The sequence below is a fragment of the Echiichthys vipera genome (assembly GCF_963691815.1).
Source record: "Echiichthys vipera genome assembly, chromosome: X".
NCBI classification, from domain to species: domain Eukaryota; kingdom Metazoa; phylum Chordata; class Actinopteri; order Perciformes; family Trachinidae; genus Echiichthys; species Echiichthys vipera.
Window position 1 is genome coordinate 16,225,881 of NC_139825.1, and position 144,179 is coordinate 16,370,059.

Below are 144,179 nucleotides of genomic sequence, written 5' to 3' on the forward strand. Positions count from 1 at the left end.
ATTTTTGTTTTACAGCCTGAAATGATAATACATAAAATATATTGTTTTTCAGCATGATTTACACATTTAATATTTACAATATTCAAGTTAATTTTTTTTTCAAAATTTCTGAAAATTAATAAAAAATGTTAAACTAATATAGCAGGGTTGGAAAAGGGATGCGTCCCCAGACTGAATACTTTGTGGAGGAACCTTTTGCTTTGCATACAGCCATCAGTCTATTTGGATCTATCTCTTTCAGCTTTGTGCTCCTAGACTGGGAAAAATATCCCTGTTCTTCCTGCAGAACTGTTGGAGTTCAGTCAAATTTTGAGGTGAGCAGCGATGTACTGCACTCTTCAAGTCAATCCACAGATGTTCTGTAGGATTTGGCTCAGGGCTCTGACTGGGCCACTGTAGGACATTCACCTTCCTGTCCTTTAGCCACTGTGTAGTTTTATGGTGGTGTGTTTTAGGTAGTTGTCATGCTGGAAGGTGAACCACCTGCCCATTTACAGATGTATAACAGAGGGCCCCAGGTTTGCCCGATCTAGGCAAGGTCTAGGTGGTGCCATATGCCTTCAACTTCTGGACAATACTCTGAACGGTTCTCCGAGGGATGATTACACTCTTTTTATATCCTTCTCCTAACTTGTGCCTATCTATAACTTAATCCTGGAGCTCTTTTGAAAGCATCTTTCCAACCATGGTGAATCCATGGAGGAATCCTCAAGGAACAGCTGATTTTATTCTGAAGTAATCAAAAACACCAAAGTTGATGTCAGGTGGAGGTCAATTAACTTGTGTGCAATCTGGAAGGCGATTGGTTTTACCTGAGAATGTTTATAATGGTTATTATAAAGGGACTCATGACTTTTCCAAAACTGGAATTCTAGGTTGTTGTTTTTTTGTTTTTTTTAATTCAGAAATTTTGAAAAGAAAACTTTAATTTGAATGTTGTAAGGCAAAATGTGTAAATCATAGTGGAAATATATATATTAACATTCCAGGCTGTAAAACAAAAAAAGTGATTATTTCAAAAGGGTATCATGACTTTCTATAGGCACTGTAGTTGTGTGAGATCTGGCCAGGTGATTATGGACGAATTGATCTGATTCAATGCAGTAGACCCTAGGATTAAGAAAAAGGCTTAATACCAATATCAGTGACGGGGAACAAAAGAAGGATTGGACCCAAATGCAGACATGAACTCAGGAGTCAGTTTTAACAGATTTAATGAAACTTATATAACACAAAGGGTGCACAGAGAACAAAGGGAAAACACGGAGAGGACTGCTAAAAACTGGTCACGGGGAATGATCACAGGAGGGAGGTACGCTGCGAGACAGGCCGGCAGGTAGGCTGGCAGGCAGGTCGACAGGGAGATGGGTAACTGGAGCAACAAAATCCAAGGAACAGTCACAAATAGGTCTACTGAGCCCTACTACACCCTACTGCTCCTGCTACTGAGAAATCTGGAGTATCTGCAATAACGATCCGGCCATGAGTGAGACTCAGGACCGGGTTAATATACAGGGGTGCAGGTCATTAGTGCCAACAAGAAACACCGACAGATGGAGACAAAAACACAGAGACTAAAAAGGAGAAAGGGGCTGCCCTACCCCACCCCCACCCCCCCACCCCCACCGAGCTGCCTAGACAAATAACCAAGTCCAGTTGCTTTTGGCTTAAATTTCTTTGGAGATAACGATGACCTGGTCTCTGAGAATTTCTTGCATATCCAAGCAGAATTGGTGCTATAATGGAAATAACCCCACTTAAATCGAATCAGAAATTGAAATCAAACCGTAATTCCAAATTAAATTGTTCAGGAAATCTATACTCAGCCCTATTCGCTACTCTAAAGGCCCACTGCGTCTTGCATTGGCACTGTACTTTGGCATTGGAATCAAGTCACAAGGTGCAGATTCATCCAGTATTATTCCTAGGATACTAGCCTGTGTGAAGAGAGAAGTGGAGCGATAGAAACTATGTGCCATAAGAAATCGTCCACAGACGGACAACCTGAACCTTATCGCTGACAGTACATTTTTCCTTTGTGTAGAGGGGTCGTTAAACAAAGAGAACTAAAAACAGTGACACTTTCTTGTCATTAAACTTACAGCGTTTACTGTGTTTATCCCATCAAAGTATCTGTAACCACAACATGAGTGGAGAGAAAAATTCCCTGTAAAGAGGCACAGTCCTGGGTTTCACTCAATGTGTCCTAAGCAGAGGCGGAGGGTTTGATCACATACACAGTTTCAAAAGGTTGGAGGGTCATCTGATCCTCTGTGTGTGTGTGTGTGTGTGTGTGTGTGTGTGTGTGTGTGTGTGTGTGTGCGCGTGTGCTTGTGCGTGTGCGTGTGCGTGTGCGTGTGCGTGTGCGTGTGTGTCTGTGTGAGTAGTGGGGGGTCCTCAATGCCTTGGGGCAAAGGTATAATAGGCACCAACCTACCCCCAGGGCCAAACCTCTCCAGCCCTTGGACAAAGTGTCCCACCTCAGCCATATTTGATTTCAAGGGCCAATCTTTCAATTGATGGGTTCTGGACAAGTAACGAAAGAGACAGAGGGAGAGAATTGTGCTCTTTTGATTTTTCCTTCTGCACACTTTTCACTGTCACAATATAAAGTTCTCACCAGTTAATGTGATGGCTTGGCTCTGAGACACCTATGTCAAGAAAAAGCATTTAACAACTCACATTTATGAAATACTGGTGTTTTTATCTTTGCAGAGATCCATTTTGGCTAAATGCACTTATGCAACACGTGAAAAGATTTGTCAGCGCTTATAAAGCATTGTGCAGTTCATAGAGTAGGAATACATTTCTAATCTGGTTAAATAGATGAATTGTTGTCCCAGGTATCGCCAAAAGACATTTTACAACTTAGTTTAAATGGTTGCTCTCTGGAGACCGGGTGCTTGAGTTCTCACAAACAGAGATGTCTGTTTCCATAACAGGAAATGGCACTGAATAAAATAGGCAATTTACAACAAGTATGTTTGATAAAAGGGAAACATTCCAGCTGGATGACAGACAAACATTCATGGATATGACAGCAGACTCCTCTGTCAAACTATGTTTTTCACTGAATGTGTACATCACCCCTCAGCACAAAACTGCCTGGCAGTGGCACTAAATCATGGCCGCAGGGCATCAGTGGTGGGCAGTGAGCCAACCCGGAGATATAGCGCCTTGTAGAGAATGGCAGACTATATCACAAACCCTTATTGTGGTAGAATGCCACTTTGACTGACGTACATCCTCTGGCACTAAGATCAAACTCATCATCATGAGTCAATCAATCTTAAAATGATTGTACTGTGGACAACACATGCACACACTGACTGTAACTGTGACAGTATGCACAGTAAAATGCAGCTGGCAGTGGTTTAAAGTAGGGGTGGGCGATATGACAAAAATATATCACAATTTTTTACAGTAAAATCATGATAACGGTTTTTTACATTGATTTTCAACTATTTTGCAAGTTACTAAACAGTGCAACCAAAGTATTTCTCTATGTAAAAACATAGCCCTAAAAGAGAAAATATATAACAAAGAATTTAAGGCCAAAGAACAGAACAGAACAGTTTGTGCAATTCTGCCAACTTGTGCCAAATACAATGGACATTAAACAAAACGCTGCCTAAAGCTAACTGCTACCTCTGCTGGCTGCAGTGTGACTGCTCTCTTTGCTGTCTCACTGTCAGCACAATATCTGGTTCTTATTTTATTCCTGAATAGCTCCTTGTTGAACACATTAGCAGTCCGCGGTTGTACGGAAAATATACCTGTTTTTTAGGTGCATATTTTAAAGCTTGTTACACAAATTTTATGAATAAGTGTGGCCAGAAAGCATCAATGACACGTGATAGTGTGATGCTTGTGTGCTGCTAGGACACGATAGTTTCATTTTCATTTTTCTTCCGGCTAATCTCTGAATCCAACTTGATGGGAATGAGAAATCCTTGCCACTACCTGTAGTTCACTATGATTGGTTATCGGCGTATGTTTAGGGTGGTGCATGAGGTAGACTAGCCAAAAGTGTGATCTGGCTGAGGGGAAAAAAACCCTGAGTCTGTGCAGAGTATAGAACAGTAGTGGATAGAATGTGCCCTAGATACTCCGATCCCTCTGCTTTGGCAGATTGTTACCATGTTCTAATCCTTTGACGATCTAATATCGTAATATCACCCACCCCTAAAAGAGCATGATTGTGGTATTTTTGTTGAACACTATTAGCTACAAATTAGGGTTGGGTGATTGGAGGAATATATCAGCTGCATACATCAGCAGTTGTTTTTATGGGACATATTTTGAGCGACCCTTATTTTATTTTGATTTTGCAAATTTAATGGTTTGCCTTGAAAATTTTAACATATCGCCAAACACTACTACAAATTACACTACACTGTATGATTGTTGACTATTTTCCAAAGCAGTTTTTAGACAGATTTTCTTTCTCCAGGTTGGCCATTTCTCTGTAGTTTTAGTTTGAAGTTTTTTGAGAAAGCTTATCCATCACAGTAAATATTTTTGGACTTTATTTGTTTTGTTTTTTTTACATAATTATCTAAGCATCATTATGGTTAACTACTTAGTCCCATTAAAAACTTGAGTCGGCTGCTGAAAAGCACTGCATTCATGCAATATGAAACATTAACCAGATATTAATGTTGTGCAAAGGATGACATGAATATGGTTGTGTCTTGCATGAAAACATTTGCTGTTTTAGAGCAGATCTGAAGACTCAAAAGTCATATTTGAAAGTCTAGTTTAACTTTGAAGATTTTCATGTAATAACAAAATGTTTTAAAGCAGTGCTGGGAAGGTACCAAAATCAATCAGAGTTGACACTTATCCTTTATGCATGTAACTTTCACAATGAAATGAAGTGCCAACATGTTGTCCGTTATAGCTTTAGTCAAGGAACAAAAGAGAAGGAAGTGAAATTCTGTCCTGGTGTGATTGTCAGTATTCTTCAGTATCAGTCCTCAAAGAGCGACACAACCCCCCACCAAATGCACATACACTGACGCCTTTGTAAACAAACACTAGCTAGAGAGAGTAGATCCCTCGATCATCGTTACGCAGCTGTAAATACAGATGTGCTGAGAATCCCGTCACTTAACCAACACAGACGAGGCTGAACAGGTAGTACAATAGGTTCTGAACACACTCAAGAGCTGGTGTGGCCAATTAAACAATACAAAGCCTGTGTAAGGTGCAGATGGATTCAGATGAACATCATAAATAAGCTCAGGATAGTAAAATCTCAAACAGCCTTACATGAAATTACAGAATGGGGGGGAAATTTTTCGAATTCTTCTGTTCAGAAAGGGCCATTTCGGTCAAAGACAACACAGCCATTGTCCTCCAGAGTTGGGGAGCCTTTTCCTGAAAGGCTATCTCCCTGGTGGCCCCGGGCTAATCTGTGCTGTGTGGAGCGGAGGTCACAGGCCACATGCTTCGCCTGGTTTTGGCTGGTGGGCTGAGCCAAGAGCCTTCAGATCACTACTTAGGTCAGGTGCTCAATTTGCTTGAGATAAGCTCACAAAAGACCTTACATACCTATGGTAGGTTTCCTTTTTTAAAGTTTTGATTCAGAAGAAGTAGACCGCTGTTGGCTCTGAGACTGATGGTTCAACTAAAACCAGATTGACCAAACTGAGGTCAAGAGTCTAATACAGAGTATGCTCATATGAAGTGATATTGAGAAAAAAATCAAGTTGAACACAAATCACCTAACCTCATTTGTTTAAACCAATTTGAATGCAACCCATGCTATATATTCTGAAATACAATGTCTACAGTAAAATTTCACTCCCCATTTATTTATATGAAGAGCAGTTAGAAGGGGCCATGTTTTCTTCACGCAGAGTTCACTGGCTGCAGTGGGTGGAAGAAGAGTAAGACAAAGTGATAGATGAAATGATGTTTTACTTCTGGAAGACTATTGTTTGCTTGCAATACAAATATTTTCCTGCTTTTTGCTTTAGCAAGTGAGTAAATTTCACCAGCTACAAGTGAAGTTCCTAACTGTTCTGTCTCAGGAGTGCTGTGATAATTTGTGAATAACTTTTACACACTCCATTACTGCATACAGGTGCAACAAATTGTTACTACAACATGTTTTTTGTTTTTTTTGTGCTAGAAAAAAAATCATCCAAGCCATTATTTTGTCTGTTATTGACTACGGTGATATTTTGTACATGCATGCACATACGTCATCTTTAAAAATGCTGGATTTTGTGTACCATGCTGCTTTACGATTCATCTCAGTGCGAATATCCTGGTTAAATAAAGGTTAATACATAAACTTTTTTTTTAAATTGCTAAAAGTGAAAGTAACACTGATTTTGCAATTTATGGAAGTGGGTTAGATTTAAAAAGTTATATCTAGAGCAAATCACAGTAACATATAAGCACTATAATAAGAATATAATGGCAAGAGATTGAATATTTATCCCTATTTTTGTTGAAATTTTCAATAAAAAAATGGGCAGCCCTATATAGTAATAGGATTCTTGATTCTGAAACATCAGGAGTAAATTAATGGGGAAAATCAGAACCTGAATCCTTGAAGAGTGGGCAGTGACTTTTGAGCGCTATGCTAATTCATAAACAAGAGAATAAAGTTCAACACAACTATTGTGAACGAGGAAAGCTAAAGCTGGCTGCGCTACATGTTGCTCTGTGGTAATCAAATCTGAATGTTTCATAGAAAGACGGTTAAGCCCTTACTTCCTGCTCAGTTCCACGAAGTCAGCTGTCTTTTAAACACTGGGTCTGGGTTGATGTGGCTGATGAAGGCCAGATGTGGATCATCACAGCATGCACATTTTCTTTCTTCAGAATAATTGTGGGCTACATTGTTGCTGACTGATGGTCCTCTGTGAAATATAATCCATGTCACTGGTAGTTCCCACTGTGTTTAGCAGCACCTTGGTTGAGTTTTGGAAGGGATGTGTTAGTTTAATACCATGTGTATATTATTTTTCTTTCATTTATCTCTTTACCAATAACTTGTCTATCACAACGGGTCACTTTCAAGGCATGATGATATATTTTGGGGGCTTTTTGGCTCCCCTTTTGGTAGCAACAGAGATTTAAACTTTTTCAAGCTGTTCCACTTAAATCATTAGATATTTTTGTACTAGAAAAATCAATGAAAGACAGCTCAAATTGTGTTGTTGAATCCTCATTTTAACACTTTGTGCATGTTATATTCCCGGCAATTTCAATTTAACTATTAGAACAGAGGTTGAAACAAGAGAAAGATCACTTTCTTTTGGCCAGACATCCCCAATCATCTTCCAACAGGCGTTACCATGAACATGAGCCATGACGCTCTTCCTGTCATCAACCATGCACAAACTGAATAGCTTATTCCTCCAATAGGCCTGCATCCCATTATATATGAACAGATCTGGATGTTCAAATTACATTGATTATAAGATAAAGCAATAACGTTCAGTACATCCCATTCATAACAGCACAGTTACTGGAATAAGAAAGGCTCATAAAACCCATTAAATGCAACCACATATTTTCCCATTTTTCAAGGACTGACTGCGTGCTGCTGCCAAATTTAAGTTTCAAAAACATTTTGTTTAAATAAGTTGCTACAACACCAAAAACAAACAGTAAAACAACCCTTCTTGTATTTTCTTTCCTTCATGCAGCCTGTCGGGTTAAGGGAAGACACTACAAGTAAATAGGGTACAAAAAATAATAGATATTAGGCATTATCTTATGCTTAGTTTTACTGAATTAAAGAGAAATCTACAGACACAAACACAGTGTAATAAAATAAACAACTAAATGTGTATTTTGGATGTCACAATCTCAAAAATGACAGGTGAATGAAAAAATGACGTCTTTGCCTGGGATGTCTCCTCTTAAAAACAATAATTTAAAAGGGCCTGTGAGCTAAAAGTTCACATCTGAACTTCCTCCTCAGGATACTATAGCAGCCGTGTTTCTTCTTCTGTAACGTTTATTCCCGTATGTCTTAAGATTTCCAAAACCTGTGATAAACAGCAGAGGAGGTCTGGTTTTGCCTGAGTGACTTAATAGGTTTCTGCAAATGAGTTTTACAGGAGATCAGTGGGAGACCCAGGTTTCAAATCCCCAAAGCCCTGTAGTGCCAAAGCAGGAAGAAGCCGCTGATGTAACCTGTCTCTTATGGGTGTCTGGTCATTCAGATCGTCTAAAGAGGAGTCGAACTGTAATGTTCATCAATGACAGATTGAGTCTAATACATTATAAAGCATAGAGCTGCTCCTATAGATTATTTGATCAGAGTACCAGAGGGCAGCTTTTCAAAACATGGCCATGACCACTCTTAAAAATACCACCCATGCCATGAAGAGTTCAGAGCAATAATCAAAGCCAGAGTGTAATCCTCATGTAATATGGCTAACAGATTTTGCTTCCATATGTTCTTATTAGGATCCAGATGTGCAAGGCTGGTATTGACATAAATACAAACACATTGAAGCCCTTATTTATTAAAAAAAAAAGAAAAAAAACTCACCCATTATGTAATTTATGAGGAGACTGAGACTCAACACTTGTTCTGCGGTGTGATGAAAGAAAAAAGGACACATTGATCCACACGCTTAAACGCTCTGACGACCACATGTACTTTTTCCACACCTGGATTAGTTTATGCCGTCTCACCTCGAAGATCAAATCTCCTCTTGAAACATTGGCACCATTCACTCACACATACTGAGTGTTTCATACACCAATACACTCTGTAACTCTATCCTGTGTAAGAGTTGGTGTCGACAATTACGTCAGTAAAAAAATAAAATTAAAAAAATATAATATCTTGGGGAATACAAACACCTGCAATAACTTGGAGGAAAAATGTAAATGAATGAATGAATTTTCAGTTTTGAATCTTTTTAGGATGATAGAAAAAAAAAACACATTCTCTATTCCAACATCAGAGTTCAGAAGTTTACCAGTTGGGACTAGGATATTGGCAAATTAGTACATTTGTAATGAAAATCCCTTGGAAAGCTTCTGATCTGTGTAATTAATGGGTTAAAGAAGGTGATCAAATAAACATCTGTCTTTGTAAAACATCTGCTGTTGCTTTTGGCAAGAAGAAATCTACGCTTGAGATAACAATACTTTTGGGCATTATTTGAAAACATGTGTTACATAATCAGAATATGACTTGTCTGTGAGTAAATATCCTTCAAAAATGTCACTTGTGGAGCTTCCAAAACTGGATAATAAAGTAAAGACAAGAAATGCTTAATTATATTTAGTTCAGTTCTAGTTAGAGTTGCACGATATGAGGAAAATATGTGATAACACTGTTGAATATCACAATACATTACTGGCAATAAACAAGACAGATATTAAAGTGTATTCAGCTCTGCTGCTTCCAATATAAAGCTTAAACACAAGCAATGCTTGTTGAATTGAAAAAAAAACTCATAGGAAATTATTTACAATATTATTTAATTGAATGATAGTTACATTTTAAAGTTTAGTTTTGTTTTACTTATACTCTCTTTCAACTAACTAAAACTTCCCTGATATGGCAATAAAAAAAGGATTTATTTTAGATCCCTAGTTCTAAGTATGTTTGAATTTGACAGAAAAAAACACTGAGATGCAATAACCAATATGATTGATAGTTTAAATAATTGCACAGATTAGACAGAACTTTTCATTGTGCCATAGCTGTATAGCAGTTACTATGCTTCAAGACATGAAAAATAACGGTGGAGAGAAACTTATCTGTATGATAGTGAGTCATAATCATGCAATTCTTGCACAAGGTGAAATGCTGCCCCCTATTTTAATTTTTCATATATATTATTTTGGAACAGGAACTTCACATCACACCTTTAAGGAATTACCAACTTGATTACAATTCATCTAAAAAGGCGAGCATGAATATCCGGACAAAATGAACTGCACCCAATAGTTGTCAGGGTATATCCCTCACTAAATCACTAAAATCAGTGGGTTTCATCTTCTAGTAACAATGAATCTGAGTACAAAAAATGTGTGCCAATCAATATTGTACAGTCGCGACAGTAGGACTGATTTTTGTAATGGAAGCTTCTCTGAAATTGAACTATCACACTTAAACATAATCAAGTGAGTTATCAACCCTTGCTGGCGACTCACAGAGGGGCAGGCACTAGGACCTGCTGCATTCTGCAGACGCACAGCCTGTAGCCTTCTCACTTACTTTCAAACAAGTGCAAGACTCAAAAAGAACTGTTTGGGATAATTGTCAAATAATCTTTTCTTCCCCTCCTTGGCATCTTGTGGAATTGGACACAAACTGGAATATATTTCAGTGATCTTCAGGAGTCTTACGTCAGTGGAGAGGTAAGAGCTTTTTCAGAGGTAGGTCGATTTTACTTTCAGCTACACTGCATGAATCTATAGTAACCTAGTGCTACTTAGTATAAAATGCAACTTTCACATGTTTTGTATTACATTTAATTTATTTACAGTCAAATTGTTTTTATTTTCAGAGTATTGAATAGTTTAAGATGTGCAGCTTTCAAGTTAGAGTAAAACCTGTGTTTTGGTGAAAAGGTGTTGCAAGATACATTTTTACATGCAGCAATTCAGACATTTTTATACTTTCTGTATCTTTATTTTATGATGGATACCTGCTGGGAGTTTTAGTTGAATTGTTATGTTTTAGATAGCTAATGAGGGCTTAGGGTTGAAGATCAGACCCAAGAGGGAACGGATCTTCTCCTCCATCTCCTCAGAAACTGTTGAAGCTTTTAGCCTCGGGCTCATCGGGTTACAATAGCAGCAATCAGACCTGCACTCGTCTCCTTGGGTTAGGGGATATTCTCAAAGCATTCCTGCACAGCTTCTGTATTTGTGTGGTATGTTGAGTTGGAAACAAGGAGTTAGCTTCAGGGCAGTTTTACTCAAATTATGCGTGCCACACAGAGTTATAACAAATTACTGCATTCTTGACATAATAGCAGGTGATTATACTCGAGAAGACTTGCTGTGCTATTTTGATAGGACCTTTTTCCCATACTGTATATTTGACATAATGAAATAGGAATTCAATTACACATTTAAATCTTAGTATTTTGGACACATTTGACCATATTATCATGACCTCATTTGAACTGTCCTGCGTTGATAAAAATGACTTCTAGATGTTTGCTGTTTAATTGTGTTTAAAAGTTTGTTTTCAGACAGAGAGAGGGGCTGCATTTGAGCTACATAGTTAATATGTGAACAGAGCAACTCATTTATAAACTAAACCATATGGCTTTTATCAACTGGCAGGAAAAACAAACTGTTCGATCAATAGGGAGGCTTCTCTGCACTCAAACAAAAGAGGCAGTGGTCAGTTTACAACGACAAAGCGTGATTAAGTCCGAGTGATGATGTCAGAGGGGTGAGCTGAAGGTAGCATGCTGGTCTTGATGCTTAATGAAGGAAAGGAAATAAAAACATATTTGTTTAATTGTTTCCCTTACATGTCTCTGATGGTATCTGTGGTTGGTCTAAAGTTTGTTGCATCTATCAAACCTTCATCTTCATCAATTTCAGCTTCATTTCAAGGCCAATTTTACGCTCTGCCACAAGAGTAGAGTTTTGTTTTTTGAGGAATCTTTGAACTTGCGGTTGCTTGTTCCATGCGGTCGATGCTCAATGCTGCCTTCAAAGGGAACTCATGGTCGTGTTTTGTGACATGGGAAGTTGAACACACAGTATGCTTGGCAATTGTGGTTAAACTTGCAATTGCTTGAATTATTTGTTTTCCAAAAGATAACTGATTTAGTGTTTTCTGTATTCATACAAAAGGTAGAAGAAAAAAGCCCACTGCCGTCTCTAAGGTAGTGGTTCTCAACCTGAGGTTTTCCAAGGGGGGTTGTCAGGTTCGCTAGATGATTGTAGAGAAAGATAAAATACAATCCTTATTGGAATGCATTAAAATACCAACACCAACCTGATTATTCTGGGGGAGTTGCAAATCATAAAGATTTAGAACTACTGCCGAAAAACTGCTTTGTGAAAACTCCAAAACTTTTACTAAGCTTCTGCTTTGTAAACTGCACAATAGTGGGTCATTCATTGTGAACACAGTAAACACAACCACATTTGATTAAATGAAAGCCAATTTTTAGGAAGCCCTATTTTGTGCGAAACATGAGATCCACGACGTGGACTGTAAATTTTAAGCAATTTCATTAATTGATTGTCGACCACCAAAAAAATCTATTAAAATCAATAATTTATAAAATATATTTTTCTATTAGAAAAACATTTTAACCACTAAAAAGACCTATGTTTAACGCAAAATCAGAGAAAACTTCTTTAGGTGTTAAGAGAACAAGTAACGAGTAAACACCAGGTTAGTTGAATGTTACTTGAATGATAAACTAAATTCACTTTGAACGCTGTATCCAGTTTTTTTGGACTACACCAAACGTACCTGTAACTCATTAAGAAGGAAGAGGCTCCACCTACTGGCCCAACGGCATGCTGCAGCAAATCTACACATTTTCTGATACACCCCCATTTTCTGCATTATTGATTTATTGTTATTCTGTTAAATTAATAACATTTAACTGATAATCAATCAATGCCACATATGTGATTTTTTTTCATCGAAAATATGCTATGTATATATATATATATATTTCACTACATGTTTGATTGACGCACCATGACTCCACCAAAGCCACATGTGCCTACATGCATGATTCTGTGTGTTGTGACTCGTGACTATGATGTGTTTCTCATTGCTTGAATATAGAGTAATGAATTATGTCTGAACCGCCCAAACTAAGGTGCTCATTAAGGCGGTGGGATTTTTGAAGGTGTTTTCCACTTATCATCAGCTGACATGTTTTTCTGCATCTTCAATTGTAAGAATATTAAGGCAATAAACCCTGTTGAGAAGTTTCATGAAGTGTCCGAATTAGGCCTTCACTTTTCATTACATGTCAATTGTTTAGTCTATAAAATGTCCAAAAAAGGGGAAAATGTAAGGTGACATATCTTATCTTAGCCTTTCATCACATTTATCAAGTTGACACTAGAGAATATTTGAGACAAAAAATGATCTAAACATATGTTAAATTCTGAAGGTCCATTTACAAGTAAATGCCAATTGCCTGTATTGATTAATAAACTAAATATTTCAGCACAACTGCAAATACTCCATACTCCATACAACTGATAATAATCCAGTATTAACAGAAGTGCTGCCCAGTATCAACAACAATGAATTGATATCCCGGAACTAAAACAAAAATAATCTGCTTTGCCAAATATTATCAGTCTTAAAATTGTGCATTATACATAATATATTTAAACAGGTATAACTTCTTAGTGAAGATTGTTCCATGTTCCAAAATTCTTCATTTTTGGATCTGAGATACGTGTTTAAATAGCAATACAGGAAAGTGTCCAGTGGAAATAGTTTATGACTGCCACATCCAACCTCAAACTGAACTATATTTGGCTCAAATCTAACTGAACATAAACATCTTGTAATTCTTCAACAGTCTTCAGATCTGTTCACAATTGAACAATCAGAACTGTTGGGTGACTAAAAACTGATATATTCACTGTTATACTCAAGCTAAAAAGGTTCTGAAAGATGAAAAAATAACTGAATTTTTACCATCTCATCTGTTATGCAGATCACCAATGAATGTACATCATTGCTGAACAATCTGTTCCACAGGTGGATGAACAGGCCAAGCTTGGGCTCTTAAAGACAAGTTACAGATGCTGTATGGTCCAAATGAGTAGAACCAGGGTGTAAAGGCTTCTGCATGTCTAAAAACCTGTTCATGCGAAGGAACATCCATCTGCATCCGTCACTGACGCCTTTTTCCTCTTTTTCTTGATAAACTCCTGCTTTTCTTTCCGTTCGCTTGATTGTTTCTCTTTGGTTCTGTTTTGCTGTGATATGTTGATATAATGAGGTCCAGTCTTTTCTGTGAGCCATGGACGAACTAATCCAAGATTGTCAATGCCAGACCTCAGTAAAAAAGGGGTCTTGACATTTAGCAGTTAACAGTGCTCCATCTTTTTTTTTAGAATGTACTTTCATCTACATCTTGCACCTGTTATCCAATATGAAAACCCACAAAGCACCAAATATGGGTAGATTTTCCATATGGTGATCAAATCTCAGTAAATGTATGTACCCAAATAGTCAGTTACAATATATATATATATATATATATATATATATATATATATATATATATATATATATATATATATATATAAATTCTGCTGTGAAGAGCTGTGAAGGATATCAGAGAAGCACACACTCTACTTTTTTCTCATCCCACCAGATCCCATTGGACATGTGGACGCTGGCATGTTTGGGGGTCAAAGTTCAATTCAGTTTCAATTTAGTTTAATAAAGTTTGGCAATATGGACAAGAGCAATATCTGAATGGCAGGGGGGCAAAATATTTGTGAAAGGCAAAAAAGTGTAAAATAATTAAGTATAAGAAAGTGTTGAGGTGCTGCAGACTTAAATGTTAAATTAGAATAAAATTAATTTTTTTAAATATATTAAATTCTACAGACTTAAGAAAAAATACATTTTTTTACAAATCCTCACGAATAAAAAGTAGGTAAAAAAAATCACACCTTGATCATTTTAATACATTTTTCAATAATGATGCAAAAATGACCAATCACATTTGCGATATCAGTCAAACTGATCACAGTTTAGGGGAGACCTCTAGCTTAACTGGTAAGAGCGTGCGCCCGACAAAGGCTGCAGTCCTTGGCACATTTTCCACATACAAGTGGCATAAGTAGTTAAGTAAAAAAAATAGTGAAATTCTGCATTATTTTCAGAAATACCAGAAGTGTAAAAACTTCAGGTTTAAGCCTTTAATCTGTTTAACTCCAACTATTGAAAGATTAGTTACCATGTTTATGTGTTTTACTAAACAACTTGAATGTTTTGATAATTGTCCTCTCCCGTCCCACTAAAGAGCAGGACCGTAATTGCCAACAATTACTGAAGCTTTTATTATTCCTCCCTTCACTGGCATCATACTCGATTAGCTTCCCTTCATATATAATTGCATCAGCATCTATCCTTCCATCCAGACATGTCCCATCATCTCTTCAAGCCTCAGGCACACAGTTCAAGGAACATGGTACAAATCATGGAAAGAAAAATAAGCTACTGTTCAAAACCGGCTGCTGCAAAATGACAGCCTTTGCTCTCTGAGTAACTCAGGAGCACCTCTTTCTGATATCACAGTTGACACCAATATAGAAAATCGGACCATGTTCATAATGCATAACTGAAGATAGATTTAAAAGGCTTATAAAAGTGAATATATGTGGGGATAAGCAACAGACATACAACAAGCCTGTGCCTGTGATTGAGCTGTATTGCCTCTCTCCACTGAAGTGCCCCTGCAAGCAGGAGTAGCTCATCATCTGAGAGTGCGAGTCACAATAAGGCCACGCTATACAGTCTGGGTATGGGAAGTGTGGAACTGTAAATCACTCTCCTCATCCAGCACTCCAAATACAACGCAACCTTGTAAGCCAACTACCCGTGTTACTTCAGCTCTTTCACAATCCACTCCACGTTATTATGAAAAGGGAAACTTGCTTTTAGAATGCAACTGACTCATGTTTATTTAAAATATACGATTACTTTTTTGTAAGTGTTTCACATCAAAACTGATACTGATGATCATTTTCCACTAATATCCAAATGTGTACTCTAACTCCACTTTTTCAAGCATTTCATTACAGGGATAGTTTATATGCTAATAGTGTAAAGGAACAAATAAGCACAGATGACCACTAAAAATGACAGGAAACAAATGTCCATTAAAACAGAAATTGTCAAACACAGCATCACATATAGATTTCTACATACATACCATTGCCTCAGGGGCTTCACTTTGTTTACCTTCCACAACAGCAGGGGTGAATTAATTTGGAGAAGGTGTAACCATAATATAGGGCAGGGATACGGGAAATTGCAGTGAGTAAAACAAAGGCTCTAGTAAAAAAAAAAAAGAGCCACAAAGGTATCAGAGTGTGTGTGACAAGATGTTTGATTGGTCATAAAAGGTGCAGATGTATTACATGCTCAGTGAACCCAGACTTTAAATAATCAATTTGGAAAGAGTCTGCCGCAAAATGTCAAAGCAAAGATGAAAACAAAAGCCAGAAATGGTGACAGTTTAGATCAGCTTCAGACTGTCTCATACTTAAAGCTGCTGCAAAAAAGAATTGAGCTATTTTGGCTAAGGAGGATCGGCACTTGCACCTTCCCTAAAATGTAAAAGATGTGTCTGGCACACCATTTTTTTTTACGGATGAAGGACATCATCAACAAAGTATGGACACAGGAGGATGTAAAAGTCTTGCCAAATCATTTCCTTAAGTTTAGAGAGTAATCAAAGCAGCTATTCTGTCCAAGCGTTGAAAGCTAAATCGGATCTGGCATCTGCCGTTGTAATGTCCTCCAATAATTGAATTGGCCAAAAATCAGTGCAGTTGCACCAGTCACACCAAGTCTTAACTGGGCCAAAGTTATTTCACAAGAAGATTATAATCTCAGGAGGCTGAAATCTGCCAAAGTTTGATCAAAAAATGCACAATTTAAACTTCCGCCACATTGTTGAACACCATACACACTGACCCTCTTCAGTCACAAGAGTTTATTTAAGTAATTTAGAGTAGTTGAGTTGAGCCTGTTTCTCTGCTGAGCCTGTTGTGTTTACTGACTTTGTGTATAGTTACTGGGGTCAGCTGTGTTTCCTCAGTGCAGTGAAGCCAAACACAGCCACCAGTGAGTAATGAAACTGCCATTTATATTTTCATGCAGTCGTTTCTGTCATAGTCGGTTGTAGCGATTGTATTTTGTGTTGTTGGGATTGGGCAATGTGAAAAAAGATGTTCACTTTTTGATACGTTCCTAGCTGTTTTCACTTATCTTTGTCATTAAGTTTGATAGATGCTGTTTCATTTGATCTGCTGTATAATCTGAATGGTCAAAGGGAAGCATGTCCTCCTGTGGGAACTGCTAAATCAGAAAACATTATAATTCCTGCAGAATGTGTATCATATTGCAGGAAACAAACAGTAGGTTGTAATCCAGATGTTGAATCAAAGTCTCTGCTCAGTGGTATCTCTGAAGTTTCTATCTGCTGCGTCACTAAAAGCTTTGGACTACAGTCTATGAGCTTTTGTTGACTGACTGGCCCTCCCTGATCTGGCTCTTTGGCTTAAATCAGTTTGAACCTGATGTAGTCTTCAGGACTCAGCGCCAGGCAGACTTTTCACACATCTGCCTTAAATCACAACCGACTGCCAGCAGAGGCCCATTTCTCAACCCAAGGTCATATTTTGTTAGAAATAGTTTCCCACATAGTTGTCTGATAACAGTAAAGTTGCCTCAACTAGATGCAACAGGACATCAGTTTTTTTTGGGGGGGGGGGATTATGTGCTTCAATTGCAGGCCATTATCCATCTTAACGTGTTTCCCTTGACTAGTTGCCAAAAGACAAAACAAGAGATTTCAGTTCCCTACAACTCAAGGACAAGCTGAGGCAGGTACGCAAAGGATTAAAACCTTAAATGTTACCTTAAATGTGATGCAATGTTCATATTTGTGTTGAAGTAAACCATCCCATACCACATGCATGTCTGCTGCTATGACGCAACTAAATAAACATGTTGGAATATGTCATGATGGTTTTCGTTCGTATCCGTGGAAAACAGATGGGCCCATTTCCATTCTAGAGTCTGCTCAGCTCTTTATTCTTATTGACCAAAGAAAACAAAACGTTGGGTAAAATTTAAACTCACATAATGCCAAGTGAGTCCAGATCTCTGGTGTATTTCTTCAAATTGTTCAAAAATGGCAAAAAAAATCATTTTGATCTAAAGGAGGACATAATGTTTACTAAAGATTTCCAAAATGGATCTAAATGACATTTATTGATCTCGTCTTGAAACAAAAACTGCCATCTGTTATAGATTTTATTTCCTCAGTGATGCAGTTTTCTCTTCTTCCGCTCACGTTTTCACAGTATTTTCTGGATAAAATGGCATTTTTACAGAATTCAACTTAACATAGAAACAGCTGTGTTTCAATGATGGACAGACCTCTCTGCAGTTTATCTTCCAAACAAATTCATTGTATTACTGTCTTCAGTAGGGATGGGAGTTGAAAACCAGTTCCAAATTGTCGTTTGCCTCCGAGCTCATCAATTCCTGAGAGTTGGGCGTTGCAAAACAATGACATCAATTCATGCATCTACCTTGCTGGAAACTTGCAACCAGAAGGAGTCTTCATTTGAAATTAGATAAAAACAGGTAATGTCTGTAAAATGAGTATTTAAGTAAGGATGGAAACACCAGCAATATGCAATATGATCCTAAAACCAAGGATGCCATGTATTTGACACTATGAGTGCCACTGCTTCCCAACTGAGCAGCAGGCCCGTTACCAAATATTGCATGTTATAACATATGGTTAGGCAGGCTTAGCAGATTTTTCTTTGATTAAGAAAACCTCAATGAAAATGAATGCTGTACAAATATTCTCTACTTTCATCTACACTGTGCACTGTTGCATGATGTTGAAAACTTGTGGAGGCCCATTGATATCAATAAAAATGTATCAATTCCCACCCCGAGTCATTGGCCCACTGTCAGCCATCACCTGCTGCTGCTGCTGCTGCTGCTGCTGTGCTGTGTGTTGATGTGCTCTGGTCTTTTATCAGACTCCAATTTGAATACACAAAGGGCTGCCTGATGCAAGATCTGTATTCAAAGAGAACACCTTTCTCAACAGGGCAGAAGGTACTATTAGATAATGAGAGTACAATAACTGAGCTATCATTCACCTTTTTGTACTGGACCACACTCCAGAAGCATTTCAGTCATTGGAGAAAGTTCTCACCGACTCTATTAAACACCTCTAAAGCAGGCTATAGCTGCACATAAGCTGTCTATTGACGCTGCCCATTTTCTCTTCATGCCTCTTAAAAAAATCCCTCAGAAAGGAATATAACATATAGTTTCATAGAAAATGTGCGACAAAATGATGTCCTACTAATCTTTGAATGAAAACACTCTTAAGTTAAGAGATGTTTAAACATTATCATTCCTGCGTCTCACTGCCTGTCCTTGTGTTTATAAGAAATCACAGGAGCTGAGCCATGTGCATGGTTAATTGATGGATTCCTCCGTTAGTGAAGATGCGAATGGCTCAAGAAACAGAACGGACTGCAACAACAGCAGAGGCTGCAACCTAAAGCGGCAAATTATAGCGGCATGCAGCAATATGGTGACATTCTAGGCCAAACGTTTTTTTTAATTATTGCTATAATGCTATCATCAGTCGACATCATTTGAGAAAACAATAATAGCATTCTGCAATTACCATTGAATTCAAGATTGTGGAAAAGATCTTTAAAAAATGTCACATGGAGATGTAATATAATTGACAATATAGACAAAAACACTTCAGCTGTGTAAAAAATAATTGTCTAAATAATTTATTTTATGAAATTGGTATGAAATTGAAAATTTGAACATATATGATAGAAATCTTCACAGTCCTTTTATTAAATGTCATTTATTTTTACATAGATAAGATAAATACAGCCTCAAGAACAATGTTTGCAGTGGCATTTACAGTCGTGTTTGTTGCAGACCTCTCATTTTGATACATTTTTACTCCAAAAACCATTAATAATCAAATGATGTTGTGCACAGTTTTGGTTAAATTTTATCAAATTACATAATAGTTGAAAGTTGTTTTATTATATATAGAATCAAAGTCTTAAAGACTTAATCATTTCAACTGGTTGTAGTTTCTGAAATACTATCGTACATTTAGGTAAAATCCTCAAAGCTATAGCATAAATAGTTTGGGATGGAAGGAAAGAAAGAGTTTTTATAGTTCCTATCATCATCCATGTAGAGAAAAACAGTGTCTGTCATTCCAGGAACCTCTGAGTGAAAGCATAGCACAGAGCTGTGTAGTTTTGCATGAACGACCACAGCAACGTAATGAGCAGCATGCCAGTCAAAGCCCATTGGTGGCTTTCAGATAGTCACCTGCACCTCCCTTCCACCCTCAATAAGAGCCAGTCCTGGTGGATCAGGTTACTTGAAGGGCTGTGTGACTTTTACCATATGAATGAAGCCACTGATTTTTTTTCTGAGGTTGGTAGATTGTTCCTGGCCTGCAGATTGGATTGTGTGCCATGCCAGGCTGGTTGTCAGTCAGCCAAGACGGGGCTCATTAAACATCCATTCCATTGACTCCATTAGAGATAATGAGTTGTAGGTCAATGGTTGTGGGTGGCCTCTCCATTCAGGACTAACACAGAGCACATAACTGATTCAGTTAATTCACACCAGCAAGGGAACTGTTTGGTCTGCCTACCTGCAGCTAGGATAACCTAGACTCTACAGGTGGATGCTGGGGTCAAGCTCAAATGAGCATGACAGCAGAGATACTACTCCGCCAAGACGCTCCCCCTCCTGCTACTGTATTAATATGTTCATTTATAAGCTTAAATGGTTAAAAGAAATCTTGTCCCAATCCTTAAACATATGATCTGTAGAAAATCAATATTTATACGCCTAAGCACACTGGAAACAAACATTTGCTAAATTAATAAATCTGATATTTTAACTTAGTAAGTTGGACAATAACCTGAAAAGCTGACTCATGGGAATAAATCATAAATCACAGTGAATGAATTAAACCACTGTATTTGCAGACAATTTCAATATATCAATGAAGGGATTCATTAGTCTTACTTTTTACAACGCTCTCCGTCATTGGAAATGTTTGGATCACATCAGCTGTGTTGGTGAGCTAAGCTTAAGTTAACTCTACATGCATGTGGATGTAGTAGCTTAACCTGTACATGCAAAAAATAATCATCAGATATCTTGGTTATAGCAAGACTGAACTAGCAAAGCAGTTTTGTGTTTATATGTCTGTATATATTCATTTACAATCTCTACAAAGCTAGCCTTCAACACTTGCTAGTTTCTTACATTTCCATGGAAACTAAGATAATAGTAAAAAAGTGTTTATTTTGAAAGCAAATTGCCCCACAATATGAGTACATTTTGAGTAGATATTTTCGATCGAAGAAAACAAAAAAAGCAAAAAATATTTACATTTGAGATACTGGAACCAGCTCTACTGCAGAAGGCAGACTATGATGTGTGCATTGCTGTGAATACAGTTGTCATCAGCGCAACTCACATTGTATGCCTGATAAACCACACATGTTTTCCCCCATGTCAGTCAGCTACCTCACATAAAAAGTGGATTTCTTATGCAAGGTCAGAGTAAAAAGAAGAAACTCTACATCTAAGTTTTGATATCACTTTCTACAAGCAAACCAGGCTTAGTACAGCAGATATTGAGCAGCAATAACACTTATCAGAGACAGAAGAAGACAGCCACTATAAAGCTTTTAAGAGGACTCAAATGATGAGGGGATTAAACCTTTTAGTGAGCACATGTGGGTCAGGCATCACCCATTGCATATCCATCAAAACAGTAACAGACCCTTTTCAAGGCAGACAGTTTGTGTGTAATTGCAAAGAAAGCAGGTGTAACTAATAACAATCATGGCTGCAGGACTCTGGTAGGACACTGGTAGCTGAGTGCTGTGGCTTACTGGGGCAATGATGCAACAGAGCATCATTAATGTAACAGTTTGCACCTATGTTATTCCTGTTAATGGTTCAAATGTATCTACTGTGAAAAAAAGCTTAATCACCCGATACAACAGTAGAGCTAAAACACACAAGCTTTACAGCAAACAAGTTGTCACATACCCATTATTTTGAAATATATTTACAAATGCTTAGTTTTAGGCTATATTAAGTGTGTTGCAACCAAGCCCCCACCACAGCGACTTCCTGATTAATCCAATATGGAAGTGCAAAAAGGCCATTTTCACAGCATGATTTAACCTATTTAAGGCCTGATACAAAAAACATTCTAGTCTGTATGTTTGGGTCATATCTCCATGACAACACTGAGGGGGTTGAAATGTTTTGTACCAGGTTAGTTTTAATTTTTTGAATAATTAGGGGCCCGACCTCTTGAATGACAGCTAGCTCCTGGCCCTCACTTTTATACCTCAGAGGTATACGTCAGCCAAATGGACGTATGTCTCTCCCCCCAAGGTCACATCAATGCCTTTTTTTCGGTAAGAGGAAATGAGGCGGAGTCAAAGTCAGACAAGATGGCGACTCCTGTAGGCGAGTAAGATTGGATCAAGTTGAGAGAATGGACCCCGCCGCGTATGTTATGTCATTAACGGTTCTGAGAACAACACAGAGAGCTGGGACCCAAATGCAGACACAGAAACCGAGTCAGGTTTAAACAAGCCTTTAATGAAAGAAATATGTACAATAGTGTCCTGGAAGCCGGGAAAAAGGAGTGAGGTCCAGGTGAAGGTGCAGCTCTCCAGAGCGAGTCCAGTGACGGGGAAGAAACAATGTGGTGATCACGGGAAAAACAAGAACGGGTGGTAGTCAAGCAGGTGGGGATGCAGACAGGGAAACAGGATCACGGAAAACTAAACCAAAAGGAAACAAATAAACAATGAACAACGAAAACATGGAACAAACTAACTTTCTCTAACACAACGTGGAGCCAACGAATGAGACACGATACCAAGTAGATGATGAAACGATCTGGCGCTTGACATGTCCGACATCTGGCTTCTTATACTGTTGGGGAGGTGATTAGTGGGACTGAGCAAGCTGGTCCAGAACCACGCCTCCCGTCTGGAGATACAGGGAAACACAGACAGAGGGAGACAAACAGAAGCACAAAAAGGAAAGGGAGGGCTGCCAGAACTGGGATCCTGACAATATACATCCATTTTTTTACTCAGTATATGACTGCAACCAGAGAGGAAATAAATGTTGCAAAACCAATTCAGCACTACAGGGCTGAGAAACAGCGGGTTCAGAAACAACAACAACAAATTAGTTGTTGTAATTTTACTAACTTACAATTAGTACAGCAAATGGTGCATGCAGGAACATGACAAAGCAGATATTAGCAGCCAGCAAATGCCGAAAAAAAACGAAACAATAACAACTAGCAGCCTGAGGGGTGTACTACAAAGCGCGCTGAACATACCCAGGGTTGGATAACCTGGATTGACAAATACAAAACTCACAATCAGAGTTAAACGGTACCATGAAGCTCACTTAAGAGTTAATTTGTCAAGCCAGGGTTTACGCTTTAGTTTCAATGTGCATTCTTATAAAAAGGGTGTGTTTCGCGTCATTTGACTCACACTTTGGATAGATCAATGGCCGTATATTTCACTGAAGAGAAGCAGATCATTATAATGAACTCCCAAGAGCAGTTTAATGAGTATGATAACAGCAAGGGGCAACACAGCTGCACATAAGGCTAGAGAGGCGTGCTGGCAAAAAAAAAAAAAAAAAAAGTAGATCGTGTAAATCTGTAAGTGAAAAGATTCTGCATATTGTCTAAAAATAACTGTGCAAGATGCAGAATTGATCACCTTTAATCCCAATAGAGTGAGAGTACTTTAATAATCCCAGGGGGAAATTATTTTCGTTGCAAACTCCAGCTATACATATGTGGCGGCTGGGGGGGGCGAGACCCCAGTGGAACTACGAGTGGCAGATCTAGAGAATCAAGACATCGACAACGCCACCTTAGGACTTGCACCTAAAGAGTATACTTTAACTTTATTTCTCTGAGGGTTTCCCAAAAACCACCCATACACAGGTCCCTACACAAATGAATACAGGCACGGTGTAAAATAATTTAACAACCTTTATTAGAAACAATAAAACGATTTCATTTATCAGGTTCGGTCTAAAACATTTATATCATTATTTAATTTAATATTTAACACCAGTGATGTTCCGCCTACACCAATACAGTCAGTCAGGAAGTGGAAGGCAGTACACCCCAGCTAGCTCTGGCAGAGGTCCCTGCACTCAAATAATTCAAAAGAGAAACAAAACAATATATTAAACAAATCACTGCAACTCAAAAGCAAAAGGGGAAAAACCATACAAGAAAAGGTGAAAACGTGGCAGGTCCTCAATAGGCGCTGCGGTAACCCTCCCGCCCCAACTGACGTCTCGCTAAGGGATTGGGGTGGCGCACAGGTGAACTCACCTACACTTAGCGAGAGAGATTGAGTGTCAATACAAAGACTTAACTGTATACTAATAAGCAAGGCAAGGCAAAAGAAAGAAGAGAACTTTGAGCAAGTTAGAGGCACGTTAGAGGCAACGTTAGAGGCACGTTAGAGGCAAGGCAGGGCAAACAGCAGCCCAACGCCAAACAACTTCAAAAGAAAACAAAAAACCGTTAGTGAAAACATCCAACCAAACTAGCAGACAATAGCATTTAGCCCACAGCACTAGTTACCTGGATCCTGCACTCATCAGTGCTTATAGCTGCTAGCGGCTACGGCGGCAACAACAGCTAACCAGACGAGGACGCACACGGCACATACACGCCACCCCAGTCCGACGCGCCAACCTGCAGGACGCACACACACCACTCCGGCCCGACGCTTCAACCTTCAACAGAGGACTGTCAGCACAGCATCGTATTACCTCTTCACATCATGAGACTACACTACATACCTGTAGGATGCACACGGCACACACACCACCCTGGCCCGATGCGTCAACCCGCAGGACGCACAGCGCATACACCCTCGGACGCTACGGCGTGGCGGAGCTGCGAGCTGGCCGCGCTTGCTTCGGCAGAGGAAAGAGAAAGACTAAACTACCGGGGGGGGGGGGGGGGGTATATAAACCCCCCGCATTAGCGGGTGATGACTCAGCTGCACTACAGGTGCCGGTACGGGGCGTGTCACACACCTGCCGCGATCGCCATGCCAGCTGTAAAACAAACAGACTGCGGGACACCAGATAACAGAAATGCAAACAGAATATAAACCATCCGGTTACACATACATTATTATATTAACAATATAGACATAGAATATACTATATATTTGGAAAAACAGAAATATAAAACAATTTATATATATATATATATATATATATATATATATATATATATAATAAAATATATAACATAATACTGTAAAAATGTGCAAAAGAACAATTGTTGATGATTGAGTCAGTATTACATAGAGAGGTTGACAGACTCTCCTAGGGATGCGTTGTATAGCTTGATGACCACAGGCAGGAAAGATTTTCTGTGGTGCTCTGTGGTGCATCTGGATGCAAGGAGTCTTCTGCTGAAGGTGCTCCTCTACTGGGCCAGTGTGTCGTAGAGAGGGGGTAGGTTAAGTGGCAGTCCATTTTGTTGTAGAGAGACCATACATTTCCCCTCACAACAGAGGGGAAAAACGGCTTAAATCTCCTCACCATAAGCCCGGCCTGTCTCGACCCCTTGCCCTGACGTTGCCTCCCACCTCTGCATCCCCAATGTGTGTTTTTCTGCAGAGTTCGGGTGGAATATCAGCTGGTCTGACCACTATGCTGGTCGACATTAGCGCGATCAGATGTTCTCCGGAGTAAACAAAGGCAGCGTGTCCCGGTGGAAGCGGCATTGTTAAAAACAACCCGAAAATAAGCAATCGAAAGTAACCTCATTGTAGAGGGCAGAACTTCACGGAAGTTAGGGTGAAAAAACAGATTAAAAAAAAGACAATAAAGGTTAAAGAAAGTTGTAAAAAAGCACACCAAAGGCTGGAGTAGTAACAGGCAGCGTGCAGCTTTCGCGCATGCGCACTTAAAAATGCAAAAACAACAGCCAACCTGCATTGTTTTATATTTCGGTTAATGCAAAGGTGTAGTACACCACACTGGCCATAATTCCATAACCTTTAGTGAATAAGTTTTCCATGTGAGATAAGAATAGGAATTTTTAAAATGACACATAAATGCACATCGCATGGGAGACGAAGCCTGCACACAGAATTAAAGGACTGATGCGCTGCTTTTACTCTATTACTGTCTTTTATCTCAAACACTTTAAAATCCTTCCATGACAATTTGAGAGGGCGTAAAGCTCTGAAACTTTAACCCTGCGGATAGCACAGCACACCGTATTTTTGCTCAGATTTTCGGCATCACCAACTGCATGCATGCAAATATGTACCCATGGTAAAGAATCCCAGTGAACACTGCCCAAACTAAGTGCACAGCATCTTTGTGTAGCATTGCCAACAGAAGGTCCAACCAGGACGATCAGTGAATACCCTCTGATGAGATCCTGTATCTCTCAAAAGGGAAGTCTAGGAAGCTGCTCTTAAGTAGCCGATCTAACACGAAAGTCCACGTCACTTAGCTCCAAGTTTTAGCTGAAAACCTCCTCCTGACCAGGTTTTGGTTGAAAGCATAAGTTACCATGTTGATACAACAACGCTAAAAGAGCGACCTTTGTGTCACAGCTGACCCAGGCTTTGAGCGCAACATATCTTGCTAACCAACTAATCGAGCTTTGTAGTACACCCCCTTGGAGACCTAAGAGTTTTTTTAACTTCCAAGCACATAAACAAACCAGCTGAACAACAAATTAAGTCACCATAAGCATGTTGGCATAACCAGCAATAAATAACTTATTTTGATGAAGCAAAGCGGTGATTAACCTTCTGGGGAGTATGTTGTAAAATGTTACATCAGTAGTTACTGCAGCAGTTTGTAAATGAGTAAAAACAGTGAGCTTGGCAGCGACCATTTAAAATAACCCGCCTGGCTGGAAAAAGGGTGCGTTCAAGTGCAGTGGTGTCCAATTCCTCAACATGGTTTTCCAAGAATCATAGCCAAGTTAGATTTTAAACAATGAATCAGAGTCCTATTGATATTTCTTGTTTAAAAAAAAAAGTCTTGATAGAGGGGGAAACAGATTTCCAAGAACTTTATTTTCTTATAAAGAAGCAATAGACCTTTTCAAAGTTGTAAACCTAAATTCTAAATGTGTCCAAGTTTGAGTCCTGTTGCAGTGAATGTGAATGACATCAAATGGTTCTCAAACTCTGATACTTGTACCACTGGTGGTACTCAAGCTCTCTCTGGTGGAATCTCCCAAATAAAAAAAGGAAACATTAATTACTAAATTAAAATAATACAAAGAAAATACTTAAACTTTTAGGATCCTTTGAAGGTAATTTAAAATAAATTTAGCATTTCCTGTAGTATTTTTGTTCCTGGAAAGTGTCTAGCAATTGACCAAAAATTGACCGCCCCTTTGCAGCCCTAGCTGTGATAGGTTACATACAGTGTCTAAACCCCATTTTAAGAATGCAAGGTAACTTTAAGGTAGGAAACCTATGAAACTTCTTAGTATATTTGAACCAAATTATGAGCTACACTGTGATGGCAAGGTAGAAAGCAGAGGTAAAATTACTGGTTTGAAAACACTGATTTGTCAGTTCTGATGCTACCCTTTCATACAGTGTGGCTGTGGCTGAAGACATTCAACAATGAATAATCTTCTGATTAGGAAAAAACCTTCTCTGTCCGTAGCTGAACAGTGTAGGCCTACGCTGCTATATTTTAACATTGGTCTTAGAGGTGGTACTTGAGAGAGCCTGATATTATCTGAGGTGGTACATCATGTACAAAGTTTGAGAACCACTGGTCTATAGAAAACAGTAGGCCTAGGACTGTGAACATCCTAAAAGGACCCAAACTAATTTGATCATTTTCTTTTCTTATATCCCCAACACATCTGCATAATTTCACGATACGTTTATATATCGGTTTCACTTATTTGATCTGGGAAGTTCTTCTCAGCACCCGTTGCTATGGACATGAAGACAGCTATTTCTAAAAAGTAATTTCTATGTTTACTATAGTTACTTTTTAGATACACATTTTTGATACTCTTCCTTTCCAGTGAAAACCATTTATCTCTAAATTTTGGGATTTTGAGGTGAATGTTTGTGATAATCTAAAGGATAAAGTGTTCCGTTCCACCAGATTCTGATGCTCTTCTCATTATCAAGCAGCTGAAGCTCGTCACAGGTTTGATAATTGTTGGACTCGGGTGTGTTAGAGCAGGGAGAAATCTAAAACATACAGGGCAGCGGCCCTCCAAGAGCAGGATTGGACACCCCTGCAGTAAAGAAGGGATCATCACAGACGATGTAAATCGAATTTAATGGTTCTGCAATTTTAGATGCTACAATTGCCCATAGTCTCCTCTATACAGCAGCAAAATATATAATGTTTTTTCCGTGCTTCTAACTTATGTAATGAATAAAAGTGGAGCGCACAATCCCAGATCAAGCAGTGGTCTTGAAAATGTTCCAATAATGTTTCAAGAACATTTCCGGCAGTGTTATCACTGGCACATTGAACTGCAAACATCCTGTTCAACATCTTCCGAATGGTGTATTATTAGGTTAGTTCAAACTACTTCTACTATACACAGCGAGACTACGATATACCTCCTCCTTTACAGTAGCAGCATCACCGTTACAAGACAGAGCAACATTTTCCACTGTCCAGTCATCAGGTGGTTGTGTGCTCCTGTAGCCCATCTGCTTCAAGGCTCAATGAGAAGTGCGATGTGAGATGCCCCAGTGCACACTAATGTTGTACAGCAGCGTTATGGGCCTATTTGTAGCCCACCTAGTAGCTTGAATGAATGTTGCCATTCTCTTCTCACCACAGGACGAGACTACTGACGACATGTTTTTTTAACCACTGAATCGCTGTTTCAGCTGTCAACGACCAAAAGCTGATCCTCACAATAAACAAGACATTTGTTTTCTATTAACATAATTTCTCTTTTGCATGATATACAATATGTTGCTATTTCAAAATAATAACATAAACCAAATGTTCATATCTTGTCATTTTCAAACATCTCATTCTTCTGTTTACACATATATTAGCTTTAATGACACATTATACATAACATGAGTTTCCACTCATTCTCTGGTCTTTAAAAATGAGGGGGTCGTTGTTTTCATGATCCTGTATGAAACAATCTAAAATAAAAAGCGTAACAGCCATAGCATTCATTCTTTTTGCAACAGAAAGGCTAAAGCTTCTGTCTCTACCGCATTACTTTACGTGACGTCCAGTGCTAATCGTAAGTTGCGAATGAAACCATCAACACACCTTTACACTCTGTTCATAAAAATAATTTATCTCAAAAGCTAAAAAATGTTCATGATCAAATAACTTATGGAGTGTTGAGTAATATATTTTCCATGTGTCTATATTTATGCATCTCTTGGATCAATATGTTTTGTGTGTTTATTTAGTAAATGTGATGGTTGTACAGATTTGGGGGAAATTAAGCATTTAAAGAAACTCCATGAAATTACACCACAATAAGCAAAAGTACTAATGTTGGTACTGGCGAACCATGTGTATTGCAGAGTTCAAATGTTTGGATGCTCAGCTGTTTTTAAATAAGTTACCAGACTCTGATCAACTACAGGGTGGATATTGTTTAAGTCTACAGACATTCACTCTATTGTTCTTGTTTGTGATTTACACAAAACCTCAAGAACCTTATTTCATGAATTTAACATCAAGCTTCTTGTCCATTCCTGTCCACTCTAACATTTAGTCAAACTGTAACTGAACCTCTACTTTACTTTTGTACCAGTGTGCAAGAGATTGGCTAGATTTTTTTGTCCCTTGTATACTATGTATCGTTAACATATGTATGACAAAACAATTCCAACTATTAGTTCACTTAATTCACATATAGGTTAAGGTCTCACAAGTGTTTTCTTTCCACTTTTTTATTTTGATCTAATTCGTAGTAACACCTACAGAGTTTTCAGAATCAGACATGTGTAGGCTAAAAAAGTAAATTCCCAGAACGTCTATGAGTGTTGTGGAGTGAGGCTAATAATCTAATAAAAAGAAAAAAATGTCAAAGGAAAATGGATGTTTGCTCCTGACTGGAGAGACTTATTATAAAAAGGCAATGAGTAGAGCCTGTTTCTCTTTTGTTCAAGGTCCATTTGCTGTATATGTAGCTTTCAACCACATCACAGGGGGCATGGAGTTTTCTCAGTTGGATGGGTCTGTTTACATGCAAGCTCAGCAGGACAAATGAAAAGAACATGCTTTGGGCTTCATTAAAAGTTTTGTGGCAAAAACCACTGGCTGCATCCGAAATCTCATACTGTGCACTACATACTCAATATGTATACTATTATTCAACATACTTTGACTGTGTGAATAAATAGTTGTGTGGATCTTTCCAAACACACTGAGCTGTAATTAAGTCACATCATAAGAGCCGTTACCATGGTAAACTGTGCCAACATCAGCCCTGCAGGCATGGTCAGATGATTCTTAAATTACTGGTAGATAAGCAAGTTATCCAACAGTCGCAGGTGAAAAATAAGCAATTTTTAATAATTCAAGGTTTCTGATATACAAAGAAATCTCACATACTGTTTAAGCATACTAAATAGCATGTTTAAGGACTTTCAGATGCAACCCTCTTTTATGGGTAACATTTTAAAAACAGTGCTCTAAAAAATGGTTACTGCAAACATGAGTTTTAGTTGGAAGTTTTGCCAAATAAACTTTACCCCTTTATCTCAAATTTTCAGATAAAACATAAAGGCTCATCATTTCTCTTTTTGCAACTTTGCAACCAAAAACACTACACGTCTCTGCTATCCTTATGATATGGAAACTCCAAACCCAAGTCTGCGGGTATGAAGCCCTGGCTAACTGATTCCAGGATTCTGAGACTGTCATTGATACACTGCAGTTTCAAGGCAGAAATGAACAAGATTAAAAACTTGACTTTCATTGGAGGGGGTTTTTGATTTGAGACTTCTTCTCCAGGAAGAGATAACCCTAAAAGTCAACAAATCACTCCATGGCTACTGAGAAATCTCCATCCCCTGATGAAGACTGAAGTCATCTCTGATACAGCATTGTGTTGTCAAACTATTTCTGAGGTCAATGAAACTCAACGCTTATAAAATAAAATGTATATATTGTATTTACAGTACAAAGCGTTTCCAAAGGTTTTGACACGCTTTCTCATTTACTTGAATGGGACAACAGGTCCAAACTTTGTACACTGTATATAAAAATAGTTGCCTTTGTACTGTATGCATAAAGCCTTTTAAAACTTTTTCAGTAATGTTCCTTGAACTTACTTTAGTAGTGTCTGTGAAAAATAAGGCTGGGATATACAGCTGGAATAGGTGTCTTGTTAGTATCAGGTTTTACACCAACAGCAGTTAAGTCTTCAGTCTTTCTTGTACTGCAGCAGTTTATTGCTTGACATTCTGCAGAAAAGGATCAGAGAACACAGACAGACGCAGAGTCACAGAGACAGGTTGGCTCGTTTGTTACACAGCCCATCCCTCGATTGAAAGGTTTAAATCCCATGACAGACAGAGAGACCACCAATGTTGAGGTGCCGTAAAGCGAGAATACTTCCTGTGCTGGTGGAGATTCTTTACAGGAGTACGCTGGTGTCATTTAGATTTACAGCCCAATTAATTCTGTTTATGTATAGCTCACATTCCTGGTATTTTGCAAGTGAGCCATAACCTACTTACTGTTTCTACCTTCCTCAGCCACACCTGAAAGTAAATCCTTGCAAATATAAATGAGTATGATCAGGTTTGTATTCAAGGGATATTTCTTAGTTTTTATTTTCTGTGGATGTCAGGTTATTGACACTGAGTAAGGTGTAATGTAACACGTGGTCTGCTGACACTTAATTCAAGCACACTTGAGCACAGTGACATAAAGATAGAAACAAAATGAAAGCTTCTGGTTTACTGTGATGGATTATCTTGCTCAAACAGTGTCTGTGTTTCATCACTGCACAAAACTGAATCATGGCCTCAGAAATATATATGACCATGACACCCTGGATGTAGGAAATCAAGCCTGATGGAATAACTGAACAGAGAGAAATTGGACAACGGGCAGCGATATCAATATTTAAGAAAGTGTTATGCAGTGTTGACAAATCCTCTGGTGTATGTGTGTGCGAGGCTTACACAAAATTCCTAAATGATCTGTTTCTTGTTCCTAAATAATCTTTAAAATTTAAATATTAATCTTTCTTTTAAGGTACAGGGATGTTTACATCTCAACAAACACTCATATTAAGGAACATTGAAAGAATTTATAGCGTTGATATTAAACTACCAAACATGTTAGATAAATCACATTATGCAGGTCTGTTTCTTCAGTATGTTCAGTATGTGAGATCTGCTGAGCGTGAATAACACTGACTTTCCCTCACGTATCAGTCTCACAAGAATGTGTTTATATTGGGTTTATGAGCCGGGCGAGACACTTTCTCTGCTTGTCTCTCAATAGGGAAACAGAGCGGAGGCAGAGGGGGGCAGAGGTGCGCTGGATGGAGGCTACAGCCGGGCCTGATGGCAGGAGCCAAGAACACAGTGAGCTCTAATTACGTCTGCTAGAATCGAGGTGCTACAGTTCACGTGGAGACATTGAAAAGGTACATCGACGGATGGATGGGAAAGACTAAATACAAGCTGGGTCACAAACCCAATTGATCAGTTTAGTAGGGACTATGGATGTGGACTTGATGACTTGGACTTGAGTCGACTCTAGTCCATGTTTTGATGACTTGCAACTTGACAGAAAAAAGAGACTTGAGATTCGACTTGAACTAGGAAGTTTAAGATTTGTGACTTGTGTGGTGTTTTTTCTCAAGGAAAGCCAAATTACTTCTAAAGATATAAAAAGTTTATTTTAAAAACAAGAAAGTATATTCTGCTTGGCCATGGCCACAGCCTAAAGAACACAAACAGTTTACACATAAATCAGGTTCATGCCTATTTGTGATTGGTTAAGAATATTGCTGAGACGGGCCCTGGTCCAGGCTTTGGACCGTCCATCATTCCCACACACGCTCTCATTCGTTCACTACTGTTGCACAAGTTGAGTCCTCCACATGATTACCCCAATGAGCAGTCAGTTCCTGTTGAAAGAGCGCCCCCCCCCTCCACTCTAATGCACTCTCTAGGTCTACTGCTTATACTGCCTTCAACTTTATTTAATTATGTGTCATCTGTGTTAAATTGACAATGATGTGAAAGCATGTTAAATGATCTTTATATAAATGCTATATGTGCACAGTGAGTAGTGATAAAACTAATTATATTGTGACAAATAATTAACACTTCATGTTTAAAAATCGCACACTTGACTTGAGACTGACTTGAAAGTTAACTCAACATTGTCAGTGTTGACATTACAAGTGTCTGAGGGCTGATGTTAGCATGATAACAATTATCACTAATCAACTCAATCACCAGAATAAAACTTTGACGTTTTAACTGAGAATGAATAAATAAATACAATTATTTGATTATATTGTAGTCTGTCTGTATTTCACTGTTTGACAGTTTTGAGGAGGGGCTATTTATTTGGTAAAATTAATTAATTTTCATACTTTTTGAAGAGGTTAGATAAATTGGACAACAATATTATTAGACAGGTACTAATACCTTGTCTTTTCTGTTCATAATGACCGGGTACTGCAAGTAAGTGACTTTTCTTGACAAAGAAAAATGACTCAGGACTCAGGACTTGCAATAACTCTACTGGTGGTGGCAAATCAGAGAAATTTCCGATTATCTATAATGGTAGGTGGCAAGGAGCAACAAAGCTAACAGGAGACTTGGGAAATGTCAATCAATTTCAGTCTATACACGTCCAGACAGTCTTGAGAAAACGAAAAAAAATCAGACGGATTAACTTAAAACACCTGTTGAGCCATGTCAGAAAACAATGTATTCTCATCAACAGGTTCGTAGGATAACCTACGAAAAGTATTGCTCAAAAAAAATGTATGATATCTATCAAAATATGACGTTCTACTTAAGGACAAAAATGAACAAAAAACAAGCATATGGAATTAAATACGAAATAAATACGTGAAATGAACACACATTTTGTGCGTCCTGGATCTCAAAGACTTGAATGGAGTTTTGCAACGGCTCAGAAAACACAGATACAGAGACAGACAGGTACAATTATAGTCTTTTAATCTGTTCCAAAAACACACAAGGCTCAAATAGCAGGCAGTCAGAACCAGACAGATAGTTAAATGCTGGAAAGCTAGAAAGACCAGACGATCTGGCAGAGTAACAATCGATGGGCCTGTAAATATACCTGCCTAAATATACTGCAGTAAGTGGCTGATGAGGGAATATGGTGCAGGTGGTGGGACTTGTGAGGGAATCTCAGGTGCGGAGAATGAGGCAACTGAATGCAGGGCAGCTAAAGTAGAGGATGGTATTAGTTTAATGTCGGGACGCGGGGTTAGGTTATTTTTACCAGAGGTTTTAGTCCTGTCCGAATGCACCATATCAGTAATTATTCCGGAGAATGTCAGTAAAAAATACAGCAATTTTCCCCTTCTGTAAAACGGTCTGGAAAAAATACCTCAGCTAATACTAGTCCTGTCGAATTATGACCCACTGTAAAACATATGTTAATATACTGTCATATCCCATCAATATGTAGTTTCCACATATTTTAGAGCATGAAGGTGCTTGAATAAGCACTCCTCCCTCTTTCTTTTTTTTTTATAAATCAATTCTGACCTTTAGTTTCTTGTGTACTTAATGTCTTAATGTTTGTGATATCAGGAAGCTACATAGCACGCACACATGGAGTCAGGGTGGGAGGCAAATTGAATAACCCCTCCAACTCCTGGTAGAATACAGGGATTTCTTAATCCTATACAATTTGGTCATTTAATTTCCTAAAGTAAAATTATTTTACCCAACATTGAATTAATCCTGTCCGAACAGGGCTTTAGTGATAAACACGGAGCAAAAACATGAAACCAGGATGGACACCATCCACCCATCCTTAATGTTATGAAATGTTCTGCTATGGCATTTAAAAATGTCTCCTGTAATAAAAAAGAGTCAGCCATATTTGCTTACCTAAATCTCTGGCTATAGCAACAGCTGACTGCTACGCTGATGCATAACACTAACCAGGCTAATGCCTAAATGTCCTTGGTGGAAATTTAAGCCTTAATTTAATAATTGTCAAATAATTTATGGTAACTTGGTAAAAAGAGATCCTTTTTATCATTTGTCTCATTTTGTATCCATGATTTGTGTGTCTCTTTTACATTTACAATTACAAAGCCTTTTACTTCCTGTTGCAAAAGAGATGTTGCCACCAGGGCGATGCATGTGCTCATTTAAGGATCCAGACCAATCTCCTCTGCAGTTGTCTTGTCTGTTTATATCAATTGTACAGTAATGATTTATTTCATATCCACATGTTCCCCCAGGCACAGGAAAAGAGAGAGCAGAGAGGCAAGCTCTGAGGAGAGACACTAACCTGGATTGGACAGACCTCACAAGCATTTATTGGTGAAAATCATAGCTCACATTATGTACTTTTATACATGCTACTGTTTTTCTTTTGATTTGTTATGCCAACAACTGCTCACCCTGACTCCTGAGGCAAACATGGCATATAATAATCCTACCTGACAAAGCCTGCTAGCAGAGCCATCGCAGGTGTTAACATGCCTGTCGATGTGTGCACGCCAGTGAGGACGGATGCTGTGGTGTGTGATGGAAAGAGAAACTGATGGGATGTCACAACAGTGTCTCTTAGAGTCCTGTGGGTAATGTAGCAATGTGACACCTATACCAACAGATAACTTACATGGACCATATCTATTTGAGTACCGTATATGTAGTATATGTTCTTCACTGTTCTACAAAGGGAATCCAGTTCTGCACTGCACGATATTATTGCTGCATACCCAGAGACAGCTCACTATATTTATATATATATATATATATATATATATATATATGGGGAAACTCTGCATGTCCTCAACACACACACACACACACACACACACACACACACACACACACACACACATATATGTGTATATATATATATATGTTTCACCAAGAAAAAGTTGTTAGGCCCGATGGCAAGTGTTTTTTTGACCGGGGCCTGGCGTGGGCCAGCAACAGACTGATAGCAGCATTAATATACAGTAGGGTCCTAAAGTGTCTGTGATAACAGAATCATGGACAGTATTGTGACATTGAGAATTTTTAAAAGCTTTAACAGATTTCATGGGGCCCTGCATTAAGTCAGTACTAAAAGCTGACTGGAGATTTGAAAATATGACCACATCTAAGTTTCACATTGAGCCTGGGAATACTGTGATATCTATATAATGTTTATATAAGCATCTATTTTTTCACATAGCCTACTTGTGTAGATAAAAGTACTGTCTATTCTTCACCTTTATTATTTGTCATCTTGTATCTGTGATCATACCTGGCCAATAAAGATGATTCAGATTCTAATAAATATCCATAAAAAACAATAACATACAAGCTATCACTACATCTTTATTTTTCATGTCACCTGTGAAATAAAAGGGAAAAAAAGAACAAAAAAAATGAAAACAATTTAGTGTCTGTAAAATAAGGTCTTAGTCTGTCACTATGTTCAATAAGACAATACTATTAAAATATCTGTCTGGAAGCTAACCAAGATACTATTGTAAAACTGTCAGACACAAAGTTATGTAAGTGATGTAATTGTACAAACAGTCACTACTAAGCCAATGACCATTAAGTATTACAACCTCAGTATTAGGCAAGGTGTGTTTTCCAATTCAAATGAGGCCACTCTCACTGGCACATGTTGTTCCTTTGAAGGAAAAATGGGGATTAGCCACACATCATTGAATAGTTACTGCACAGTTAAACATGTTTATTGAGCTGTAAACTAAAATAAATGACTGTATGACCACATGATAAAATAAGCATTTCATCGGTTGAAACCCCCTACTGTTTAAATACTTGCAAGTCAATGCTAAGGTTGTGACGTCTCTATGTCATCAAATTTAAACATGTTAACACCCTCTAATCTGAGGTGGGTAGCCCACTGTAAAGTTGGCTTTAAAGACACTTCTGCCTCACAAGTATTTGGAGCTTTAATTCAGTGTTCGAAAAACCTTCTAACGTCCTTGAAACTGTTACTCTGCACTTGGCATTAATATAGAACAAGATCGGCACACATCTACCTGTCTGCACCAGAAACATAAAAAAGTATCCATGATTGTCTTGGTAGGTAGTACAGGAATAACAGGAGTGTTTTCTGTGCTTGTTGAAAACCTCAGGTTGTGTGCCCATGAAGTCGTCCATGCTGGTCCTGTTCCTCCTCTTCAGTGCCCAGGCTGTGGCCGCCATCGGAGGAGCAGCACAGCAGCAGGGTCCAGGCAACAACCCCAACTCCATCCCCACAGTGGATCCCAAACTGTTCACCAAGCGCCGCTACCTCTCACCCAGGGTGCTATTCAGTGCTCAGCCGCCTGATGCAGAGCCGGAGTCGCAGGGTGCCGGCAGAAGGGCCCGCAGGCGAGCGGGGCAGCCGCAGCATCGTGGAGTTTACTCAGTGTGTGATAGCATCAGCGTGTGGGTGGGCAACAAAACCAAAGCCACAGACATCTCAGGCCACGAGGTGACGGTGCTGCCAGATGTGAAAATCAACAATGTCAATAAGAAGCAGTGGTTCTTTGAGACGACGTGTCTCTCGGACAGCTCTGAATGTAAGGGAATCGATGAAAAACACTGGAACTCCTACTGCACCAACTCACACACTTTTGTACGAGCGCTGACTTCGTTTAAGAAACTGGTGGCGTGGAGGCTCATACGCATCAACGTGGCCTGTGTGTGTGTGCTGAGCCGCAAGTCATGGCGGCATTGAAGACTTTACACATCACACACACACTGGATCACACATTCAGTCAAATACAGTGCAAACACACAATCATCATCACCAACGCCTTGTCACACTCTGCACAAAGTAAATTATTGGTATATGTCAAGTATCAGGACTGCATGTATATACATCAGCCCTGGGTCAAATAGTATCTGTATGTAGCTGTTTTTTTTACCAGTTTTACCAGACATTAAATTAAGTGGTGTCACTTATCATCTTTCTGTCTTAGCTGCAGGTAAGGTTGAGCTTGCAGATTTTTAAAGGTCCCATATTGTCAAAAGTGTGATCTTCATGTTTGTTTTTTTTAATAATAACGCAGGTCTAGATGCGTGAAAGTATTCAAATATTCAATCCATAGAGGCATGCACAGAGAAACTGCGCCTTAAATGAGCCGTCAGGGCTTCTGTACAGTTATGATTTCACAACGATACTATATACAGGTAAAAACTACTGCTACAGTTATGTAACTGTCATTCCCCGGCTGCAGTGATGGTGCACAGACGCAGAGAGGGTGGATGTGTAAAACCCAGAAACACTGACCAATCAGAGCAGACTGGGCTTAAAGAGACAGGCACTTAAAACAGAGGATGAATACAGCTTTTTTTTTAAACAAACAGGTTGTTTTTTTTTACATTAAAGCATGTAAACTTGATCTAGTAGAAACCCAAAATGCAAGTATGAACCCTAAACTTAGCATAACATGGAACCTTTAAAGTGAAATTCCAGTGTAAAATCATCCCCAGGTCTTTATAGGCAAATTGGGTCATCAAATAAGTCATCGAGACGAGAAACGTAGATTTTCCAGAGAGTCGCTAACAGCCTGTCGCAGCTAACACGGATAAGTTCGGAGCAGCGAGTTGGACGCATTAAAACGTCTATTTTAACCACTAATACTGTTCTAAATAACACCAAACCACCATGAACATAGTATGTGAACACGGAGTGTATTAAAAGAGTGTTTTGAAAAACGTACCTACTGGCCCCGGTACCAGCTGCTCCATTAAAGTTGATTACCAAATACAATCCAAAAGGAAGGAGCTCATTGATGATTTATTCCAGCAAAACATGTAAACGTTGTGGTTTGTGGCAGTTTGGTGAAATGTCCCACACTGCCTTCCCTGCAGCACCGAAACATTATACAGATCTCAGAGGTCAAGGCGGTGCAGGGCGTGTGTTGCCAAAAGACACACAGTGAGTGCAGGCATAGGAAAGGCGACTAGCCTGCAACTTGAAGTGAAGAGAGACAGAATGGTTCGTGTTTGTATCTTTCCCGGCTGTGAAACAAAAATGAAAGCTTACAACCCAGAAACTTTCGATAGGTTGCCATTGAGGTACGATGACCATGCTCTGATAAACCAGTGGCTTATTGTTTTGAATCTGGACATTGAGATGCTGATCGAGATGCTTAGGAAGAGGGATTATTGTGTCTGCTGCAAACCACGTTTATGTATTTTGCTGGAATAAATCATCAATGAGCATTTTCCTTTTGGATTTACATTTGGTAATCGACTTGAAAGGAGCAGCTAGGTAGTACGTACGTCTTTCAAAACACTCTTTTAATACACTCTGTGTTCAAATACTATGTTGTTAATGCTTCAGTTAATGTGTAGGGACGCTTATCATGCTGCTTCAGAGGTTTTGTGTTATTTGGAGCAGTATTAGTGGTTAAAAAAGACGTTTTAATGCGTCCAACTCCGAGCTTATCCATGTTAACAGTGGCAGGCTGTTACTGACATTTAACTTCCTTTCAATCTCTGCAGTGGATTTAATTCAAACCTTAAATATGATGACCCCTAGTGGCATTTAGTTGACCACTACAAGACACAGAAACTGGGTTTAAACCAAACCACAAACCATTTTGGACTGCAATTTGTGAAGACGTTTGAAAGGTGACTTTGTTAAAGGCAACACAGGTTTAAAATTAATGACATTTTAGCACCTCAACTCTATCATGCTGATTATTGTATTTTTCTACCACACATTATATATTCCTATGACACAACCCACTCCCTATAGACTGATATTTTGGAAATACAATTTGACCCAGGTCTGATATAACCAAACCTTTTGTCAAACTGTTGTTGTTTATTGTTATTTATTAAACACTTACATACATGCATTGTGTGTTTTATGAAATTTATTGTGTGGATGGTAAGCCTGATGTTCCTCATAGGCTGAGGACTGAGTAACCGTTTGAGAGGAAAAAGAAATGCTTTTTTTTTTTTTTTTTTTGGCCTAGATGGAAAATGATGATAAAGGCCACATGGTTTAATTTTATTGGCAGTAATTTGGTGTTTTGGCTTCACTGTGTGTTTTCCTCCTGCTCTTTACTTTACAGAAGATATGAAACAAGTAAGACTGCCTGTGATTCATGGGCTAACTGGTTGATGTTATCATGGCATGCCATTTTCTTTGTTTTGGCAGTGACATTTCAGTGTCAGCATACAACAAATTATAGACTTACTTGAAGAATACTGTCAGTATCTAGTGATTTATTTTTTTGGCTTAAAGCCTATTTTTTGTTTCGCTGCTGACATTTGAGACGTCTGATGTGAGCTAAGAGAGCTTGGAGGTAAAACAGAAACAAAGAGGCAGCTGAGGTTTTGTTTCTGGAAAACCCAACTTTTAAGAGAAGTATCATTGTGTAATACCCATCTCATGTACCTATGGGTGGGGCCTGGGTTACTCTTAGAGATGTTCCGATACCATTTTTCCCTCCCGATACCGTTTCCGATACTTGTGCTGTGGGTATCGGCCGATACCGATACCAGTGTGTTTAAAAAAAAAAACTAGACCTGCAAGCAGGTATCAAAGGGGTCCAAGCCCCCCGTGCAACTCGGACCTGGCGACCCGCAGAGGCGAAGCAATTCGGATCAGTCCATGGGCAAGATTCATGTTTGTTCATATAATGAATGCATTACTCAATTTTGCACAACAGCCCCAGCTTGTGGCTGATGGATGTCAGATTTTGCACAGACCCTCAGTGCGGCTCGGGGAATAACTTTTCCAAGTTGTGTGATAATCAGAAAAACTACTTCAAAGTAATGCACCACTTCCTTTTTTGACTACAGTGTACCAAGTCTTTCCTCTATAACTTCCATATTGTTTGGATTATGAAAATTCTTTTGATAACTTTTGATCGTAGTTTTAGAAAGATTATGTGTGCAAACTTTCGTGCTGATGAGACGCTTGGCCTAGGACGAGTTCGCAAAAGTAGTTTTTAAATATTTTTCATATGGTTTGTGTATTTTCAATTTTGTGTAACAGCGCCAACTAATGTCAGATTGACCTCAAATTTTTGAGCCCAAAGTTTTCATGGGGAACTATCAGTCCAAGTTTAATGTTATTCGGACTAAATATTGCAAAGATATACAATACTTCCTGTTATGAGAACAACATAAAAGAAGTTGTTTCCTCATAAAATACACATGTTTTGGACTATAGCAAATCTTTTGATAACTTTGCATCAAGATGGACAAAGGATAAGTCCTGCAAAGTTTCGTGGTGATCGGACTCTTTGCCTAGGAGGAGTTGAAATAATAGGTTTTTGATTTATAGCGATTTTGTGCAAAAATACTGGGCAGAAATGTGCTGGGGTCTAAATCCCAAGATTCGGCGCCTTTAAGACAACATTTCGATGTAAGAAATCTATATAGGATGTGGAAGTTAGAGGCCAAAAAGCCTCTTCCTTGATTATAGCACCACCTTGTGGTGGTCATGTGTCATTTTTGGTTGGTTCTGTGGGGGCACCAGTCTTTACCTGACAGTTTTGACAAGTTTCTTTCCATAACAGCCCCACCTTGTTGTTGGTTGGTGTGACATTTTGTAGAAGGCCTCAGTAATACATAGAAAACTAGATTACCAAGTTTTTTGTCGACCCAACACAATTTGAGGAAGGGCGTATCTTCCTCAAATTGTGCACTTCCTGTTTTCAAATTCTTTTGATAACTTTTGGTCAGGACCATCCAAACATTACATGTACCAAGTTTCAACTTGATTGGACAAAAAAAGATTTAGCATATATCGTGATCCTGCAAAGAAAAGTGTAGGCGTAATGGGCGTGGTCTATATCCAGAGATTCACGTACGTTCAGGGAACGCCTGAAAGTAATTTTGAATGTGCGAGGTCTGATGTTGGAGTTACAGGCAAAAACGCATTCAACTTGATTATAGCGCTACCTGCTGCTGAACATGTGTCATTTTTGGTGTCTGCCATACGTGCAGGGGTCTGAACCAAAGTTCAAAGTTTCACCTCCATAACTTGTACAGTGTAGGCTAAAGTAGGAGTTTTACTGATGGAAAAATAAAAATAATACAAATAAAAATCCTTGTGAAAACAATAGAGTTCCCAGCATCGCTGCTACTGGGAACCACATTGCTGCTTGCTTCGCATGGCCCCAGCCCCCTCAGGCTTGGACCTGAAGAATTAAAAATTAATAAGAAGTATCATAATCATGTCTTAGCATGTGTACTAGTAATGATTAATGAGAGTGTAATAATAAGACGCAATAAGTATAATCCTTTAAGAGTGTGATAGTATGTGCCTCTACCAGGCTCAAAGCTTTCTGCAAAACATCAGTCAAGGTCACAAAGACAATGAAATAGCCAGCGTGCACAAACGCACCTGGCAACTAGTTGAGATTAGAGCATCGCCGTTCGCAAACAACAACCATACAAGCAGACAGGCTGTAGGGAGGATGAGAATATGTGCTTCCTTCACAGATAAAGAAGACGAGTCATGCCAAACAGATGAAACCCCAAAGGGCGGGGCTGGAAGATGGAGGAATCGGGACGGCTGCTCTTGAAATACACATATGCATGCACAAGCAGACACATAGTCTGAGGCTTTAAGAAAAATATTACATCAATCAGCCAGGAGATGGCGCTGTTTTGAATATCACTAGTAAAAGGAAAAGGCTTTTTGGCCTCTAACTTCCACATCGTATATTGCAAATATAGATTTCTTACATCCACATGGTCTCTGAAAGGCGTTGAATCTTGGGATTAAGACCATCGCACATTTTCGCCTTGGACCCCTAATTAACACGAAACTCCAATAGTTTCTGATGCTTGTCTGAGGCTTTAAGAAAAATATGACATCAATCAGCCAGGAGATGGCGCTGTTTTGAATATCACTTATACTCGAGCATTAACCGTTCAAGTTAAGGAAACAAAACTTTCAGGGGAGGTATAGACTGGTCGCCCCATAGAACACACCAAAAATGACACTTGTCCACCATTAAGTGGCGCTATAATCAAGTAAAAGGCTTTTTGGCCTCTAACTTCCACATTGTATATTGCAAATATAGATTTCTTACATCCACATGGTCTCTGAAAGGCGTTGAATCTTGGGATTAAGACCACGGCACATTTTTGCCTAGTAAAAATGCCTTGGTTTTATTGACAATTTTAACCTGTTTTGGGGGCGTTCAGAGTTCTTCAGGAGCGATGGCCCCCACCCCAGCACGCTGGGTAGCCGCATGCTTTCGGCTAATATACAGTACCCTGTACAATCTGCACAAACGACCCACTGACTCACTATTGATACACGTGCACACGGACCCTCTGCCCCACACTCACCTTCACCCTCCCCCTCCTACACTACACACCCCCCCTCTGCCCCTCACTCACCTTCACCGTCCCCCTCCTACATTACACACGCCCCCTGTTCAGTTGCACCTGAGGGACAGAACAACATCCACACCATCACAACCAGAATCTCCCACGGACAAATTACACCCAGGACTGTTTTTAGACCACATTGTGTTTTTAACATTCCTTTAGAAAGACACTTTTAAACAAATCCTTTATCATTAACGATGTAATTTAAGATAACAACCTAGACAGCATACTCCTTACAGAGACATGGCTTGGCATTGATGCACCTGTTGTTCTCACTGAGGCTTCCCCACCAAATTTTAACTTTTTATTTTCTACTAGAGGGGGTCAAAAAGGAGGCAGAACTGTGTCAATCACCAAAGACACAATGTTGTCAAATTAAGTCTTTTTTAACAAATATTTATCATTTGAGTATCATGCCTTTGTTTTTAGCAGCCCCCCCCCCCCCCCCCCCATCCTCTGTATGACAGTCTACAGACCACCCCGCTATTCCACCTCTTTTAACAGTGAATTCTCAGAGCTACTGTCAATAACACATAGCACTTATAACAGAATACTAATAACAGGTGATTTTAATTTACACATAGATCATTTCTCAGATCCTATGTCGAGAGAATTTTTAAACCTTCTCCATTGCCTTGATTTTAATCAACATGTCACGCAGCAGACTCACAGCAGGGGGCGCACCTTGGACCTGGTCATAACCTATGGCCTGTCCATTGGTGCGCCCTCTGTTGTGGACCTGGCTGTGTCTGACCATTTTTGTGTGTTTTTTACAATCACCAGTTTTAACCAGCAGGAGGCCCCAGTGAGAACAGTGAGGAAACGCTACCTAACTTCTGAAGTGGCTGCAGATTTTATCCAGATTTTACAGAGCACTCCTGCAGAAATTTTACCAGCACCATGTGATTTTATTGTTGACAATTTTAACCATAAAATAAAATCAACGCTGGACTTGGTGGCCCCACTCTCAATAAAAAGAAATATGACAAGACCGACACCCCCGTGGAGAAATCCAGGAACTAAAAAACTAAAGAGAGACTGCAGGAGTGCTGAGAGGTAATGGAGAAAACAAAACTGACAGTTCACTATGATATTTTACATGGACATCTCAAAACATACAATAACGCAATCAAACAGTCAAGAATTTCCCATTTCCATAAACTAATCAACGAACATAAAAACAACCACAAATTCCTCTTCTCCACAATTGACCTTTTAACAAACAAAAATTTTAATAGATCCTCCAAAACACCAACTGATGCCCTTTGTGAGGACTTTGCAGACCACTACAGAAATAAAATCAATGACATCAGATCGAGTCTTTTACCCCAACAGATTTCCAATGTTGACACACCTGGATCATTGTTTTTACCCGAGGAAACACTGGAGAGTTTTGCCCTGGTTGATGCGGGGACACTTGGTCGAGTCCTCTCCCAAGTAAAGTCCACAACCTGCCTATTAGATCCGATTCCCACACAGTTTTTTTAAACACTTTGTGGATACTTTGAGGATCAGCTGTTATACATGGTGAATTGCTCTCTTCAGACGGGGGTCTTCCCCGCCTCCTTTAAAACGGCGGTGGTGAAGCCCCGCTTTACTCATTGGTCCTGAGGGCCAGAAAGAGAAACTTTTACCAAAGTTAAAGAATTTTAAACTATCACAAACTGTAAAAAAATCTGGGTGTGATTTTTGACTCTGAGCTCAGTTTTATTCCACACATCAAAAATATAACAAAAATAGGTTTTTACCATCTTAAGAACATAGCCAGAGTTCACCCGTTTCTCTCTCAGGCCAGCACGGAGGTGCTGTTGCATGCTTTTATCTCTTGTCGTATAGGCTAGAGCCTCAGGATCACGGAGACTGCGGAGGTTTTTAAAAAGAGGCTTAAGACCCAACTTTTTAACCAGGCTTTTAATTGATTTCATTTAGGCAGTGCTAATCAGAGCACTTTTTATCTTTTTTTACTGTTTTAATCTCTGGGTTTTAGCCTTCATGCTTTTATTTATTTTTATGGCCTCATGTCTTATGTTCTTATGCTTTTATTTTCTAGTTCATGTTTTTAGCCTCTATGCTTTTATGCTTTTATGTTCTAGTTCCTCGTGTTTTTAGCCTCCATATTTTAACCCTTTACTGTTTTAGACAACAGGTTTTAATCTCCAGTGTTTCCTCAGGGGGCCTGCCAGTTTGGGAGTGGTCTCTGGTCTGGCCGCGGGGCCGCTGTCCCGTGGACAGTTCCGGCCCGGGCGACTAGAGGGCTCTGCACCTTGGTGCGGAGGCTCCTGTCTGCCCGGGTTGGGGTGGTCTCTGTGGCGGTGCACCCTGCGACCTTGGACTGGGATCTCTCCCAGTGTGGTTGGCCTCCCAAGGTAGCTTCCCCTAGCCTCCTCTATACCTCAGGTCTGGCTGCCCGGCCATGTCTCTGTAGTGACAGCTAGTGTTTGTGTAGGTGTGAGTGTGTGTCTGTGTGTCTGTGTGCCTGCATGGCTGTGTGTGTTTATGTGAATGTGTGAATGAACATATATACATTTGTGTATGTCTCTGTGCATGACTGTGGGAGGGTTGGGTTCTTTTAACTTTCTTCTCCTGATTTTATTTGATGTTTCTCTTTTTCTGTACATCTCTGTAAGGCACTTTGCGATACTTTTCTGTGTGAAAAGCGCCATATAAATAAAGGTTGATTTGATTTGATTTGATTTGATTTGATTTATTTTGTATGGCTGTTATAGAAATGGCATTTTATTTTTTTGCAATTTTTTTTTTTTTTAATGAAGAAGTTCATGTTTAAGTTAATAGGATCTTAGAAAACCCTTCTTTTTTTACCGTGGTATCAAATGGGTACTGGCACCTAATACAGAATTTTTGGTATTGTGACATTTCTACTCCTAGGCTGAGAGTCTGATCACCACGAAACTTTGCAGGAATGATCCTTTAATCATCTTCAGGAAAAGTTATCAAAAGAATTGTAATACTCCAAAACATTTGTCTGTCATGGAGAAACAATTTCCTGTAGGCTCTTTGCAAAATTTGGACATTAGTTAGTGCTGTTACACAAAATTAAAATTACACAAACCATGAGAAAAATATTCAGACCTACTTTTGCAGACTCTTCCTAGGCCAAGAGTCTCATCAGCACGAATTTTTGCACACTTAATCTTTCTTATGCTACGATCAAAAGTTTTCAAAATAATTTTCATAATCCAAACAATATGTAAGTCATAGAGGAACGACTTGGTACACTGTAGTCAAGTGGTGCTTTACTTTGAAGTAGTTTCTCTGATTATCATACAACTGCCATGAGGGTCTGTGCAAAATCTGACATCAAGCGGCCACTATCTGGGGCTGTCATGCAAAATGTATACATTATGTGAACAAATGCAATATCTACTAATTCAAATACCTACACTTTCTTTTTCAAACTACAATCTGTGCTGAGTCCAAGCTGCGACTTGCATCGTGCCCATGGACCTGCGGGTCCAAATTGCATCGACTCTGCAGGTCGTCAGGTCCGAGTTGCACGGGGGCTTTGACCCCGTTGATACCTGCTTGCACGTCTAGTTTTTTAATTTATTTATTTAAAAGAACAGTATAAAACAGTAGTGCAGCAGCAGCTTAAAATAAAAAAAGGCATTTAAATCTTTAAATTGTGCAGTATTTAACGATACTGATAAACCTATACAGTAAACATATATAGTAAATACAAATGAAAAGAGCAGCTGCAACACCAAAAATACTTTAAAAAGAGTAGGCTACACATTGCAGTAGCATTTTAGAAATTTCATATTGCTCATAATATCAAGCGCAAAGGCAGATTCTTCTTCAAGAAGATGAGCATTTCTGCTCTCTCTCCTCCTAGCCAGTTCCCTCTTGCATCAACAATGTTGGATGCTGCACTGAACGCTGTCTTTCACAGGTACAAGGCACAGAAATACTTAGCAGTAGTGGCAGCCAGGGTGGGAAACCAAATTTGGTTGACTCCCCAGTACTTGAATGGACTGTCTGAGTGTGGGGCCGTTTGCTCTGTCAAATATGTCTGTATTTCAATTTGTGTGCTTGTGCTTGCCCCATGTTCCTCATCATGCTCCTGCAGGATTTCCTCAAACAGGCCTTTCAAACTGCTCTTTCTGCTGCTGCTGCTGTCTGGCTGTGCTGCCATACGCGGGGCTATATGGGGTTTTCTGGCACTGTCTCTGCTTCCTCAGGTGTGGTCCTGCTCAGTAAGGCCTCCATCTTCTCCATCTCTTGGGTCAGAGAATCCTTGGCATGCTTGATGTTGTCTGCACCTGTGAAGTATCTGAAACAATAAAAGGAACAATAATAAATAAAAGTCTTAAAATAAAAATAAGCAACCTCCTCCATAATAGCTTTTATTGGTTACATGAATGCAATAGTAATCAAAAATAATGCAATATCTAGTTATCCAAAACACCATTTAAAAATTGTGTTTATAAAATAGACCTTTGATAAAAATATTAGACATACCTGTCATTGAATCGTGGGTATAGCAGAGTGGCAACAGCATACAATGGCTCATTCTCGATGGTCTTGAATCTTTTCTGGATAGCCTCAAGAAGGGTTGTTTTCCATGGTTTTTATACCAATGTCCCAGTTCTTCAAATCGTGCTAGAACAGTGATTATTTTCTCCAGTAAAGCCCACTGGTTAGTCGTAAGGGTCACTGGCAGGTCGTGGTCAGCTCCATATGCTGAAATTGACCACTTCTGCTCCAGTAAACTCTCAACCATATAGTAAGTACTGTTCCACCTTGTTTCTATGTCTTGGTGCAGACTTTTGGTGGGCATTTGGAGATCTTTTTGAATATCCTCCAGGCGAGTAGTAGCCAGTGGTGAGTGTTTGAAATGCACGACTATCTTCCTACCATTCCCCAATCGCTAGTGCACCTGTCATACTTCTCTGTGACAGTAGCCCTCATGCACCATCCGCTGGAGAGTGTGGGTGAAGCATCCCAAACTTGGTACATCCATCTCGTCCATTGCGTTCTTCATGTTGCTAGCGTTGTCGCACAAAACAAGATGAACGTTGGACTTGGGGGTTTTCCACTCTACAAGCATCGCCTCAATTGCTTCGGCAATTAATGTGCCAGTATGTGACCCTTGGAACTCTTTGGCGTGCAGCCCCGCACTTCGAGGGGTAAATGTTGACTCTCTGTCCACCAAGAGTGACGTTCCCACATTTTCCATAACAGACAGGGGTTGGTCATCCAGGAAAATAAACTCCAAAAATGATAGTTATAGTTAGTTATAGTTATAGTTTAAAGTTATGTTCGTTGCTTTTTAGCTGTCTTTGGAGAATTTTTCTTGTCGCTGGAAGGGAATTTCCAGACTTTGCTGCTTCAGTACGTCTTTCTTTTATCCCTTAGCATTGGTAAATGTGTCGTGCTCTTTAGCGTGATGCGTATTCAAATGTTTTATTAAGTAGCTGGTGTTGAAATTTGCAACACTCATGCCACCCCATTGCAAACTCTAGCTATACAAACAACATATTTACAACAACAATATTATACAGATAACATATATTTGGTAAAACTGAAATATAAAAATGTATATATATGTATAACAATGTGCAAAGTACTGAAAAATGTGCAAAGAACATTATGATTGAGTCTGTATTACAGAGAGGGGGTGACAGACTCTCCTAGGGATGCGTTGTATAGTTTAATGACCACAGGCATGAAAGGTTTCCTGTGGCGGTCTGTGGTGCAGATGGGTGCGAGGAGTTTTCTGCTGAAGGTGCTCCTCTGCTGGGCCAGTGTGTCGCAGAGAGGGTGGGAGACATTGTCCAGGATAGACCGGAGCCTGGACAGCATCCTCCTCCCTGCCACGGCCGTCAGGGTGTCCAGCTTCTCCCCCACAACATCAACCGGCCCTCCTGATCAGTTTGTTCAGTCTGTTGGTGTCTGCAACCGTCAGCCCACTGCCCTAGCATGTGACAGCGAAGAAGATCACACTTGCTACAACAGACTCATAAAACATCCTCACCATTGTCCGGCAGATGTTAAAGGACATCAGTCTCTTCAGAGGCCCTTTTTGTAGCAGCCTCAGCGTTTCTATTCCAGTTCAACTTTTTAAAGTACACCCCCAGATACTTATAAATAGTGTTGCTTTCATCAACAAAAATTATACCGAAATATTGTAACTTTATAACTCAGGGCATTCCATAATGAAATTCAGGTAAGTCAAGACATTAAAGTAACGATACTTTCTGTTTTAGAAAGCTCATGCAACATTCCAACTCATGAGGCTACGGTTAATGTATCGAATTTTAACGCTAGCTTTAGACGTTAGCCTATGGAGCTGAGAACAAATGTGTGTGACTAGCATGTGTATGTATATTTGTTTGTGAGAGAGTTTAACGCGGGTTAACGTGTGTGAGAGTGTAAAGTGGGTTTTTAGTTCCTACCTGACTGACTCACTCTATAAGTCTACTAAGCATCCCTTGTTGGCCAAATACTTTCACTAGTTTTGTTATTCACATAGCAATCACACTGAACTGAATTTGGCATCAACATGACTTTGAATGACTTATTCTAGACCCGTACATGCATGTAAACAAAAGATATTTGCATGGGTTTGGCTAAAAGAAAATGTTGGTTTCGTCAATACTACTAGGTACTTTTATTATATTGATTAAATATAATTGCATTAATAAAAAGAGACTAATATACAATTTTCTTAGACTAAAACCAAAATGACAAGTCATACGTTTTCGTTGACTAAAACGCTTTTTACAAAAAGGTCTTTTGGCGCCTTTTATCCTATCTCGCACAGTTGTATGCCTGTTGAGGCTCAGCCTCGGCTCAGGGTAGCGTTTTTGAGGCTCATCCCAAGTTGAACAGGTTGAGTCAGCTGGGAGGCCTCTGGCTGTCTTGTGTGTTCCTGCAGGAAAGCTGCTGTAATTCTTTAAAATGTGTTATGATATAACAAGAATTTGAAACATTGGACTGTGTCAGCAGCTGTGATACAAAAAGAAAAAAGAATACTGGCCAGAAAAAGTGTGAAATTGGGTGTGTGTGGATGACCGGTCATTGTGATTGATAGGGGGAGTGGATGAGTGTTTCAATAAAAAAAACGGACTGAATTTTTGGTATTGGCTTAAGGGAATATTTCCAAAGAGTTTGGAAATATAATATGGAGGGGTGTGTGCTTTAGAGTCTGTCTATATAGGTCACAGGCACATGCTGACCCACTACCGTCACGGGCTGATCACCGTGGTACTACAGAGTCAACTAAATCATTTATATATACGTGAAAGGAAATTCACTAGAAACTGAGCAGGATTTGTTTGAGCACTGGATAAAGATATGAACACACACACACAAAGCAAACAGGGAAAAGTGTCTCAAACGATCCATTGAAAGGCTCACAAAAAAAGTAATTCAGTCGGTAAGGAACACACTGCTTATGAAAACCCCCATAGAAATATATGTATATACTCATATAAAACAATGCATGTATGATATGTAAAGCACCAATTAATAAGGGAAAGTTAGCAATGAAAAAAAATAAATAAATAAACGATTAATAAAATCTCTATATATAGCTCTATAAAAAATCTATCTATAACCTATAAATATATATGTAGATCCATAAACTGGATTCTCTTTGACGGAACGGGTTAATCACTCACTGACTCTCTTTCAACAAGGATGTTCGTGTGTGTCTGAGATCTGTTGTGACTAAGCGTGGAGTATTGAAATACTGCATGTGTTTTGAGAAACTGCTATCTGCATGTTGAGCAGCTGGCTTTAAAGAGTTAATTGCAGCAATGATGCTTCCATTAAAGGTAGCAATAATAAAGTGCCAGGCACACCGGAAAGGGAACGATGACGTTATCCGCGGTAACAATGTAGCTGATGAGTGTTGATATAGCTATTTTGGCCCCAATGGTGACATTGGAGCCTGTGGCCACCCCGGAAGACATCCGTTTGATACAAAAAGAAGCGGCTAAGGATGAACGAGACATTTGGAGAAGGCGAGGCGCAACAATGAGTGGACAAGGGTTATGGAGGTCACAAGACAAGAAGAAGAAGTTTGTTGGTGGCCCCAGTGACGTTGTGGTCCATGTTGATTTCTGAAGTGCAGTCTAGATCACTGTGCAAGGGGGGAAGTGATGAAGAAAATTCAACAACAAGGCTACTGGTCGCCTTATATGCAAGCAATGGTTAATGAAGTGTTAAACCAATGTGAAGTATGTGCTCAAAATAATGTAAAGACATATTCCAGTACCAGAAGGTCAATTTAAACATCTAGTTTTGGACTATGTCGATATGATAAAATCAGTTCAAGGCAAAAGATACATGCTTGTGGTAATTGACAGATTCAGCAGATGGGTTGAAGCTACACCATCAAAAGACTTGAGTGCTGAGACTGTTGTCAAGTTTCTGATAAGAGAAGTAATCCCGCGATTTGGGATTCCATCAGAAATCAGCTCTTACAATGGGTCTGCGTTTGTGCAGAAAGTTGCAAAAGGTATCCTACAACAGTTGAGAATCAAACAACGTTTAGGAGCAGTGTATCATCCGCAAAGCCAAGGAATGGTTAAATGGAACCCTGAAGGCTAAGCTAAACAAAATCTGTGCCGCCACTAAGCTGAACTGGGTAGATGCTTTGCTACTAGCACTAATGAGCTATCGCATGCAAACGCATAGAATAACGCTTTTAACACCGCATGAAATGCTAACAGGTCGACCTATGCCAGCACCGCAGCTAAGAGGTCCTTTTAAAGGACCACCGCTTGAACATTTGTAAAATGAGCTGAATTCATATATGAAATATCTAACTATGATCCATAGAACTATCTACACACAGGAAAGAGCACGAGAGGAGAGCCTCGAGCAGAAGGGGGAGTCGCCAGTCAAACCAGGAGACTTGGTGTGGATCAAGGTGTACCGGAGGACGTGGCATCAACCGCGTTGGGAAGGACCATACCAGGTGATCAGGGCCACGCCGACAGCTGTCCAGGTCGAAGGGAGCACCACGTGGTATGATCTGAACCACTGCACAAAAACGCAAATCAAGGATGAAGGGAACCCAACGGTAGAAGTGAGAGATGAGAAATGTGGTAAAACTGACTCTGACATTGCTGTGTGTTCAGAATATGATGACTGTGGAGAGCAGAACCGTGCCAAGACAGGTACCGACAAGCGAGAGTCCACAGAAAGAAGGAGTCGGAGACGGATCCAGACAAGGATCCACCAGTCTAAAACAGATGAGTATGATGCAAAATTAAACACTCTGTGCCACCTGCCAGCATTGTCAGATAGAAATAAATTTACAAACCCATTTGAGCGTCTAACACAGGAAAGCATAAAAATGCGAAAGAAAAGATAGAGCCATATAGCATGGATTTGGGAAGATAGAGAAATACTTCCAGAACAAGTTACAAGACCAGAGGTACCAGAGAAGTTAGAAGGGAATGAAGGACTTAGCACAGAGGTGGTAACAGGAGGGAGATTAAGATTACACATCCCAGCACAAGAACGAGCAGGTTTGGTAGAAAGAAGAGAGGTGACGATTTCAGAAATCCTCAAAGATGAAAGTAGGCAAGTTATATGTGGGTGGATAAATTAGGAGCGTCATTGTGGGACAAGTGGGCAGTGAAATGCATGCCGGTAGTGCGAGAGGCGTTGTGTGGATGGATCATGGAAGTAGATAATGCAGCAATTAATATTGGTAAAACATATGAACTCAATAGTGTTAGCGCTGCAGAAATCGGTGGCCAGATGAACGTGTGGATGGAGTGCAAGGTATGCAAAGCCAACGATGGACGTGCTGTGTGAAGGGCTGGCGAGGGATGCGATCACTGCGCCTGAAGAAGAAGTGACTACACCTGTGAGTACCATTGTTACTACAACTAAAAGTATTGCAACACCAGCTAAGACGACTACTACAACTAAAAGTACTACAACACCAGCCAGAACCACGACCACACATAAAGGCATTACAATCAGTACAACAACCCAGACAACCACCACAGTAAAACCAAAACAAGTGACCATAATGCTAATCAACGCCACAAAAGTAGTAGTACAGAGAATGTATAGAACAGACAATGCAACTAAAAATAAAGTAGAGTGTAACAATCCTCAAGGTGGGCTGGAGGTATTGGTGGACGTGACGTGTAATGGAGACAGCCCCACGGCGGGTCCAAGAGCATGTCCTGTGGCAGGTCCGTGAGCATTTAAACCCAAGTGGGTACGGCCAAAAGATTATAGAGACAAAACATGATTTAACAACTGTTTCCATTCATTATATTCAGTTAGGTTAAGATTCATTTTTATTCTAATCAAAACATGATTTAACACAACTGCACAACGCAGGCAAGCGCTAATCCACAGTTGCTCAGGCTTACACTACATTTGATGAGTTCAGTTGATGGTTTTACAGGTAATAACACTATATCATGATTGCAGTTATAATTTACAGTTTGACAGTTTATAATTTACAGTGTTACAGTTTAATAATTTACAGTTTTTATACTTTCATTTACAAATGTTTTATCACTGGTTAATTTTTATCACATGCTAAAAGATTAACGTGAAGAAATCAATGCAGCCGTTGCTCGCGCCAATCGTAACCGCCCATTATCTATGTATGTCAAAACAGAGGCCATGGGGACTATGCAGGACTTTTCTCCTCCATAGAATGATGAGATGATCAAGAATGATTACATGATGACGAAATGAAGGCTGGAGGTTTTTCACCTGCATGAGCCGCGGATGGCGAATTTATTTCTAACAATAATACTTTAATGAGGGTTATGAACCCTCACAGGAGTGGTATGTGGAAGAAAACATGATTGAGAAAGTGAATAACAGGGCTAGGTCACCATGTACTGGGGACATAGGCCTGATAAGCATATTCTGTTTAGAAAACAATAGAACTGTATTTGGGCATGATGACGTCTGGACACAACTGATTGTAAATGTACTGAGTGTGTATTGGAAAGACCTGATGGGGCATGTAAACGTTGTCAGCACACAAACCTCAGTATAAGACGAGAAGTTCTGTTAAGAGACACTTGGAATTTGGGGATTTTGGATCTTGGAACTCTGTGATGAGTGTCAAACCTTGATTCAATAAATTCTCCTTGATTGCTGTGAGACCTCTCTGCTGACTCCTTCTTGTAGGCCTTTCTATTTTTATAATACATTGTTCTACCATAATGTCAAGGGTTAGGGGGTGAATAGCAAGAATTCACCAGGACTTCTTATCACTCTAGTAATTTTTATTCCACTGCTAGTGTGAAAGTCTCAGACTTTGCAACAAATGTCTGTCTGCGAAAACACTGCACACATAAAAACAGAATATTGAAACATCAACATATTTTTCTGTATGTGTTGTTTTTATTTGGGAGACGTTGCAACAAACGTCTGTTTACTAAACACTTTGGAAACCAGCTGCGCATGTTGGTGCAGGATGCTTAAGCTTGCTCGTTGTCCATCAAGTGAAACGCTGCACTGGAGGTTTCACACATAATTCTGAGACAGTTCATAACAAGATACATGCAATGTCTACTGCGGAAAACATGTTGCTTCTGGTAATTTGTCATTAGCATGTGTGTTGTCAGGTTGAAAGTGCAATTTTTTCAGAGACAGTATAATTTTCTTTCCGGTACGGAGTCCCCCCTCCAAATATTTTAGTGGTACGCAGTACTGGCTTACTTTCACTTTGTGAAGTACTGCCAAACCCCTGACATGATGCACTCTTTTTAACAGGTGTCAGGAGATCAATTCTTCTTTGCCCCTCTAAAACAGCAGATGCACAATGCAACTGAGTGACAAAGAAGAACTGTGTCAAAGCTAATGGAGCTAACAAGTACATAAATTGTAGTTACTCTTATGATATTACCTTTGTTTTATGCTTATAAAAAATATGAAACACTTAAATGAATACACAACAACAACACTTTGAATGCAAATACTGTTTTTTGTTGTAGGTATTTTCAAAATAATAAATAAAAATATGAAATAAAGCACATGGGTCAATGAGAAATATTAAATTTTAAACAGACATTTTAAGTTCTGTTCAGTCACTTATAAGTGACATAAAATAGTCTGAAGCATGAGAAAAACAATATATAATGGACCCACGCGCACTCTCTCTCTCTCTCTCTCACACACACACACACACACACACACACACACAAACACACACACACACGCATGGTCCACAACAGTCTGCATAAGCCCCTGTGTGTTGGGGCTTAAAACAAACTGACTGCTTCACTTTCAGTAAGCAAAAACAAAATGCAGGTGCAAATAATGTATTCACAGCTCCCAACAGTTAATAGGGAAAAGGGGGAATAAGCCGGTCACCTACAGGGTGCAGGAGAATCTCACAGTCCCCTCGTGGCCACACATTCAACGGCTCTGATACACATGCAGGAGGGATGCAGACTCTTCATAGTTCACGGGAGCTTTGCTTCAAAATGTCTGAATTTGATATACACATTTCAAGTCCATAATCTGTGTCAAGCTGATTTACCATGGGCTAAACAAATACTTTTATAAACAGCAGAGGGTAAGCTAAGCAAATACAAAGATAGACTTACCGTGCATTCACACAAAAAGAGATTGCTCACATTTGTCACATTTTTAATCATCGCTTCACTCGCGTCTATCACATGTAGCAGCCAAGGTGGCTAGCTAACTGAAGCTAACCCCAAGCTCAGCCTACTCTGCTGTTGTGCTAAATGGAAGTGATGCTATTGCTAACCAGGGGTCTGAATGCTTTAAAAGAAAAGAAATGAGCTGTCAGAGGAAGTGCGTGGCTCTTAAAAGAGCCATTGTGTTGTAGTGAGATCAGGCTTTCTTCTTCTTCTTCTGAATTTCCGGCAGACTAGATGCCTAAAGGCACGTTGTTGCCATCCACAGTTCATTATATCCATAGGAACAGTCTGGTTTCCCCCAAGGACTGCAACAATAGCGGCTTTGGTGAGCCCCTGGATGTTTCACAGAGAACTTTGATGACGCTTACCACAATCTGATCAATCTGATCTGATCAAACACTGATTGGCTGTCGTGGCACAGCTTCACGCGATGTCACTTGAAAAGTTCAAATTTTTCCACATATCTGAACCAATGGCTCGGGGTTACTCCTTTAAATGAGTTCAAAGCCTTGTCCTCTACCTCCTCCATGTATAAATTTTCCACAATAGGGGATACTGGTGAACCCATGGCACAGCCTTGTTTCTGTCTGTAAAAAGTGCCATTAAACTGGAAATATGTTGAATATTCAGAAGTTGCCAAATGTGGTCTGGTTTGAGATTTGTTCGGTTGTATAAGGAGTTGTTTAGTGTGAGCCGTTCTCTTACTGTGGCCAGAGCCTCCATGGTTGGAATACAGGTGAACAAGGAAGTCACGTCGTAGGATAACATGGTTTCATCTGGATCCATTTTTAAGTCTCTGACTTTGTTCACAAAGTCTATGGAGTTTTGGATGTGGTGTGGGGTGTTGCTCACCAGTAGTGCCAGGATCTGCATCTTATTCTCGCCCCACTTCAAATATCCAACTGTGAAGAATTTACGAGTTCCAGGTTGAACTGAAACAGAACATAAACCATTGTCATTGAGCCATGCTGCTTTATTAAACGGTAATTCACTAAAGAGGGATACTTTGATGATTTTCAACAGCATACTTTAGTCGGCGTGTGAGCGGCGTGTTCCGGTTGTCTGCTCCATTCACTTGCAGACACACACACCCTGTAACTCTAGTGCTAAATACTGTAGCTCGGTTAGCAAAGTGCAACCGAACGCTGTATTTCCAGTTATTTACAATTATTAGTTTTCAGCAGTCTGCATTATATACCTATGTAGATTTTACCAGCAGTTGCAGTTTCTGCACTTCTTTTATATTATTCATTTGGTTTATCATCCTGTGTGTCCATAAGAATGTGAGTATTAATCCCTCCTATCCATGTTCTTCCCAGACAATCTGTGGAGATTTCAGATGATCAGAGAATCAACACCTAAGCATTCAGTTGTTTAATCATCCTATTTTATAATTATATAAGGTGTTTTACGAGAAAAATGCAACAGTAAAGGCCCAAAGTGACTATGGATACTGTGTATACTCACAATGTAGACATATTTTGTCACACATAAAAGTCCTACATTCATGCATGCATTTCTTTTTTTGCTCAAGTAAAATATTAAATGTATTATCCGCAAAAAATACGCCCCTCTTCATTTAATAACATGCTTTTCTTCTTGTTTCTACATTTGGTCAATGTGCAGAGTTTGACACGAGAAGGCTATTTTCATATTTATCTGCTGAAAGTTTCTCTGTGCATGTCTTTATTAGTTCCGCAAGGGGAAATTCACTTTTTACTCTTTTGTTGTTTTATTATTTAAACACACACACAGGCCTCAAGTATGCACACATGCACAAACAGGTCCTATACACATGCATTAATGGAGAGATGTCAGAGCTTATAGAGGGTTTATAAATATAAACCACAGCTAACTTCTAAGTCTCATATACCCGATTAAAATCGGAAAGACTGAAACTTGGCTTAGACTGTGAGATTTCTATATGTAAGCCTACAGTGTGCAGTGTTTCTCATTGTTTACTTCTCAGTCTGTCCACTAGATGGAGACATTGATGTGACTAAATAGTTTGTCCCAAAACACTTCAGTGTGTATAGTCCTGGTAACTTCAAGATTACCATTCTGCTACATTCTTTTGTGATGCAGATTAATATACAATCCTAATTTTTAGATGCTGATACACACAGTCAAGACTCTGAACTGTAATTTATAAATACTAGTCTACCACAATCATTTTAAATTTGTTTAATTATTTATAATCAGCTGATTAGCATGGCCTCTTCTCATGAAATATACAATCCCATAATTATTTTTGGTATCTCCAGATCGTCTGTCTCATCACCTCTGATGTCCCTTGAGGATGAGAGTTGCACCATACAGAGATCAGGTTACATTATTGCACAAGATTTACATATGAAGCACAGTAGAGAAGAATGAGGAGAGGCCGACTCTGGAGGGATAATAGGATTTTGAAGGGTTTTTAGGATTTTTGCAATTTCCCATTATATTATATTCCATTCTACCCAGAGGATATGGTTTCAGTTTGGGTGTACGTCCACTGTGATAATAACAGCTCTGAATTCATGACAGGATTGGATGACAAACTAATATAGCTTAACATTAATGCAGTGAGTTCAGTAAGCTTACTCAGGGAACATGGAAAGTATTAATCATTTGTAATTCTATGTATGTATGTATCTATCTATCTATCAATGAGTCCTTTGATATTTATGATGACTCTTGCTGGAGTTGTCATCTGATAAATAAAAAGGAGGTAGGCAGTGATGTGATTTGTCTCATGACTGATCCTCGCTGATACTCTGGCAGATGAACAGGGGGTCGCTGTTTCCCTCCCACATCAGCGTAGCAAACAAAGGCAGCACAAACAGCGGCTGAACCCAAGCTGACCCTCCTTCGGCCTGCAGAGGAGACACAGAAGAGCTTCATATGAAATCTATTTAATCATAAACAAAAGCAAATTTAATCTAAATTTAATTTTGACTTGATGATGAAGTTTACAGTTCATCCTGGAGGGAACATGAATATCAGACCCAAACTTCATGGCAATCAAAGCAATAGTTGTTGTGATATTTTACTCAAAAAACACAAATCTCATCTAATCTCATCTTCAACGGCTTATCCGGGGTCGGGTCGCGGGGGCAGCAGCTTTAGTAGGGGACCCCAAACTTCCCTTTCCCGGGCCACATTAACCAGCTCTAACTGGGGGATCCCGAGGCGTTCCCAGGCCAGTCTGGATCCCTCCAACTAGTCCTGGGTCTTCCCCGAGGCCTCCTTCCAGCTCAATGTGCCTGGAACACCTCCCTAGTTCCTCACGGATGGCTGAACTTCTCACCCTATCTCTAAGGGAGACTCCAGCCACCCTCCTGAGAAAACCCATTTCGGCCGCTTGTACCCGCGACCTCGTTCTTTCGGTCATGACCCAGCTTTCATGACCATAAGTGAGGGTAGGAACGAAGATTGACCGGTAGATCGAGAGCTTTGCCTTCCGGCTCAGCTCTCTTTTCGTCACAACGGTGCGGTAGAGCGACTGCAACACCGCTCCCGCTGCTCCGATTCTCCGGCCAAACTCTCGCTCCATCGTCCCCTCACTCATGAACATAATCCCAAGGTACTTGAACTCCTTCACTTGGGGTAAGGACTCATTCCCTACTTGGAGAAAGCAATCCACTGGTTTCCTGCTAAGAGTCATGGCCTCAGATTTAGAGGTGCTGATCCTCATTCCAGCTGTTTCACACTCGGCTGCGAACCGATCCAGTGAGTGCTGAAGGTCCCTGACCGACGACGCCATCAGGACCACATCATCTGCAAAAAGCAGAGACAAGATCCTCAGCCCACCGAACTGCAACCCCTCCCCACCACGACTACGCCTCAATATCCTTTCCATGAAAATCACAAACAGGATTGGTGACAAAGTGCACCCCTGGCGGAGGCCAACCCCCACCGGGAATGAATCCGACTTACTACCGAGGATCCAGACACAGCTCTCGCTTTGGGTGTACAGAGATTGGGCGGCCCACAGAAGTGACCCCCTGACCCCATACTCCCGTAGCACCTCCCACAGTATCTCCCGGGGGACCCGGTCATATGCCTTCTCCAGATCCACAAAGCACATGTAGACTGGATGGGCATACTCCCAGGCCCCCTCCAGGATCCTTGCGAGAGTGAAGAGCTGGTCCGTTGTTCGATGTCCAGGTCGGAATCCGCATTGTTCCTCTTCAATCTGAGGTTTGACTATAGGACGCACCCTCATTTCCAGCACCTTGGAGTAGACTTTACCAGGGAGGCTGAGTAGTGTGATACCTCCTGTAATTGGCACACACCCTCTGGTCCCCCTTTTTAAATAGGGGAACCACCACCCCGGTCTGCCACTCCCTCACTGTACCAGACTTCCACACAATGTTGAAGAGACGTGTCAACCAAGACAGCCCCTCCAAACCCAAAGCTTTCAGCATTTCTGGACGAATCTCATCAATCCCTGGGGCTTTGCCACTGTGGAGTTGTTTGACTACCTCAGTGACTTCCACCAGAGATATTGACAATGATTCCCCATCAGCCTCCAGCTCTGCCTCTACAAAAGAGGGCGTGTTGGTCGGATTGAGGAGTTCCTCAAAGTGCTCCTTCCACCGCCCGATTACCTCATCGGCTGAGGTCACCAGCGTCCCGTCCTTACTGTAAACAGCTTGGACGGTTCCCCGTTTCCCCCTCCTGAGATGTCGAATGGTTTTCCAGAAGCACCTTGGTGCCGCCCAAAAGGCCTTCTCCATGACTTCTCCAAACTCCTCCCACACTCGCTGCTTTGCCTCTGACACAGCAGAGGCTGCAGCCCTTCTGGTCCGTCGGTACCTTGCAACTGCCTCCGGAGTCTTCTGGGATAGCATATCCCGGAAGGCCTCCTTCTTCAGTCGGATAGCTTCCCTGACCACCGGTGTCCACCACGGTGTTCGAGGGTTACCGCTCCTTCAGGCACCTAAGACCTTAAGGCCACAGCTCACCGCTGCAGCTTCAGCAATGGAAGCTTTGAACATTGCCCACTCCGGTTCAATGCCCCCAACCTCCACAGGGAAGCCAGAAAAGCTCCGCTGGAGGTTTGATTTGAAAATCTCTTGGACGGGGGCCTCCTCCAGACATTCCCAATTCACCCACACTACTCGTTTGGGCTTACGTGATCTGTCCAGAATCTTCCCCCATCCTCCGACTCAACGCATCATCAGATGGTGATCAGTTATCAGCTCTGCCCCTCTCTTCACTTGAGTGTCCAAAACATACGGCCTCAGATCAGATGATACGATCACAAAATCGATCATCGACCTTTGGCCTAGGGTGCTTTGGTACCATTGACACTTATGAGCATCCTTATGTTCGAACATGGTGTTAGTTATAGACAATCCGTGACTAGCACAGAAGTCTAATAACTGACGACCGCTTAGATTTAGATCAGGGAGGCCGTTCCTCCCAATCACGCCTCTCCAGGTATCTCCATCATTGCCAACGTGGGCGTTGAAGTCTCCCAGCAGAACTATGTAGTCCCCTACTGGAGCCCCATGCAGGACTCAATTCAGGGTCTCCAAGAAGGCAGAATATCTGAACTGCTGTTTGGTGCATATGCACAAACAACAGTCAGAGTTTTCCCCCCTACCACCCGCAGGTGTAAGGAGCCGACCCTCTCGTCCACCGGGGTAAACTCAAACACCGCGGCGCTCAGCCGGGGGTTTGTGAGAATCCCCACACCCACCCGGCACCTCACACCCTGTGCAACTCCAGAGAAGAATAGGGTCCAACCCCTATCCAGGAGTACGGTTCCAGACCCTTGACTGTGTGTGGAGGAAAGCCCCACCAGATCTAACTGGTAGCGCTCCACCTCCCGCACAAGCTCCAGCTCCTTCCCCGACAGAGAGGTGACATTCAACGTCCCCAGGGCCAGCTTCTGCTTCCCGTGTCTGGTCTGTCGAGGCCTCTCACCTTCACTGCCACCCGTGCAGCAGCGTACCTGACTCCAGCGGTTCCTCCTGCGAGTGGTGGGCCCACAGGATGGGGAGGAGGGAGGCGCCACATCACTTTTTCGGGCTGTGCCCTACCAGGAGCACTAGACTCCAGACAACACAGCCCTCAGGTTCACAGGGACACACAAACCTCTCCACCACGATAAGGTGATGGTTCCCGGAGAGGAACAAAAACACAAATGTCAAACTTTATGGCGGCACTAGAGAGGAAAGTTAGAGGATCACCAAAGTCATTAGGATTCTTCCTCTGGGGACCATAAATGTGAGTACCAAATATAATGGTAACTCATCAAGTTGTTATTGAGATATTTCAGTTTGGACCAGAGGAGTGGAACAACTGACAAACTGCCATTGCACCCGAGCCATCAGAAGTTTTTATCCTGACATGTTAAGAAGGCTTTTATACAGAGACAATAAACAGTTAACAGTTTTTTTTTTTTAAAGAAAAGAACAAGACAAGAAAATTTAAAGTAATTTAAACATATGTCAGCTTGTTTTTTTGTGTCAAAATCTTCTGGAATTGAGGGGCAGTAGGCACTCATTACTTCAGTATTTCTAATCCATGGCCCGGTACAACTTCTTTAAACTGTGCCAGACAGTGGCTTATTTCAGGTCACTGTGTTTTAGGTGCTGACGTTACACAAGTTCCCATATTTCCATAATAAACACTGATATGGCAATGTGTAGGATGATATGCAAGAAAGTGTTGCTAAACTCTTGTCCAACATCTAATATAAAGGTCAATGTCATCCCACTTTTCATAGAGTTAAAAAATGTATTGCTCATTGACATTTACTCAAAAGTAACACAAGAAATAGCTCACTGCAAACAGATGGCAGTTTTCTACACCAGTTCCACATCTCCCACCCACACAGGTTGTTATACAATTTGATATGTATTCATATCATCTACACGCATATTTCCTTCAAGTGATTTTTCTATTGGACAAAATGTTATTTAACAGGGCTTCACTTGGTGCATTTTTATCTTTCATGCCCTTTGCCAAACTGTGCCCTTATTATCACCGTGCTAAACCCCAGGCAGCGATATTTCACAGTAAAACGAACCTGCTCCTTGTGTTGCTGTGGGGGGCACATTGTCCCTCAACCCCACCTTTGGGTACCACAAACACATATACATACACAGACAAACACACACGCGCGCGCGCGGAATGGGCGGTGTAAGTGAGCGCGCGAACAGCCAGCCTGTTCATCTTTGTGCGCATGTTCTCATGGTTGGATGGTGTAACTGTGCAGGTCATCCCCATCATTGCATGGTTGATGCCCAACTGGAAGACGCGATTTGCAGAACAACAGATAGGAAATATCGACACATCAGGTGACATCATGAGCAAAGTGACGGGAGGGATGAAATGCGTGAAATACCTGCTTTTCGTTTTCAACTTAATCTTTTGGGTAAGTCCGCTTCACAAACGGAAACAACGTTATTGCTGATTTTTAAAATCACCGTGATGTTTTGATCCCTGACATCTTATTTCCCTGTTAGAGGAGCCAGTATGTGTTTGAGCTATTTATTTTAAATGATTATGTTTGCATGTGGAAAACCTGTTAGTGCTCCACCTTGTGTGTTTACATGTGTTTACACAACACACTGCAGGCTGAAAGTACTGTATGTCTATTGATGTTGTTTGATATGGTTTTTATTAACCTGGAGAACTGGGAGGGTTCATCGTGCACATAATTGCTTCTATTCACCTGCTCTGTACAATCTCCTCTGACTCTAATTCTCAGAGCAATACTTCATTGTGTTATCAATCATTTTATTTTCATTTAAATCCCTTCTAAATACCTCATTACAGCTCTTAAAGTACCCCCATCTATGAAATGTTTCTAATAATTAATGAGTAAATCAAATGAGAGTTTGTAAGCCACTAACCCTTTAAACACTGACATGATTTATGTATGTAATGTACTCTGGTCCTCCTGCAGCATCAGAGCTGCAGTATGTTGCCACTTTTCCAACACACCCGCTGTTTAGATCCTCTCTCATGATCTGGCATTGTACTGTGACTTTCCTGCTGCGGGTCTGGGAGTTTTTAACAGACAGGGTTAATCTGTTCTGGGAACATCACAAAGGCTTTTGCTTTGGTCTGTTAGATCTGCTCAGATAAGGTTACTTGTGACTGACTCACTTTCGATTTTCTGTGCAGTAACTTATCATCTGAATCACTTAATTTTAGCAAACTATTTTGGAGACAAACATTTTTTTTTTGTCAGATTAAAAGTGCACGATATAGCTATTTTAGAAGGAAAACTCTTTTATTTTGTCATGTTCGGATTTACAATATATTCATGTATCTATGTATTTATGTGAGGCTCTATACAGGCAACACATTTCCTTGGAAAATAATCTTATTATCAGTGTAATGATGGGAATACATGTTTGGTAAATATGGTTTTGGCTCTGGCTTGTAATCCCCTACAACAAAGCTACAGTCCATTGGTTATGGATAACCTGTTCAGTTATAGAGTGCAAGAAAGATGATTTATTTTTATTTTATTTTTAAGTAGCAGACAGCCTCACGACCCAGGCTCAGGTTGCAGGTTGCAGAATGAATTAGTTGATGTACTTTGTTTAAATGACTCCCTTGTTCCTGTTGATTCAGCATTTGTCCCACGTCACATTTTATCATCTGCAATGGGTTGAAATAAATAGATCAAAATAGATAGAACTAGTAAATAAAAGGGCTGCAAGTAATAACTATTTTCTTCACTGATCATTTTTTTTTTAATAATCTTTCGGTCACTAAAATACTCAAAGACAAAGAGTGACACGTGCACACCAAGGTTTCCTAAGGCCAAAGGAGAAGTCTTTGTATTAATAGTTTTATCTAGCCTGGGAAATGGACCAATCTGCAGAGCTCATGTTTCATTTGCTCTAGCAGGTACACATCTGATAATTAGTGTGATGATGGAGGCTCAAGTTTTATCTGAAAATGACCCAAATTCACTCATGTTATTACAGACTACAGACTCTTGCAGCTGTTGTGCATGGATGCTCATGTTTAACTGCTAAATGATGAAGTATATATGGATCTCAGCGGCTGCATTGGCTCAACTGTGCTCTGTAAGGCAATCACTTTTGTCACCGACACAGACAGCGGCCTCTTTGTTTTAGAGTTTGGGGACTGAAAGCAGAGAGCTGTTGTGATCGGAGCCAAAAGGGGCGTACAGTACGCTGTCATTTTGGGGTGCAGAGCCAAACAAGCCAATGCCAGCGTGAGTTACGTCACCCAGGCACTGTGAGACTGGCACAGACTGTGGCTGAAATGCACCATGGGAGATGGACCATTGATGCTGTGATGGTGTCTTTAGATGTGATATTCTGATGGTCCGTATGGAAACATGAGCTGCTGTCTTCCTTTTCCATTCATCTTTACTCTTGAATTAATCTCTTCATTTAACGTTTTCCTCCAAGATTTTATATTTTTAAGAGTTCACAGTTTGTTATCAGATATCATATCAGATATAAAAGATGATAATTAAGACACATATGGGTTGTAATTTAGTTTTCAACCTGTTAATTATTTGTTCTCATTTTAATTTATTAAGTAAAATGTTGTGAAGCTGATTCACTTCTGTTTTGTTAGAAATAAAACTTGTGATAACAATTTACACCAATACACATTTAGCATCCAAGCTCTTTGTGTCTTTTAATTACATATACAATTGTCAGTTTAAACCAAATAATGCTGTTTAGGTGTATATCAAAGGTCAGAAGGATTCACTTTCTCAGGGTGACTCCTTGTTTCAATCGATTGGTTTATTTCTGGCAAGGCTCACCAAGGGAGCAATGAGGTCCTCTCAGTATTGTGGCAAACTCTTATCAGGCACATCACAGCTGATATTCTGTCTTTGTTCAACATAATGACCATTAAAAAATAACTATGTCATACAAGAAGTACTTTGGCTCCACCTTCCGCCTATGAGCTGTTTGAGAATCCAAAATCAGTTTTAGTTTTAGTCGCTAAAGAGTTCCTGCATTCACATCTCTGGCAGCAGTTGGCTCGAAAAAAAAAGAAGAAAAGACAGTGAGCGTCAGTAACCACTCTACTGACGAGACAAAGAGAGAGTGACACCTGCAGAATATTAATCAATATTCCCATGATGGGCCTCAATGTATAACTGTGAAGTGATTTCTAGGCAACAACACTGAGAGCTCACCAACAAAGACGTCAGTTAAATCCTAAAAATAAATAGGGATCACATTTAAAGAAAGTTCAAAAATTGTGCATTAATATTTTGTAAAAGTGTGTTATTCTCACGTTCCTCAGCTGTCTGGCCTGTTGGTGCTGGCTGTGGGACTTTGGCTCAGGTTTGACCCAGAAACGACGGAGCTACTGACAGGTGACGGGGCCCCCGACACCTTCTTCATAGGTACGTCCTCCTTTTGGTAAAACCAAAAACAATCTTTATGTCCTCCTCAGAGAACACAGTGCAGTATCAGATTTCATGCCTGATGACATAATGTTTAATGGTCAGCTGTAATAATCATTAACAAACTTCCCAGGGGGATTAACCCTCCACCATTTAAACTAGAGAACCTTTCAGGGGCCATGGGTGTTACTGAACACTTAACAGGCCCATTTTACCCTTGATGCAGTGTGATGTTTCATCACTTCCTCCGCATGATGGAAACTCACTTTTCTGAGTGGTTTTCAATTGTCATTTACATCCTTACTTATTAGGCATGTTCTTAAATCCTCTATGCTCGTGCTGAAGGGCCACTCACAATGGACATAATGGTGCTGAGGGGAAGTGATAGAGGACATGTAAAACAATTATTGACACACACCATTAGTGCTCTAGTTTATGGGTTATGGAGAGAATTGCTCATGTTTACAAACATTGATTAGATTTCCCTTAACTGGAAAAATAAAAATGGATTGGTCAGAGATGCTCAAACAGATTGAACTGATTTATAAACAGCTCTGTCTCACCACTGAGATACCTTTAAGTTCGTAGCACTTTGTACTCTGCTGTTGTTCTGCACAGTTCTGAATAAAACACAGGAGGTGATTAAAACATAGAGTAGAGTGGACAAACACCCTTCAGTAAGTAGTAGTGTTGCTGTATCCCCTACAATGGCCCCTCTCTCTCTCTCTCTCTCTCTCTCTCTCTCTCTCTCTCTCTCTCTCTCTCTCTCTCTCTCTCTCTCTCTCTTTCTCTCTCTTGCACTCTGTGTAGGAGCAGATGTTCAGAATGAAGCCTATTCTTGTCACTCCCGTTTAGAATATGACCTAAAATGGTGACTTCACTTCATCTTTGCTGTGCTTTCATGGGACTGACTGGCTCCCTCAGGACATGAGGAACAGGTTGGGTGGGGCAGGTGGCAGGAGTCTGTCCTGAGGTTGATCCTCTAGGAGCAGTCATAATACTGTACCAGGCAGTGGACTAAAGGCAAAAAAAGACATTAAATAAAATACACACAATATAAAAAAGGACATTCATGCTGTCATTTAAGATATTATTCAAGATATTATTGAGCTATTTGTTTTTTATCAGTGTTTCACCCATATATGCAAACTTCTGTAGATGAGATACTTTTTGTTCAGTTTGGTTTAATTTGACATGCAAATATCACTGAGCTCGCTCAACTCATCACACATTTTTATTGCGTGTGTTTACTGTAATGTGTTCTTCATTTTCAAAAACATTTACCCAGTAGATTAAAATTTTAAAGATGTTTTTTTTTTTTTTTTTTTTTTTATTAGCAGCTGAAGAGTGATGGTAAAGGGGCAGAGAAAGGGGACCCAGGCTGCTGCCAAGGACTGAGCCTATATTGGATGCACACTCTACCCAGTGATCTAGAGGCCAACCCCAGATTAAGATTTCACATCAAATAATATCTGATAATTTTATAGCAAATGTTGCATAATTTCATAGATTAAGCTACCCAATAGTATATAAATATGTCACAGTAATGTCCATGTTACAAAGCTTCAACATTAAAATGCTGGTTTATAATCCAGTAACATAAAATAAAACACTGAAAGGGGAGAATGTGCAAGTCAACTTAGTCTAATTGCAGACCTTTGCCCTGTAATGGTATATTTTCTGTTTGGGTTTTGGATTTTCACAACAGACTGCAGCAGATGACTGAATGCAAAATGATCCATCTATATGGAGCCAGCCAGTCCCATGAAAGCACAGCATACATATATATTATTACTTTATATATATATATAAAGATCCTGCAGAGAGTCCTTAGCAACAAAATAAACACCATCGTGAGCAGAATGGTGGAGCGTTGCTGCCCACGTTCACCTCCGGCAAAGAAACGGAACAGAGTGATAGCATAACAAGTCAAAGTGGAAGCATTCCCTGTGGGTGAAACGCTTTCCATTCTGTCACCTTTGTTGCTCCATGAGCATGTAAACAACAGTTATGTGCATTTACACTGTGTTGCTACCTGCTACCAGCATTAACAAGGAGGAAGTGCTCTGCTGGATATCACAAGTTTCACTATGAGGAAGTGTTCAAAACATCACCAGCCAAGATCGGCTCTGTGTAGACACTTTGTATATACAGTACAGTCTAGGCCCATTATATTTTCCATTGCTAGCCCTCTGCTTGGAAGCAGTGTCTCCCTCGTTTCCAGACCCCTTCAGCTATCCACCTCGTCTTTACCTCCCATTTTGTTCAACAGCAGGAAAACAACAGCTTGCAATCCCCCTCCCCATGTGGTTTAATTAAATTGCTGCAATGGTTGCTGTCTATATCACCATTTAGACCCTTAGCATGGGCCTCAGGGACAGGTCTGGTGTATAGTTACAGTGTGAAGGGCTTAGTAGTGAGGGCTGGGAGCAGGGGAGGTGACGACATCCAGGCTCATGGGGAGCTAGGGTGGTTGGGGGATGTAGTCTAATAATTCTGGCGCAATCAAACACCCCAACATTAGATTCGCCTTTCTACCAGACAGATGGCATCTGTTGTGCTCCTTTAACCTGCAGGAGAGTGAATGCACACAGTCTGAGTAATTGGAAATTACACCAATATGTAAACCAAACAGCTTGTTTCTCTGTAGCTACATCAGCTGTAATTCAAATTCAAATTGTGATGCTGCACAGAGTCTGACTGCACCTCTGGCACATAGATGAGCAGCATTTCCAGCTACTTGCTAGAAGGACGGACGGAGGACAGACTTCATGTCTCTGATCCATCTTGAAACTGAGATTTTTTTGAAGCTTTATAACTTCATGTAGAAACAATAATCACTACACCAGGACACCTCTTCAACACCAACTCCAATCTAACACATTAAATGTACTAATTTATTACTTATGATGCACCAAGAGGAGGCAAAATGACACCAAAAAAAATAATAAAGTGCCTTTTGTGTCAGGGATTCTTTTTGTGTTTCTGTCTTCTTTCATCTCGACTCAAAGCTTTAAAATTCATAAGTGGCTGGACTGAAGGTGTGGGCTGAGCTTTGAGGCTACTCAGAGAGTTTCCACCTACACATTTTGGCTGGCAGTCAAACATAACAACAGTCCTTATATGAATTCTGCTTCAACAAAGACAAAAAGCAGCATGATGGTGCTGCCATCCTGCGTTGAAGCTGTGAATTGCAGTCATATGTCAGTACACTGACTATATTCTAGTCATTCAGCCTATTTCCTGATTTATTCTTTTACAGTATTGTTTTTAAAGGGCTACTCTGTCTGCTTTTTCTCTCATCAGCTGTGTACATCCTTCTCGGTGCGGGAGGGCTGATGATGATCATCGGGTTCTTCGGTTGTTTTGGGGCTGTACGTGAGTCTCAGTGTCTTCTTGCATCGGTGAGTTCAAATGCTCAAAAAGTGTTCAGAAAGTTCTTAATCGTGCACGGCAGTGTTGTGTTTTTGTGTTTCTTTTGTGGTATTTCTACAATCTCTCTGAATTTTTGATGTTGACACTTCAGGTCTCTATTTTTTTGCTATTTGATACAAATTTTTAGAAGAAATACAGCAGGGCAGACGCTGGACTCATGTTACCACCTAACATGAAACTGAACCAACTTATGGGGTGCAAATTTTAGTTAGAGCACACATAATGTATAAATGTGCATGTAAAGACTAAGGTGAGGCCTGTCAGCAGCTACACTGTCTTCCAAGAAGAAGAAGAAGAATTCCTTTATTCATCCTGCGAGGGACATTTTTTTTCACTCTGTTATTATATTATTCATGTTACACACACAGGCCCAAAATACACACACATGCACAAACAGGACCTATATGCATGCAATTAATGGAGAGATGTCAGAGTGAGGGGGCTGCCATATGGATCGGCGCCCCGAGCAGTTGGGGGTCTGGTGCCTTGCTCAACAGCACCTCGGCAGCGCCCAGGAGATGAACTGGCACCTCTCAAGCCACCACTCCACACTCCATTCATGGTCCGCACAGGGACTCGAACCGGCGTCCTTACAGTTCCCAGCTGAGTCACCTATGGACTGAGCCACTGCCGCCCCCAAATACAGTATATACATACAGTATATACATACAGTATAAACATACAGTATATACATACAGTATACTAGGGTTTAAAGTATATTTGTGTTATTTCTTATGATGTATGATGAGAAGCATCTAGATTTATTCATTTGTTGTGACATAATTAGTTACAAACTGGTTGAAACATCCACCATGCAGGTACATACAAATGTAATTTATTTAACTAAATTATGCAGTTAAGGAAAACTGATGAAAACTAGCTTGTGAAGATACTTATCCCAGCTTGTGTTGACTTCACTCTTGTTTTGTTTATTAAACATATTTAACTGATCTATACAACCACAAAATGTGATTCTTTTTTTTTTTTTGCCCTAGAGGATCCTGGTCATGCTTGTTTCATTTGTGACAGTAAATTATTTATTTTGCCATCCTCAATCGTCCATCTAACTTTGTGGTATTTCAGTATTCATTTAGGAAGTTATTTTAAAAACAGCGTAATGGGTCAGCACTGAAATGGAGTTTGATTGGTGTAGTAATATGTATTAATTCATTGCAATTTTTATTGTGAGGGTAACCGAGAGTCTTTTAATCAACGCACAGCAGGTAAAAACAACATCAAATGTGTCTGCAGATGAGCATACAATTAAACAAATACGGAGAATAAAGTTTCTAATAATACATGGATAATGGATTATTAGTCAATTTGGCTTAAATTGATATTTTTTTCTTTCAATGAAATTCCTGTTTTCCCTACGAGTAAAATAGTACCAAATTACAGACTTCTTTCCAGGAAACTTCCAACAAAGTTGAAAGTAAATGACTGTAAAGTTGAAGAGGTACCAACCCTTCTTGTATGAAAGATAACTTTCAATATAAAGCAATAACAATCCTTCCTCTTCTGCTCCGCAGTTCTTTGCTTGTCTTGTGATAATCTTTGGAGCGGAGATTGCCGCCGGTGTGTTTGGATTCATGAACAAGGAACAGGTACAACAATTGTATTGTATGTATATCTCCTAAATCTACATGAAAAGATCTCATAAGTGAGTATATTGTTACTTTTATCAATAATAGATTGTTGAAGAAGTCCAAAAGTTTTACAGCAGCTCCATCGCTGACGTCTCCAACCCGAATGGCACAGCAATAGCATTGATTTACCACAAAACTGTGAGTAAATGTGTCCTCCTCCAACTCTATGGTTCCAATAAACGCCACCAGCATAATAATTTTATCCTTTTTTAACTTTTCACATTTACAGCTGAACTGTTGTGGAGGCTCCACATCAGACACGTCTGACACACTTTGTACAGAGACTGAGCAGGACACCCAGGTAAACCCTCATACCTTCTGTAACACTTTATACCAACATGGTGGCAGTATAGCACTGATTTTGTTCATACAGTCACCAGTGCTGTGTTATGTTATAATAATATAATAAATAATAATAATAATAATAATGTTAATGTAGTGTACTCTGGTTATTTATTGCTTCGTATTTCAAAATCTGTAATCTGTAATATTTCTTGTTTGGAAATTATATTATTTTTATTTATTTATTCATTTTTTGTTTTAAATATTCAATAATATATGTATTTATGTTCATTTGTAATGAATTAATGTTCCTTAACAACAACTCCGGGTTTTTTCTCATCCCACCTGTGAATTTTATTCTTATTTGTCTTTCTTTAAAAATATATGCACATACATAATAATTTGATCTATTTTACTATATCAGGGGGATATGTTATATGTAAAATAATTCAGAACTGGATTATATGCACCTGTATTATATGAATGATTTATTGTTTTTAGGACTGCCTCACTGCAATAACAGGCTTCTTCAATGAAAAGCTGCATATTATTGGATACATTGGGATTGGGATTGCAGGAGTGATGGTGAGAATTAAATTTCAAATTCATGAATCTGAAACCATGATTCCAGTTCACACTCATTTCTAACCATTTACCCGGCGACTTTACACACTGTTTTACACTTTTTTACAATGTTTTAACGTGTCCCAAACTGTGTCTGGTTTCAGATCATAGGAATGATCTTCAGTATGGTTCTGTGTTGTGCCATCAGGAACAACAGGGAGGTTATATAGATGGTGTGAGTTACCCTACCCCCCCCCCCCCCCACACACACACACACACATCCACGTCTACCAGCCAGCCCACTACTCACTCACTGGTCCCTTCATAATCAACCCATCTGCATAAAGAAGGGAAACACTAAATTTCTCATTTCTCATAGTCCAGAGTCACCTGGTGGGGGATTTCACTGAATATCACAGAGAGAGCACAACACATCCCAGTTGTCCACGGGCCAAATTCAACACGATACGCTGGACCGTTATCTTCACAACTTCTCCTCAACTCCACCAGCACTGAAAAGTTATTTCTTTGTTCTTTTCCATAACCCATGGGGCTGGTTTCTCAGAGATAGACCTTGGCTTAGAGCTAACTCCTAGTCCACAGTTAGTCCGGGAGCAGGGTGGCTATCTTCTTGGGCTTAAATAGTCTAAAATGGCCAGACTGTAAGACTGGTCTAACACTAAAGACCAGTCTAAATATCTTTGTGGAACCAGCTCATGATCAGCTTTTGGCACAACTCTGTGGCATTCCTCATTTTTTGACATATTTTCGTTACACAGCGCTGTACTGTAGCTACAGCACAGTACATGAAGCCTTCTTTGACACAGGAATGTTGTGACTGCTGTAAATATGGGTCGCTATGTTTCTATTTGCACCTGATGTTAACATTAGTTACCATGCCCTTTCTAGACATTTTTAAGTAATCAATACTACTTTGTGTGCTTAAATGTTTTGAGGACTAGCCTACCTTTGCCGAGTACATTTCCATTATGTGCCTCTTTAGTCATAAAATAAGCCTCCATCTACTGCGAGATTTACCTTGTGATTTGAATATGTACAGCAGTTCCCTGCCAAGTATTTCTACCTTAAGCACAAACAAGGAAGCGAAGATATTATATCAATCCAAAGGGTTAGGGAAGGTCCGATGATGAGCTGCCACTCTTTGAATCTCCAAATTCATCTAAAAAGGTCATTAATAACATTGTCTTGAGCTCTTCTGGAGCATGTGTGAACTGTAGCAGTGAGTTAGTTTGCATTTAGGTGTGAATTATTTTGGGTGTAAATTTTGTTGGGGTGCCAATAAGATGTGAATTATAGAATAATATAGTTTATGTCATGCACTAACCATAATAAAAAGAGTTGTGGGCGCTTTTATTGATATGTTTGGTTATTTCCCACCTTTGCAGTGTCTGAATCACAAGTTTGCTTCATTTGAGGTGCGGAGGTAGAAGCAGAGCAGTGGTGACTCACGGATGTAAATTTTGTGGTAAGTTCCTGAAACTAGTCAGAACTCTATAACAAGAAAAGGCAGTCATTCCGAACAACAGCTTATTGATAAAAAGTGTAAAGTCATGCTGCCACACTGACAAAGAGCCCAGGACAAACAATAATATATTGGTTTGAGAAAATCATTTTCTGCAGGCCTTTCTTACTGATATGAATTTGTAATTTCTATCTTAAGTGTCTATGTCAAAGACTACTGAAGTCTTCTGCCATATTTTTCGCGGTAGATTCAATGCTTTTTTTGTTCCTGACTTTGTTACAGGAGCTGCACAGCTTAGCAGAAGTTTAGGACAGGTTCAAAAAAGGTGTCTGCAACAAAGCAGTATGAAGGTATGGAAAACAGGTGTGTAAACTGAGCTGGATGAAAAAGGTAACGTTTCTGGAAATAGAGCCAAATTTCACCTTGTGACTTACCCATTTCAACATGTCGCTACACAAAGCTTCAAGTTATTTGTCTTTGATTTTCATATAAAATCAAATAATGATTTGCCTACATTTGCTTTGCCCTTGCTGAGCCATTAGTCAAATCAACACATGAACACAGAATTAGTAGATTTAAGATTTTAATGTATATATACACGTATGTACAAAAAGCCATCACAAAACACAAAATATGGTAACAGTCATTTTTCACATACTCAGTCACAGTAATAATGCTTTTTTTGGCCAAGAGTGTTTTCTCAGAGAGAAATGTCAGTTTGCTGACAAAAAACAACAACAAAGGTTCCGGTATGCATATGTGAATGTGTAAACTGAGATTATATGGACAAAAATACATATAAAATGTGCATGAATGCATCTCAAGTTTTTGCAGATATTAAAGATACAACACTTCAGTTCCCAGACTCCTAAACAACTGCAGGTCTTACTGTTTATCAAGTATATAACAGGACATTGTTTGGAAAACCATATGGTCCCGTGTCAGTAGGAAGGTTCATGATCAGTGAAATTTTTCCATGCACAAAGTTCATGCTGATAATGTTGGTAAAAAAAAAATCCCTTTGCAATAAAGTGTATAAACTAGGCCCTATTTGAAGCCTTTGTTCCAACTTTGGATGGCTTTGTAACATGAGACATCAATAGTAAAAGGAAGAAACACATACAGAGTACTGCAACTGATTGATTCAGAAATTCAAAATAAAACTAGACCTGCAAGCAGGTAACAAAAGGCGATGCAATTCAGACCTGCAGGTCCATGGGTACGACGCAAGTTGCAGCTTGAACACAGCACGGATTGTAGTTTGAAAAAGAAAGTGTAGGTTTTTTAATTAGTAGATATTGCGTTTGTTCACATAATGCATGCATTACTCAATTTTGCCTAACAGCCCAAGCTTGTGGTTGATTGCACAGGCCCTCAGTGGAGCTCAGAGAATTGCTTTTCCAAGTTGTGTGATAATCAGAGACACTGCTTCAAAGTAACGCACCACTTCCTGTTCTGACTACAATGTACAGGAAGTCTTTCCTCTATAACTGTCATATGTGCTGATGAGACTCTTGGCCTAGGACGAGTTCACAAAAATAGCTTTTGAATATTTTTCGCATGGTTTGGGTATTTTTTAATTTTGTGTAACAGCGGCAACTAATTTCAGATTTACCTCAAATCCTGAAGTTTCTATGGAGAACTACCAATCCTAGTTCAATGTTAATCGGACTTATTAATGTGGAGATATACAACCCTTCCTGTTTTGACTACAACATACAGGAAGTTCTTCCTTTAACTCCCACATGTTTTGGACTTGTAGAATTATTTTGATAACTTTTCATCGAGATGATTGAAAGATAATTCCTGCAAGGTTTTGTGGTGATCGGAGTTCGAAAAAATAGGTTTTTCATTTTTCGTGATTTTGTGCAAAAATACTCGTCTGATTTATGTCATATTTTTCTCAAAGCCTCAGACAAGCATCAGAAACTATTGATCTAAATTTACTCTTAATCTGATTTATAATTGCTAAGATATGATGAATTCTGCATAACAGCGCCGAGTGGTTGGTTGGTGTCAAATTTTGTAGAAGGCCTCAGTAAGAGATAGGAAACTAGATTACCAAGTTTTGTGTTAATTTGACACAATTTGGAGAAGATACGCAGCACTTCCTGTTTTGCTACCAAGTTTCATCTTGATCGGACACTCGGCCTAGGAGGATTGTGAAAAAATAGGTTTTGCATATATTGCGCTTCTGCGAAAAAAAATAATCTAGGCGGGTATTGGTGTGGCCTATATTCCTAGATTCATGTAGGTTCAGGGAACACCTGAATGTAAGAATTTTGAATGTGCGAAATATGATGTGGGAGTTACAGGCATCAACGCGCTCAACTTGATTATAGCACCACCTGCTGGTGAACGTGTCATTTTTGGTGTCTTCCGTACATGCAGGGGTCTGAACCAAAGTTCAAAGTTTTACCTCCATAACTTGTACGGTGTAGGCTGCAGTATGAGTCTACCAATGGAAAAATAAAAAAAGAATAATTAAAAAAACCTTGCGAAAACAATAGGGTTCCCAGCACGAGCCACGCTGCTGCTTGCATTACGTGGCCCCCAGCCCCCTTGGGATTGGACCCCTAACTAGTATACGGATACAAGGTACTATGAAAAATGATAGTGTGGAAGAAAACACAAAAATAGGTCTGTCTCTTTGATGGAGTGAGCTCCCCTCCCTCACAGAGGGAAACAGAACAGGACTGTCTCAGGGACAAAGAAATAATAACACTGCAACTCTGAGTCCCCCAGCCCAGTAAGGCTAACAGCATCAAGTGCAAACATTGGCTACAGCCTACTGAATAAGTCACAAAAGTGTTTGAGTGCAACAGACCACACAGAAGATGAAACCAGAGGTATTCATGAGCCTTTTTGACTTTGTCAGAAAAGACTTGGGATTGGTTGTTTTTTTGCTGTAAACTGATGGGGTTGTAGCTGCCAGTTGTTCCACCATTTACGCTCAGAAGGTCCATACCCAACCAGCAAGTTGTTATGCTCTCACAGCAACAAGAGGTTAAGAGGCGAGTTGTCCAGGATGTATTCGCCCACTCCAGCAAAGTACATAACCTGTGCAATGCCGAACAGAGGAGCAATGACCAGAGCTCGACAGCCGGCGCCTTTCAGGAAGGCAGAGGGCCCCTCCTTCCGCATTATTTTACTGTGGAGAACCAGATAAAATGGGTTTATGTGTACACATTTGCAAAAAAAAAAAGAAAAAGAAAAAAGAGAAGGCAGTTAAGTAACAATGAATGACTCAAGTGTCTTACCTTACACAATCCACAACTCCATTGTAACTCTCCTCACTGGACCCTTTGTTCAGTGACTGCAGTCTAGTCTTCACCACTGGGGAAAGAGAGTTAACAATTAGATTACATTCCAGAAACATTACAGTGCTGCTACCAATAAACAGGGCACATCAGGGCTGACATGGCTCTCAAAACTCACCGTCACAGGGGTTAACTGCCACAGCGGCAGTGGAACCTGCCACACAGCCTGAAAGGAAAGCCCAGTAGAAGGGTGACGACTCCTCAGGACTGGGCTTGCCCATGCGGTTCAGGTTGGCAAACAACGGGAAGTAGACAATAGAAAAGGGAACATCCCTGGAGGAAATAAAACAACATATTTTAGACTGAAAACCTGATATACAGTGATCTAAGAAGTTATATTCCTCTTGGAGGTATGAATATAACTTTTACCTCATTAGGGTTGCCCCCAGCCCTTTGTAGAGCCCCTGGATGCCCTTTGTGTGGAGGAGTTCCTTTGCGATCTGTGTGGCAGATGCAGCTTGTGGTGCTGAGACCACCGTGCCAGAGTTGTAGGAGCGGCTGAGCATGGTGTTGGTTGCCACAAGCTTGGTGGGAGACATCATAATGGGTTTTTGCTGCTGGGCCACTTTGGACAAAAGACAAAACATGTTAGTTAAACACACATACGATGACAGGAATTTGAGTTAAATGCACCCACAGATAATATCAAATATCAACATTGTGTTCTTCTCACCCAGTCTGCCTGCATCCTGTAACTGTATCTTGAGCATTTCCATGGGGGTGGTGATAATGACCTGGCACATTCCTGCACCACAACCTGCCAGCATCTCTTTGAACACTGTCAGCCCCTTTCTGTTAACAGACAGGAGAAATATTAGCAAGTAACATCTGATGAGATACTGTATTTTCTTAATAGCGATTTAATGATTTTACGGGATGCCTGTGCTTACCCATCCTTGGAAAGGTGATGCCTGAAGAAGTCATTAGCAGCAAGCTTGATTGCCTTCTCAGGGGTGACTAGGGTCAAATTCACAGCAGCACCTGAGGAAAGACAAACACACAGTTAGCAAAGAAATCACAATCAAGTTTTCCTTCAGCACATGTACAAAAACATTCCCTGCCACTATCGTTACATCAGAATATAACTATTGTATACCATTGTATAGCTAATCTCCACATAGACAGGGAAAATGCTCAGTTTTAAGTAGCTGCAGACATAGTGATGGAGAGAGATTATGTCAAAAGAATTTACATGAAAACCATGATGAATGAATGAAGAACGAGCAAAACGCAAGACAGGAGAAGAAATGAGGTGATGGATATCCAGAAGAAGAAGCAAACATCAAGTCTATGAAGTACAGTGAGTCAGTTTATGATAAAACAAGTCTCACTATGAATATAGATAACTTAAAAGAAATAGGTTTCTATTGTAAGGCTACAATTCAGTAAGTTGTTAATGACAACAGACAAGGGAAATGAAGAGACATTAGTGAAAGGACAAACTGAATCCTTGACCTTGTACTGTGTATGCAGACTTTAGGCAAACTTAAAAAATGCTCTGTAAGACTGTTGACACTAAAAAAAAAAACTTCAGTTGACCACAGACTCGTTTTGAAGATCAACCAAAGCCTGCAAGACACACTACACAGTCTAGAATCTAGGATTGGTTGACAGGACAGTGAAGAGACAGCCAAGTAGTTATTAAGTCAAAATACAGAACAAATAGATGGCAAAACAAAACAGTGTGCCTATAGTTTTAAATAGAGCAATAGTGTAAGAACCATTAAATGATTTGCCTCCAGCGTGGCTGGGCCTTATCGGCTAGCCTTCAATATCCCAGGGGGACCCATGTCTGTAATATGAAAAACACAGATGCAAACAAACAGCATTCCTCACACAAGCAGAGACCCAGACTAAACGTCTCAATTTTCCTCATATTTAACCATGTCTACAAGATTTGCATTTCTTTTCAACATTAAATCAGTTAACTGATGATTAAACAGTGAGTCATCTAAAAAATTCAAACATGAATAGTAATAAAACATAAACTTTAAGTGGCAAAACCACTTTGCATGAGAACAGCTTTGGTCACTTCCCGGATTTACTGCATTATTCTAACTCATAACTATATATTTTAAGTAAATCAAGCTGCCCATGCACTCAAAAAGACACTGTCTGAACCATAGTCTGTATATAAAGATGGACGACATGGCTCTACTTCCTCCCACTGCACAAAGGTGAAGCCAAAATATCCCAGATACAAGCGCTGGCATGCTGTAATTTTAGAGCCAGAGTCTGCAGAGTAGTGATCAGGCGGTAGAGTCTCATCTTTATACAGTATATGGTTTGAACCATAAGCACCCAGTTGTACTCATGTAATTAATGCTCAACTCCAGCATAGAAAGATCTTACTTTCTCCTACATTTCATCTCCTGTTCAAGACACTGCTTCTTTAAATTTAGCAAATGAATGAATCTTACCTCTGTACATGCCAAAGAACCCCTCTGATCGAACTGTCTTGACAAGGCAATCCATCCTACAGAACAAAAGAAGAGGAATGAGAAACATGAAGAGTCATCAAGTCGGAAAAGTAAATAAATATATCTATCATGCTCTGCATGTGTAACTGTGGGATTAGCAAGTACTGGATTATACAGAGGCGTAGTAGGTATAATGCCAAGAGATTTGTCAAACGGTGGTGTCGTGTAAGACAGCAACTAAAATACTTACATGCTCTTGTAGACCTGCTGACCTGGTCTCTGATTCTGCAACCTGGTCTTTGCCAGGTCAATGGGGAACACACATGTAACCCCAACAATGCCAGCAATACCTCCATTAATGAGCTTGGCTGGGAGGCTGAAAGGAGATGACAAAAAAAAGAAAAAGAATCCCAACACATTAGTGTGGAAATTCAAACGTCAATACAGAAACAGGAAACAAAGGTAAGCCTGGGCTAGAATAGTATACAATCGGCATACAATGACACAAAAAAGTAGCAAATTCTGCTAAATGAGAACCTGAATCATTTTATCTTGAAATAGTAGGTCAAAATAGTTAAGAAATTCTCCGTCAATGGACTTGACTTATTAACAATAGTTATACTTAGAGGTGCGCCTATCGGCTCCGATATTGACTAATTAGCTGGATTAGATATTGGATGAATGAGGCCGATCCAGCATTCCAATCCTGTCATTTCTTTTTTATTAATATCATACACAGCAAGTTAATTAAGCCATTGTTTGTTGGGTTTCAGGCTGCTGCTATATTTTATTTTACATATTAAAAGATCTGTTTGCGGAAGTTTGGAAGTGTTATTTATTCATTTTTGCTGCTAATGTACACTTTGTTATTTGTTAATAAATAATATTAAGTACATTTATATCTGTGTTAATTCGTTAGCTTTTTTTTAACAAGGCTAAATGTTTATGTCAAGCCTGATGCCTTCACTCACTTGGTAAGGTATAAGGTTCATTCATTTAACAGTAGGATCGGATCGGTGTCTGGTATCCGCCGATATGCTCAGCTCAGGTATCGGATTGGATCGGGAAAAACTGGATTGGTGCATCTCTAGTTATACTACCATTTTATGGAGAAAAATAAACTATATGACTCACCTGATCTGCTGCTGAGACATGATGACTTTGAAATAGGTGAAGATAGAAGTCTTAAAACGAAGTGATGTAAATCCAGGTGTTCTTCGGTCAAATCAATGAATAGAGTCCTAGACAGAGAAAACAGAAGGAGTTGCATCAAATGTATGAGCAGTTTCTTTAGTACTCGCACTCTGTTGTACACAGATCTGATCCCACCCACAGCTGCGGCTTTGGCCTATCTATGTACCTCAGAGTCACGCGGTGGGTGATGCAGCAGCTCCGCTACTTGTAATACGAGTAGTAAACCCCGTGGGCGTGTCTTAGCTCAAATGCCGGAAAACCATAAATGGGCATAGCCGGCTTCATTCATTATTGATACTGATCTCACTTAATTTCCCAGTAACGTGCAGATAGCCGCCAGAATTTTAATATTTTAAATCGTTGTCATCCGAGTTTATGTGGATAGCTAATGCAAATCAACGAGGAATGAGCTTCAATATGCTTTTATAAGTGCAACTTACTCTTTGTGGCATTTTTAAATAAAAAAGGTTCTACTTTATTGTAAAGTATTTTACGTTGGAGAGTTAAATAAGGTTAGAAAGACAGCGCGAAAAAACCTTTCTATGCAGTTTTCTCATTTTCTCTCATAACAGAGGTGCCGTTGCTTTCAGATTCATTGACGTTAGCTAACGACTGCATATAATCTGGTTGATTTAGCTAAAATACCCATTCAGAACATTGACGTTAAGTTACCGTCTATCGCGAACAACTTACAGACCTTAGAATGCATACCAAATTACTTAAACATAAATTAAAACATTTTACTTACCGAAAGATTGTGTTGTGGTGTTCGGTCCGCTTGTCTTTGCTTCCGTAGACTACTGCTGCGACGGTCCCCTGTGTCAGTCCGATATATTCAGGAGACGAGAGAGTGGAAATTTCCATTGCGCTTCAGCAGGGGGCGGATTCAAACTGTTCAGCTAATTTGCATACCCGTAGCTGATTGGCTACTTTTCACCTCCCTCTTGTTTCATTGGAAGATAGGCCCATCAATCTGCCCAATAAACCAATCATACAGCTAAGGATGGAAGACGAGAGAAAGCATTGTTCGGCCAACACCTTTTTTTATCCAATTATATAAAATCCTTATAAGTAGTCTACAAATGCTACAAAAGTTTTAAAACGTTTTGGAGGTTGGTGAATGGATCGAGGCACAGCTTCCAGGATGTTAGAGTTAAGATGATCCAAGTAGTCTCATTGTAAATCTATGAGTTAAGATCATCATGGCATTACTTTCTAGTAAACTTGCTACACCAGTGAGGTTACATCATCCTAATCTATTCTGTTGGGGGTGGAAAGTACCCAAACACATTCCTTTACTAAAATACAATTCTCACTATATTATATTACTGCTTTTCTCGCCTTTATATAAAATTATCCAAATACTGTCAGGTTTTAGACTGACAAAATAAAGACATGACTGGGATAGACATTTTCTCTCTGTTGTGTCATTTTAAAGACCAAATGATTAATCGATTAATCTAGAAAATAATTGCCAGATAAATCAATAAGGAAAATAATGTTAGTTGCAGACCTTCTTTACAAATGTATATCTTACACGCAAAGCGTGATTTATAAAATATAGTACATTGTTAAAGATGAATTAACCAACAGTATGCCACATAGTTACAATCAGCTTACTCCTGACTGGCCAACATGTTAATGCATTAGTAGTAATAATTAAATAATGTATAATATTAACACTATAGGGGCCATTTTCCTGCATTATAAGTATTTGTAATTTTTATACTTTGACTGCATTTTCAGGGCTTAAAGCAAGAAATGATTTACAAGCCCGAGGAGTTGTTCCAAAGGAAATGTGTAAAATAGTCTTAATCAAGTATATTAATTCAACTGCTATATGCCTGAAATTAGGTATGGTGCCTAACTTAAGCCCTGCATTTGACTAATAATTACATATATAAGCTTTTACATGCAGGACTTACTTGTAAGTATCTTTAAATTATGGTAGTGCTACTTTTATGAGAACAAAGTATTTGAACACTTTACAACTGTTGGTCCTGGTTCTGACATGCCTCTCTAAATTCAATAGTTTTAACGCAGTAGGGGTGATGAGAATATAATGAGAATACACAGAAACAGATATACAGGTAAACAAGGACAACAAAGCTGAAGTATTTTCACCCCTCACTCATTCTCGTCTCTGTTAAGGCGTTGGTCAGCAAGGTGCTGAACTAAGGTGTGTTTCTGTGCAACATTTTGGTAAAGAAATTGCCTGGGAACCAGAAGTATCTGCAAGTCCATGTTTACTTTGCTCAGGCAGATGCCTTTACATTTTGGTCGAAGCACTGCCAGAGACTTAACCTTAGGTAAATACATGTTTTTAAAAAGTACTGATGTGGTAAGACAAACATGGTCTATCCAAGGTTTTGAAATACTCAAAGGGATTTCACCAGTGTTTTATGAGACCACATGGTAAATTCTACTGAATAGGTTTCAATTGCAGGTGCTCACAATACCCAAGTCTTGGGTGTCTTGGAAAATTACAAGGGGATGTAAGGGCAAGAGGGCACTTGTTAGGATTTTAGGTTTATTTAAGAAGTAGGTTTTAAAGGTATAGGCACATTCCAAGGCATGATGATCCTGTCCTGGACTTGCATGACTTGAGCTGAGAAGTTGTGTAACAGTGGGTGGTACATCTGTAGTTTAAGAATGCTGACCTACAATTTCCCATAGGCAGCATTCTCATACTTACATAACAATTCTCTTCTCTTCTGTTCAATTTAATGCTGATCATCTATACTTATTTTGATTAATATAGTTTTTTATTTAAATATCTGTGATGTTTAATATGAGCTACATGGCATACAACTATATGCATCTCATTAGAAAAACATACAAGATTGATACAAATTAAATTATAAAAGGCACTCCTTGTCATAATAGTAGTTAGATACTTTGTTGTAACAGTAGCAAGGCCTAATTAGAATGTCCAGGTAGCTATTAAGCCGTGCTAGTAGCTTTGGCTTTACTTAGACCCAGTGGAACTGAGAGCTAAATACTAACAAATCTTTTAGCATGTTAGCAAATTGTTATTTTCTAATTAGCAGCGAGCAAGAGCTGAGCTGCAGAGGAGTAGAATGCCATTAGTTTTGCAAAAATGTGGTCAAAAACCAAAGTGTTGGACTGGTGCAAATGTAGAACTGATGGTGTCGCAAGAGGAAACGTTAAGGGATCACTAAAGTAATTGAAGGGACCATAAATGTACCAAATTTCACTCAAAACCCCAAATGTGAACCTCATGGTGGCGCTAGGGGAAAGGTCAGTTGACCACCACAAGTCAGTAGGACAAATCATCTGGGATCCATGAATGTCTGCACAACATTTTACTACAATCCATCCAATAGTTGTCAAGACATGTGACTAAAAAAAGATCAACCAGCTGGTGGCACTAAAGAAGAAGTTGGGGGACCATGACTGGGGTATTAATCTCTGTGCTAAATTGAATCTCAATCCATCCAATAGTTGTAAAATATTTCAGTCTAGACTGAAGTTTTTGACAGACCAACCAATGCACATGCCATCGACACTGTCACCCCCAAAGCATGGTTAAAAAAATGTCACACTTTTTCTAGTAGACTGAACTCAACACAAACAAAACTCTATAGTTTGTCTGAATGAAAGACTGAACGGTATGTGTGCCACATGGTTGGCTGAGTGCTGATGGAAGCAAATTCCATTTCATCCACTGCTTTTTCCATTAGGGTATTAGGGTTTTCAAAACACCACTAGACAGGGAATTTCAGCAGGGCCATTCAAACTATTGTACCATACCGGTCTGATGAGTTGAGAGCCATATCAGGTCAACTGTTCGTATAAAGAATACAACATAATTATCCATCCAGTTATGTGGGGTTTATGAGGGAAGCCATGCTAGATCATATAGACCTATTGTAGTCAGGAAATGGTATATGAATAGTATTTTTTACTATCAATCTAATAGAATTAATCACATTTCTAATATATATATATATATATATATATACATACATATATATATATATAGGTCAAAGAAAAAGAAGCAGTATTGACACTGATAGGCAAACACAATAGACTACAAATCCCAGAATGGCCATTTTGTCAGCTGACTGTTAAACAAGGTTAAACAAAGTGTCGGGTTGTCAAAAGTTGTACAAGCTCCCTCAAGGTTATAGTGACTAAGCATTTTACCGACTGGTTTTCCATCAGTTTTTTAACCTTCACACAGTCAGCCGGACCTCATCTAGTCCGTTCCACTTCTGCCCCAAAAACACACCTTCCTAATTTTATTGTTGGTTTTAGGAAATTATCCTTGCCCTTTGTGCTTTCCTTTTAAATCTGATGTTTTTTGGCCTAGTTCACCATCTTTCTATCCTATTTTAGATTTTACTATGCTTAAAAATGCGAGAAGCTGTCAGAGCAGAACCAACAAATTAGACCAGTAAGGCTCAGTTACATATAGCTGCCTAAATAAACATTTCTTCATCCACACAGGGACACTTTAATACAGTATGGAAACTGCAAAGAATGCTATTATATACAGAAGTGACAGGATATGAAACGTGAATAAAAAGAAAAGTCACAGGGATCCGCATGATGGACTCATCATACATTCTACCACTCTGAAATGTTGTGCTATTAATAAGTTACAGCTGTCTTCCAAGACTTCCCTTGAGAATGTGAAACTAAGCATATAAGCTCTGGGGATAATTATTCAACAGAAAACAGTCACACTGTAATTTTGGTGTTTGGTAACATACTGTTTGTGCCTGATCTTTTTGGGTTAACATGCACACTGATACTCCATTTAATAAGAAGAGGTGTGTCAACAATCATGTGCCCTCCAGAATGACTGCTGAGGCAAATATAGTACCCTGTGGTGACATTGCGGAGTGTCATGGCCTTGTGTGTTTGTTATGTAGTAAACAGAAAGCTACAGTATGTTTTGGCACAGGATGTGATTAAGTTAAGCACAGCTTAGTCAGAGAGCCTTTTAGAGTCATCAGCTTTAATTGAGTTGCATTCAGAGTAGCCCTTCCAGGGAAAACATAATAAGTCTGGGTGCCACACTCACGTGAGTGTACAGCAGGATAAATAGTGACGCTGGCAAAAATACGCACCATGACCACCCCGACCCCACCCCACCACCCCCACCCCCATTGTAAACTAAGAGGCAGACACGTTGGACAACAAAGAAACAATAAAACAGGCGTTAACAATAGATACCAGTCGGGACAGTATGGACAGTGACAGATTTGACTATCACAAAGGATGACGTTTGACTCTTTTTCAGAATATTAAAGAATTATGAAGTTTCAGCTTCTCTTATTTAAGAGACAAGCTGATAACAACAGGTGAATCAGGAAGGGATCATGTAGTTGCTCTGGCCAGGATATGGGTAGATACGTCTTACTGGTTTGGTACACCTTGCTCCATCCACACTGGCCCTGTGTGCGCACTCATCGCTGTCAGTCCTGCAGGCACCACAGTGGCAGCTGAGAGCCACAGGGTAGGTGAGGATGGGGTTGGCATCAATGGGACAGCCCGGCAGTATGGTTGTGCGGTATTCCACCTTATCATAAGTACAACCTCTTTGGATAAGGAAGCGTGGGCCGAGTATATCCCTCATGTTGCTGTCCTGCTCAACATACACACAAACACACAAATTAACTAAAAATACATGTAAATTCCTTAAGAACACAATACTTTAATGCGCTTATTTTAAATTGAAAATGGGAAAAGAAAATGCACCCAGATAAGTTAGATATTTATGTGAATAACTAATGTTAAACACAACTAAGAACTTTCCAATGAATGTGCTTCATGTTGTAACTTCTTTGTTGACAAAGGGACTTTTTAGAATTAAAGTGAATCACTTTACACTTTAACCTTGCCGCAAAGTATCATCCAATTTTAGACATTTTCAACATTATAACCACATTTTAAACTTTCTGTTAAAGATGTCATAATATATTTTAAACACGAAGACCCAAAATAAATTTGTATCATTTGTACAACATGTAATAAAAACAAATGCATATGCATTTAAATGTAGTACTTACATTTGAAAATACTTAACACTGAATCTGTCTTTATTGTATTTTATAATTATATTTGTTTTATTATTTTTGTCTAACGTATTTAATTTATTTGCATCCTTTTAATTATTTTATTTCCTTACATACGATTTGAATCTGCCTGCCATTTGCCTGGTTAAAAACTTTTCTTATGATAAAATGGAAATATGTTTGACTGAAAATAAAAGGTTCCTTAAAGTAGATTCACACATTCCATCCAATTCGAATTGAGCATTTTTTTTAATGGCTTTGATATAAACTTTGACATTGTTTTCTGTATGACAATGAATGACAATCTAGGACATACATACCCTTGAGTAGCAAAATCCCATGCAGATAGTTGTGTTGATTGCCACACAGAAGTCACACTCTGGCCTCTCCACATAAAGGGTGAAGTCAGTGGGTAAACACATGGGAACAGCTGGGCTGAACAGCAGAAAAAGGAGCCAGCAGGAGAACACTGCAGCCTCCATGTTGAGCTATATTATTTTTACCCAATCAATATGTCACCTGCATGAAAAGGAGAGAAATAGAGACAAATTGAGAACCAGGTTAGAGAGAGGATGAAAAGTTTAGTATCAATAGTAATCAGTAAATATGATTTGTTCCCCTCTGCATGTGTGAGGCACCTGCTCTAGTGATGCAGGAACCTGCAAGCTTGATGATGCTTTGACTCTGAACATCCCTGCTGAACAATGTGAACATTTTATAGTCCATCTGTATCCAAGGTAGCAGTTATCTTCGATCTGTGACGAACACGAAGAACTGAACCTTTAGTCCATTATGTGGATGAGATGAATTAATAATTTCCTTCTTGAACAAAGTTCATGCAGTAACACGGAAATGTATGCTTTTGATTCTGCACCAGCTAACTGTCTCTGTACAACTCTGTATCTGATTCTGTCTAAAGTGGTCTGAAACAACATTCACTAGTTGTCACGAAATGCTTAAACGCTTAATTTCTGTCTGGAAGAATGCATATTTCATGAGGGTTCCCGCTCTTTTTAAGAAATCATTTTCCTGGACATTTTTTTCAGTTTTTCTTGATAATACATGACAGCGAGACGGCTACTCTTTTTTTTTTTTTTTAAACTACATCTGTGAAAGTGCAATAACATAGCAATGGATATTATATGTATTGTAATATTGTAAGTGCCATATTTTTGTATCATCTTTCATTTGGTTAACAAGTATCTTAAGGCATCAATCATATATCGCATGCAGGACTCGTTGCCTTTGACAGCTCTCAGAGCCAATTGGAGTTGTGAAGGCCAAAGTAATTGCAATTGACTACCTGACATTAGAATATGTCCTCAAGAAATTTTAAGTCAAAATATATGTTGTTTTCACCCAAACATTAGGAAAAACACTGCAGTTTCATTAGAAGATGTGCATGGTAACATTTACTACTTTATATTGATGAAGCTGGCTGCCACTATTATCTTCCCCCGCTGCCTAGTAAAGTGTCTGCGAGTTACAGAAAACCAAATTAGAACTAATTAAATGAAACCACTTTGAAGTGTCATATCACACAGCTTATCCTACCAACAGTTGAGTTTCAAACAAAATACACACATAGGTTTATGTAGTGAGGGGCTAAAATGCAATTTTTTAAATCCAGAAAAACAGATTATTTCGAGGAAATTTGGTCATTTTAATCAATATCCAGGTGTTAATTTGTCTCTATATTTCCAGGTTTTCCAGGACGTGTCAACCCTGTTTATAAAGAGACACTCAAATGTTAACCCAAGTTTTACTTCATTTTCCAAAACAAACCTAATCTGTCTCTCATTTGGATAAAAATTAACTGAAGAAGTGCTTTCTTGTTCCTACAAAAAAGCACTTCCAGAATTTGCATGTCGACATTATGCATTGTCATAGTCAAAACTTATGGATAATGGTAGTAAACATTCAGAGCCGGTTTATCTAATCTACTCTCTTAGTAAGTCAACTTAAAAGTAGAGACATTTCTAAACACCAAATTCTTCAAATGCAGACTTCCTCACAAGTGAATACCTTGACTTTAAAAGTGAAGCATAATTTCCTACCCAACACTGTCAGACTGCAGGACTTTCCTTATCTATATTTTTGTTTAATGATTATCAAGGCCAGTCAAAGTGTCTCTGATACACAAAGTCATATTTGTGCAGGTTGTTTGTTGTTATCACTGCTTTATTCAAAGTTCAATAATAATTATTATTTTTAAGTTCTTCTTATTGAATTGAAGCCTCAGTTATCTTTTACAATGCACATGGCTTACTGGTTAACATGTGTTGTCATTCTCTAGTAGTAGTATTTAACCAGGAAAAAGACGATCAAGAACAAAGAAACAAGAGTGTTCTGGCCAAGATGCAACAAAGCAAGCAACACAGTTTCAGACACACAAACATATAACAATGAAATGGAAACAAGTAAGAAATAACATCTTCTAAGATATTAAAACATAATTCATCGTTCAAAACATCTACAGCCATAAAATGGCAGCTTCCAAGTATCTTAGAGAAAAAAAATAATGCTCACAGAGAAGATTACAATACAGTGAGCGAGTTTAAGTTCAGTCTTTGTCTCATTTCTTTTACCCAGCTCACCTTCACAAACATCAACAGTATAACCTTCAACATTAACTTTCTAAGATTTGACTGGAAGTGATGTTCTCATCAAGAGTGACTTAAATTAATAGCATAAAATCTCTTTTCATTAGATGACTAATAGTACGAGTAATCACTCTTAATATTGATTGAACTGACATAAAAAGTCCATGCTTAGAGCTTACTTTACACCTACTCTTCTTTCTCATCTGCACTGCCGTGGTTGTCACATTTTTTAGAGGGTCAAAATGTTCAACCTGCCCTGCCTCCTGAAATTCCTAAGATAAGCAATAACTACTGAGTAACTGGAGTTGTATAAAGAGCCCTCCTGTATGTGCCTCTATGTCACTTCATTACATAAGGAATGGATACCTCTTCACATAAGAAAGTCTTGTTTGCCATGAGAACAAATCACAGGATCATCATCTTTTACGATCACTGAAATTATGGCTGACTTCAGTACCGTGTCCTTGATGGATTATTAACTACAGCAAACTAATCTTTATAGTCTCCTGAAAGCATCAGAGTGAACCACACTCCTGCCAATTGCAGGAGATGTAGAGAGAAGTGTAAGTAAAAAGAAGCTCCTTCTGCTGAAATAATCATGGCTGGTACAGGTGGTCCGGTGGCCACTTTCTCTGTGTGGGATTATGTGGTGTTTGCTGGAACAATTTTGGGTGCAGCTGGCATCGGCCTTTTCCAGGCCGTCAGAGGCCGTAAGGAGACCAGCAGCGCCGAGTTCTTGTTGGGTGGACGGCAAATGACAGCTGTACCGGTTGCTATGTCGCTTACTGCCAGCTTCATGTCTGGCATCACAGTCATTGGAACACCTACTGAGGCCTACCGGTTTGGAACTGCCTTCTGGCTCTTCGGCTTCGCCTATGCCATCATGTCTACTGTCACTGCTGAGATCTTTGTCCCGCTTTTCTACAGACTTGGGATCACCAGCGCCTATGAGGTACAGAAATGTCATACTGTAATTCATTTTAATGGTACAAAGGTGGGCTGACAGGTGCAGCACAAAATAACTTAAAATAGTAAGATCAAAAAAGCAAGCTAGCTTTATCTATAGGCTACAGAGCTATAAGGCTTTAAAAAATGAATGTGGCTAATGATTCAACCGCTAGTTGGCAATACAGCTGGTTTAAAATGATCAGGGGTTTACAGTATGGCTATCAGAAAGGCTGTACAGAATCAAACTTCTATAAAAGAACTCCCTCCAAAAGCTGGTTTAACGAATATAGAGACATAAATACATAGAAAAAAAACATATCTAATCTATTTGTAAATGTGAATGTAGAAACTAAACCACTGTGTGTGAACAAAATCAACAGTTTAAGTAAGTCTGACTATCAAAGTTCTCCTTTCATTTCTAGTACCTGGAGCTGCGTTTCAGCCGGCCCATTCGGATAATTGGGACATCAATGTACATCGTTCAAACGGTAACTGAAACATGCTTGAATTAGAAATAAAGATGAATATTCAATGACTTTTTGTATTAAGATTATTAACAACAAACCATGAGAGATGGAACAAGCATCCATAATGAACATGGTAAATGGAACATGATGTTAAAAAGCACACGTCCTTTTTCTTTTTGACTATATGTAAAAGTGATTCATGGTACCAACTCAAACATTAATATGAATTACGCATTCATGAATCATGAATAGCGTTTCCCCTTAATCAACTAATGGTTGCATCTTTTCTCAGGCTTTGTACACCGGTTTGGTCATCTATGCTCCAGCTCTTGCACTAAATCAAAGTAAGTCTATATGTGCAACCTCTGAAAAAAAAGTTATTTGTGTGCTGCTAGAGGTACCTGTGTTATTGTTGACTTGACTTGTTCTGATAACAGAGTTCATATACTACTGATTGGGTTAAAGGATACAGCTCAGGATTACCAGTCTTTTCTAGAAATAAATTACTGCTAGGGCTAGTACTGACATATTTAACCCCCAACAGCATAGACTTGGCACGGAAAAGATTGCTATACTTAACTGACAAGTCAAAAAACGAACTGCCAAAAGTCTGGTAAACCTGCTTTTAAGTATCATTCCATGCAGCTTATTAAAACAAAATGCAGCCCTATCGTATATATCTGAGTGAGTGGCTAAAATACAACTAAAACTTCCCAAGGCAAAACAGATAATCTGATTTAGTTTAATCAATTTTCAGGTGCTTCCATGACTGGAAAACTAGTCTCTAAATTTCCAGGACGAGTGGGAACCCTGACAGATGTGTTTATTTCTCATGTGCTTACCTTAAACACAGATTGAACCTACACCTGACCGTGTGTATTTTTGTTTCTAATGAAGAGAAAAGTCATTGCTAGCTCCAAGTTACAAAAGATGGATAAATCCATCATTTGAGGGAGGTGTTGGAGACTCTTGACTGAAATTTTCACATGTTCTGTCTCAATGGGTTTATTTTGAAATATGAATCATAATGGAGCTTTTTTTATGATTACACAGTCACAGGACTTAATCTATGGGGAGTGCTCGTGGCTACGGGAGTGGTGTGCATCATCTACTGCACTTTGGTTGGTATTTTGCTTTAAAAAGAATGTATTGTATTGAATCAAATATCTTTATACCAAAAAATATACAAGATGTCAATACTGTATACAATGGAATCTTAGTGTGTATGTATGTACACTGGAGATCAAAATTAAAGAACAAATTATTAATACTTGATTCATTCTGAAATATTGTTTTTTTTGTTATTGTTCAGAATTTGATAGAATATCCGCTGTAGCTATACCACTGCTGTACTAGCATGTTTTTTTTTTAAATAACCAGAGCATGTCAACAAAAACCTTTATTTTGTGGAAAAAAAACAGTCTGCCAAATTAGAGGATAGTAACAATTGTATCAGAAGAGATCCAAGAATGAATAGGAAGTGCAGAGGCCCTTGCTTTGAATGACTTCAGCACATTTGGGCCCACAGATGAAAACTGCGGGCTGATTAGGAGACACATGTAGTGAATGTATTGCATGTTGCTGAAGGAGGCTCACATACACATTTGCATTCACCATGTAGCTGTACAAGAGGCCCAACTCCTGCTGCAGAAAACATTCCCCAAACCATGACACTTCCTCCTCCAGATTTAACTGAGTTCTTTACACACTTTGGGTCCAGTCTTGCCCCGGTCCTACGCCCAACATAATGTTTCCATCAGACACAAATAAATTAACGTCCTCTCATCACTGAAGTCACTCTGGCCCAGTTCTCCTCTGTCCACACAACATGCTCCTCAGCAAAGGCAAATCTAGTCTTTTGATTCTTTCTGCTGATGAGAGGTTTGGCCACTGCAGAATGGGCTTGTAGTCCAAAAAGTCTTAAACGGCGAGACACTGTGTGCAGAGACAGATCCTTGCTCTGTTCAGCACTGAACAGGCGAGAAACTCCAGGTGCAGTGTTGAACCGATTCCCCATTGAGAGTCTTCTCATAATCCTGTCCTGTGCACTTGTTTTACGTGGACGACCAGCCTTTTTAAAGGAACTTTAATGAATCTGTGTCCTTGTAAAGTTTCAATATTTCTTGAAATCACTGACTGTGAACGCCCAACCTCTCTCTGATGGCTGAGAGGGTCATCCCTTTGGCCTTCATCTGGACAACCTGCTGTCTCAGGGTTTCTGTCTCCTTAGAGCAGCTCACCATCTTTAAAAGTAACCAGGAGAGCTCCAGATAAACAGGATGTGTCCAACTACTAAGTAAATTGTCACCAGATTCCAGATTAACACCAATTACTGGGAGGGATCTGAAAGAGTTCTCTAATTATTTATGTTCTTTGTTTGTTTCACAAAATAAAAGTTTTTGTTGAAGTGCCTTGGTTATTTAAAAACACATTCTAGGACAGCATTGATATTGTATCAACATCTGAACAATTTCAGAATAAAGCAGGTATTAATAATGTGTTCTCTAATTTTGATCTCCAGTGTTTGTGTATTTCAAACTTTAAAAGTAAAAGCATACTGGTTAATTATGGTTTCACACTCATCAACCTCCTATTTTATTTTTGTATTTAGTGGTTAATAAAAACTGTATGATCTGCATGTGGAAGTTATTCTCTGCATGATATTCCGAAATTGTATACATTTAATCAAAATAAGCCTCAAGTAGCACTAAATTGTATTAGGCTGAGGCAGACTAACCTGGATTTGGTTTCAGGGCGGTCTGAAAGCAGTAATCTGGACAGATGTGCTGCAGATGGTGATAATGCTGGCAGGTTTTGTGGCTGTTATAGCTAGAGGAGCTGTACTGCAGGGAGGTCTCACAAAGATTTGGGAAGATGCCGGCCAAGGAGGCCGACTAGAGGCATTTGAGTAAGTACACAAGCAGTGTGGTGTCAGAAGGTATTTGTTGGGAGGTTGTTTTAAACTCGATGCCTGATGGTGTAACTCCCGGAATCAGATTAATTAGTTTGTAGCCACAGAAAAACAAATTAGATTAACTTTCCTGTAAGTGTTTCCTGTAACTCTTAAGTGCTCCAGTATACAAGGAAGGGAAGGCTCACTGGACACAGTTATCAAGATAACATTCAATTATGTTTGCTTATTGCCTCAAAAGTGTCATCTCATATTAAAACATGCTTGTACTGTTGATGTCCCCAAAAATTCAACACGTTCACATGACTTATGTCACAGTTTTGACCCAGATCCTCTGAAGCGTCATACCTTCTGGACTATCGTTGTCGGTGGCAGTGTCATGTGGGTGTCAATCTACTCAATCAACCAGTCCCAGGTGCAACGCTACATCTCCTGCAAAACCTTGGGACATGCCAAGATGTGAGCATCCCTGTAATGCAATGTAAACAATATATTATTAACTGTGAGACATGGTTCGTGCACTCTGACAAGTCTTCTTTTATCATTCAGGTCTCTGTATGTGAACATGGTTGGCTTATGGTTAACTGTGAGCCTCGCTGTTTTTTCTGGCCTCACCATGTTTTCTATTTACAAGAACTGTGACCCATTTAAAAACGGTGATATCAGCACCCATGACCAGGTAATTACAGCTGCAACTGTCTCTTGACTCATCACCAAGGACATGTTTGTTGTGTTAACAAAGAATTACCATAAACACTAAAAATGGTTTATATTTGCAAACCAGATGCTGCCCTACCTTGTGATGGATATTCTGGCAGAATACCCTGGAATCCCTGGCTTGTTTGTGGCTGCTGCATACAGTGGTACCCTTAGGTGAGGCCAGTGACGTGCAGTGAGGGTGAGGGTTGGGGAGGCACTGACTCACAAGTCAGATTTACAAACATACAGTAGGATGCCAATAGGATAGGATGAGAGAACAGGAGAGAATAGGAGCGAACAGGATGCTGAAAACCATTTTAAAACACCAGTGCCACTGTATATTGCAGTATATCTTACCTTTACTGTAAATGACTGTATATTGCAGTATATCTTACCTTTACTGACTGAAAGTCCAGCTTTGAAAAATTTCTTAGTTTAGAAATCAAATCCTCCATTTTCAGGGCAAGAAATGACAGTTTGTCTCTAAGCTCTACAGCGTCGCACAGCACACTTCTTGTGTTTACTTTTTGCACACAGTTCAGAGTTCACCGTGACCTGGCTGGTGGCAGGCTATCAGGCTGCTCACTATCGCCGCCTGCCTTGAGGCAGAGGTACTGCCTGCCTCAAGGCAGCATTTCCCCTGTGGATTTATGTCACATCAATAAGGTGTAAATATTACACACATAAGTAAAATACATTACTGAACACCATGGAAAAGAAGACGTATGTTTTTATTACATAAAAGTGTCCTCACCATCATATTAGAAAGATACACAGAAATGGGAACAAGCACGCGCCTTTTGCACGCGCTCAATCCAGTTTGTGAGTGATTGCGCAATCTGGAGGGAGGCTCGGCTGTCCGTGCCTCACCTCTCGTCTCTGAAGAGACTCCGTTTATTTGAGCAGGAAATACAGAATTTTCTGCGATTTTTACTATAAAAATGGTCAAAATACATTAAGAACCACACAAAATCATAGATATCCAGAGGACAAATATTAATACTTGTGTTGTTTTATTATTTCGTTTCTTTTTCCTCATGATCACAGGGGAGGCACAGCCTCACCTGCCTCCGAGGCCTGAGACAAACAAGGACATTTTAAATAAGTTAGAAATTATGTGTTTTGCCCGGAACTGATCTTGTAGATAAGGAAAATACCTGGGTTATGTTTCTTACTGAGAAATGCCCACTTCATTGTTCCACTGATGATTTAACAAGTTATTGTTGTGTAAACATTTCCAGTCATTTAATTTATAAATTATTTAAATGCATCAGTTTTCCTGTCCTGAAAGTGTACTGTTGCATATTTTTCAGCACAGTGTCTTCCAGCATTAATGCCCTTGTTGCTGTCACTGTGGAAGACTTTATTTTTCCAGTGTGCAAAAACCTCACTCAGAAGCAGGTGATCTGGATGAACATGGGCCTGAGTAAGTTGTCTAAAAAAATTTCACAGTAGCTACAAAAGAATGAGCAGGCATCAGAGTGAATGACTAACTCAAACTGCTCTAAAAAATGCATTTCTTAAAAACCTTTTCATACTGTGTCATTAACTGAAGTCATACCTAGGACAAACACTTAGTATAAGTTAATGCTACATTCTGAACATAAATACTTCAGTAATCATTTTACAGTAGGACCCCTTGAAGCTCACAAGATACCAGTTTACTATTATCTTATCTTGTTATTCTTAGCAGGTATGTTTCCAGTTCCACTGTATGAGTTACAGCATGATCATAAATGTGTTAACAACAGATAGCCATATAGCTTTGAACAAAAAAGATTGTGTTCATTCAACAACGAAAGATCTTGTTTATTCAACAACCAAATTCAGAGTTTATACAAGCAGACTTCACAGGGCACAATGTACAAACAGTGATTAATGCTACAATAATGCTAAAATAATCTACAGCCATTCATCAGGTAGATTTACTAAGCAAATCCTGCACACGCAGGAACATGTAGGTTCTATAGAATTATTTGGGGAAGTAGGTCAGGGGTGTAGCTCAGTTCTGTACTTAGTGTAGCAAACTCTGGCTCAAAATGCATTTCTCTTTTAATATCAAAATTCTTTTGGCCCTCAATCATAAAGTTTGTCTTCCAGTGGTGAGCACCTCACTACCAGCCGTGGTGTCCATTTTATTGTGTATTTAAATAAGATCGCAATGTTCTTGATCATTACAGCTCAGTCATAATCTTCGCCACAAACCTGTTTTACAACTAATTGTGCAAGTATGATGAAAAACCATTCAGGATGATATGGCCTAGAGATAAGAGGAAGAAAACGGATGGATATCCGCATAAAAACAATTTGCGTTTGTACTGTGTTTTAAGTGACGCGTGCCAAGGACAAGGAGGTTCCTAGCTACTGTAGCCAACAGTACTTAGGTGTGATAGTGCTGAATGAAACTTCACAAAAAAGTCCACAGTCCACTGTTGCAACAATGTGCAAGGTCTACTGACAGCCTGTAACTAAAATTACTGTCTGTGACAGGCAAGATAACAATAGTTAGGACTTTTGTAAGGCTTTTTATAACGTAATTAACATATTTTTAAGCCCTTTTAAAGACCTGTAGATACCTTGTAAAAGCAAGGCATGTTTTAAAAAATATTTAGCCCACAAAGCACTATTTTCTATCTACCTTGCTTACAGCCATCACTAAATTTTGATGAGAACATTAAAATACATATGAAAACTTCAGGCTAGCATGCCTTTGAATTTGCACCAAAGAACGTTTGTAACTGCACTTTGAAAGCTGTGATTAGATCCTTTCTTTTATTTCAAGTGTTGATTTTAACATTTCCCAGGTGTATTCTATGGTGCTCTGTGTATTGGGATGGCTGGAGTTGCTTCAGTGATGGGAAGCGTTTTGCAGGTAAACACCATGCTCTAACAGCACTGCAGCCATTTGTTGCTCTACTGCACCACCAAGAGCTGAATATTAACAACTACAAGGCTCCTGATACTTTTTGGATTTCAGGCAGCTCTGTCAATCTTTGGCATGATCAGCGGCCCTCTTCTTGGTCTTTACCTATTAGGCATGCTTTTCCGCACATCAAATTCAATAGTGAGTATTTTCTTTTAGTGGAACAGTCACTGACAACACAAAGAAATCTCCCTAATAAAACCAATTTGACACATCCAGGAAGTATTGTTTGAACGCAGTCATATGTACTTTGCAGGGAGGACTTACGGGAATGATCATTGGTCTGGTGTTGACTCTGTGGGTGGGGATTGGAGGCCAGATTTACCCTCCAACAGTTGAAAAGACAAATCCTCTACAAGTCAGCACTACAGGCTGCAACAGCACAATGGGCCAAAACTACACAACGACTGCTCCGTGGACCAGTCTGACTCTGACTGTGCAGCCTGAGTGAGTCATATTACAAACAACAAATGTCCATTTGCTGTCACTCAAGTACATGATATGATCACAGTAAATAGGAATAATAGCATTTTAATGTAGCAAATTAATACAAAGTACAAAAAAGATTCAATGCTAGCCTAAAAATACTTTTTTTACTAGCCTAATATATATATACATACATATATACATATACATATATATACATAGTATACATAAGTAAAAACAAACACATTTTTCTATCATCAAGCTAAGAATACTACAGCTGCAACTAACGAACTGCCGATTAACTTATCAATTATTTTCTTGATTTATTGATTCGTTGTTTGGTCTATAAAAGTCCATAAACATAATATCCATAAACTTGATCACATATGCTGCACCCACTGCTTTTCAAAACTATTTTTGCTCTTTTATATAATTGTAAACTGAATATCTGTTGGTTGGACAATATTAACGATTAATCAAGAACTTAATCTTCAGATTATTTGTTAAGAAATATCATCATTGCAGCCTTACTTCACATCATCAGAAAGAAGTGGTGATCATGTTGGTGAAATAACTGTACAGTAGAGTAACAGGAGGATGATTACTGAAATGATTTCCTTTGTGTGTCAGTGTGAGGCCACCTCTGGCAGACTCCTGGTACTCTCTGTCCTACCTCTACTTCTCTCTCTTGGGTACACTGACCACAGTCGTGTCTGGCTTGGTGGTGAGCATGATCACAGGTGAGACATTATTTCTTACCTCTACTCCCACCGCAGAGACATATCAACGCTTGAATCAAAATATTTAATATTATAATCTAAATCTACTATCATTGAACGGTACTGGGAGTAACCGAGAGAAATTTAAACAAGTATTTAATGATCAAACGATAAAGAACAGTGTCCAGTGAGCAGGGGAAAGCTGTGTAGGGTCCAGGGAAAGGGTTTGCTCTCCGGAGCGAGTCCAGGGAGGGGGACAAAACATAAGACAAAACAAAAGACGACGAGATGATCACAGGAAAGCGGGTTGCAGATGAACAGTAGACGATGTAGACGAGGGAACGGGATCTCTGGAAACTAAAACAAAAAGGAACAAAGAAACAATTAACCACAAACAAACACGGAGCGAATAAGCAATCATAAGCAAAGGGGAGCCAAACAACGAGACACGGTACCACGTAAATGAGGAAACGGTCTGGCGCCAACTGCGTCCCACATCCGGCAGCTTATTCTCCAGGGGAGGGGATTACTGGAACTGGATTCAGCTGGGCAGAACCACGCCTTCCAGCTCCAGACAGACAAACACAGAGAGGGGAGACACATGCAGGGAACAACAGACAGAGGGAGACAAACACAAGCACAAAAGGGAGAAGGGAAGGACTGCCAGGAATGGGATCCTGACATCTACCATAAAAAAATTATGTGAATATGTACACATTTCTTTAAAGGTGGATGCAAACAAGACAAAATGAACCCTGATCTGTTTGTGAAGAAAAGTGACCTGATCTGCTTCAGTTGCTTTAGTAAATCAGAGGTAGGAAACTGAAACCTTTGTTAGATAATTGGTAAGTAAGGATATATTACATTAAGTTATATCGATTATACCTTTTTTTTTAAATGTTTGTCTCAACCCTCTACAGGCATCAGAAGTGGCAGAAAAGACTGCAACAGACTTTCACATGGAAGCTGACAACTCAACATTCACAGACTTTGAAGAAATGCATAAAGATGTTGAAAAGGCCACTAAACTGTAACGCTGCTTTATTTATACGTTTTTCCTTTGTGGAGACATTTGAATGCAATTGTTTTTATTAACATATGAATGACATGATTGTTTTGCTGCTACAGCCATATGGTGCATTTGATTTGCAAAAACAATTGTAACTATTATCGATATTTGCCTATTTATGTTGATATGAATTATGATGTGTCTTAAACATTTTCCTTAAATAAAAAGACTGAATAATTTAGATTTTACATTTACAAAGAGCTTGACAACTAGTGACAAAGCTTGGCATAACTAAATCTTAACTTTATATATATTTATAAATAATATAATTATTTATATGATATAACTAAAATTCCAAAGCTTGCCTATATTTGTAGGTAGTTGCTTAAAAAAAAACAAGAAATATACAGTAGGAACATGTTCTGCAACATTTGGTGGGGTAATGTAACTACAGTATTCATCAGAGCATTAGGGAAAAGGGCTTTTACAACACACATCTTTTGAGCTGCTCCCATTTCCTGTTCAGCAGCGATGTGGAAACTTTCCTTTTATTGCCCCAATTGCTCTCCCTGATGGAGGTTGCTACTGAAGCTCTATATGCTCTTCCTGAAAGTTGCCCTACATTTCACACTGACACCAACAGACAAGCCGGATTACTGTTTCATGGTATAACTGTATTGAAGGAACAATGGTTATTTGTTTGTCAGTATTTTAGTGCCTGCTTTTTATATCAAAATTATGCACTCTTTATGCACTACCTGTAAGAATTACTCACAAATGCAACTTGTTAATAAACATTTTGTACAAAGTTCAGCCATGTTGACTGAATACACACGTAAGCAAGCACACAAATTCAGCACAGAGAACTCCAGGGAGTGTATGACCTAGAGAGAAAACAGGACAGTGAAGCCAAGAAAAATACATTTACAGTGTAGTAAAGCTTTGTAGCTTTAGCAACGCATGTTCTCTTCTACTCAGGGCTGTAAAATGTATTTGAACAGAGCAAGGGAGAGACAGATAGAGATAGAGAGAAAGAGAGAGAGAAAGAGAGACAGAGAGAGAGAGAGAGAGAGAGAGAGAGATTGAACTTTGGTCTAGGAAAAACAATGTCCTTTGTATCCTTGACAACATACAATAGAGGAAGTTTACAAAGAACTGGTCTGCCCTCTTTCACCTGCCACAATGCCAACAAACCAGCACTAGCCGTTAAAGGTTTATAGGAAGTGGAGACTCCGCCGTGACATGGAAGCGGACTTGCTGCAAGTGAAGTGAAGTGATCAACTGTTTTCACTGATACAAACAAAAGAAGGTGAGCCCGATCTGTATTTTATTTATTAATCAAGGTTTGGTTTAAGTCGACCTTTCGCATGAGAGAAAATTAGAAATGTTTCCATCTGCGTAACAACAAAAGATCAAAGTCGGTAGGCTATTATGTGTTTTCTTAGTGCGTGCAGTCATGTTTAGTGTGTCTGAAGTCATGTCCTGCAATAGATCTGTTAATGTAATGCATATGACCTACTTATAAAAGGTTTTATAATATAATTAAGGTATTGTTTTCACTGCCCACACAGATTAGGTTTAAACCTAATGTGAAAGTGTTTCACAGCCCATGTTTTGTTTCCTGGTACAGGTCTTACTGGCCATGGATACAATATTTGGTACCCTGGGTTGTTACCTTCTGGCCCTTTCTTTTGCTGTGGCACAAACAGAAAGGGAGAATTTGACTATCACACCTGCAATAACAACCCCTGACTTAAACCTGACCCACACAGCTACAATGGTAACTTCAAACTCTACTGTAGGTGTGACTGCGAACACGACTCCATTTACCAGTACAACCCAGAGCAATGTAACATTCACCAAAACTACAGCAGCTACAACTGAGAGCACAAGTCATCTCCAGCCTTCTCAGTCAACAACCATCATGACTCCTTCATCAAATAGTACAGCACTGACAACCATAACAACTAGCAATCCAATATCTGCTGGAATGACAACACCAACAATGCAGACAACTATAGGTTACATAAGTACACCTGATACTACAGTAATTAAAACTGCAAATTCATCTCTCACTGTCAACACAACCACAGCTTCAATGAACAAAACCACACAAGGTAAGCATCAGGCTTCAGTTTTAATAAGTGTCTATTTAAATGCTCGTTGTAAGTTGATATTTAACTCGTGAATTATTTGAATCTATTCCTTTTTTCCTGTGTTTCTAGGTTTGGGACTAAACATTTCAGAAAAAAATATGACTATTCTCTTCAGCGTTGTACTTGGAGTGTTTGCTCTGGCATTGGTGGTGTTCATGTTTCACAGATGCAAACATAAAATTCAATACCTGCATCAACCTCTAGACAACACTGATGACACAGGTAAGGACTTTCCCTTCATCATAAAATCAATACATATTATTTTGTCTATTATTAGCAGTTAAAAATACCTATTTCATTTTCAGCAGATACATTTGTGACAGACGATGACACAATCGTAATTTCTGGAGGACTTTATGATGGCCATCCAATATACGACAACATGCCAACAGCACAAGCAGACCAATCTCAATTCCGTCTCCAGTTCCTTCATTAGTGAGAGAGAGATCATACAGTTTGCAGTAATCCTTATCCAGAATATCAAGACTGAAATTTCACCTGTGAAATTTGAATTCTTCATGAAAGGCTGACAGCAGAGAGGAGGGGAATGTTCAATCAAACAATGACAATGCTGATCAGTTTGAACATCACTTTTACCAATGTCAGTACCAGGATACATAAATATATCAAGATAGTAAGATATAGCAACCCCACAATTTCCCACACCACTATTAACGTGCAGAACAAACAAGATTTCATGTGAACACCAGTAATAATAAATATTTCAATACAGTGCAACAAAAAACAGATTTTTTTCAAAGTACTTAAAAGCACTGAGCATGAGTCTGCACTCACTTTAAAATCTACCTCCAAACAACAAAAATGCTATAAGAGCTGTAATATGAACATCTAAATCTTTCTGTTGTTAATAATACTATTTAACGGATCCATAACAATTCTTTCCATGCATTCTTAATAAATAAATTGCCCTGTTATTGTTATTAACGGTGCTGTATGTGCATGTTAGCAAAGTTGGAATATGAACATCTGAACGTGTCTAATATTGTTATGATTACTGTTTATCTGACCTGTAAGATCTATTTATGCAAAGATATTTTCATTGGTCGTCTTCTTTTTTTTGTCACAGCCAGTAACAGCAGTCCAACCAGCATCTCTCATCCTTTTCATTGCAGCTAACTTCAAGGAGTTCCCTGGTGATTTATGAGTGACTGGGCTGTGGATCTAAAAAAAACAACAACATGTTGATCCAGTTTTTTTAAAAATATTAAAAATACCAGGGATTATTTCCTCTTTGTCCATGTATACAATGTGTACATATCATTTTAAAATAGCAAGTTACCTTTTTGAAAATGTTGAGTTTGCACTGTGGAGCGGAATTGGGTGCGGGTGTACCTGCAAAGGTCTGCCAAGAAGAGCAACAGAAGGCCAAAATCAGCTCTTCTGGTAATCTTGCACAAATCAATGATAATTCTGACTTCTTCCTCTAACAAATAAAACGTCAACCAATATAAATGCAACTCACCAAGAGATCATTTTGATCAGAACTGTCCGACTTGGGGTCAAGGTCTATGGTGTTCTTCCCCCAGTGTGCTGCCTTTTCAGCAGAAGGTGGTGTCCTTATTCTGTAGGACTGTACAGGATTTCACAGAGTAAATGTCAGCAAACCTTACTGAACTTTTTATGAATTTTGGAAAATGTCAGAATAATACTGTATATTACTTTAATTTTTGACGTTCTGCCAACCCCGTTTGTAATACTTCTTGGAATTTTCAGACCTTCATTATGAGTTTCCTATGATGCAAAGTCAAAAGGTTTTATGATCATAAACACTAAAATAGTATCCATAATAGCCTACTCTCATGTGATCTGGTCTCTATCAAAACAGCCAGTAAATGTTTCTTTATAAATAGATATACTGTTGTTTACCTTGGTTTTTGGTGTTGTTCCACACAATGTCCTGATGGATTTAGTGTCAGATTCCTTTACAGCAGAAGATATATAATGTTATCAGTTTATTTTGTCTTGGCAACAGAAAATCCTTCAGTAACTTGTTCACAACACATTAAATAACTGTTGACATGAAGTGCATATTGAGAGTGATACGCCTACACATGGATGTACAAATGCACATTTGCATACACATAGCAAAACACATTCTTTTTCACCACACACATTTTAAAGTCTTTTCATAGTTTGTCCATATTTTTCATATACGTTATTTTAATCCGTCATCTAAAAATGCACAGAAACCTTGCACACTGAGTCCGATGCATTTTATTATTATATTCATTGCAAACATTCATAATACGAGACAAGATGCTTTTGCTTTGTCTCCTGTGCCTTCTCTCTCATTTTGTCTCGTTTCAAGGTATCTGCCGCCACTCTGTCCCTCTCCACCTACAACCACTCTCCCTCTCTGTGTGCTGTCCTCATCCTATTTCGTTCCCCTCCACTTCATCATCAAGCCAATTGTTACTATCTGACCCTCAGTTATGAAATCATACTTTTCATTCTGCAACTCTTTTTTGTTAAGTGCTTTGTGCTGGGAGATGAAGTGAATCAATGAGTTTATCAGATGGTTTTGGTGATGGTCTGAATGGTGAGATAATACTGTACATAATTTCTACATTATTTTTTCGTTTTGAACATGGAAATGCAGTAAAATGTCAGTAATAATTACAAATGAATGCAAAATACATGAAGACAATTTGATGATTGACAATTCTGTATAAAAAAAAAAACGTTTGTTAAACTCACAGCTTTCTTCATAACTGCAGTACTTCCATCATCTTTGCTGTAGGAGGGAGTTTTCCTGGCATGGGGGAAGTCGAAAATGTGCCTCTTTGAGGAGCTCCCCTTTGGAGTCTCTGAACATATCCCTTGTTTACAGTTTGAGGCAAGTGACTAGAATTTTAAAGATGTATTCTTGGTTAAGTACATGTGATGACAAACCACATCATCAGTGGTAGCCTATTTGCTGGTGTTCAGATGTTGTACCTGCTTGTTCTTTGCTTCTGCCAACTGAGTGAGTTTCATCGATGATATTTCTTTCTTTAAGTCAGTCAGCTTCTTCTGCACATTTTCCTAATGGCAATGAAAAGTAGTAAAAAAAAGTACAACCTGTTTCAGTAAAAGCCCCAAACTAAATGTAACGGATCTAAACCAGAACCTACCTTCTCTGTTATTTCTGTCTCCAGTTGTTGTTTTAGCTGATCATTAACTGCCTTGTGCTTCAAGATGACCAACTCCTGATTTTAAGAATTTGGTTTTGAATATAATTGATTTATTAAAACTTAACTAAATAATAATCTAATCTTGTTTAATAATATACATTAAATTTTGATTTATTTTTCTGCATAATACCAGTGATTTCCCATGGGCAACAGCCTCCAACTCTTTCTTCTTGTTCTCATCAAGCTCTGCATCTTTTTCTTCAACCATCCGGTCATACTGGCTCTATTGATAAAAAGTCATGTTTAATGCAACTTCTGTAAAATACCATTTTCAAACAAATATACACTTTATGATGCCTTTACCTTATGTTTTTCCATCAGTGCGACCATATCTGTTATCTTGTGTTGACACTTGAGCTCTGTTTCTTCCTTGTTCTTGATGGCCTCTGCTGCTGTTGATCTGAGCTTCTGTACCTGTAAAACAAGGTGTTTTATTCTTAATGTTTTATTAACAAGGAGCTTGAAATCTGTTAAATAACACAACATTATATAAGTAACCTCGTTCTCAAGCTCTTCTGTACATGTTGATTTGGACTCAAGATCCTTAAGCAATTTCTGATTGTCATCCTTATTCTGTCTTTTAAGGTTCTCAGTTTCCTTGTGAAGACAGTTGATCTAAAGACAGAAAAAGCTATTTACATCATACAGGGTTATAATAATTATATTAATATTAAGAACTGGGAAAAAAAATAATTCCATACCTCAATTTCAAGTTCACTGAATTTCGCGTTCTCTTTTGCTATTTGTTTCTTAAGCATTTTATTCTGAAAATATACAGTTCAAATGTCAGCTGAAAAAATAACAATGCCATTCCATGTACAGTAAATCTACAGTTTCATAGTCATTACAAACCTCATTCTGATATCCCTCCTGTGCTTTAAGTTTAATTTCAAATTTTTTCCTGAGATTACACAGCTAAAAACCAAATTTCTTGTTAATTCCAGAAAACAATCATTAATATTAACATTTTTGCATTTTCAGTTTTTCTTTCACCTTTGTTTCCACAGACTTAATCTGTTTTTCCTTTTCAGTGATTTCTTCCTGCAGATGTTCACACTATACACACAAATCACAGAAATAACCATTTAACACATTCAGAACAAGCATCTGTGCGATGACTTGTGTTTCTACTGATAGTTTAGTTGGCATACTTACATTTTCTTCCATTTTCTTCAGCAAAGTCTTCGTTTCCTGATCATTCCCCTGGTTTTTGGCTTTCAGGTTGTTTACTTCCTCTCTATTTAATGAAAATGTAAAAATCCAAATCCCAAAAACAACACAATGTCCTCAATGAACTCTTTAATTCTCTAAAGTGCAAACTCACCGTAAGCATTGGTTTTCTTCTTCCAGTCTTTGAATTTCTCTTGTGAGCTTCACAGCCTTCTCCTCACTAACCTGATCAGTCATAACAGATTCCAGTATGTGCCATTCATATGAAAATCAGCAACAGAAAACAAAAACTGACGCCCAATATACACATAAAGACTCTCTATCATATTTAATTGGACAATTCAGACCTTCATGTTAGCTTCAATAACTTTCACATTCGAAGATCCACTCTCATACTTCTGTTGAATGGACTTCTTCTCTGACTGCAGCTCATTAAAGTTGGATAATAGCTCTTGATACTTTACTCTTAAAGGTGACATGAATTAAACATTAGACCTTAAGATTACAACTGTTTTATATATCATTGTATATGCTCACATTATGGAATGGCCGGCTATTAAGAACTCACTTATGCTGTGTAATGTCTTTCCTCAGTTGCTCCATCTGAAAGGTGTGTTCTTCATCTTTCTTTATTTCAGTAACCAATTGTCCCTCCAGCTCCTTCACTTTGGTCTGAGGGTAAAAAAAATCCATAATTCAAGGAAGCTATGTAGTGTTTCATGCACCATATGACTCATACACCATATGACTATAAAAACAATTCCAAAAAACTATCTCCACAGTGGCTGAGAGATAACGAGTGCAGCAAGAAAATGAAAATCATGTAAAAACCTCTGTCACTGTGGCCTTCTGTGTTAAAGCTTCTTGTGCCTCTTTAGCAGCTTCATAAGCCTTCTTCAGTTGATCATTTTCTGCACAAGCCATCTCTGCTTCATTCTGTATCAACAAAAATGTTATATAGGGCTTACATTTCTAGGAACCGACATGCCATTGTCCTTCTGAGATAAAGCATCTATCTGAATCACCTTAAACAGCTGGACCTCTTCCGTTTTCCTTGAAAATTCGGCCGTGAGTTCCTCCATTCTGGCTTCAGTGACGTCCATCTTACCCTTCATGGACTCAACATATTTTGTTTTTTTGTCCTAAGAACAAATGCGCACTGTAATTGCGTACAAGTGTCCTGAGATAACTTTTGTTATGATTTGGCACTATAAATAAAATTGAATTGAATTGAATTGTAATTGTGTTTGAGTTCTCTTCCATTCGGACTACAATGAATGGGTGAGATAAAAAGAATAAACTCTTCTAGAAGTTTAAAATACACTTTACCAATTCATCTTCAAGGATTTTGATCTGCCCATCTTTCTTTGCACTCTGCTCCATACTCTCTGCTGTTGAATAAAACGTTTTCTTTCAGCTTAAAAAAAGCATAAAAAATGAAACATATCTACATACTTCAATGACTGAGGCTTACCTAAAAGTGTGTTTCTCCTTCCAAGTTCCCTTTCGTTTGCCATGAGTTTATCCTCAAGTTCCTTGGCCCTGAAAATGGGTCATAATAGGAACATAATGGCATGAGGAAAAACTGTATTTGATCAGGAAAAAATGTTCTGAATTTTCGGGAGCTAATTATACCTCTGTTTCTCTAAGGTAAGTGAATTATTCAGCTCCTGAAGAGTTGTCTGAATTTGCTCCAATGTCTCTTCTTGTTGAGTTTTAACTCTGTTGAGTTCCTGTAAGCTTAAGTCTTTGTTTTGAATCAACTCTGCATATTTGTCTTTACTTTGTTCCAGGATTGCAGCAATAGCTTCATGATTTTTCTGAGGGACAGATTCATGTTTTTTTTTAATATCAAAGTAGACAATGCATGACAGAGCCCAGTTTCATTGGAAATTACAAGAATCTCAACGCACTCACCTCAGTTTCTTTAAAGCGCTGCTCTGCAGTGTGCAGTCTTTGAAGGAGGGATTCTTGTTCAGTTTTTGAGCTTTTGAGAAGTTCAGATTGTTCATCTGTAAAGTTAGTAAATATTTAATTATATCATCTTTGGTATCCTTCTCTAGTGTTCCTAGTGTGTACTAATACAAACAAGTAGGTCACTTTCATAAGTAGTTATCCCAAAATACTTGACACTTAACATAAAAAACAAACCATTATAACAATAGTAAAAGTTCAGGTATTTAATTGTTTTCTAATTTTGCATTCAGCGCTATTGTAACATAGAAGAACATAAGAACATAACAGAGAAAACCTGGTCTTGGCCTCATACTGTTACCTGAATTCAATGATGTTGCTTACCACATGATTAGTTTACAGTTTAACCTAATTGATAATTGGACAGTTGTATTATTTTTGTTACAACTGCTAGGAATGTTATTAAAAACTTTGACAAGACAAAAACATGTTATTGATAAAATGTTGACAAAACATTAAAAAAACAGTTTTGATAAACTCTTAAAAAGAGTAAAATTCTGAATCCAAACATATAAAGCAATCACCACCTAGCCTTCAGACATAATCATGATCTTACTTGTTGCCTCTTGAATATGTTTGCAGTGGTTCTGGGTCTCATGGAGGTCAATCAAGAGTTTTTGTAGTTCATTTTCTTTATCCTTCAGTTCTGTTTGAAGTACTGCAACCTGTAAATGCTAGTGTCAATCCTTAAGCTGTTTGTTTCAAAATAAATAAAATATTTTTTAGGTTTTTATTCTACTAACCTCTTTCTCTTTCATGTTATATTCTTCATGATATTTCCCCTTTAAATCTTCAAATTGCAGCATGGCTTCTTTGACTGAAGAAGGACAAAATCATTTCTATCAATAGATTTACAAATTTACGTTTACATTTAATATAGTGAAAATGTTACAGAAATAGTAAAAAAGAAAAACCCAAACCTTTCTGCATCTCTTGTTGATCAGCTTTTGCTTGGATATGAAGGCTTTCAAATGCTGCAATCATTTTCTACAGAAAAGAATTCATGCAAACTGACCACCAAACCCTATGTCCTACTGTATTACAGACTCCTGTCCAACAGATTAGTAATAACAATAACAATACTGCATTATGATATATGTAGATTTAGAGTTGTTTTACCTGAATACTCTCACTATTTTCCATAAAGAGCTGATGTGTTTCTTCTCTTTCGGATTCAACTAGAAAATGTAAAGACTTGTCATAGAATATGCAGCAATGTGTCCTTTTTTTAACAATTTAATCATATGGCTGGTTAAAACACGTTAGAGCAGAAAATGTAAAGCAATTTTTACTTACATAAATGCATTTTATCAGCTGACCGCTGAAAAGTATCTTTGAGTATATTACACAAGTTCCTTGTTACATTGTTCCTGGATTTAAAATTTGGAATTTGATATTAACAAAAAATGTTATACTGAAAGATGTACATTTAAAAATGTGTGTCTCAGAGCATTTTTCAAACAAAACCCATACTTGTTCCTTAAATCTTCATTTTCACCGATCTGTTCCTCCAGCTTTACACTGAGACTTTCATTTCCAAACTGTAAAGACACATAATATATATCACTATAGGTATCAAATGGTTTTATAATAGGGGTTTAATAAAAAAAAATGTGGTTAGAAAGAAAAAGACGGATTAAAAATAAATAAATAATTGAGGCACACACCTGCAATTCTTGAATGGCTTTGCGCTGAGTTTCAATTGTTCTTTTGTTTTCTTGGAGTAGCCTTTCCTTTTGCACAGCATCAGAGTCAGCTTTAACCTTCCAACACTTAATTTTGTCAACTTCATCAAACAGCTTTGAATAAAGCTGCCCAGGATTGCAATTATTCTGGGGAATATTCACAATGATGAGATGTAAATGTACATACTTTTGAAAAAACATGCTGCATAAAAACTTAGCCTAGGCTAAATTCATCCTATTCATGCACTACTATTTTTCTACAATTAAATATTACCTCTGCTTTTTCCATCGGGGGCACAACTTTCATCTTAGGAAAATCTGTAGAGGAAAGACAATAACCAATTGATTATGAGGTTCATGATACTTTCCAACTTTTCCACGGAAAATATTTAAGAAGAGTTCTTGAGGAGAAAATACCTGATCTATTTGGTGCAACCATGCTTGTATTGGGGAAAGGCATGCTCTGCTCTTTTTCAAAACCTTTACTGTAACCCTGTGGGGAAAACAGCAATATGCCTCCTCATCAATAGTAACGTTACTACCTCAGCTGTCTCCTTACATTAATAGCTGGTCTATAATTGTGCTGAGCTTGCAAATGTTTTGCCCTGCTTTTTTATTAATTAATATTCACTTTTAACAAGCCTACTGGTTAATTACATTACCTGCTGAAATGTATTCATGAAATCCCCACAGTTCTCAAGGATTTCCTGAGGCCGAACGGTAGACACCTGTCCGTTATTCACCCTGGGAGGTACCAACAGTTTGAAGGCAAAACTCCGGTCTCTCTCCATCCTGAAATGACCACAAATATACCGTTTATATAAACGTTATCTAACGTAAATAAACTCACGTTACTTTTTTTAGCTTTAATGTTAACGCTGGTAAATTTAGACTTATCAAGAGGAAGATAACACACAATAACGTTGGCTAACGTTAGGTTACATACGTTAGCAGTTCAGTTTACCGCTTTAAGGTTAACCGGTGTCGCTAACGTTAGTGCATTTAGCTGGTTAAATAAACTAAACTAACTTACCTTCAGTAATTTCTACGAAACACCAACAAAATATCTCCCAGGCTAAACATTCAACGTTTTCAATACTCTTTTTTTTTTGTCATAAACGGCTTAAAAGTTACTTACATATCACAGGCCAAACCGTTAGCTAAAGTCGCCAACTGTTAATTAACCGTTTACTCTGTAGGCCGACGTCAACCGTCAACGTTCGTTTGCGGGCGCGTGCAGAACACTCCTATCGGCCTGCCATACTCTCCTGTAACATGTGACGTGACATTAACCGTTTGTCTCAAACTCTGTGCAACGGCCACCAGGAGGATTACGTTCATTATGAGCATAATTCATTATATATTCGAGTCATCCACAATATACGATGTTTTTGAAATTAAAATGAACTAACTCACACTCACAGGACAGTTCTGTAATACCCTGCATTTTCTTTATTTATGTAGCAAAAAAGCTAATACCTAATTCATAAGTAGAATAATAATAATAATAATAATAATAATAATATTTTCAAAGCTCTGTTGGCTTTGAAAATATCTACAATACCAGTCTGCTTAATAAAGGTTAATGACAGACTATTGGTGTCATTTTTAGGAAAAATAGTCAGTGCATCTCTAAAGAACTGACTTTTTTTTCTTTTTTTATCTCAGACTTGTGTGAGAAACAGACCACAGAAAACTTTTCTATTCTAATGACAGTTTATTTGATTGTCTGACAGGTTCGGTGTACAGTAACTTGCAGTCACACAACTTCCTAAAACATATAAGCGCAACCAGGTTTAATGCCTTCATAGTTATTTGAAATAGATAATTAGAATAATCGAATAGCATAGAAAAAAATTAGCATATAATATAATTACTTTAATGATCCCAGACTGGGGAATTATTTTCTAACAGCAGTAGTGGGTCAGCAAATAAACACTTTGTACATGTTGATGTTTTAGAAGGTTAAAATACTAGAAATGGTGTTGCATTAGCTATACCATACCATATATATCTTCACAAAATAAGTGAAATAAAAGGTTGAGCAAACTTGAATTGTCTACCAAACCACAATCAGTCTTTATAAGAATATCAAAGGTACTTCATGAGGATTGTTCATTAGACTTTAAAGGGCTTTAATACTATGTGTGTAAATATTTTACATAACATTTTATTTGATTCTAGTTTTTTTTTTATAATGATACAGAAGAGGACTCAAAAGTGATATGTAATGTGTAATACAACATGGTAAAGTGTGTCAGACAGTGTCTTCTGTGCTCCGAGCCTCTACCACCTCCTTGGCAGCATTGTCCCTGTTTGACCTTTGTTCTCCACCTCCCTCCCTGACCCTCCTCTCCTCCTCTTTTTTCTCTTTGTCCAGCAGACGATAGTTGATTCCCATCCCTATAAACAGGATGACACTGGAGACAATGAGGAGGATCCCGCAGCCTTGGTACGTGTACTTGTAATCATGGTAGATGTCTTTGAACTTCCCTGTGAAGATAAAAGAGTTACATTACATACATTTTTTATCCACTGTCAATACTTAGCTGAGGTAAAGGACACAGAAATAGATTCAAATTGGTGACAGTATATGTATAGAAGGTAATGTACTCACCAAGCAATGGGGGCCCTAACAATACAGGACCACACTCCATGATAGTGACCAGCCCAACAGCACTGGAGAAACGCTGGGGTCCCACCAGGTCTATCAAGGTCTCAAACAGCACTGCGCTCAGCCAGCCAAAAGCAGAACCAAAGAACATGGCATATATCACAAAGCCTTTGTAGTCTACTGATATTGGTGCTAGAACATGGCAAACACCATTGTACAGAACAGAGGCAGCAAAGAAGTACTGTATTCTTGGCCGGACCCATTTGGTGTTCGCCACAATGCCCATTGAGGGCCGGGCAACCATGTCCACAAAAGCCAGCACAGAGAGTAAGAAAGCTGCCTTCTCTTTAGGGATTTCTTTACTCTTTGCAAAATTACTGAGGAACACCAGTGGTGTAAAGACACCGAAAAACATAATAATATTGCCAATAATATAGAGTAAAAAGCCACGGTGCTTGAATAAAGAGAGGTCAATGAAGCTATTAACGGTCTGCACTACAGTCCTTCTCTCTGTGGTCTTCTCCTTAGGTTTGGGTTTTGGTCCTATAGGCCGCATGAGGGAACCGGCGACACAGCAATTGAGGAGCAGGCCACCCAGGATCAAAAAACTTCCTCTCCAGCCAAACTTGTCAAAAAGCCAGGTGTTGATTGGAGCCAAGGTTGAGAGAAAGACAGGACTGCCAGCCATGGCGATTCCATTAGCAATAGGCCGCTTTTTGTAAAAGTACCTTCCAATCATAGTGAGAGCAGGGTTGAGGTTGAAGGACAATCCCAAACCTAAAAGAATCCATTAGAAAAAAAATATATATATATATGATGAAAAGGAAGGATTTGAGCATTAAACAGTGTAAGGAGATTCAAAGTATTTCGGTGTGTTTTTATTTTTGAAAAACACTAGATGGCAACATTGTGCAGTAAAAGAACAGGTGACTCATGACCAAACTCAAAAATATAGAAAGTTAAAATGATGTACCTCCCAGCACACCAATGCAAAAGTACAATTCTTGGACAGTATTGCAGAAAGAGGCGGCAATGAGGCCCAATCCAGACAGGCATCCTCCAGCCATCATAACAGGACGACTCCCATATTTATTTACCAGGATGCTGCTGATGGGACCTAAAGAGCAGTAACAAATCACAAGCACAGAAATTAGAAGCTGAAAGATGGTGATTTATCACTGATGCACAGGTCTATATTTAACCACCAGAGGGCTCCAGTGCCACAGCTGTGCCTCAGCAAATTCAAACAACTTCTGCAATCATTTTTGTCAGTGCTGCACTGCAGTAGATGTGTTCTCATGCCATTAATAATGCGATGTGTCAGAAAAACAACGCTGTGATGAAATAAGCATTTATTTGGTTCAGAGAATCATAAAAATTGACAGAGGAATAATTTGTTGGTGTATTTGTCTTAAATGGGCTCTAAATACATTTGCAATGATTATTATTATCAGATAAGTGAGTGGGTGTTTGTGTGTGAGTGTTTTGGGGGGAGGTGAAGGGACTGGAGTGCTTATGGGGTTAAAATAGCTATTGTTATCTTAAGTACACTTTTTGCAATGACAGTACCTGGTACATTAGTTTCAAAGAAAGAGTGATAGAATGAGGTGATAGTTAACCAGCTTATTAATATGCATGCACCTTTGATTCAACATCAATTCAAGAAAATCAGTATGACTTATAAACAAATGACTAAAATGCACAAAGGAATCAGGTCGCAAAATACCATCTCCATCTACGGTTTATAACAAACGGCCTTAATGAGTACGAGGACCCACATGGAAGACACTTCTGCCTTCCTGCCAAATCCCTGCACAACTCAATGAAGCCAAATAGAAACTGACAGTTTTTGTTTAGAGGTTGTCTAGACTCATTTGCCAGCACGCTACAAGACAAAGGGTTTTTAAATTGTAATGCAGGCAGTCTCCACACTAACAATGAGTTCTTTCCTTTTGCCTTGCAGAGAGAGTTGCTCGGGATAAAAAGGTTGGAGACAAACCAATGTAGAATATTATGAATTTAATGAATACAAAATTGAAGGAGTACAGAAGTACACAACATTAGGTTGTTAATGAACTTCTGCTGATGTGTTCAGAATGTTTAACATACAGAAATAGACTCAGCTGTCATCAACTCACAGCGCTGACAAACATTTTCTCACTCACTTTCAATTGTCATGGATAGCTTGCTTTCATCTGTATATTTACAATGAAACATTTGCAATTATTAACAATGTTAGACCTGAATATACTGCTTATTGAGCCCAATGTGACTCATGAGTTTTTAGGACATGTGCATATCTCAATATTACAGCCATAAAAAATGTGTCTTTCAACGATTCCATTGAAAGACGATAAATTATCATATTGAATACTCCCAGTGCACTACAGAAGTACAAGGCAATTTAAGAACTGTATCTCATTGTGTAACTCAGTAACCTTTAACCACTTAAAGGAATATGTTGTTGAAAAATAAGCAGCACTGATTTCTTTAGTACTTAAAGGCTTAATTTGTCTTATGCCAAGTTCCCACTACAAGACTTCCAAAGTCGTCAGTGTGCTATAGTGTTCAAACTACACAACTTGCTGTCTTGTGTCTGGAATTTTGAAGGTTTTTTTTTACACTACTTGCACTGACCAGCGAGGAGGAATCCCAGATGCTTGTGTCTCATCTCCAAACTGGAGCCTTTGCTATCTACTGTAATAAGTCGCAGATAGGTTTAAAGTTGAAAGCATGATGTGTTTGAAACCGACTCTCAAAGGTGTCTTGTGCATCAGTATCAAACACCAAAAGTCGCGACAAAGTGGATGGCAGCAGCAGGTTTTCCTCCAACCAGTAGTTGAGCTTCACTTTGCTGCTTTGCAGGTCCCTTGGACAGCAGGATCCATCTTCGGCCGCCCATATAGTAAAGTTCCTAATGTAAGGCACCTCCTGCCCCTGGTTTCTCCTCAGCCCGTGTCTTGTGCTCTCATTTATTGGCTCTTGGAGTTCCTGTCAGCTCGATGTATTTAGTCTGCTAGATATCTGTAGTATCTGTGAAACACCAGCAAGCTTTTGGGTTTGCCTCTTTGAAAAGTTCCCACACCGCACTCGAGCAACAACAGGCGATCCCCTAGCCAACCCCCTTTTGCTTAAGATCTGGAGCTTTTGCTGGGACTACCAAAAGCTGTCGGCGAGTGGAAAATCAGGGCTAAAGTCCTGGAGTGGCCATTTAGTTGGATGTGAAGTTTTGCTCACCTTTGACATTTAATACTGTTGGAATTTAATATCAGACATTTCTTCTTCATTTTTACACAAGTCATGTAGCAAAACAATTATATACAGTAAAGATGCGTTTTGATGGAATATCTTCAACACTAGGCATGGAATGGATAGAATTCTAGCCTAGCAATAAAATACCATGTCAACTTTTATTTTATTGCTTTCAGATCTTGCAAATGTATTTTACACATATTTTATTATTTTATTTATTTTCCACATCAGTTTGGCAAACTTAAGCAACTTTCCTGAAACTTCCCTGAGATTAGAAAAAGATGCCTAGGTCATCCTTTTTTCAGTTTATCACACGTTTGAGTAAAAATAATGATGGTATGATGAGAGCTCTTTTGAACTTTGCTCTCTCCGTGTTGAATATCACATTCATAAATAGAGCCTTATCATCACCTGACCGGCCAGACCTGTGTGACATCATCCAGCGCCTCATTCATCTCATCAGTGCAGTAACAAAACCAAACCCCTGGTGGTCCCACACTCTCAAAGCACAGGAGGAAAACAATAAGCAGGTAGACAAGACTAAAACCCATTCATGTGCTCCAGAGACAGATAATGTTGCCCTTTTATAAACAACACTTCAATAGAGGAGTTACAGTATCGTTTTATCACAGTATATGAAATGTTTGATTTAAGCCGCACTATAATTCTGAGCATCTGTGAACAGACTGATGCTGAAAGGCTACAATGCAAGTCTGTACTTGAGCAATGGATTGACTTTTAACACTCTGGGAATAAATCTTTTTCAGTTGTGCTAAGAGCCAGAAATTGATTTCATCTATACATCTTCTTGATGTGCTAAATGTCAGTTAACAAACACATGTTTGGCAGGTTGTACTTTAGGTCGTAGCTCACCTCCGCCGTACGTGACTGCTAACATGATGGAAGAGATCCAGGACACCTGGCTGCTGGTCACATTGAAGATCGCCTCAATCTCCTTAAAGAAGACAGTGATGGATTTGGGAAATGCATAGGAGAAGCCAATAGAGATGAAGGCCCCAACTACCACCATCCATCCCCAGCCACCCTCAGGTGGTGTGTAGCCTTGAGGACCACCGACAGCGGGGGCCATTGTCACTCACAAAACCTCTTCAATTTCAACACGTACTCCAGATATGAGGACCTGTTTCGGAGACAACAAAACAACAAAAGATCAACTATTGATGCCTGGATTGCAGTTATGTTTGTCTATCGATCAGGTGGCTGGGTTCATAAAAATTTACATTCTGATTCACAGCGGATGCGTTACAGTTGGTTGATTATTTCACATCATCATTAAAGAAAATATAATTACAATTTAACATATGTAAAAACAGTTTGGATCAGTGTGAGGATAGTTTGCTTTTAGACCCGTGGTCTACTTTGTATGGTAAGACCCTGTGACGGACACAATGGGTGACGTACGGATGTTGCAAAACTAAGTGCCAAACTTTAGTCTGTTTCTCTATGTTGAGATCCTCAGACCAAGTAGTGCAGAGATTGCCAGATCGAACAGACATTTTATACAGTTTTTTTTTTTTTAAAAGAAGGATTTTATTAACCTGTGTGTTTCCCATTTACTTTCCCCTTTGGCTGCTGTGTATCATTAACAGTACACATTGGTTGTTTTCTGTAGCAAAGTTTTAATAATGTTGCTATTGTCTGAAATAACAGGAGCTCTTACGGGCTAACACTTGCATGGCCACACACTCTCCCTTGAACTTTCCATGATGAATCACAGCTGTGATGTTGTTCAGATGTGATTCATTTTTGCTATTTTCAAAGTTGCCTTTTGAAACCTGGGCTGTCAAGATGATTGATTACCCAATGTATTTATTTAGGTATTAGATAATCTTGAAAAAAGGTTTGTTTTAACTCTAAGGTTCTTCCTACAAGGGTTTATATTTGTTGTGAGCCAATTACCTTGACTGTGGGCAGATAATGCACATCAGTTCAATGTGAACTTGTTGTTGTTGTTAAAACAAAGTTGTTCAGAGCTGCTGATGTCAAATGTTTAAAAGTAGAGGAGAAAAGACTGTTCATTCAACACACAATGAAAGAGAATAAGTACAAAGAATAACAAAATTGCTTCTGCAGGGGAGTAACTATTTTCACTTTTCCCTTATGGACACATTTTTATATTTTTAAGCCTTAGTGAGTGCTGTTGTTGTAACAGTATTGATCTTTGTCTTTGTTTCATGCCGTGACCTGTGTTTGTCATCTTCTGTACTAAGTGACAAACCATAGTTGTTTCACTGTATAAACTCTACCTCAGTACAAAATACAGCACATGCACTGTATACTGACCTGTAAGTACCTCTGCTTTGCTGATGTCGCATGCATATTTGGACGCGAGTTTAGATTTCTCTAAAAATATTTCCCCAATCGATAAAAGAGTTTAAGATTAAGGATGCCATTTTGGCCTTGCTTTGCTTCTCTGCATGTATTCACTGAGCGCTCACCCACTGAGCTCCCACAGTTTCACTTTGGAGGTGATGAATAAGAGTCCATCTGCAGAGTCAAACAACTTACTGTATTGTTTACACAGGGGAGACTATTCAGAGGAAACATCGATCAGACCATGAACACTGGTTGGGTTCACAGTGTTCAATAGCTCAGGGCTATGCTGAGGAGTAGCTGATGATATAGTGTTTTTCAGCCATGGAAGACTTGATCTGGTTGATGAATTGGTTTGGTGCTTTGAAAACGTATTGGATAAGTCAGTTGTGTGCAGCGAGTAGTGAATATTTAATGTATTAAATAACTTTTGTTATTGAGCTGGGATTGTAGCTGCTGCTATGCAGCTGTAAATGTGCCTCCTGCATTGTTCAACTGATTAAATAGGTAATAGAGGTGAAATAAGAACGTACGTCTTATTTATTCATACATACATTAAGGGTCACTTGGAATAATTAAATAGTAACCACTTGGGTGCAATAGATTACATTTGCATATAGATAACATTAAATAACATTTGAATACAAAGTGCTGCATGTTTTTATCCTGCATTTTTCACGCCGGATGATCAAGGATTTGTCGGCACATTTTGCTAAGATTACAATAACTCCACCATCATCAAGATCAGGTAGAATTATTAGACAAACCAGCTGACACATTGCATATGTGCCTGTTCATTGTTTAATAATGGAATTATGTGAAAGCTTACACACTGGTGATTTGTAGGATTGGCCATCACATATCAACAATTAACAAGTGCAGTAGGTGAGAAGCTTTCAAACCTGATGGCCCTAAATAACAGAACCTTTTCATTATTTCATTATAAATGTCATGCTTTAGACAGAGAAAGGTAAGATTCTGCCTGTAGAAATGAAACAGAGTGTTTAGTTACAAATATCTTTATCTTGTTCATGTCTGTAGTAAAAACGTAAAAATAAGCGAGACCTTGAATCTCTAGACGTTCGGCAGCTAAGCCGTGCTGCTCAGGAGAGGTGTGTGGCCCTTTCGAAACATGTTATTTAGCAATTAGCTGATACACCCGTGAGCTGTCATTCCTCAATCTCCTACTAGTTTAGAAGTAAAGCCAAAACATTCCTATATATCAGTGGAACTTGTCAGCAATGCTGGTATTGTTTTCACCTTGTGACTCTCCATGTCTGTCATCATGGCAAACATGGACCTGGAGAGGGAACTAGCACATACACGGTTTTGAGTACTTTGCCAAGTGTTGATTGAAATGTGTTTATTTCTGTCTGTCTGCGGCCAGATTTTGTTACAACCGTGCAAGAAACAGTCACAAAACTTTACAGGTGTGTCGCTGAGCTCAAAATGAAGGTCAAAGACCAGTGCAGTTCGAGCAACGGTGCTAGGAATAGGGGGGTAGAAAGTGAGAGAACCAACCTGCACTTCACGTTCCGGGCCCAATTTGGCATCGCAGCAGATGTGATGCCATCACAAGATGGTCTCTAGTTTTGTGGTTACTTTACTTTGTATATATGTTGTTTAAGGTAGACTACAAAACGAAAAGTCCTTTGAAAGATTTTCACTGTCTGAGAATAGTAACCACACATCCACCAGGCGCCCTCTCAAATAGACAGTATGGTGGTGGGGGAATGTTCTCAGCTGGCAGCAGAGACATTGCTGTTTTTACAAAATGAAAAATTCAAGGTTTGACTTTAAATGATAAATGGAGGAATGAGTTAAGACGGACATGACTCAAGATAAAAAGCAAAAACTGAAGAAATAAGGAATAAACTGGATAATTTCATACTAAGGATTGATTGCTTGACTCTAAAATTGATAGAAAAGCATCAAACAATGCAGTGAAAACTGCAGAGTCGATTAATTTAAGTCAGGTGTAGGGAAATGAAATAAGTAGACAAATGGGAAGAGGCATGAACGCCAACCCTCCATCTCATTGTAAAGGTCTAAATAAAGCAGTCAAAGAACCACTTGACAATACACACATACCAGCACAAAGAAGGGTGGGTTTAGCAGAGGACATTGGTTGAGATACAAAAATATTTGGTTTCATTGCATAAAAGAAATAATCTTCTTGGGGATTAATTGACTTACATGTGTCATTTAGTCAGAGCATTGTGGAAATCCTGAGTTTGGTATGTGAAGCGCTGAAACCCTGCTGTTGGATATGACCCACAGCAACATTAGCAAATGGGCAACTGAGTCATAGAAAAATCATCCATGTGGTGCATTCAGGGGCCCAAACATCCATAGATGCTCTCTAGGAGGTTTTTCAATTTCCAATTGCTTTGTTTGTTTTTAACAGTGAGGTACACTGAATTATGCAATAACTGTCAAAAACCGTGTTTTATTTCCACATATGGTTCTGTATATTTTTCTGTATGGAAATATTGAATTGGTCAGTGCAGTATAAAATATATTAAGTGTAGTTTCTGACATTATCTGACAACTATATATTGTATGGTTATACATTTTACATACAATTTATATTACTAAAATGCTAAGGTTGGAAAGAATAACAACAAAAGTAGCTGGAGTATTGCAGAATTGAACATTATTATTTTTTTTTACTTTGGCTAAATTCTTTTGCTTCTAGCAAAACAGATTTCATTCATCCTGCCTGCAGCCACGCTCTGGGTCTTTTACGACCTCAGGTTTCTAAAACCCATTATTAGATCTGGTGAATTTGTCTGATTAATTCTAGATGGGAATAGCTTGTTAAATATTTTTTCAGGGAAATCACCCTCACATACTAAGTACTGTTATAACACTGACTAAGTAATACATATTTCATGAATAACCAGTTGAAAAACCCTACTTATGCAAGTAATTTTGTTTAAAGTGTGACTGTTAAATGTTAAATGTGCAGAGTGTCTGTGTGCCAAGTGTCTTACCTTAGCAGGAGCTTTCGAGCAGGGCAAGATGAGCTCTGCAGATAAACAGCAGTCCCGGAGGCACGTTAACACACTGCAGACATCATTGAATGGGACTGACCATCTCTGAATCTGTATGACATAAAACAAAATCACTGCATATGTTTCACAGATACCCCAGATGTTGTCTGTGGATCTACTGTGACAGTTCAAAAGTTGCCAGTGGCACTTCGGCTTCAGACCTCATCTAAAGTGAGTAAAGTGAAGCTAAAAAGTTCAGTTAAATCAGTGTCCAGATCAAACAACTGTACGATCTGGACACTATGGTGCTAAATACTGAGGTCAGACAAGTTCTTATTGGCTGTGGGAGGCTTTGTGCCCTGCCCCTACAATACTTTCTCCACCCCTTGTCATGTGCTGAGCTCACACACAAGTTAGAGTAATTCTGCATGGCCCTATAATATGTGTGACCAGTGACGGTGTAAGGCCTGTTTTAGGGGGGCTGGCGCTACCCTAAATTGTACCCAAGCTCCCCCTCCACCCAAATAATTTGGCTTTTTCTTTATTTGTTTCAAAACAGAGCAGACAGGTAGTGAGGCAAGAATATAACCTCAATAATTAATATTATATGTCATTATTGGCGTAAATGATCGTAATTCTTGCTGTTTTTCCTTCACTTCAGTGTTTAATTCCTGGGTAATACAGAGAACTCCATCAGTGCGGCATCACTGACTTTGTCCACTTGTTCAGTAAGGGAATAATACAATCTATTCCCTGTTTTCACTGGTACCTCACACCAAGATGGCTACAGCGCACACATGAGAGCACCGACACTACAGACATGGATATAAGGATTTTTCAAGAGTAAATAAGTCAGCATCACTACTGGTAGTAGTTATTAGTTACCTTCAGATAACTAACAGCAGTGAGTCCCAGTTTTTGACAAATTAAGTGTCAGCGTGATTTGCATAGTCCTGTTAAGTATTGGCATGAATTGAAAGGGAGATCAGCTCGTTCACTGGCTTGTTATCATTATTATAATGCAAAAGAATAATGCAGTAGTAATCACTTCACCGCCACCCCTCTGACATCAAGGCACAGAGTAGGTCAGGGCCAGAATACAGGGAGACTGCGGGAAGATACCTCCTGCTGAAGTGAGTCAAAAGGATTTGACAATATACCGGTAGATAATTTAACCTGTTAACTTGGTGAATTTTATCTCCTCAAAAACCTACAGTTTGACTTTTCATGAAAGGTGGCGGGTGGTTGTTATATAGCAATGGAGAGCTTCCTGGTGTCAGCATTGTGTGTAAAAAAAACCAACCATCATTGTAACATAACCTCGCTTTGAGACACTCGTCATTCATAACAGTAGAAATGATTGGATGATGAATGTAGCTTATTGGAGAAGTTGCTTTGAATGCAGTTATTATCCCCACTTGTTGATTTATAACATCAACATCAGTAATTCATTTTATAGCATGCAAACATAAGGCTATTCTCAAGTTTAGATACACAGTAAACGGTTACTATTAAAATGGCAATGAATTAGTCATGAAATTGATTTATATAAATTGTTAATATCTTCAAATATTTGATCTAACTTGGGCCAACCACGTCCTCTGGATAACATTACTAAATATTCTCATAATTTGGGGATTTTACTGTACCCAGATAATTACCCAAAGAATTTTAATATAAAATATGCCAGAATACAGGAAATGACATCTCCTCTGTCATCCACTCTACTCTAGACCCAAAAATCCTGCATTATATTGTCTCACCCATTTGTATGCTAAACCCCTTTCCCCACACCACCCCATGATGAGTCTGCTTTTAAATGTCATGATGTTAGTTATGATCAGTTAATGATTGTGTGTGTTTGTCTGTTGCTTTTTGACCTCTTCACTAGTTGTTGTGTATTTCTAATACAGTGCTAAAAAGATGCAAGCGCAAAGATTTTGTATGCTTCTCCAGGGGGCTAAACCCCCTGTCTTTAAATCCTAATGACGTCCCTGGTGTGACCTGAGAGGATATCGAATAATGCCTGCACTCTAAGAGATAAGATGCTTTTTGAGACACTGATTTCCTACATTGGCTGATTTATCAGCACTATTGCAACTTTAAGAAGTCTGGTTTACTTAAACAACATTGTTAACATCATCCAGCTGAAAGAAAACTTTCTGAAGACTCTGGGGGTTAGATTTGTTTGAGCGTCTATAAACTCCCTGATGTGCGATTGATGTGTCTGTATCAGGGGTTGGGAAAGGAAAGGCCTGAGTACAGGAGGATACTGAAACAGTGTGTACTTTGCTGTGCCTTTGAAGCGGTGGCTCCAACGCTGTGGAACACCCTTCCTATTGTTTTACGTTCTAGGGTCTCTGTTGACGCTTTTAAAAAGCAGCTAAGACTGGCTTTTGACTCATGTTTGTAATTTTGTGTTTTTAAGTCTTTTAAATTTTGATTTCCAGTGGCATTTATTGTTACTTGCTTATTTTACTGTTTGGGTTCTTATTGTAACAATTTTATCATGTGAAGCATTTTTTGACTTTGTCTGTATAATGTGCCTATCCGCTCTGGCTATACCAATGCCGTACTAGTATGTTTTTTCACTAGTTTCTCACACTGCTCTGGTTTGATCTTGGTCTGTTCTTCTGGCAGTCTCTTCCACAATTCAGTAACTGTAGTGGATTTCTTAGACATTACTTTGTTTGCCAAGGATTTTCTAGAGATTCTCTATGGGGTTTAGATCTGGACTCTGACACTTCCTCAACAGAAGCCTACAAAGTTTAATTATTGTCATTCAGCTTTTTTTCTTTTAATGAATCTTGTTCTGAGGTCTGGTTCAATCTACAGCTAAGTGGTTGAGAGCCACTGCAGTAAATAACCCCATACTTTAGCATTGTCAGAGGGATTAAAATTGATTGTGAAACACAGCTCATACAGTATACAACTAAAAAAAGCTCCAAAAACTGCTATAAAGTACTTTGTCAATCACACATGGACGTTCACAGTTAACATATCACCAGTGTTCTTTGTTCAGGAGCTGCCTGAATCTCAAACACACTGCTTTGCTGTACTGTATACCCCACCTCATCAAGTGCACAACTTGTACCTCTTCTTTTACTCAGATATTACAAAATAAATTGTATCTGCCACATAATAAGAGCACAAGGCGTCTCATAAGGTTAGTTGTTAAACAGAAACAACACCAGCAGTGTAACCAGCATCCAAATAAACAGTGCAGCACCTCCAGCTTTGACTGGACTGAATGTAATTGCGCCATCACACTCACAGGTCAAAAGTCAGTGACATTTACCTTTCACCCAGGCATGTTGGTGAAGATGAAAATGGCATAAATCCTGGCCCTGCTGAACCGAGAGAGCGGGGTCTTCATTAAGGGTCAGGGCGAAGGTGCAGTGTTGTGAAAGCCAATTAGCTCACACATACAAGTAAAACATCTATTGCAGTTACAAAATATGTTACAGGGAAAGGTATTGCTGCATTTCCAGCTAACCCACACATTCATAAACTCTGTGTTTCTCTCTGCTCCTCTCAGGAGAGAAAAGCCGTTTTTGGCTGACATTTTCTCCAGTGGAACAACGCCAGGCAACGGCGTCACAGAGACACTGAGCCTGAAAGTGACTGAAGGTCTGTCCAGCTCAGCTTTCAACAGCATGCATCATTTGCTCAGGAAAGCAGTTCAGGGGACATTAGTCTCTTGAATGGCTTACTAAAGGATGTAATGCACTTATTAGATCCTTGAGAGGTAGTAGGTAACAGCCTTCACACATCACACTTGGATACAATGCACCTTTAAGACTCTAAAAATTAAGACTGTTTTATCTCTGGGGAGCAGATACAGTCATTTATTGAACTATGGCCGGGAATCAAACTAAACCTACTATTTAATAACCAAATGATCGAAAGACGACAATTATACCAAAATTCAGCAACTATCTGCTTTGACAGGTCCTGTTTATCTATTTATATATTTCCCAATTCAAGGAAATATCTGAGTATGCTGGCTGGTTGCCCCATAAACAGATACAAAAAATATTTGATCTTTTGTTAACATTGCAAGATTTTTGCTGCATTCCTGTGATGTTGGATGAATCGGGAAAAAATGTTCTGGAGGTCTGTGCTCACTGAGTGCCCTTCTAGTTTTGTTTACTTTTGGTCAGACTCAGAGACACAAGTTACATAAACATTCAAACCAAAATTATTTTTTAATTTTTTTAACCACTTCCAGGTTGCTAAAATGAGCTGTGAACTTGATAGCAAGATAATAAGATCAATTTGAAAAACTCTGTAATTCTCCTTCTAAGGTGTTAACATTCCTCACAGTAAAAGTTGTACTGATACCAATACTGATTAACCTAATTTCTTATTTTTTATTCTCATTTTAAAACTTTAAATGTCCTGTTAAGATTAAAAACCTGTTGTCTGTGACAACATTAACCCGATGATGTAACAGAACAGCAAACTGTGTCAACATTTAATAGAAGGGGCATCCAGGATAATGACTCCAATAGTGCAGGTATTTTCTAGATACATCTGAGCGCATTAATGCCATTAAACAATTTAATCTTCCTAATTTGCACCATGTTGTGCGGCTCACCACCAGGGTGACATGATAGTGTGACCAGCATAAAGGTCTGTGCCAGAACTTCTACATCATGAATGGAGGTATTTTATTAAATTACCTCAGCTTTTGTTCTCACACAGACTTTTAGTATGGATCCTATGCACCATTTTATAAATGAAACCAACTGAATTTCTTCTCCTTTATTTTTGCCCTGGACATCTGCCGTGTTTGCAGTCTTCAACATAGGAGCTGCTGTGTTTTTTTCAACGTAAAGTTGATTAGGATAGTTACATTTTAAAACTCAATCTGAAGCATATGACGCACACTATAGATAAATGAATTATTATAATAAATTTTGCAGATTTTTTCATTCTAAATTTAAGGTACCTTGTTGAGTTGACTTGGTAACAAACACAAGTTGGTTACATTTATTGTTTCATGCCAAGACCCACTGTATGTATCCTTTAAGTTGTTTTACAATGTCTTTCCCAGAAAACATTTGCAAATTTCAGTTTTTCAATGATTACACCTGTCGCTCGCTTGGAGACTTCTTCATCACCTCCTTTGTGGATGCATTGCTGCGCTTCTTTGCATGTTATTCGCACCACCTGTCAATCAGAGGAATACCATAAAGCCAGTGGCAGGAATATGTTTTGTGTCACCTGTGTCCTTATAGACATATACTATTCAACCTACTCATGAAATTATTACTCCAGAGTGCAAATAGTGGTCAACAACTCCAAAAGGGTACTTTACAGTATATTAAAAGCAATTGTATCCAATAAGAATTCCTTCTGTAACTGATGACATGATCAGCATCAAATATCTTTGATTAGTTATTAGCTGTTTTAAATCTGTTGTATTATCTTCAATAGTCTCTGTTGTTGCTCAAGACTTACATGAATAATTGATATCCTGTAGCTCCCACAACCCAGTTTTTTTTCTACGGACATCATTGCAGATTCATCTAATCTTACAATAAAAATCTAACGTAAACAAACACTTCACACAAAGCACCAAGAGTTGTTTAGAGATTTTTTTAAGTTAAGATGAGGTAAGATATGTTTATCTAACAGTGTGGGGGATGTACAGCCTAGTGATTGAACAAGTGGGAGAGGGAATCAAAATCTCTTTTGAGTCTTGTTTCCGGCTTGTTTTTTGGCCGCATTGAAATTATCGTCTTTTGCCTGTGAACAATAACGACAACGCATTCTATCATAAATCATTTCAAGATGAGATAATAAGAAGTAACACAACCTCCCTCTTACAAACAAACTCAAGAGTAATAAAACACACCCTTGTTAAAGTCAATACGTTCAGGGATGCACAAAAGTGTCATGTTGTTTCTGCAATCACTAGTTGCAGCCCCATAGATTACACTGAAATCTAAAATGATAAAGTTTATGTGATTTATTTTGTGACACATCGGAGGTGTCATATGCATTCCAGAGATAGTTGAATGCCTTTAGGTTTCAAACCCTGTGTTGCCTTTATTTAAAGCCATCTTGGGTTGTCTATGTTCCTCTAACCCCAGTGGTGCTACGGGAAGGAGGCTGTAGTCATTAAGGTATCTGAAACATGATTGGAGCACAGGGGCAGAGAGGTGGAGGCTCGAGGGCTGGAGAGCTTGATGTGAGGTAGGCAGGCACTAAGAGGAGAGCTGTTCTGCTACTTTGTCCAACAGCACGGAGAGCTGACCTTGAGGGGAATGGGGAAAATTGACGGGGGAGAGCGGTAACAAGGGCCGGCTATATATCAGAGAGGCAATTTGGACCGGTTTATCCGATGAGGGTCAATTCCTGCCGCAGTACCATAGATCAGAGTTTTTAAGCCTGCATGCGGCTTCATGGGGAGAGGTTAGGATGGATCCATTTTTGAATGACTGAGCCGCTGATCAAGCCCCAGCAAATCATTCACACAAAACACAGAAGACTGGGGTAATCATCGGGATCTGTGATGCAGGAAAACGTGCATCAGCAGATTTATCTCCTGCTATCTGTGGCCTTGTCGCTCTGGCTCTGAGCCAAATCAAATCTTTTTTAAGAGGAAATTTACCAATGTTCCTTTTAATTATTTTACATATCAAGGGCATGGAACAGGTTATTATCTAGAGGATATGGGCATTAATGTTATTATTTTTACCAGACATAAAAAGGAACACCTTCATTTGTGACCAAAGCCTATTACTCCTCTGTGTAGAAAAGACGTCAAATACCTGCACTAAATCTGTCAGTGTTGTGTCTATGCCAAGGGAGAGTAATTTTACAGATGCCTTTACTCTTTGTCTGACCTTTTCCACTGCTGCTTCTATTTTGGATCACTCTCTCTGCACCTCTGAGACTGGCCAGATGGCAGGTCTATTGAGTGATAAAATTTGAGAGACAAGAGCACTGTTACACCACGGGACTCTTTGGCTCGGGCCCCAGCTTCAGTGAAGGCTGGAATGAGCACATAGCTTCAGCATAACATTTGAATTCCCCTTCATTATCTTCTCCTCCTGTGTGGCCAACAGACTGAGCCCAGTTCATGTGCTCTGCAGTTGTTACAGATTGGCAAATTAATATAATGAAGATGATGACTTATACAGGACATCCACATGCAAATTGTTGCTATTTGCAGGAACACGGATGTTTGTACAATTCGATTCACATTGTAAAGCCAAATAAACTTGATAATACATTAATGTGGGGACATCTTGTGGACAAAGTTCATTTTGCACTATGTTAATGTTCCAAGTATGCAACTGGAGGCCTCAAAAGGATATAAAAAGTTTGATATTTCATGTTATTTTAACCTTCTTAATTCTTCCTTTTTCCCTACTTACAAATATACTTAGCAACACCTCTATATATATAAGGTTAGAAATAAAGATGAAAAGTATGACATTTTTATGCCACGATTATATTGGCACTCTTATAACAATCCAAATATGACAACACTTCAGACTTAGACTCTCTGAGAAGGCTGTCACTGCCTTCCGCCAAGACTTTTGCCAACTTTGGTTGATGCCGGACAGTATTGACCTTGAGGTTTTCAAAGTGTGGTTATCAAACACAGTTTTATTAAGTAAAATTTGAAAAAGTAATACTACCCGTCAGGAATGATTTATCATTGTAGCTTGAAGGTGTAGTATGGCCTTTCATTCCCTCAATAAAATCCCAATGCAAACTGCTAGAGCAGTTTCAAGTTTTAACAATGCAGTCCTTGAAATAGGTGGCAAAGCTTATCACCCTTTACAATACATATCAACTGGTAGTTAACACAGTGTCAAATAGCAGGGTTTGGGTGGTGAGGTGGTGTGGGGTTTGGACAACAAGAAGAAGACCATTTAGTTTTGTTTAATACCAACTTTGTTATTTACACACTTATAAAGGAATTTTCCTTTGCATTAATATTATGTTTTGTATTCCTAAAAGAAATACAAATGTATTTTCTTTCACTTGCAGCCAGCATGTACTTAGTGTATACCATGTGTCTGCATATGTTGATTTGTGTTCCTGCTATTCCCCTGCACAAGTTGTGGACAAACATTTAACATGAACATTACATATTTTAGATGAAATCATGCTGACTGGAACACAATTGTATGAACAAAATTTCATGGCAATCCATCCAATAGTTGTCAAGACATGTCACTAAAATGAAAAATGTCAACCTGCTGGTTGAAGTACAGTATATGAAAGCTCAGGAGACCAAACCTTCCTCTGGGAACCATGAATGCCTTTGCTAAATAGCATGGCAATCCTTTCCATCATTAAAGGTCTGCTGCTTGTGTACAGTAGGTAAAAAAAACAAAAAGAAAACTGTTGATTTGAAAAAAAACATATGAACTTGTTTTTTCAGCAGCTATTTTAGTGGTGAAATCCAAGCCAAGTGCTGCACAGTTTAAAACCCCTTTCTATCTTATTATAATTCAAATCTCATCATTGTGTGACTGCTTGGGTCAATGACTGATTTATCCTAGTTAGGTGTTGGTTTTATTTGCATCCATTAGTGTCTTTGCAATGCCACAGCTGCATCACAAGCATTTATTCCGAGTTTAGTAAATCCATTTATCCATGAATTCATGACTATAGGGTTGTCAGGTTTAAGACAGAAGTATATATATAAACTGGCTAATGCCTAATGAAAGCACAACAAGACAGAATCAGAGCCAGAAATGGTCGGATGAGCCAGGCACATTTACGTGGAGATCACAGCGGAATATTTATGCAATGCGATTCGAATTACAGTCGGTTGCCTGCTTATACAGGATTTTTACTGTATGTCATCATAAAGCAGATATACTACACAGTCGGCAATGCACATTCACATTTTATCTGTGCTCTGCTCATTTTCCACTTGAGGAAGTTTGGAAAATTGACTTAGAATTGCTCCATGCAAAGTAGCTGCACTCTCCACACACACGGTTAGACATAGGGCATCAAAGTGTGCCGCAGGTATGCATGGTTTTCATCAACACAAGAGACCCAGAGCGTCTGTGCTGGAAATAAAAATGATCAGCACTCCCTGCTCTCATTAATGTACTGAGGTGTGTAAAGGAATTTAGGGTGCAGCTTCTTTTCCATGGAGACGCATAAAAATGCTGTTAATGCTTGAGGAAAGTAATGGATTATGCAGCCGAAGCACTACCTCAGTCTCCTTCTGAAACGCTATTTGTTGACTGTTTGAATATTGTCCTTTTCTTGTACATGTAGGTGTACTGCTTGTGATATGAAACACAATCTTGATGTATACAATAAATTCTCATATTGCACCTTAATTGAACAGCTCAGTCCTCACTACACTCCAGCGTTCACAACAGTAATTTGATTTAAACTCTGAATACATCAACACACCAGTTCCTTGTGCAAAGTGTGTTCTTGCCTTCTTTAGCTAAAGACCGGTAGCATGCAAAACAGCTACATCCATCGTAATAATTTCACATTTTTCAGAGAATAAAAATGGTAATTTGGAGACAAACACACAAGAAACAAAGTTCTGGGAAGTAAAGAAGCCTGTAATACAATAGCATTTGCATTTTATACATTTGTTTCTATGACAGGTACATACAATCCTTTAGTTCAGCCTTACAGAACTTTTTCTTTTTCTGAATGCTAATTCTGCATTGCCATCAGAAGCTTTGTCATGTAAGGTATGTAGACCTTGCCTGTCTGAAAAGCTCCAAATGAATAATTAATTGGTGCCACCACAGTTAAGGCATAATTTACCTCACTATTTCACAGTGATTTTATTAAAGGACTGCGGCTGGTTGCCCAGTCAAGTTGGAATCCATGCACTATTCATCAGAGAAAAGATGCATAGGACAACAGCTCATAGCCTGAGGATTTATTTAGACAAAAAAACAACAACAATAACCGAAACAAATCCCACCCTCTTACAAAAGCCTGACATGCTTCACAGCTCCTCTCGCTTGTGTGCGTGACGGATTTGTGGCAACCTTTTTGTAGGAAGCAAAATAGCTTGAGAGGAGCTGTTCTCATACCTCATAATGCTGCGGTGGCCAGGGAATAAGGCTGCAGTGGTGGTGCAGGGCATGAGAGCAGTGGACGCACCAACATGCATGTGCAGTACATACTGTATTAGTCAAAAAGTTACCAAGACATTGTTACACAGTCAGGACTGGCATGCTATTAGGTACTGCTCCAACTGCTACTGAGGGGTGGAAAAGGTATTCTGATAATTTATTTAAACAAAACTAGCAACACCATACTATAAAATACTCCATTACAAATAAAAATCCTTTTTTCCTGTAAGTATTAGCAACAACATGTACTCTAAGGGCATAATACTTATTATGCAGAATGGTCATAGGTTTGATGAATTACAATTTTGTTTTATGCATGTATTATTGAAAATGTACTCTATATACAGGTTAAACACTTTAATGAGACCAAGTAATGCATTTTGGCTAAGTTAACAAGCTTCCTCTCATCAGTAAAACAATACAGCCTACACATAAATGGGACAAAATCAGTGCACTATCCTTTATGTTCCTCTCATCCATGGAATAACACATAACATTAATAAGACACACATTAAGGATGGGACAATAATAATTTATAATCGTGGATTGACAAAAAAAATACAACCACTCACATAAAAGTGAATGGTGGCGAATATCCTAAGGGGTAACTTTACCAGCAAATTGACAAATTTTCCTCGGCAGTATATAAGTTACAGTTCAAAGCAAGTAGAGTGGACTAAATAGTTCAATATTAAATGCACTGGAGTAGACGTATAAAGTTACAGGAAATGTAAATGCTCCAGTTAAGTGCAAGTGCCTCACAAATGTAAAGTACAGGGCTTGAGTAAATGTATTTCATTACTTTCCCCAAATTCTACTACAAATAATGTGACATTATTGTTACGAATAATGGGCATTTAATAAACAATGATTAACTAAATGTAATGTCTCTGCATGCCCTGTAAATTAAGATAACAACCTGTGCTGTGCGAGTAAAGCATAACAGTACAGCCAGACTCCTTTTAAACTATCCTCTGTATGTTTTTGTTTTTTTCAAACCATCACCTTATCGTGGTGGAGAGGTTTGTGTGTCCCTGTGAACCTGAGGGCTGTGTTGTCTGGAGCCTAGTGCTCCTGGTAGGGTCTCCCATGGCAGAGTGATCTCAGACGAGGGGCCGGACTAAGAATGGTTCACAAAGACTCAAACGAGGAAGAGGAAGAGAGACCCTGCCCGGAGGAAGCCCAGGGCCCCTGTCTGGAGCAAGGCCAAGGCGGAGGGCTCGTTGGCGAGCGCCTGGTGGCCGGGTTTGCCACGGAGCCAGAAAAAGTGACGTGGCACCTCCCTCCTCTCCATCCTGTGGGCCCATCACTCGCAGGATAAACCGCTGGGGTCGGGTGCGCTGCTGCACGGGTGGCAGTGAAAGTGAGGGGCCTTGACGGACCAGACACGGGCAGCAGAGGTTGGCTCTGGGGACGTGGAATATCACCTCTCTGTCGGGGAAGGAGCCGGAGCTTGTGCGGTAGGTGGAGTGCTACCAGTTAGATCTGGTGGGGCTTACCTCCACACACAGTCTCGGTTCTGGAACCGTACTCTTGGATAGGGGTTGGACCCTATTCTTCTCTGGAGTTGCCCAGGGTGTGAGGTGACTCACAAACCCCTGGTTAAGCGCCGCAGTGTTGGAGATCACCCCGGTGGACGAGAGGGTTGCCTCCTTACGTCTGCGGGTGGTAGGGGGGAAAACTCTGACTGTTGTTTGTGCATATGCACTGAACAGCAGTTCAGAGTATTCAGCCTTCTTGGAGATCCTGAATGGAGTCCTGCATGGAGCACCAATAGGGGACTACATAGTTCTGCTGGGAGACTGCCCGCGTGGGCAATGATGGAGACACCTGGAGATCCGTTATTGGGAGGAACGGCCTTCCTGATCTAAACCCGTGGGGTCGTCTGTTATTAGACTTCTGTGCTAGTCACGGATTATCTATAACTAACACCATGTTCGAACATAAGGATGCTCATAAGTGTACGTGTTACCAGAGCGCCCTAGGCCAAAGGAAGATGATTGATTTTGTGATCGTATCATCTGATCTGAGGCCGTATGTTTTGGACGCTCGAGTGAAGAGAGGGGCAGAGCTGTCAACTGATCACCATCTGGTGATGAGTTGGGTCAGAGGATGGGGAAAGATTCTGGACGGACCAGGTAAGCCCAAACGAGTAGTGCGGGTGAACTGGGAATGTCTAGAGGAGGCCCCTGGCCGAGAGATCTTCAACTCACACCTCCGGCGGAGATTTTTTGGCATCCCTGTGGAGGTTGGGGACATTGAACCGGAGTGGGCAATGTTCAAAGCTTCCATTGCTGAAGCTGCAGCAGTGAGCTGTGGCCTCAAGGGGCGCCAACCCTCGAACACCGTGGTGGACACCGGTGGTCAGGGAAGCTGTTTGACTGAAGAAGGAGGCCTTCCAGGATATGCTATCCCAGAAGACTCCGGAGGCAGTTGCAAGGTATCGACGGGCCAGAAGGGCTGCAGCCTCTGCTGTGTCAGAGGCAAAGCAGCGGGTGTGGGAGGAGTTCGGAGAAGTCATGGAGATGGACTTTCGGGCGGCACCAAGGTGCTTCCAGAAAACCATTCGACACCCTCAGGAGGGGGAAACGGGGAACCGTCCAAGCTGTTTACAGTAAGGACGGGACGCTGGTGACCTCAGCCGATGAGGTAATCGGGCGGTGGAAGGAGCACTTTGAGGAATTCCTTAATCTGACTAACACGCCCTCTTTTGTAGAGGCAGAGCTGGAGGCTGATGGGGAATTATTGGCAATATCTCTGGCGGAAGTCACTGAGGCAGTCAAACAACTCCACAGTGGCAAAGCCCCAGGGATTGATGAGATTTGTCCAGAAATGCTGAAAGCTTTGGGTTTGGAGGGGCTGTCTTGGTTGACACGTCTCTTCAACATCTTGTGGAAGTCTGGGACAGTGTTAAGGGAGTGGCAGACCGGGTTGGTGGTTCCCCTATTTAAAAAGGGGGACCAGAGGGTGTGTGCCAATTACAGGGGTATCACACTACTCAGCCTCCTTTGTAAAGTCTACTCCAAGGTGCTGGAAAGGAGGGTTCGTCCTATAGTCGAACCTCAGATTGAAGAGGAACAATGTGGATTCCGTCCTGGACATGGAACAACAGACCAGCTCTTCACTCTCGCAAGGATTCTGGAGGGGGCCTGGGAGTATGCCCATCCAGTCTACATGTGTTTTGTGGATCTGGAGAAGGCATATGACCGGGTCCCTCGGGAGATACTGTGGGAGGTGCTGCGAGAGTATGGGGTGAGGGGGTCACTTCTGTGGGCCATCCAATCTCTGTACACCCAAAGCGAGAGCTGTGTCTGGATCCTCGGCAGTAAGTCAGATTCGTTCCCGGTGAGGGTTGGCCTCAGGGGTGCGCTTTGTCACCAATCCTCTTTGTGACATTTATGGACAGGATATCGTGGCGTAGTCGTGGTGGGGAGGCGTTGCAGTTCGGTGGGCTGAGGATCTCGTCTCTGCTTTTTACAGATGACGTGGTCCTGATGGCGTCGTCGGTCAGTGACCTTCAGCACTCACTGGATCGGTGTGAAACAGTTTGGATGAGGATCAGCACCTCTAAATCTGAGGCCATGGCTCTGAAACCGTTGGATTGCTTACTCCAGGTAGGGAATGAGTCCTTACCCCAAGTGAAGGAGTTCAAGTACATCGGGGACGATGGAGCTTGAGTTTGGCTGGAGAATCGTAGCAGTTGGGGGCGGTGTTGCAGTCGCACCACTGTGACGAAAAGAGAGCTGAGCCGGAAGGCAAAGCTCTCGATCTACCGGTCAATCTTCGTTCCTACCCTCACCTATGGTCATGAAAGCTGGGTCATGACCGAAAGAACGAGGTTGCGGGTACAAGCGGCTGAAATGGGTTTTCTCAGGAGGGTGGCTGGAGTCTCCCTTAGAGATAGGGTGAGAAGTTAGGCCATCCGTGAGGAACTCGGAGTAGAGCCGCTGCTCCTTTGCGTTAAAAGGAGCCAGCTGAGGTTGTTCGGGCATCTAGTAAGGATGCCCCCTGGGCGCCTCCCTAGGGAGGTGTTCCAGGCACGTCCAGCTGGGAGGAGGCTGCGGGGAAGACCCAGGACCCTTTTCCTGGCTCGGTCATCCAGTTTGGAGGGGCGGCCCGATCTAGGAAATGTCTGGGTGGAGCCATATGCCTTCAACTTCTGGACAATATTCTGGACAGTACTCAGAGGGATAGTTAAAGCCTTTGAAATCTAAAATTGAACTTGTGCTGATCAACAACTTTATCCCCATGCTCTTTTGAAAGCAGCTTTCCAACCATGGTGAATTATAATTTGTGTTACCATGCATCCTCCATCCTCAAGGAACAACTGATTTTATTCTGAAGTAAAATCAAAAACACCACAGTTGATGTCAGGTGGAGGCCAATTAACTGCGTAATCTGCAAGGTGCTTGGTTATACCTGAGAATGTTTATAATGGTTATTGTAACGGGACTCATCACTTTTCCAACCCTGCTATTTTAGTTTTTAATTTTTTATTAATTTAATTTCATTTAATTTCAACATCATTTGAATGTTGTAAGGAAAAATGTGTAAATCACGCTGGAAAAATATGGATTTTATTTTATGTATTATCATTTAATGCTGCAAAATGAAAAAAAAAAGGTTTTATTCAAAAGGGTATCATGACTTTCTATAGGCACTGGACAGTAATACAGCACTGATATTTCTAACTTCTATGTGGCTTCCAGTACCAAATATAGCTTCAATATTCCCATGTGGTATCATTTAGCTTTATCATCTATAAACAGAGGTCCCTTATGTATTTTGACTATCAGATAAGAAGTGTTCAATTTACTGAAATTTACCTATTTTGTTCAAAAAATAAATTTAAATGCAGAATTTTGTCAGATAAAGGACCAGATGTAGCTTTACGACTTATTTTCACTGAACAATTCAAACCCTCTTTACAGGAAGCAACAGTGTTTTAATACAGTGAACATGTATGTGTATGCAGGCAGGAAACGTTTGGTGGGCAGGATGGATGAAATATTCATCCATTGCTGTCTTTTGACAATGAAGCTACATGACAATGGTCTCACTGTCAAATGTCTAAGGTGCACAAATCCAAAAACGGACTTACCTAACATAATTTCAACTTGTTTTATTCAGCACTCAAGTGCCAAAGCAAAGTAGATGATCAAAATTCAACAGTTCAATTGAATGAGATGTTAGTGAATCACTGTGATAAAAACAGTGCCCTCACAAAAAACACATTGTATGTTAATATTAGGGAAGCAGGCCATGAATATTTAATTTTCTGGAAATGTAGCACAGAAGATAAAAATAATGCTTCCTTCAAGTGTGCACCTCCTTATGAAATCGGGGTAAAAGCTATTCTGTGTTATCAGATTTTCTATGAAGCCCGGCATTTCTTTTGAATTGCACCATCTTTTATTTAAATGTCAGGATCTGGCTTTCTGGTGCTGGTGCTGGTTGATGACTCCTGCTTTTCACAGCTTGTTGAGATCAGGAGGACAAGGTGGGCCCGAGACTCAGATTTGATTGAACTTGGATGACAAAAGGTCATTGTAATTTTTTTTGCACTTTTGTAACTGTATAATCCAACAATTAACATGGCACTCTGTATTTAAATCCAAAAATTTAACCGACCTTGATTCCATTTAATACTTGATGTCAACCAACAAGAGATGGATGTATATCTAGATCTACAATATGGTAATCGCTACTTTCTAAAAAAACTCATAGTCCTGTCAGACTTTCAGATATTGTGCATATTGTATGACACCTAAATGCCTGATGTCTTGCATATTCATTTTTAGAAGTCACATTACTGTAAACAGCTCACACTCAGAAAAAAAACCTAAAAGAAATGAACATGTGAGATAAACTCGTCCTTGATATCTGTCTGTTGGGGAGTAGATTCTGGCTCCAAGAACAACAAAACAAACAAAGAATGCGATACTCTTCATGCGATACTGTTTTTAATAGTACAAAATGCTTTTCTTTGGGAAGTAGACTGCTGATCATATGACTGGATAAATGAGACTTGGAGTTTGCTGCATGAGAGTTTTTAAACTGATTTTTCAGATTTTTTACTCACCATATTTCCACAACAACACGCCATCATGTTTCTTTTGTCATACAACATGCAGCTGAGAGAGACCTATGCTAGTTAGCCATCATCAAAAGGTGGAATGTCACGTATAATGTGTTCAGTTTGGGGGTTTCGTAGTATTTGGATAAAGAGGAGAGCAATTACAGTGACACTATTAATAACAGTAAGGGGGTTGGAGTGTTGTTTGTCTAGGTGAGGAGCACTAGAGGCTAACGTTGCTAAAAGCGCTAAACATTTAATACGCACCCAAGCACCCATATGTGTCTACTTAGATTGAAAGCTTATAACAAGGCTTTCATCAGCAGATGTTGTTTGCTCAATTTTAATAGAGAAGTGTTTGAGCTCAGTGGCTGTTATGAGTTCATCCATATCACTTTTTGAACTCCATGACAACCGATGACCATGTGATAAAAAAGACATAAAAAAAAAAGACTTTTCAAACCAGAAACATATTTAAGATGATCTGATGGTGGCTGGTGCTCTAAGAGACATACATTCACAGAGATTATTATAAGAAAGTATTTCTGCCTTGACTTAATTACCTCGCCACATATTGGGTGTTTATATTAAAAATGCTCCTTTTCATACCTACTTTTGCTTTTAAATTGTCTTTTTGAAGGGTTTGTGAGGATACTGATGATGACTCCAGTCTGCCATTTCTAAAAAATATATAACTGTTTGACTGACTGACTGGTATCTTGGCAAAAGCAATCTGACATTGCTGTGGAAACCAGCGTTGCATATGATACCCTTGTGATGAGTTTGACATTGTGTATAGGTGATCTTCTATTCATTTTTTCTTTCTTTGTTTTAGGAGAAAAGACACTTAAATAAAGAGATCATGCGCTGCTGGCTGGTGATGTCAGTGCTGATGCAAACCTTGCATATTATCTTGCAATTGCAGTTCCCGTGAGTCCAGTCAGTGCAAACAATACAAGTTGTACTTGCTTGCTCGTTGCAAGAAGAAAGTTTTCTCTCTACAAATCACAAATGATGACAGGCGGAGAACAATTATGGCTTTGTTTAATAAGGATGACTGTCAGGAGCATAAATTATGCATTTTATGGGTTGCAGAAATAAATGGGTGTACTACACAGCATACTGAAAGTTAATGTGTTGTTCATTATAGAGGCCAGTAGATCATGCAATGTTCTCCAGTATACACACATACATATGGGATTTTATTGCAGAGAAAATAACAACTCAATTAAGTCAATATTTTATTTCAAGCAGCACCCACATCATAGGCTGCGACAACATACTATCCCTATTCTAACGTCTATCCTAAATTGATCAAATTCAATTCTGATATGTGTATAGATGATAACACTTGTGTGTCTTTTTGTGCTGCAATGAAATTTCAGGTTCTGTTTTGTCCACATCTCAAATATATTCAGTTAACTGTCATAGAGGAGGTAATCAACCAGAACATATTTACATTTAAGAAGCAGGAATCAGGGAATTTTTACTTTATTTCTTAAAAAAAAATATACTCAAACCGATAAATCGATTATCAAAATACGTGTCGATCAATTTAATAGTAATATCGATATTTGGTGCCAGTGTATCATAAGAGGAAGTAATATGATATATTGTAAATTGCCATTTTGATATTTTGTCCAACCCCTGCTGTATACATCATTATGAATAAAAAGCATCATAACTGCCAGACATGAATTGTGTCCAGAAATCTGAATTTAACCTAAAATGACATCAACAAGAATATAACATAGATAACATGTAGGAGAAGCTGGTCTTGGACCTAAGTTTGGCAGGTTGAGGGGAGCTATTGCAATTAATCTATTATTTCAGCTCAAATGTGTTTTGATTTTAAAGCAGTAAAGGATGTAGAATTGAACATTGGTGACAAAAGGAAAGAAAGATGAAAATGCGGAGAAAGACCTGTGTATGAACACTAAGCCTGTGGTGTCAACTCATTTTTTATCAAGTAAAATGGAGCATCTGTATCAAAGGCACTGATGAGATCAAGAGTGATTAAAATAGAGCAATCCTCAACACTAGCAGCCAGTAGTAGATCATTAGTGCATTTTTGTTGAGCTGTTTTGGTGCTGTGAAGGGCTTTATAGTCAGATTGATTCATATATATATATATATATATATATATATATATATATATATATATATATATAATGCTGTTGTTAGTTTTGAAAACAGATACTGGATACTGAAGGGGAGCTCCGTTTCCTAAACCTTAGATAAAATAGCCAGGGCGAACATTGTTGAATACAAGTGGACAAAAAGTAGGCTTAAATGATGCACAGGAGATAGTACAAGCTTTGCTACAATTATTTCCATTTGATACAGAAACATATTAAAAAGAAGAGAAGAAAGCCTACAATCAGAGGTGCAGTAAAAAAGGGAGAATAAAACACTCAATATGATACATGTTCGGTGTTACACAAGCTTACACAGGGTCTTTCATGGCCTGTCACACAAGACTTTTGAAGAGACCTGTGTGACCGAGATACTGCACAAACCAGCCGACTACAGCTTCTTGGCTCTGCTGAGTTTATAAGACATGTTGCCAACAGATAGAGATTGATGATAGCATCTGATGCAATTTACTCCATGTCCAGGGTTGCTGGTTCACATTCCTTGGTTAATGATAAAAGTTCAGGTTGCAAAAGAAAATCTCCTCTGAATCTGTCAGCTGGAATTGAACTATGAGCCTAACCAGTTAAGCTGCGGGATTGGATTTCTTGTTTATCTGCAAATGCAGATGGAAAAATTCATTGGATTCGTGTGGTACGTAAAAGACAACCGCACAGGGTTCAGAGTTAAAATAATTATGCTCACTGATGGAAAACACTGACCAGACAGTATTTGCATTACAAAAAACATATAATGACTGTGTATTAAAAAAAACAGAGTTTAGAATTTGAGCTGTTCTAACAGATAAAATGCTCTCAAAAGAAAAGGAAGATGAACTATTTTGGCACAATCAATGTGGCTGGCTGTCTCATTTGTGTCCAGACAGGACTTTGTTGAGGAAATGAATCGTTAAAATCTGAAAAATTACCATGTTAACTAGATTAGGCAGGGCAACTTATCAAGTAATCTCTTGATAGGGCATCTGAACAGTGTGATGGATTGCATGCTGTCTTTTTTTTCTCTGGAATGTATTCTTAATTGCTCATTACAATTACGTACAGCAACTGAAAAGACATATCAGTAGGTGTTCTGTTTCCCGAGAGATGTATTTATTTGAATTTGTTTTAAGGCTCCAAGCAGGTTTTGCTACTCTTTATGCATATCAGATGTGGCTTATAGATACATATAAGACAGCCACGGTCTGTCTGATGTAGCTGCCTGTTAAAAGCAAGGTTTTCAACGCCACTGTTGCTCATGGGGGATTGTAGGGTCTTTGTAAAGCTTCCTGAAGAAACGTTTGTTATGATTTGACACTATAAATAACTTTTTGGATAAATATTTACCTTTTATAAAAAATTATTAGAATATTAAACATTATATTAAATTAACCTATATTGTAAATAATACCCCTTTCAACTTTGCATTGTGTTTGCATCAGAGCGTCGACCTGAAAAGTTGCATTGTGATACAAACTCCGTCAGGATATGACAGATCTGTGTTTATATCAAAGAAAAAGACATAAACACAGAAGACACACACAGATGTTGTGGAGTTTATCTGATTCCAATATGACCACTATATTGACCAGAGCATAAAAAAAAAATAATGTTTTAAAATACCATTATCAACAGTTAAATAAACAGTGTCGGTCAAGCTATCTTATCTGACTTTTTCCAGATAACTCACAATATTGAATCTGTCCTTTGCTGCAGATTGCATCAGAAGTAAAGGCTGTAACTGTGCAGTCAGGAGAAGAAACAAGTTGAAAATCAAGTAAGCTCTCCCACAACATATTGTCTACGTGTTGTGTGTGTGTGTGTGTGTGTGTGTGTGTGTGTGTGTGTGGGGGGGGGGGGCAGATATAACTGTGTCTGTCCCTGTGAGTGGAACACTGCTTCTTAAATGCCACTTATTATAGCTGCATTAATTTAACGTCAGTCCTAGTTTCTGAAAATGAGAATGAATTACACTGACCTCCTCCTAAGTGAATTAACATGGGTGATTGTGGATGTAATTGCTAATTAGCATGAATCACTGATTCTACAGTTTCACAGGTGGAACATTTTCACTCTCACAGGGTTTTAAAAGTGAGTAAACCCTCATGAACAAGTCTATTAAATTAGTACCAACTTTTCTGCGAGCCGTTTCGTTTTTTTTGAAGATAACCTCTTTTCAATTAAATGAAAAGTGACTCATGATGTAACCCCGGACAGAGAAGTATAGTAGGTCTGCACTAGATTCAGTCTCTATCACAAAAGGTTAGGGGAATCATTTTTCTTTTAACAATGTGGCCTGCAATCCTATTTTTCTTAATATCTGGCAGCACAAATAATTTCCCCGACCATCAAATGCTTCAGTGACAAGATCATAATGGGAGACACAAACAACCCTCTTGCCCCTTAACCTCATGATCTCATGAAAAAGCCAAAGGTTCAGCTGCTCTTACCGTCACTCCTTCTGGGAATTGGAGTAGGTGAGCACCTTTGTTTACTTAAATCAAAATCCAATACACTACCCTGGCAGTTTCTCTCCCGTTTTTTGCTTTCCCAGCACACAGCTTTGGCATGGCTCAAACAGATGTCCTTGACTTTTCATTAGGTTATTAACCTTTCGGGAGGTGAGCTATGATTCAGAGGTAGGTATTGAATCCCTGGAAGCTGTGCTGCAACGCTGCCCGATGACTCAGGTAAGGGGATATAGGAAATGTATCAAGACAGAAAGAGAGAAGGGTAGATGAGAGGAGAACAGGTAGGGCAGATGTTTCTGCCAAATAGAAAACAACAGATGTTTAAAAAGTCTTGTGTTGAGTCCCATGTTCACTGCCTGAATGCATAAAGTGTCAAACTACTGCTCACAGAGGAATGAAAAACAACAAATGTGCTACTTTGTCTGGGTATTAGTATTGTTTATCACTGGTTGGATATCAGTCTTGTACGGAGATGCAGCCTGACTTCTGATGCATCAGGGAGCTTGTACACTTTACCAGAAGGTTTATCTGTGCTTTGTCAAGTCCAGATTATATTTATGACAGACACAAAGACTCTCATGAGGGCCACATTGCAGTTCAACAGGTTGCGCTCTTACAGGAAGAGTTTTATCACATAGCTACAGTGCATGGCTTAAAGATGTATGGATGTCTTTGAGGCTGTAGCAGGCTCAGTTTTAGGTACAGAGTACAAGTATCATACATATGGCATGACACTAGAAGATCCAAGGAATCCATTGGTACCATAACATGCTAGCTTGACAGGAAGGGGGCTAAATAGCATTTCAAAGGGAAAACTGGTAAGGACATTTGCAAAGGGGTCCCCTTGACCTCAAGATATCTGAATGAAAATGGGTTCTATGGGTAGTCTCCCCTTTACAGATATACCCACCGGATAATCCTTAAACATGCAGTTCAATTGTGTTAGTTTCACCCATTCTAAAATGGTGTATCTGGATATTTATGTTGTCCTTATACAGTCTTGAATTGCATAAACTGGCTCTGACTGAAAGCTGGATGACGTGAGAGCCGCCGTAGGCGTCGTGCTCACGCTTGTACACTTGCGCACGCTCGTGCTCGTACATGTGCAAACGCACTCTACAAAAGCCCACCTCTCTCAAACGGGCTGTGGACGGCCAGCTGGCCGCAGCTAGGTGCGGAGCGGTTGCACTCACACTGGTCAAACGCACTAGGCTTTACCCCTTCCAACCCAAAGCTTTCAGCATTTCTGGACGAATCTCATCAATCCCTGGGGCCATTGTGGAGTTGTTTGACTACCTCAGTGACTTCCGCCAGAGATACTGACAATGATTCCACATCAGCCTCCAGCTCTGCCTCAACAAAAGAGGGCGTGTTAGTCAGATTAAGGAGTTCCTCAAAGTGCTCCTTCCACCGCCCGATTACCTCATCAGCTGAGGTCATCAGCGTCCCATCCTTACTGTAAACAGCTTGGACGGTTCCCCGTTTCCCCCTTCTGAGGTGCTGAATGGTTTTCCAGAAGCACCCTGGTGCTACTCAAAAGTCTTTCTCCATGACTTCTCCGAATTTCTCCCACACCCACTGCTTTGCCTCTGACACGGCAAAGGTAGCAGCCTTTCTGGCCCGTCGGTACCTTGCAACTGCCTCCAGACTCCTTCTACGGTCGGACAGCTCCCCTGACCAATGGTGTCCATCAGGGTGTTCGACGCACCTAAGACCTTGAGGATCCCCCTTGACGCAGCTTCAGCAATGGAAGCTTTGAATATTGCTCATTCCGGTTCAATACCCCCAACCTCCACAGGGATGCCAGAAAAGCTCCGCAGGAGGTGTGAGTTGAAGATCTCTCAGACAGGGGCCTCCTCCAGATGTTCCCAGTTTACCCGCACTACCCATTTAGGCTTACCCGGTCTGTCCAGAATCCTCCCCCATCCTCTGACCCAACTCATCACCAGATGGTGATCAGTTGACAGCTCTGCCCCTCTCTTGACTCGAGTGTCCAAAACATACGGCCTTAGATCAACTGATACGATTATTGATCATTGACCTTGGGCCTAGGGTGCTCTGATACCATGTACGCTTATGAGCATCCTTATGTTCGAACATGGTGTTTGTTATAGACAATCCGTGACTACCACAATAGTCTAATAACAGGCGACCCCTCGGATTTAGATCAGGGGAGCTGTTCCTCCCAATCCCACCTCTCCAGATGTCTCCATCTTTGCCCATGTAGGTGAGGTCTCCCAGCAGAACTACGGAAACCCCTACTGGAGACCCATGCAGGACTCCATTTAGGGTCTCCAAGAAGGCCGTGTACTCCGAACTGCTGTTCAGTGCATATGCCCAACCAACAGTCAGAGTTTTCCCCCCTACCACCTGCAGGCGTAAGGAGGCGACCCTCTCGTCCACCTGGGTAAACTCCAACACCGCGGCGCGCAGCCCTTTGTGAGTATCCCCACACCCGCCCGGTGCCTCACACCCTGGGCAACGCCAGAGAAGAATAGGGTTCAACCCCTGACTGACTAAGTAATTGTTTCAGCCCTAGTGATCACAAACAATAGTGCAGTGATTA

The 144,179-nt window shown here is 39.4% G+C and overlaps 7 protein-coding genes across 7 annotated transcripts; 3 read left to right on the forward strand and 4 right to left on the reverse strand.

Moving 5' to 3' along the window:
* Window positions 1-32,347: 32,347 nt before the first annotated feature.
* On the forward strand, window positions 32,348-37,753 carry ngfb (nerve growth factor b (beta polypeptide); the record flags this gene model as incomplete). Its single annotated transcript, XM_083939330.1, has 3 exons — window positions 32,348-32,474; window positions 35,298-35,379; window positions 37,167-37,753. Exon 3 carries the CDS (start codon window positions 37,178-37,180, stop codon window positions 37,751-37,753), a length of 576 nt encoding a protein of 191 aa, XP_083795456.1. The 5' UTR covers window positions 32,348-32,474; window positions 35,298-35,379; window positions 37,167-37,177.
* A 25,504-nt stretch (window positions 37,754-63,257) lies between these two features.
* On the forward strand, window positions 63,258-73,025 carry tspan2a (tetraspanin 2a). The gene is made up of 9 exons (XM_083939843.1): window positions 63,258-63,390; window positions 66,270-66,372; window positions 69,679-69,776; window positions 71,337-71,411; window positions 71,499-71,591; window positions 71,683-71,754; window positions 72,237-72,320; window positions 72,464-72,534; window positions 72,679-73,025. The coding sequence occupies exons 1-8, from the start codon at window positions 63,322-63,324 to the stop codon at window positions 72,527-72,529; spliced, it is 660 nt and encodes a 219-aa protein (XP_083795969.1). The 5' UTR covers window positions 63,258-63,321; the 3' UTR covers window positions 72,530-72,534; window positions 72,679-73,025.
* A 1,339-nt stretch (window positions 73,026-74,364) lies between these two features.
* slc25a55a (solute carrier family 25 member 55a) lies at window positions 74,365-81,519 on the reverse strand. The gene is made up of 10 exons (XM_083939281.1): window positions 81,465-81,519; window positions 80,657-80,763; window positions 79,773-79,898; window positions 79,523-79,578; window positions 77,993-78,083; window positions 77,776-77,894; window positions 77,472-77,667; window positions 77,221-77,375; window positions 77,043-77,118; window positions 74,365-76,933 (listed from the first exon to the last, which is right to left on the reverse strand). Exons 2-10 carry the CDS (start codon window positions 80,674-80,676, stop codon window positions 76,774-76,776), a joined length of 999 nt encoding a protein of 332 aa, XP_083795407.1. The 5' UTR covers window positions 80,677-80,763; window positions 81,465-81,519; the 3' UTR covers window positions 74,365-76,773.
* A 4,535-nt stretch (window positions 81,520-86,054) lies between these two features.
* tshba (thyroid stimulating hormone subunit beta a) lies at window positions 86,055-87,245 on the reverse strand (the record flags this gene model as incomplete). The annotated part of the gene is made up of 2 exons (XM_083939535.1): window positions 86,055-86,333; window positions 87,084-87,245. The coding sequence occupies 2 exons, from the start codon at window positions 87,243-87,245 to the stop codon at window positions 86,055-86,057; spliced, it is 441 nt and encodes a 146-aa protein (XP_083795661.1).
* Window positions 87,246-89,964: 2,719 nt separating this feature from the next.
* On the forward strand, window positions 89,965-99,493 carry slc5a8l (solute carrier family 5 member 8, like; the record flags this gene model as incomplete). The annotated part of the gene is made up of 15 exons (XM_083938515.1): window positions 89,965-90,318; window positions 90,737-90,802; window positions 91,074-91,125; window positions 91,835-91,902; window positions 93,535-93,689; window positions 94,011-94,151; window positions 94,242-94,371; window positions 94,477-94,565; window positions 95,705-95,817; window positions 97,196-97,263; window positions 97,369-97,455; window positions 97,571-97,761; window positions 98,371-98,480; window positions 99,188-99,273; window positions 99,380-99,493. The coding sequence occupies 15 exons, from the start codon at window positions 89,965-89,967 to the stop codon at window positions 99,491-99,493; spliced, it is 1,824 nt and encodes a 607-aa protein (XP_083794641.1).
* A 2,448-nt stretch (window positions 99,494-101,941) lies between these two features.
* sycp1 (synaptonemal complex protein 1) lies at window positions 101,942-110,438 on the reverse strand (the record flags this gene model as incomplete). The annotated part of the gene is made up of 34 exons (XM_083939536.1): window positions 101,942-102,806; window positions 102,925-102,987; window positions 103,108-103,215; window positions 103,305-103,376; window positions 103,512-103,565; window positions 104,343-104,489; window positions 104,583-104,669; window positions 104,759-104,833; window positions 104,949-105,041; window positions 105,122-105,232; window positions 105,317-105,433; window positions 105,520-105,582; window positions 105,671-105,733; window positions 105,812-105,874; window positions 105,974-106,055; window positions 106,143-106,213; window positions 106,336-106,453; window positions 106,557-106,660; window positions 106,820-106,924; window positions 107,014-107,130; window positions 107,318-107,379; window positions 107,463-107,530; window positions 107,624-107,808; window positions 107,906-108,000; window positions 108,519-108,627; window positions 108,706-108,779; window positions 108,883-108,949; window positions 109,082-109,140; window positions 109,259-109,332; window positions 109,436-109,503; window positions 109,630-109,794; window positions 109,922-109,965; window positions 110,065-110,140; window positions 110,310-110,438. 34 exons carry the CDS (start codon window positions 110,436-110,438, stop codon window positions 102,666-102,668), a joined length of 3,129 nt encoding a protein of 1,042 aa, XP_083795662.1. The 3' UTR covers window positions 101,942-102,665.
* A 1,466-nt stretch (window positions 110,439-111,904) lies between these two features.
* slc16a1a (solute carrier family 16 member 1a) lies at window positions 111,905-120,978 on the reverse strand (the record flags this gene model as incomplete). The annotated part of the gene is made up of 5 exons (XM_083938922.1): window positions 120,844-120,978; window positions 116,387-116,654; window positions 113,235-113,378; window positions 112,265-113,038; window positions 111,905-112,140 (listed from the first exon to the last, which is right to left on the reverse strand). Exons 2-5 carry the CDS (start codon window positions 116,601-116,603, stop codon window positions 111,905-111,907), a joined length of 1,371 nt encoding a protein of 456 aa, XP_083795048.1. The 5' UTR covers window positions 116,604-116,654; window positions 120,844-120,978.
* Window positions 120,979-144,179: the final 23,201 nt, after the last annotated feature.

Bases quoted from the DNA above. Each gene is read 5' to 3' on its own strand.
- tspan2a (XM_083939843.1), top strand. From the start codon at position 63,322: ATGAGCAAAGTGACGGGAGGGATGAAATGCGTGAAATACCTGCTTTTC. The intron at 66,373-69,678 runs GTACGTCCTCCT...TTCTCTCATCAG, and splicing joins CCCCGACACCTTCTTCATAG to CTGTGTACATCCTTCTCGGT. The intron at 71,412-71,498 runs GTACAACAATTG...TATCAATAATAG, and splicing joins GATTCATGAACAAGGAACAG to ATTGTTGAAGAAGTCCAAAA.
- slc25a55a (XM_083939281.1), bottom strand. From the start codon at position 80,676: ATGTCTCAGCAGCAGATCAG. The intron at 79,579-79,772 runs GTAAGTATTTTA...TTTGTTCTGTAG, and splicing joins CAGCAGGTCTACAAGAGCAT to GATGGATTGCCTTGTCAAGA. The intron at 77,376-77,471 runs GTAAAAGTTATA...TATTTCCTCCAG, and splicing joins CTGGGGGCAACCCTAATGAG to GGATGTTCCCTTTTCTATTG.